Source organism: Schistocerca serialis, chromosome 8 (assembly GCF_023864345.2).
Source record: "Schistocerca serialis cubense isolate TAMUIC-IGC-003099 chromosome 8, iqSchSeri2.2, whole genome shotgun sequence".
Classification (NCBI taxonomy): Eukaryota; Metazoa; Arthropoda; class Insecta; order Orthoptera; family Acrididae; genus Schistocerca; species Schistocerca serialis.
Window position 1 is genome coordinate 371208262 of NC_064645.1, and position 144179 is coordinate 371352440.

A 144179-nucleotide genomic window follows, 5' to 3' on the forward strand; every position below is an offset into this window, starting at 1 on the left:
TACAAGGGCCAAAAGGGATAACAAAGGTGGACGACGTAGATGGAAGTGCTTGGATTGAAGAGTGTGTAAGACAGGGATGTAGCCTTTCACCCCTACCGTTCAATCTATAGATCGAACAAGCAATGATGGAAATAAAAGAAATGCTTAATAGTGCAATTAAAATTCAAGGTGAAGGATACAAATTATACGATTCGCTGATGACACTGCAATCCTGAGTGAAAGTGAAGAAGACTTATATGATTTGCTGGACGGAATGAACAGTCTAATGAGCAAAGAATATGGATTGAAAGTAAACAGAAGAAAGGCGAAAGTAATGACAAACAGCAGAAATGAGAACAGGTATAAACTTAATATCAGGATTGATGGTCGCGAAGTAGATGAAGTTCAGGAATGCTGCTACCTAGGCAGTAAAATAACCAATGACGGACGGAGCAAGGAGGACATCAAAAGCAGAATAGTGTAATCTTACACTCCCACACATTTTTATTAGTGTCTTCATTAGTTTCAAAAGCTTCGAGTGGCGCAATATATACAAAGGAAGAACTTCTTACTTATCTTGTTGTTGGCTCCGTTTCTTGCATCTAGGGTTACATGCTTTCGGCTGAAATTTAGATTTAATGAAATATTATCTGTCGCTATGATTTTCTTTTATTTTTGTGCCATTCTTCTGTATCACACTGACTTCACAACCTACATTTTCATACAACCATCAATTACACTGTTGTAGACAGAATTAAAAAAGACGAGCGTTTCCATCAGTGGCATCTGCACTACTCCTTATACTCGGCGGTACTGACTATATCCCAAAGAGACTACAAAGCAAAAGAGTTTTCTAAATTTCTTGACAATGGAAGAACCATCACCAAGGTATGACATTATTTTATAAATGAACCCAAAAATAAATTTGATAATTAGCTTTAGGTAGTGCAATGAATAATATGAATTTTAAGTATACCAGAAATTTCGTAATTTCAAATATTTTTAAGAGAAGAATTATTTTAATCGCACATACAGAATGTAACAAATTAATTTCTTTTTATCATTTTAGCCTGAAGTATAACACATCGTATACAAAATCATATGGAATTCTTTTAGTTAAACAACTGAGATAATCTTTATCTACACAAGAATCGATGATGTAAATGGTATCGGTTATTTCTACAATAAAAAGTAATGTTAGAGGAGAGTGTCCCATAACACTAGCAATGGTAAGAAAGGCATTCCTGGACAAGAGAAGTCTACTAGAATCGAACATAGACCTCAAGTTGAGGAAGAAATTTCCGGAAATATACTTCTGGAGTACAGCATTGTATGGTAGTGAAACGTGGACTGTGGGAAAACCAGAACATAAGACAATCGAAGCATTTGAGATGTGGTGCTACAGACAAATGTTGAAAATTAGGTGGACTGTTAACGCAAGGAATGAGGAGGTTTTGCGCAGGATAGGTGAGGAAAGGAATATGTGGAAAACATAAGGAGAAGGACAGAATGATAGGGTGTCTGTTAAGACATGAGGGAATGACTTCAATGGTGGTAGAGGCAGCTATAGAGGACGCAAACTGTAGAGGAAGACAGAGACTGGAATACATCCAGCAAATAATTGCGGATGTAGGTTGCAAGTGCTAGTCTGAGATGAAGAGCTTGGCACAGGGGAGGAATTCGTGGCGGGCCGCATCCAACCAGTCAGAAGACTGATGACTCAAAAAAAAAAAAAAAAAAAAAAAAAAATTCTAGGTTGTTTGGTCAAGCAATAATTATTGGGAAGTCTAAGTTTTGGTGGACCTCATTCTTCCTACGTGATGCTGCAATGCACGTCGTTCATTTCACGTTTTGGGAAATAACAGAGAAAACCGAAAGAAAATAAATTTTCCTATAGCTAAATGCGTATTTCACATAAAAATCCTGGTCACTGACTTTCAATTACATAGCACAGGCGCTGAGTTCTTTCGACCTGCCCTCAGCCTCATGTCTATTCATTGGACGCTTTGAAGACATACTGCTTCGACGCCGCGTTTGAGACGATGTTTTGAACTTTCCCTTCCCTCATATTTACCAGTCATTCTTACTAGAAAGGCAGAACTGTGTAACATAAGATCGCAAACACGCTACCGGGACTCAGTACTGTACACAAAAATTATTATTCTGAGAGAAAGAATTGTCTTTTCCTTGCACGCACTGACGCTTGCTGACGCCACACTAACGTACTATTGTTGTTAAATACTTCTTTTTGTACCCAAAAACTACAGGGGGTATTGAGTTGGCGCAGGAAGGCCGTTTCGGGTTATCTGAGACGCTAGAGGAGGAAGTTTGAATTTGATAGAATAATATTTTTCTCAGGGATTAAAGCTTTTACTATGTATTTTCAAAAGTCCAAACCAACATTTAAGCCAATAAAAAACTATGATACTTTTAATATTCTATTGTGCTGTTACTATTTCAACTTATGGGAGTCTTCCATCAATACTGAGTCGTGTCGGCTCGTATCGATTTGTCTTCCGAGAGATTTTCTCCGTTTGGTTTCGCGTCTCGTCGTCCGGTGGCGCTGCCGCCGAGTCGCGACCGGTGAGCCGAATTTTCGCTGCATGCGAGTCGCGTTTGAACACCGCTGGAAGGTATCTGGGGCTCTGAGCTGAAGCGGTCGGGACGACGTTAGCCGATTGTGCGGGAAGTGACTAAAGATTCTATTCCGCAAGAGGCTGATGGCTATTGGTTTTCCACCGAAACTGTGGTGCCACCGCTGCCCATTTTATTGCCGTCCATTTAAGCGACCTCTCGATAACAACCTGTCAGTTGGCGATTCACTTGCAATCTTTTCCCTTGCCTGTGACTTCATTGGGAAGAACGGTTGAAATGATTGGTCGGGGGTAGTGTCTGAGGACTGCGTGCATTGGATCTTTTGACTGCTTTTGGGTTTTGTGCGCTCCTGATTGCTTGCAATTCCTCCCTGTCGTTGCACAGTGACTGTTAGCACTGTTTGAGTTGATTGTGGTACTGTTTTCTTGGAGGATCTGTGAAGGCATCCTACTAATAGGAGTCCTTCCATGATAAAAAGGGCAATTATTGCACCAAGTTGTTAAATTCCTTTTTTTAAATTGAGCTTTAGAATTACATTGGCCATCCAATGAGTGCCCGTTAGCCATAGCTGCACAGGGAGACGGCTGTCATATAGTGGATACTGTGAACCGTTGATGAACGTCCTACATTGGAAAGGTGAAGTATTTGTGTGCAGTGAAATACTTCAATGAGCTGTCTATAACAACGCTATCCGAGTACTGGGTTTGTGGAGGCAACTTTTTGTAATTAACTTGGATTAATCATGTGATTAAATATCAACCCCTTGTTTAAATGTTTGTCTGTATATATTTTCAGAGTTCGGCGGACATGCACTGAAGAGCAAAAGAAACTGGTACACCTGCCTATATAGTGTAGGGGCTCCGCGAGCACGCAGAAGTGCCGCAACACGACGTGGTATGGACTCGACTAATGTCTGAAGTAATTCTGGAGGGAACTGATACCATGAATCCTGCAGGCCTGTCCATAAATCCGTAAGAGTACGAAGAGGTGGAGATCTGAGCAGATGTTGCAATGCATCCCATGCTCAATAATGTTCATGTCTGGGGCGTTTGGTGGGTAGCGGATAAGTTTAAACTGGGAAGAGTGTAATGCTGGAATTGCCCAAGTCCGTCGGAATGCACAATAGGCATGACAGTATGCAGGTATGAAACTTCCTGGCAGCTTTCTGTGAGGACGGGTCGTGAGTCGTGCTTGGGTAGCTAAGATGGTAGAGCACTTGCCTGCGAAAGGCGAAGGTCCCGAGTTCGAGTCTTGGTCCGCCACACAGTTTTAATCTGCCAGGAAGTTTCATATCAGCGCACACTCCGCTGCAGAGTGAAAATCTCATTCTGGATGCAGGTAATCAGACAGGATCCTTACGTACGTGTCAACAGTCAGAGTCGTATCTAGACGTATCAGGGACACAATGTCAGTCCAACTGCAGACGTCCCACATCGTTACAGAGCCTCCACTAGCTTGAACAGTCCCCTCCTGACATTCAGGGTCCATGGATTCATGACGTTGTCTCCATATCCGTACACGTCCATCCACTCGATACAATTTGAACGGAGACATGTCCGACTAGGCAACTTGTTTCCAGTCATCAAAAGTCCAATTTCGATGTTCAGGGGGCCAGGCAAGGCGTAAAGCTTTGTGTCGTGCAGTCATCAAGGCTCCGAAAGCCCGGCCAACAAACTGTTCCCGTGTGTCTCAGCAGCCGGCCGACTTGACAGGAGAGAAAGTGGGTCGGTTCTGGCTAAGACCGATACTAGGATCTTGCTGGGACCACTATTCTGTGCCGAGCTGTGATCTTGGGTCCTCTGTCACTTAAGTTCTAATGGTTACTGTGCGGCTCTGTCCCAGGGATCTTCGTAATTTCCCGTTTCTCGTTAAATTTGCCCTTGCGTTCCTTCCCCTCCCGGAATCAAGCCGCAAAGTTGTGCAGACAGGAACGTTTCAAGCCATCAGACATTTACCAAATTTCAGCGAATTAAACACTGTTGCAAGTTTAGTTCACCACATACATGCAATTGTAAAGGAAAATTTTAAATGTTTCCATGAAATAAATCTAGATGTTGTCAGTCACAAGTGATGTTGAATTTGCGGCTTGGCCCTTCCATGAATTCCTGCCGCCAACAATGAAAGAACGTTACAAACGCCTTCCTAAGTTGCCAAGAAGATTCAGAATTTAGTGAAAGGTAAATAAAGACACTTTATAACATTCCTGGAGAATGTTCTGTTACTAAAACAGACAAGCACACATGAATCGGCCTGTGTAATACTCAATGATATTATCAAGCATGGAGGTATCTGTCGTCTCCATCTCTTGAGCAGGAGAATACCACAACAGCGCTGCCTGTAAGATATTGCGCGTAAACAGACGAAGACATCCATTACCACTCGATTACGCAACTGGTAAACACTCACTCGAACACTCAGTAGCAACCGTAAAACGATTAGGAGTAACCATCTGGATTTACATAAAAGTGGAATGACTGCGTAAAGTTAATTGTAGGGTTTTTAAATGAACACGCCCCCATTTAACTGTATTGGTGTTTATTTAATTACGACCAATATTTCAACATTTTATGCCATTTTCAAGTGGCTAAGATTATGTCATTAACATAGTGATACGTAGCACTTACTGGAATCAGGGAAAACGTGGAAGGAAGGACCCACCAATATAACTTTCTTTCCACACAACCTGTTTATTTAACGATATATATAACAAATTTTTTTTTACAAAGAGAACAAATTTGCAAAATTCTTTTGACCTTAACCTTAAGATGAATAGGCCTTTGTAAAAGAATTCAAAGCAGCAAACAATATGGCAATGATTACAAGACGGCCGAACCTGCAGCCCACCCTTAATCGGGTGAAACAGCGGTGTTTACTACCGCGCTGGAAACAGTCTCTCTTATTAAATGCCCTTCTGCAACACATGGAAACTAGTATAAGTACCATTGATGGTAACAGTGATTCAATTACTCAAAACAGATGAGGTAACGTTCGATATGGTTGGTTGGTTGTTTTGGAGAAGGAGACCAGACAGCGAGGTCATCGGTCTCATCGGATTAGGGAAGGACGGGGAAGGAAGTCGGCCGTGCCCTTTGAGAGGAACCATCCCGGCATTTGCCTGGAGCGATTTAGGGAAATCACGGAAAACCTAAATCAGGATGGCCGGACGCGGGATTGAACCATCGTCCTCCCGAATGCGAGTCCAGTGTCTAACCACTGCGCCACCTCGCTCGGCCGTTCGCTATGAAAGCTGTATGTCGAAAGCTTCGGGGTTAAGATGTGCACCTGTGCTTAACGGTTAAACAGATTAGGAAACATGACCATGAAAGGCTTACCTCTTAATTTCAATCGGCAACCAAGGTGCAACTACACCCCAACCCGTCCCTTTTGACAATCTTATTTTGACTAAAGCCCTGATCTCAGTTGGTTGTTAATATTTTCAAAGTTAAAACTGATTATCAGTTATTAAGACCGCTCTGAAGGAACGTTTTAAAACATTACTTGTGAACACTTATTACAAGAGAACTCACCAGGCGGAACCACAGGATCCAGCTAAAATACAACAATAATGACCCGGTCTTTCAAACACAGCAAAGCACAGGTTAGTGCAACAGGTTGTTCACATTATACCTAATGACAGATATGCAATTACAATCAAAGAATTGAACCGGTTAACATCTAAGCCTAGCCACAAGGTTCCTCTTTTGTTTAACGGCAACCTTTGCCTTAGCACAATTGTTCTGGCTGTATTTACAACCAGGAGCTGCTTCATTAGAAGATTAATGATGGAGTACAAACCAGAAAGGAAAGGGAATATAATAGCCGGACAAATTTTCAAACGACGTCTAGTGTAGTAGTACAATACTACTGCCTCTATTTACGACTAAAGAGCCGACCGAGTAAAATTCTGAGGGTCGGGTACAAACCAGAAAATAATAAGGAGGGCAGGTAAACAATGAAACAAATCACAAAGAGGATTACAGAATGCTACTCCCCTTCGTCAGCAAGCAGTTCCATGAATCCACGGTGCATCGCAGAGGATCCTGAGTGGTGCCGATAAAAGCCAGGTAGAAGAGGGCAGCCAGGCAACGAGCGGTCGTCCGAAACGAATGTTGCCAACCAACCAACAGCATATCGGCCTGCTGTTTGTAGTCGACGCTGACCCCGGTCAAGTACTCCGGTATCTTCGCTTTGCGAAGGCCTTCCTTGCGCAGCTCGTGGCTTCAGCCACTCGCACCACGTGACCTATTATCGCGACGCTACCGCCAATCCCCAAATTTGGTGCCTCCCTCTCGGGTCAGCGAACCCCGTATATATATCAGCAAGTAAAGACCTTTTAGGACACAGCCCACAGATACCAGCTCTTCCTCATGGGCAATGGGCAATGGGCAATGGGGCTCCAAGAGGGATAGTAGATACTACACCTGAGCCAGGGGCGCCAAACAGAACAGTCTGGCGTCACGGCTGAACCTCCACCACTCTGACACGAACCCTTATGAGCTTCTCCTTTCTCGGGTCGCTGACCAAAAGATTGATCAGGCTTAAAATTTTGAAAGTGAAATAAAGACCTAGGAAACGCGAGGCGAGCTTCTCTAAGCATTTATCCCGGGAATTCTGCCCTGGAACGTTCCTGATGTAGACAAGATCCCCTAGTTTCCCTTGAAAGGGGCGCTTGTTTGTATTATAGCGACAGGCCTGACGATTGTGAGCCTTCCTAACATTTGCCCGAGTTCGCCCTCATTTCTCCCCAAGAACCTCTGGAGTGATAGCTGGAGGTCGTCTATCTCCCTTAAATTACAGTGTGGGACATTCTTGGGCTATGCGAGCATGAGGCTAGCTGGGGTGGACTGAGATGCTTCATGCCAAGCGGCGTTAAACGCTGAGTCTAACCCGGGCAAGGTGGTATCCCACTTATTGGGCGATTTATGGCAGTAAATAATCAACGCCGACTTCAAGTTGCGGTTAATTCTTTCGGCAAAGGAAGCCTTAGGATTATAAGGTGTGATGGTAACATGCTTTATCCCATTATCAAAACAGAATAGTCTAAAGGACCTTGCCAGAAATCCAGGATCGTTACCTGTAACCAATGCCTTCGCAGGCCTGAACCACCTAAATATATTAGTAAGATGAGAGATGGTGATAAGAGCAGTCACACCCAGGCTAGGTATCAACCAAACAAACCTGGAGAAGGCGTCCACCACTACGAAAATACACGAATTGCCATCTCTCGTCTTATAGTAAGCCCGTTTAAGGTCTAGGGCCGTAAACCAAGAAGGTCCAAAATCCAGGTTAAACTGTTTTGGAAATCAGGTAGTGGCACCGATTCAAAGGTCACCTTTTTATTGAGAAGCCTGTAATCAACCAAAGGTCGGAAAACCTGCCCCCGATACTTAGGTACTAAAAAAAAGGAGGAAGTATAGGGGGATGTGGACGGTCTTATGACTCTGTCTTTTAACAAGCCCTTAATATTGTGCTGCAATATCCTTACCTTAGGTGGTGACAAGCAATATGAAGACTGGCGAACCGGCACGTCATCCATGATACGAATATGGTATCCAATGACGCCTGTGACTCCCAACGTGTCACAAAGTAAGTCAGGAGATCCTTCTAAAAATTCACTTAACTGTTTCTCTTGTTGGCTAGAGAGGTGGTCTACCCAAAGCAGGCACGTGGTACTACTGATATCACGTCCCATCCCCACATGAATACATGAAGAAAAGGCTTTTCGATCGTTGGGGGAAAATTTGAAATAAAAGGTCCGGGTACCAAAATCTAACAACATACCAGTCTGACGGATGAAATAACGCCCTAGAATTAAGTCAGGCACCAGTGCCTTAACTAATAAAAACTTGACAGGCCATGAAAATTCACACCGGGAAATATTCCTTGCGCTTCCCCGCACAGAGGTAACTCTTGGCCATTGGTCAGCCGACATCTCTCGCTCGAGGGACGTACTGGAATAATCTACCATATTTAATAAACCACTCGTAATTAAGATGTGACACAGAGCTGCCAGAACGTACGAGTAGTAAGCGACACAACGGTTCATGCCCTACAGCCGCACAAACAGATGGTAAAGTACGCGTGGTTGCTGCCTGTATCCGACTACACCACCCCTATCTCGGAGGATGCGACCCCGCCCCCCTCCTGGCATCATTTCCCCTCGCGAGGCGTCCTTCATACAGGGCATCGTTGTACTAAATGGTCACGTGCGCCGCATCTAAAACAAGCCCCTGATTTCATTGATCCGCGTGCACTACCTATCACTATACCCTCTACGACGGAGTTAGATAAGTTTTGATGTCTCCCCGTTAACTAATTTCGCTGGTTGTCGGCAAAGGACAATTTCATAACTGCGTTAACAAGACTCTCTAACTCACGAAGAGTGACGGGGCGAGGAATGAGTGCGATGCGAGACCTGTCTACAGGCCGAATACCTTCCAAGACATTAGCAACAAATTCGCCTCAGGAACATCCCTACGTAGTGCCGGTACTGCCTCACGAACCCGCTCTACGAATCCAGACAACGAGTCCTGCACGCGCCCATAGTACACCACTGGCCATTAAAATTGTTACAATTGCAGCAAACGCGAAATTTAACCGACAGGAAGTAGATGCTGTGATATGCAAATGATTAGTTTTTCAGAGCATTCACACAAGGTTGGTGTCGGTGGCGACAGCTACAACGTGCTAACATGAGATAAGTTTCCAACCGATTTCTCATACACAAACAGCAGTTGACCGGCGTTGCCTGGTGAAACGTTGTTGTGATGCCTCATGTAAGGAGGAGAAATGCGTACCATTACTTTTCCGACTTTGATAAAGGTCGGATTGTAGCCTATCGCGATTGCGGTTTATCGTATCGCGACATTGCTGTTCGCGTTGGTCGAGATCCAATGACTGTTAGCAGAATATGGAATCTTTGGGTTCAGGAGGGTAATACGGAACGCCGTGCTGGATCCCAACGGCCACGTATCACTAACAGTCGAGATGACAGGCATCTTATTCACATGGCTGTAACGGATCGTGCACTCCCGTCTCGATTCCTGAGTGAACACATGGGGGCGTTTGCAAGACAACAACCATCTCCACGAACAGTTCGACGACGTTTGCAGCAGCGTGGACTATCAGCTCGGAGACCATGGCTGCGGTTACACTTGACGCTGCATCACAGATAGGAGCGCCTGCGATTGTGTACTCAACGACGAACCTGGGTGCACGAATGGCAAAACGTCATTTTTTTCTGATGAATCGCCGTGAACACACATTGGAGGCGTGTATTCGTCATCGCCACACTGGCGTATCACTCGGCGTGATGGTATGGGGTCCCACTAGTCACACGTTTTGATCACCCCTTGTTCGCATTGACGGCACTTTGAACAGTGGACGTTACATTTCAGATGTGTTACGACCCGTGGCCCTACCCTTCATTCGATCCCTACGAAACGCTACATTTCAGGCGGATAATGCACGACCGCATGTTGCAGATCCTGTACGGGCCTTTCTGGATACAGAAACTGTTCGACTGCTGCCCTGGTCAGCACACTCTCCAGATCTCTCACCAATTGAAAACGTCTGGTCAATGGTGGACGAGCAACTTGCTCGTCATAATAAGCCAGTCACTATTCTTGATGAACTATGGTATCGTGTTGAAGCTGCATGGGGAGCTGTGCCTGTACGCGCCATCCAAGCTCTGTCTGACTCAATGCCCTGTCGTATCAAGGCTCTTATTACGGCCAGAGGTTGTTGTTCTGGGTACTGATTTCTCAGGATCTATGCACCCAAATTGCGTGAAAATGTAATCACATGACAGTTCTAGTATAATACATTTGTCCATTCAATACCCGTTTATTATATGCACTTCTTCGTGTAGCAATTTTAATGGCCAGTAGTGTATCTACACTCTAGCTCTTTGCGCATGCGGTATGATAACTTACATAACCCGGGTTCCCGGGTTCGATTCCCGGCGGGGTCAGGGATTTTCTCTACCTCGTGATGACTGGGTGTTGTGTGGTGTCCTTAGGTTATTTAGGTTTAAGCAGTTCTAAGTTCTAGGGGACTGATGACCATAGATGTTAAGTCCCATAGTGCTCAGAGCCATTTGAACCATTTTTTGAACTTACCTAACACTGTAAGGTTAATTGATCACTTTACTTCTGAAAAGAAAAGGAACTTAACTTCTCTTGCCTCCTACGTGCAGTTACATTACACATTACTACTACTCGTAGAACACAGGGTAAGTATTGTCTTCCTATTAGCCATTGCTGTTCTTCTCGACGTCTGCGACCGAACGGGTCCGACCATCGACGGGCGACTGGTTAGATCAGCGTTGACAAGGGGTGATGAACTCTGTTTTTCTGGAGGTGTGGCGCCGCCTGCTCCTTCCGTTGGCGCGCGGGTCACCGTCTTCTTGATGCCGTTTCCTGGTGCTGCTCTCGTTGGTGGGCAGTAGGTACTTTCTTCTGAACTATGTGTTGTACAATGACATAATTTTGTAAGTAGATTCAGTGGCTTATCTCGATACTGTCTGGAAAAGGTTTAGGGAATGTAGTTACTAGCAACGAAGGAATACATTCAAATGCTATGCGCGATGCCGTAGGGTTTCACACATCTCACTGTTTATGTCATATCTCTTGAACTACGTGTCATACAATGATACGGTATTGTAGATACATTCAGCGGCGTATGTGGATACTGTCTACGAAGTTTATTGCTAATAGAGTTTGTAGTGACTATACATGTAAGCATCATGCACGTTTCGGCGGTATTTTACGCGACTTATGATATCATATATCCTGTATATGTATCGTCATATAACTTTGCATATATAATTTTGCACTTATGTTCTACTGATTGGAGCTTTCAAAAGCTTTCTGACTGCTGAAATCACAATCAAAGGAGCAGGTTATGGAAAAGCATGTAATGGACTCCGTCATCAGGCCACATGTGGCCCACAGGGACTATCCGACCGCTTTGTCATCCTCACTGAGGATGCGCATAAGAGGGGCGTGTGTTCAGCACACCGCTCTTCCAGTCGTTATGATGGTTTTCTTAGACCGGAGCCGCTCCTATTCGGTCGAGTCTCCCCTCAATTGGCATCACCAGGCTGAGAGCATCCAGAAAAATAGCATCAGCGCAAGGCGGCTCGGCTGGTCACCCATCCAAGTGCCGACCATGCCCGACAGCGCTTTACTTCGGTGATCTCACGTGAACCGGTGTATCCACTGTGGCAAGGCCGTTGTCAAAAGCATGTGATGGATGGACTTTTTTTGTGCGCAAGACGTTAGAAAATTACTCGAAGTTAGATCTGAAAACGAAAGTCTTGATTTTGACTGATTTGCTAGAAAATTTTCGTTCACTCTCTCTTAAAATTTACGATTTAGATACACTGATCGGCCAGAACATTTTGACCACCTTCCTAATAGCTGGTGTGTCCACCTTTTACATGGATAACATCAGCATTCCAGGGAAAAGGTTGACGAGCTCGGACGCCACGTTCAGTCACATACCAGATGTGTTCGATTGGGTTCAGATATGGCGAGTTGGGGGGGCCAGCACATGAATTGAAACTCCCACTGGATTCCTCAAATCAGTCCGGCCGGAGTCGCCGAGCGGTTGTAGGTGCTACAGTCTGGAACCACGTGACAGCTGCGGTGGCAGGGTCGAATCCTGCCTCGGGCATGGATGTGTCTCATGTCCTTAGGTTAATTAGGTTTCAGTACTAAGTTCTAGGAGACTGATGACCTCAGAAGTTACGTCCCATAGTGCTCAGAGCCATTTGAACCATTTGTTTCCTCAAATCACTCTATCACACTCCTGGTCTTGTGGCATGGCGCATTATCTTGTCGAACAATACCACTGCTGCTGGGAAACATGATCGTCATGAAGGCGCGCACGTGGTCTGTAACCAGTGTGCTATACTCCTTGTGGCCGGCTGGGGTGGCCGAGCGGTTCTAGGCACTACAGTCTGAAACCTCGCGACCGCTACGGTCGCAAGTTGGAATCCTGCCTCGGGCATGGATGTGTGTGATGTCCTTAGGTTAGTTAGGTTCAAGTAGTTCTATGTTCTAGGGGACTAATGGCCTTAGAAGTTGTCCCATAGTGCTCAGAGCCATTTTTGAGCTATACACCTTGGCCGTCATGGTGCTTTGCACGACCTTGACTGGACCTGTAGATGCCCAAGTGGCTGTTCCCCAGAGCATAACGGAGTCGCTCTAGCTTGTCTCCGTCCTGCAGTACAAGCGTCAAGCAGCTATCCCCCAAGAAGGCGACGGATTCTCACCCTCCCATCGGCATGGTGAAGAAGGTATCGGGATTCGTGAGACCATGCAACGCTCTGCCACAGCACCAACGTCCAAGTAACGTGCTCATTTCAGTCGTAGTTGCCGATGTCTTGTTGTTAACACTGATGTCGGTTGCGGAAGCCCATCGTAAGGAGCGTGTGGTGCACTGTGTGTTTAGACACACTTACTGTGCCCAGCGTTAAAGTCTGAAGTTGGCTCCTCCACAGCTCGGGGTCTGCCCTGTTTTACCAGTCTGCTCAACCTACGACGTCTGGCGCCTGTAATGAGGGGTGGCTGCCCAACCGCACGACGTCTAGAAGTGGTTCCACTCTGATTTCGCCACGTGTTGAAGACACCCACCACAGCACTCCTCGAATACCCAACGAGTCACGCAGTTTCCGGAATGCTTGTGCCGACGCTCTGGGCCACCACAATCTGCCTTCTGTCAAATTCAGATGGATCGCACCCCTTTTCCGTTCTACACACGGACAGTACGTTCAATATTACATGTATCGTGCGTGTGTCTGGTAGCAGTCATTTCTCGCCAGATAACATTGCTATCCCCTGGACGGGTTTATACTGACAGTACGTTGGTGGTCATAATGTTCTTTCTGATCAATATATAGCTAATCATGTGACGTGACACTTTGGAATGACATGAACTGATGAAGACAACTAATATAAAATTGCAACATGCTAGTCACGTAAAAAATCACAGTTTGTTAAGTTCGGCACCAGAGTTGGTTTTGTTCACTATTCACGTAGATGTAGTTACAAACAATTGGTTCATGGTTCACTATAATTGAAATAAAGACGATACTTTTATTACACACCTCAGTGTTAACAGTCTGCATAACTGGGTCAGGTTGCAGTACTTACCACTTTCTGATTTTGTTTCGGTTTCCTGGGATGGGTTTGACGTGTGGAGTATACCAGATTATTCAGATATAGGTTAAGTTTTAGAAGTGGATTTTGAGTATCCAGAACATTTACATGATCTTCACTTCGTCCTACTATAATATCCAGAGAAATTGTACCACCACCTCACATCAATATTCCAGAAGTTCCAAAGAACATTATGCGATAAAGAAAACTATATGATTCACTGTAGAAATGGAAAGCACTGTCTGAACCATATTCTCACCACCAGCTTTAGTTATCCCGTCCCCTGGATGAAGCCGCATATCTGTATTAGTGCTGAAGTATGAATGGATTAAATGATTTCAAAAAGAATTCTTCAAACTCGTGAATAATAATGTTTTAGTACATCCGGAGTGCCACACAAATGTGATGAAAGTGGTGAACATAAGAATGCTCACTCCAGCTGCTTCAAAAAATCTTTCAGTGTGGGTCGATGTGGTGTTACATAGAATACATGGAGATAATTTTTTTCACCCAGAATGCTTATTGCTCTGTCGATGTGCTGTTTTAGTCGAGTATAAGTGCGATTCGTATCTATTTTTGTTAAGCTTTCTTCTTGTAATTTAAACCTATATGCGGCTTTAAAAAAGTTAACTGTAACTGAGCAGAAAATCTTGCCTTGAAATTTATTAGCAGAATAACAATATTTGCCGGACTGGACTCAAACCTCGTACCTCCACCTTTCGCAGGTTGGTGCTTAATACACTGACCTATCCTAGCAAGACTCACGAAACACCCTCACGGTTTTACTTCCGCCACTACGTCATCAGCTACCTTCCATTCTTCACAGATGCTCTTCGGCGCCGGCTGGAGTGGCCGAGCGGTTCTAGGCGCTAACACCTGGAGCCGTGCAACCGCTACGGTCGCAGGTTCGAATCCTGCCTCGGGCATGGATGTGTGTGATGTCCTTCAGTTAGTAAGGTTTAAGTAGTTCTAAGTTCTAGGGGACTGATGACCTCAGATGTTAAGTCCCATAGTGCTCAGAGCCATGTGAACCACTTGTTCTTCGGCGTGTGTTATTGGATCCTGGCAAAGATATTGTTGAGACTCGGCTCAACCTCATTCCATGGGAGGAGGTAGTGGTGGAAGTGAAGCTATGAGAGCGGTTTGTGTAACATTCTTGGATAGCTCAGTCGGCGGAGCACTTTCCCAGAAAGGCAAAGGCCCCAGTTTCAAGTCCTGGTTTGGCACAGGTCTTCGATTTGCCAGGAAGTTCCAAATCACCACACACTCCGCTGCGACATGAAGATTCGTTCCGGAAAGTCTTTGCTTACTTTCATCCTGCTAATCGGAAATGATCTCCTATGCTAGGTATCGTTGTCAGGGCGGGAAGATAACAGGCAGGATCCAATAATTGGTGCAAGTTATAACCCAGAAGGGAAGAATCAGCAATTTTGTCAGTTTAAAGCATTATTACAAATGGAAGAAGCGTGTCCTCATAATGTAGCCAACACCATGTAAATTTCCGTATGCACCAGATGGCTATAGACGACTCCTACCCTTTATCAGAAACTATTTGACTCATCTTTGTTACCAAACAACTACCACGATAACAGGAACGCAAAATGAAAAATAAAAACGACCTGTAACTGGCAAAACATGCAAGCAACGTTTAAAGTTGTCGACTCCTTAAAATTAAACTTTTTGTAGGCATTGACATGTGGAAACCGGTTATTATGATTTTCGGAACATAACATTCTAGTACGATAAATAAATATCTTTGTTCATTTCGCCTTGCAGCTACTGCCACAATCTGAAACCGAAAAAACGACGATATTCATAGAAAAGTTTCAGTGTCAACAGCGAAACTCATGCTTAATAGAGGTAAGATTAAAATAATTAGGTAATTTAAGTGACTGCGAGTAAGTTCCAGGTGATACAACATGAAATATTTTTTAAAAATCCATTTATTTTACAGAAAATCCTTTATTTGCCATAAGTACATCTTCGTCGTTGCAGGTATGTTTCAATATGGGCAAATTATAGCTGGTTTATCAGTCTGGATCCAATCTCATTTTAACCAATGGTCAGGATTGCATCTAAGCTCTGCATGCTTTCCATGCTGAAAGTTCCTTAGCAATTTGCTGAAGCATACATACTAATGAATATCACGTATATAATATCACAGCAGGAAAGAATATTCGCAATAATGGATGTAGGCGCACTGAAACTTTGAGCAGTTATTTTGTGATCGGTGTTGAGTGGAAAACGTTGCATTCTCATTTATATGGCTTATTTTGCTGTATAGCTTTGATAAAGTGACAAAACCGGGTATTCAATGGCTATTGAAATACAGCACTCTCACTAAGTGGCTGGCCATGTGAGTTCGGGGCCTAAGCCACGAGTAACTGAATGATAACACATAAATGACGAATAAATCTTTGACGTGACAGATAATTGTTCTTGTTATTGCTCTCTGCATTCCGAAGACTGGTGTGAGCTCTCTACGCTAATCTTTACTGCACTAGTCTTTTCATCCATGAATAGCTGTCGCTATTTACAAACAATGGAAAATCCAGGATGGAATGTAACAATATCATGAGAAGGAAAGTAGCTACTCGTCATATAGCGGAATGCTGAGTAACAGATAGGCACAACAAAAAGACTCTCGCATTTAAATCTTACGGCCATTTGGCCTTGGCCAACAATAGACACACATACGCGCACACACACACACGCATTCACGCAAACGTAACTCACACACAAGGCTGCAGTCTCAGGAATTTGAAACCACACAGCATCGTTAGTTACACCTATTTTGCTTTGTTGAAGTCTTATTCTTGCTCTACAGTTTCATCTACATCCCCCCCCCCCCACCCTCCAATACCCGATCCCCTCACCGAAAAAATGCACGCTTCATTCCGTTACAAAATTTATGATGTTTTGATGCCTAAGGAAGTGTAGTGTCAACTGATCCCACCATGAATCAAGTTTAAACATGAGTTTAATTTTTTCAGTTTCTGCAATTACTTTCATCTTATTTGTAGTAAAACGTATACTTGTAATCAGCTGTTAAAGTAATACCCTGAAGATTAAATGGGAAGAAAATTAATGAGCAAATAGTCAGGTTAAGAAAAGATCTTAGCAGATCTTACTTGCAGGCACGATCTTCTGTTTCCGAAATTATGTATGTGTCATATGTGGCATCAACCCAGAAAAGAAAACAAAATGTCTGGGGATGAAATCGAAGTAAAATGAACTATGAAACAAACCGGATGTTACGTTCTGGAGTCAGGCATATCCAACAGCTCACAAACAAGTGCATGCAAGCGAAATATGATCAGATCTCTCCCTGCTCTCACTGAAGAAGTTCTGTGACGTCATGCTTCACTAGGCAAAGCATTTCCTGGCGGTGGCCTTGGCACATGCCACGAGCGCATGTTAACGTGGCGGACAGATGATAGGCACAGTGCTGTGGCCTTCACCAGACATCACAGCGCCTAGAGTATCAGCAATCCAACTGACAGCCTGCAGCCGCGGGTTGCCCACTTCGCAGGCACACCGAAGCACTACGCAACCGACAGGCAATATTGATGAACGGCCAAAACAACAACAACAACAACACAGCAAAGACACCAGCGGCCACCAGGGGCCACTACCGGGCCACATAAACATAAGGAAGAGGTCGCTGTAGATTCCGGAACTATTTTCACACGTCAAACCACGTGATGGAAAATAGTTCCGAGGTATTTGTTGTGGACTGACTAGACAGCCAGTCCACAGTGACGGGTAACCGAAAGGCACGCACTTAAACTCACGCAGGCTGGCGTGAGGTCTGAAACAGGATACGGAATGAATGCTATAAAGAAAAGTACGTAGCTGCTGGAATACTTAACTTTAATCCATCATTTGTATACATCGTTCTTGATTAGACATGCTTCATACGATAACTATCAATTGCTATGGCGCCTTGCTAGGTCGTAGCCATTGACTTAGCTGAAGGCTATTCTAACTATCTTCTCTGCAAATAAACGAGGCTTCGTCAGTGTGGCATCGCTAGGTAAGTCGTCCGTACAACTGGGGCGAGTGCTAGTAAGTCTCTCGAGACCTGCTGTGTGGTGGCGCTCGGTCTGCGATCACTGACAGTGGCGAACGCGGGTCCGACATGTACTAATGGACCGCGGCCGATTTAAAGCTACCACCTAGCAAGTGTGGTGTCTGGCGGTGACACCACAGTATTCATCTGCGAAGTGCTATAAAGGCCGGCGCTCGGCCGCGCATCGGCAGTTCATCAACTGCCAGAAGACGTGGATAGCTATCTCCTCGGCAGCCCGGCTTGGATCTTCTCCCTGATCTCTGGATTAGGCTTGGTATATCGGAAAAGTCTCTGGCGGAGACTAGTAGGAAATTACTTCAGTTGTTTTCTATATTACTCTTGTATGTAGTTGTGATTCGAAGACGGATCACTGTTTTGTGTTGGTGTTATACTTGGAGAATTTGTTTTGGTTAATTGAACAGTCCAATAAATCGTTTTTGGACTTTGATCGTTAGTTTCTTGTGCTTACGCAGACATAGCACACAGTGCGTGCAGTAGACTAGAAAACAGTCATCTGGCGGATAACAAACGAAATTTGTAACCCACTTGATACATTATTTCTTAATCGTACCACACTTACACACCGTAACGTAAATACCATAAAAGAGGAAGCGGGATGGAATCACGGTTGGTAGTCACAATTTATAATTAAGACAGTTTATTAACATTACCCCTTTATAAAGAAAAACTGACAATTACAAATTGTGGACCAGCCACTAGATAAAGCTTTGCAAATACAGTAAGAAACCCAACATACTCAATACTTTAACAAACAATTCCAAATTAAGAAAACAGGGTTACTAACACTTGAGAACTTCAAACTCCCATATAGCACTTCCCTCAAAATCGATATAATGAAAATAGTTACAGGTAAAGGGTGACTTGGTAACACCTGAACACTAGTGCCAAGCAAAGCTACCATTACCTAACATGATAGAACCACTTAAATAAAAGACTACAACAGAAACACTGATCTTTAAAAAATAATTTCTCAAGTGCTCAGACGTGTTAATAAAAAAAACACTAGAAAAATCTGCACAAGGAACTCAACAGCTTCTATGCAGTTTAAGGTTTAGCCAGTTGCCAGTCCCTGATATTTAGGAAAACAAGTTCATATACAAACAGGATACATACTATATATATATATATACCAGCATAACTCGCCTTAACAGAAAGAATATGAATACTAAACTTTGGAAGGCGATATGTGAACAACTCCGGTAGTGGTCGGGTTCTTAAACACTGCAAAGTTTGGACTTCGAATGTCAGTTCACTCCCATCCAAGGCGCTGGCACAATCAAAAGTTTCTGCTCGAATCACGAAGACGTTCCAACACCTCTGAAACATAGGAACACTCGGCAGAAACCTTTGAAGTTTCTAATGTAATAGGTGTCTATAAACTACGTTCTGAGACTTTATTCTCTGCATATATGTATAGAGATTTCTGGCTCTCGATACACACGAGTAGCCAACGTACAGCTGTCCATGCGAGAAACATTAAGTGACCAGATGAATAACTGCCAGTTTTAACGTTTGTCCCTGACTGTTATTTACAGTGATCACGAAGGCCACTTTCAAAAAATTGCTACAAGTGTTTGAACTGGAAACGAAAGTTTGTTGGGATGATAGAAAATCGTGATATCAATAATTTCATCTGTCACACCAGCTAAAAACTACTCTCTGCACTAAAAATAATGCAGTCTTTTGACACTTAACTTTCATGGCTGACTGTTTAGTCACGTTACCCATTCCACGGGAACAGCAATCACATTGACCATCCACGGGAACAGTGACATTTTTCGGAATAAAAGATATCCTATGTGTTAATTCACAGCATACGCTGTCTCCATTCCAAGGTTCACTCAAATCCGTCCAGCCATTTCAGCATGAAGAAGTAATAACGTTCTAGCTCGACGAAGAAAGGAAATAAGCAACATCTTGTTCGGTGCAGCGCAAATTTTACGATATTTGAGCGTGAAATAACGACATCTTCCCTTACGTGTGTGTCAGCTACCAGCGGATACCCTCCCATATCATAATCAAATCGAACCTCACTAAAGGCGTATGAGCCTCTGCATATGAAGGCACGACAGCTCTCTGTCGCACATTTAAACAACACCATCGTTTTGAGTCTTCAAGAAACTGTACGAGTCCTCAGAAGCTACACGATATGCCTGACATTCAGTGGTTAAAATGCAACGGGCTTACAATAATCTGTGGATTAAACACTTTGAGGATTGAATGTATTCAGTACCATGAATCGTATTATGTAGGACATACTAGACAGATAAAGTATGAACACAAATACAACACTGTTCAAAAGTGAAAGAGTAAGTAGCTTTTGCTAAGTGTAATTATTGCATTATATTCTTCAAATCATTTAATATTTTGTGGTGCTACACACCTTTAAAAGTAGGCTATGTGTTAATTCAAGGTATAAGCCAAATCCGTCCAGCACATTCAGCATGAAGGAATACCAGACATACACAAAAACTTCCGAATGTATACTATGTATTTGATATGTGATGATGAAATGATGTGGAATATAAAACCACCTATGTGTATGAGTAAAACTGGAAATGGCAGCACAATACTGGAACATATGAAACGTCCCCTTAGAAAAATTAGTGAATTACTGTGCTGTTAAACCCCTTACGTTATTTTATTTTCAAACAGCTGAGCCAAACTGAACGTACTCAGACGTTTCTCTCTTTACTTATTCTGATCGTCACTAAACTGACACACAATATTTTTAGCGCAACGCAATCTGACTTTTAATAATCCCTACAAAAGAATGGCCCTGACTAACAATAACCTATACCTTTCATGAATCACTTACCTCACAAAAATCTTCATTACTCGAACTACTGCAATACAGCGATCGCCAATACTGCCAGCTAAACAAAAGATTCTAACTACTGAAGTCACTAACTACTGATAGGCATAGTTAGCAAATGAAAGATTTCGATAGAGAACAAACAATGTATTTTCCTTAATAGTGTTCAAAATTCATAATATATATATCAGTTCATGACATCCAGTCAAACAAATTTACTGTCTGTGATGGACACCCGTCCAGATCATCCGCTCTCGAAACTCCGCTATCTCTCTCCCGACATCCTCCACTGCTGGCGGCTCACCTCCAACTGCGCAGCGCTACGCGCTGTTAACAGCCAACTGCCCAACACTACAATAGCAAATTCCAACAATGCCCACCAGCCTCAGACTGCACACAGCACAGTCAGTGATTTTCATACAGAGCGCTAGGTGATGTTACCAACATAAAAACCTAAACAGCCTACTTACACATACAAAATAATCCGGACACAAGTGGACTGAAATAATGGCAAAACTGGGCATTTGACATCTTATCCTATCTTTGTCATTCGTTATGAACTCAATGAAATAAACATGCTTCGTCGTTACGTGTTTCAGCCTGCGTAGTTACGCTTCGTCGCTATCTCCGGAACACGTGACGGCTGCGTAGGCGCCGATAAAATCTGGCCATACCCGGGGGTGGGTTGCTGTGCTGGAATGTGCTGGATGCAGCACGGCAAACTCTCAGCTAATGAGGGACCTGGCCTGGCCTAGCGGCGGCGCCACTTACTAACTGCTATGTGATGGCAGCACCAGCTGTCTGCCCAAAGTCGCTTCACTAGTGCTGCCACAGCCATTCCTCTACCCGTGTTGTAACACTATCGGAGAACACGAAGGGAACGCAGGCAGATGTAGAATACATGGTGTGGAAGGAAGATCTACTGGGTTTTTAATTAACAACAACTTACTTATCAAGCAGCACTCTTACGTGTTCATACAATGTAGGCTTTCACTTCCGGTGTTGTCTTCAGTTGAAACTTCCGAGCTGAGAGGCCGTGGTCGATGTATAAAATTTTGCACCTAACGTTTCGTCCCCATCTGCGGAAGACTTTTTCTGAGGTCGTCAGGCTACTGCCACTGAGGCTCCAGGTGCTCTCGCATTTGTAGAGCGCATAGAGGGCACCATCATCCGTCATGTGATGCCGACGGTATGCCTATCTCTGGAAGACGTCATCATTCTCTATTAAGAGTAATCGATTGTCATTCTGCTGGCGCAACGTCGACATCCATATTTTGTCCAACTTTAAGACTTTCTCTTTTCTATTAAAATTGTTATGGTGTTTGTGAATCTCTATTGCTTCTCTATACATGCGCTCATGATAATAGGATGTTCATGCTAGAACGCTTCTTTCATTAAATTTTATTTCGTGGTTCCCATCTCGAAAAACATGCTTAGCTACGGCTGATTTTTCGATGTGTCCTAAGCGACAGATTCTTTTATGTTCGGCTAAGCGGGTGTTTACACTTCTTTTCGTTGTTCCAATATATACTTGCCCAAAACTCAGAAGGTGTCTCCCGCAGATGGAGACGAAACGTTTGGTGGAAATTTTATGCATCGACCACGGCCTCTCAGCCCGGAAGATTCAACTGAAGACTCTTAAGTGTTGTTTAGCAGCGTATGTTTGTCTGAGCGATATTTGAGCACCCGCGACATCGTAGTAAGGTTTTTAGAACAGTGACTGTGCTCGAACACTATGAATTACCTTGAAGGAAACGATTTGTTGAAACACATCCAACACGGATTCAGATAATACCGTTCTTGTCAAGCACATCTAGCTCTTTATTCTTACGAAGTAGTGAATGCTAACGACTGGGGATGTCAAACTGAATCCACATTTTTAGATTACCAGAAGGCTTCTGGCACCGTTCCTCACAAGCGAAAACTAATTAATTTGCATGCCTATGGAGTATGTCTCAGTTGTGTGACTGGATTTCTGATTTCCTCTCGGAGAGTTCACATTTCGTAATAATTCACAGAAAGTCATCTCGTAAAACAGTAGTAATATCTGGCGTTTCTCAAAGAAATGTTGCAGGCCTTCTGTTGTTCCTGATCCACATACAGAATTTAAGAGACAATCCGAGCAGCCCTCTTAGATTGTTTACGTATTATGGCATCATTTATCGTCATCAGATGATCAAAATGAATCATAAATTGATTTAAACAAGATATCTATATGGTGGATAAAGTGGCAATTTAGTCTAAACCACTAAAAGTGTGAAGTCATCCATATGAGTACTAGAAAGGATCCGCTAAATTTCAGCTACACGATAAATCACACAAATCTAAAGGCTGTAAACTCAGCTAAACACTTAGGGATTACAGTTACGAACAACTTAAATCGGAACGATCACGCAGATAATGTTGTGAGGAAAGCAAAGCAAAGACTGCGATTTACTGACGGAACACTTAGAAAATGTAACAGGTCTACTAGAGAGACTGCTTTCACTGCGCTTGTCAGTCCTCTTCTGGAGTATTTCTATGCGGAATGAGACCCGCATTAGGTAGGGTTGACGGAAGACATTTAAAAACTTAAACGAAGGGCAGTTCATTTCGTATTATCGCGAAATATGGGAGAGAGTGTCACGGAAAAGATACACGAATTAAGATGGCAGTCGTTAAAACAATGCCGTTTATCGTTGCGGCAGGATCATCTCATGAAGTTTCAATCACCAACTTTCTTTTCAGAGAGTGAAAATATTTTTCTGGCGCTCACTTAATTAGGGAGAAATGATCGTCATAGTACTATAAGAGAAATTAGAGCACGCTCGGACAAATTTATGTGTTCGTTTTTCCTGCGCGCTTTTCGAGATACAAACGGTAATGGAGTAGCTGAAAGGTGGTTCTATGAACCCTCTGCCAGGCACTTAATTGTGGATTACAGAGTAATCGTGTGGATGTAAATGTAGTTGTGGTCGTGTAGGCAGCATGCATTGTCGAGGAAACAGTTGTCAGAAGTGGAGATCATTGAGCTGCAATTCAGCATCAGTTTCGCTAGCCCATCAGAGTGAATCGAGAAGGACGTGTTCCATACTTTAACATCGTTTTGTTATAAGTGAGAAACGGTGAAGGAGTCGGTTTATATGTAAGGCAGCAGACAGCACGTGGCCCACTCCCCGTCAAAACAATGAAACATACACCGAGTAAAATACTGTGAAGAGCGCATCGTTCTGATATGCATCTCTCTGATGGCAGAGAAAGGCGATTAATTCAATACGATTAATACATTCATCCTTAAAAGTCGTTGTGCCTCAGTGTCTAAATGCTCTAGATTGCATGAAAAGTGAAACTGTTGTAAAAGGAATGCTTCTAATGATGACGGTTCTCAGCATGTGGTACTAACCTCTTATCAATTTATCTAGTTATGTTAACTTTCGGACATTCCCCTATTGGTCAGAAAAACACGCTAAATAAATGCAACGACGTCCTCCTTATAGCGACGTTCTGACATTGTGAGGTGCACCTGACTAGTACATCTTTCAGGCGAATGTTGCACGGACATTCCAGTGCATTACCTGTCGTTGACAAGAACGTACCTAAATCGCTTCAGGACCTCGCTATATAAAGATGTCTCAGACAGCTAACTTGTGATGAATTCTGTAAGGATTAAATATCTTGGTCGCTTAATTTCTTATAATGGCTCATCCGTTCCTGTGCTCTATGTATTTTCTTATTGTAGGTATACCTTAAGGGTGTAAGTATCTTGAGGGAGTAAGCAAACAAACCTCTTGTGGCGGATAAAGGTATAAAGACAATTTACTAAGAAATGACTGCCACACAAAAACAAGTGTTGAGGCTTGCTTTTGACAGCTTGGATAGCATAGCGAGAAATGGACACCAAGTACATGAGATCTTTTTCAAATTCTTTGCCCTATATGAGAAAAAGTACCACTGGAGCTGTGTCCTGAGAATGAATTTATTGTATCATACGACTAGTTTCGGCGGCACATTACCGCCATTTTCAGGCCCCACCACTGCCAAAAGAGTATTAGATTTCCTTGGCACATTTATTGTGGAGTCCTCTCGAGTAGAGAGTACTGAGGATAGCTAGCCCACGTGTACTAGCACCAAGGACTCCACAATAAATGTGCCAAGGAACACTAATGCACTTTTGGCAATGGTGGGGCTGAGGATGGAGGTAATGTGCCGCCGAAACTAATCGAAGTAATAGTGCGAGACAAAAAAGTCGTTCTCAAGAACCAGCTGCGATTGTACTTCTTGTTGCGGCCACATGTAGTAAGCGTTGCTTTAGGCAGTGGGGCAGTGGAGAATGGCAAAACGGAGGCACGCCGGCGACCGAGGCGCTGTGAAGTAGGCAGGCACAGATAGCCGGGCTGACAGCAGCAGTCTACCAACAGGCTGACACAAGAACGCACACAGACGGAGCGCCGAGTGAAGCCTGGAGAGTGCTGAGTAAGGGGAAGTGAGGCGAGCACGCTAAGTTACGCTGCAATATACTGCGGGAGTAATAACAAAAAGCTACCACTGAGGGTAAAAAACGTCCACCTGCCGGATACAAATAGTGGAGAGCCGGCAGCGACAGACAGAAGCCATTAGGTAGCAGTTCGATTCTGAGGACGGACGTGGTCCGTGTCCGAATGTTCAATCTTCGTTGGTGAAGCTTCAGACGTCTGTTCCAGCTCGCAGGAGTCATGTGCTCGCCGCCAGATGTCAACTTCAGCTCTGGGGCTCGGCCCGAGTTCGCTCGGCACCACGGCTGACTAACAGCAGCGAGAACTTCCAGCAGGACAGGCCGCAGCGCGGTCTAGGTCACAAGCGCCGCCGGGGACTGACGCCCGGACTTCACGGTAAACCCGGCCCCACGGCGCGTGGTCCGCCCATGACGAGACCTCGCGGACATCGCGACTGACGGCTTCCCAGCCGCCGGTGCAGCAGGCGTCGGCAGTTGACGTCACGGCGACGCGGCTCCGTGGGCGTGCCGGTACTGGGGCGCCGAGCGGCGACGAGTTCATCTCAATCACAGGGCATCCTGGCTTCAGCGGCGCACTGGTGACCTGAGGATCCCGAGTGCGATCAGCGGTGCGCATTGCGCGCATTGTCGTAGAATCTACACAGCGGCAGCCAGGAGGAGGGATCTGCAGAGCTGGGCAGCGACGACGAGGGGGAAATTGTAAAGAAAGTTCAATAAATAATTGTAAAACTCCACGGCGTCTCAGTCTTTGGTGCAGCCACTGTGTCTGCTGCTAACAAGTGGTGCAGAAGTCGTAACATTTTTCTGATATATGTCGTCAGCTAAAGTCCCTCGTCCATGCAGTAGGATAGACACCAATAAATCGTTTGCTTTATACTCTTTACGGTTTTTAAGTGGAACATACAGGGTGTATCTGAAATAATTGTAGAAAGCGGGAGAGCTGGTAGAGTGGGTTGCAAAAAGTATGTTTCACATAGCAACCCGTGTGCGCATCCCTTAGCGTACGGTGCCAGGAGTCGCGCGTCTTGAGGAGGGTAGGCAGGCAACATGCCATCCGAGTGGCCATGGTAGCAGGGCAACGTTTTCAGTGTATTCGTGGCATCGTGATAAATGAGAAGTCGGGAAGGTGTTTTACAATCTTTGATTGTAAACAGTTACAAAAAGTGCTCGAAATTACGGGCTCCTGCTTGAATACACACCGTGCGATGACGAGGGAGTGGCACTTTGAAACACTCCTGGCATAGTGGAGATAGTATCGAAGGCTACCATAATTCGCACTATTACCTCTTCATCAGTCTCAACGGGTGTTTCATAGACAACATATTTCAGGTGGCCCCAGAAGAAAAACGTAGTGGGTGACAAATCGGGGGAACGTACAAACCACCGGCCCAACAGGTCCTACAAGTTCTCACCAAAGGTTTCATCCAAATGCATTCACACTGCATGAGCGAAGTACGCGGATGCACCATCGTGTTGGTACCATATTCGGCATCACACGTTGAGTGGAAATGTTCCAACAACTCTGGCACAGTTTCTTGTCAAAACATTAAGTATCTGAAACTTCCCGGCAGATTAAAACTGTGTGCCGGAACGAGACTCGAACTCGGGACCCTTATCTTTCGCTGGCAAGTGCTCTACCATCTGAGCTACCCAAGCACGACTCACGCCCGGTACTCACAGCTTTACTTCTGCCAGTATCTCGTCTCCTACCTTCCAAACTTTACAGAAGCTCTCCTGCGAACCTTGCAGAACTAGCACTCCTGAAAGAAAGGATATAGCGGAGACATGGCTTAGCCACAGCCTGGGGGATATTTCCAGAATGAGATTTTCACTCTGCACCGGAGTGTGCGCTGATATGAAACTTCCTGCCAGATTAAAACTGTGTGCCCGACCGAGACACGAACTCGGGACCTTTGCCTTCGCGGGCAAGTGCTCTACCATCTGAGCTACCGAAGCACGACTCACGCCCGGTACTCACAGCTTTACTACTGCCAGTATCTCGTCTCCCACCTTCCAAACTTTACAGAAGCTCTCCTGCGAACCTGCAGAACTAGCACTCCTGAAAGAAAGGATGTTGCAGAGACATGGCTTAGCCACAACCTGGGGGATGTTTCCAGAATGAGATTTTCACTCTGCAGCGGAGTGTGCGCTGATGTCTCCACAACATATTTTCTTTCGCGAGTGGTAGTTCTGCAAGGTTCGCAGGAGAGCTTCTGTAATGATTGAAAGCTAGGAGACGAGGTACTGGCAGAAGTTAAACTGTGGGGACGGGGAGTGAGTCGTGCTTGGGTAGCTCAGATGGTAGAGCACTTGCCCGCGAAACGCTAAGGTCCCGAGGTGGAGTCTCCATCCGGCACATAATTTAAATCTGCCAGGTTACTGAACATACCCTCTCGTGTAAAGGCTGCCACATCCGTAAAAAGTACACGGTTCGGAAAGGCCGGATGAATGGCACAGCTTTGCAAAACCACTGGCAGAATTCAGTGCGACGTGGAAAATCGTTTGGGTTAAAGGCGTGAACCTTCTGAAGGCGTTAGGGGTGCAAATAATCTTCACACCACACACGTCCAATTGTGCAATGGCTTACACCCATTTCCCGAGCCGCGCGGGTAGCCGCACGGTCCAGGGCGTCTTGTCACGGCCCGGGTGGCTCCCCCCGTCTGAGATTCGAGTCCTCTCTCAGGTATGGGTGTGTGTGTTGTCCTTAGCGTAAGTTAGTTTAAGTTACATTAAGTAGTACGCAAGCTTAGGGACCGATGACCTCAGCAGTTTGGTCCCATAAGACCTTACCACAAATTGCCAATTGCCATTTCCCGTGCAACATGTAGCGGGCTTGTTGAGAGTGTGCGTTCCAGCAGTGCTAACGCCTCCTCTTCAAGTCCTGGTTTGCGCACTGTGCGTTGACGATCGCGTCCGTCAGGTCTTCGTGCGTGTAACACAAAAAGAATACACTGGCTTTCAATGTAGGCCTTAAATTCACATGTGCCGTTACGAGAACATGCCAATGGAAAATGTGCCGTAAGTCACCCTGCTTCTCATAGGGACTTGTGGATGGCAGTAAATGTGTGAGGATCTGGCACTCGAGGATTCGGAAACCGCTGAACATACAAACGTTGGGCAGTATGAGCATTTCAGTGCGCCGCCTCGTAAGCACAGTGCATGTCTGCCTTTTCCTCCCAAGAATAGAGCTCCATTTCCTGTCCGCTCCACACAGTAACAAAGACAATAATGTCCCCGATTGATGACGAACAGATGCAGGATGAATCAGACCCCGCAGTGCGCACAGGTGTTGTCCTCTACGCAATACCTATCAAAAAGGCATTTGCCCAGCAGAATACACGTTCACGTCCCAACAGAATTGTCGTCCGCAGCTCGTGGTCTCGCGGTCGCGTTCTCGATTCCCGGGTTCGATTCCCGGCGGGGTCAGGGATTTTCACCTGCCTCGAGATGATTGGGCGTTTTTGTTGTGCTCATCATTTCATCATCATTCATGAAAGTGACGAGATAGAACCGAGCAAGGGTTGAGAATTTGTGTGGGCGCTGATAACCGCGCAATTGAGCGTCCCAGAAACCAATCATCTTCATCTCTAGAATTGTCGCTCCTGGAATATGTGCAACTGTGTCGACGACAGCGTTAGCAAGTAGAGGTCAGTCCTACGTCACGTTTACCTTGATATCACAAACACATCGAAATCGTTACACTGCAGTCGTGCTACCATAACCGCTCGAAAGGAATGTTGTGCGCCTACCCTCCTAGCGGGGCGAGGCGCTCTTCAACGAAGCCTAGTGCCATACGTTAAGGGATGAGGACATAGGTTGCTGTGTGAAATATGTTTGTTGTGACCCAATCTACCAGGCTTCTCATTTCAGATACATTCTGTACATCCCAATATGCTGTGTCGATAAACATGTTACAAAATTTGTGGAATGAGTGAGGTGTCACATACTAAAGGCCGACGGAACATTTTTCCCAAATTATCTTAAGAAGTAAGTAAGACAATCTGGAGTGATGCACTTCTGGCTGTAAAGGAATTCCCTTTAAAGACAGTTGACAGTTCCAAGGGCTTAAGGAGTCTTTTTAGTAACAAGAATTTGACGAATGTAGGAATAGGTACCAGTCTAGCAACAAAGAATCAAATAGTTGAAACATCCTGGCAGATTAAAACTGAGTGCCGGACGGAGACTCGAACTCGGGACGTTTGCCTTTCGCGGGTAACTGCTCTACCAACTGAGCTACCCAAGCACAACTCAGGCTCCGTCCTGACAGCCTTAGTTCCGCCATTGCCCCGTCTCCTACCTTCCAAACTTCATAGAAGCTCTCCTGCGAACCTTGCAGAACTGTGAAGTTTGGAAGGTAGGAGACGAGGTGCTGGCGGAATTAAGGCTGTGAGGACGGGGCGTGAGTCGTGCTTGGGTAGCTCTGTTGGTAGAGCACTTAACCGCGAAAGGCAAAGGTCACGAGTTCGAGTCTCGGTCCGGCACACAGTTTTAATCTGCCAGAAAATTTCCTAACAGCGCACACTCCACTATAGAGTGAAAATTTCATTCTAGAAATATCCCCCAGGCTGTAGTTAAGCCATGTCTTCGCATATGCTTACTTCCAGGAGTGCTAGTTCTGCAAGGTCTGCAGGAGAGCTTCTGTGAAGTTTGGAAGGTAGGAGACGAGGTACTGGCGGAATTAAGGCTGTGAGGACGGGGCGTGTGAATCGTGCTTGGGTAGCTCAGTCGGCAGAACACTTGCCCGCGAAAGGCAAAGGTCCCGATTTCGAGTCTCGGTCCGACACACAGTTTTAATCTGCCAGGAAGTTTCATATCAGCGCACACTGCGCTGTAGAGTGGATATTTGATTCTAGAAACATCCTCCAGGCTTTGGTTAAGCCATGTCTCCGCATATCCTTTCTTCCAGGAGTGCTGGTTCTGCAAGGTTCGCAGGAGAGCTTCTGTGAAGTTTGGAAGGTAGGAGACCAGGTAATGGCGGATTTAAGGCTGTGAGGACGGGGCGTGTGTCGTGCCGGCAGTTTGCCGCCGGCACGGTAACTCAGAGCGTTCGGTCAGGCGGTTAGCTGCCCTTTGTAATAAAAAGACTGAGTTAATCGATCAACGACGAACTGAAACGGATGTCTTGCGACGTCCGCACCGTGCAGCTACAACGAACGAAAACGAACAAAATGAGACTAAAAAAAAGAAAAATGTTGATAGAGCACTTGCTCGCGAAGGCAAAGGTCCCGAGTTCGAGTCTCGGTCGGCATACAGTTTTAATTTGCCTGGAAGTTTCATATCAGCGCACATTCCGCTGTAGAGTGAATATGTATTCTAGAATCAAACAGTTACCTGTGTTATTAGTGTACGAGTATTAAGAAAAATACCACTTTGTACTAACCTCTGATTTCGCCTTTATCAAACGACTATTATACTGGGAACATTATTCAACATCAATTATTAATGGGGGTGTGGGCCATGGCGACGTTATTACCAAAAGCTTCTACAGTGCTGTTATTCATTTCTTGGCTGCCGAAAGACAAAAGAAACCCATCGGAGAATGACTGTGGCGCAGCATTTCTGTCGAAAGCCACCGTTGCGGAATGGTGTGCCAAATGTTGCTGCTACATCATTATGACGCACGTCACCATATCGCATATGTCATAACGCAAAATCTACGCCAACTCGAGTGGGAGAAACTCGAGCACGTGCCCTATAGTGTTGATCTCTCCCCATCCCAATATCACGCCTCTGGACTCTTGAAAAAAGGGCCTGAAGGCTCGACAATTCCTGTCGGATAAGGACGTGTAGCAGGCAGTTACGGACTTGTTCACGCAGCAGGACACATGTTTTACGAAACGGATATCTTCAATCTGGTGCGTCGATCGGATAATTGTCTCAAAGCTGCTTGATTGGCTTACCGACTCCGGACTCTGTGGCATTCGAGCGGAAACATTTTTATCACCACTTATGGTAATGATCATTGTTGGGCTATTTATATGATGAAAATAACATGGAGTGGAAGATAAGAAAAGAAATGAATTACGAGAGCTGTAGAAACATCGTAACAACGTAGAAATGCCAAAGGTGGACCTGGGATGCCCATTTAACAAAAACGATTGAGAGTCGACAACCTTGAATAGAATTCTGAATGCCAACTGATTGGACGAGACGTAGAAGACGAGCCAGAGTAAGGTGGTGATATAACATCCGGGAGGACACGGCTAGGATGAACATCAACACCAACAAACAGTGCACTCGACAAAAAGAGATAGAAGAGGCTCGTGCAGCAGCCGTATGGTCGATAACGCCTGCTCTTATGTACAGTAAAAGTAAGTGTTACGAAATACAGGAGTTTTAAAAAACAGGTGACGGCATTCTATCACATACACCGACATTAAGTCCACGTCGTCTGCCACCTTTGCCTGGCGCGCATGAATGAGGTTCCGCTATCAATTCACCACAGCCTCAATCTGACCTGCTTGCGAATGTTGCGCCGTAATACACAAATCGTATAACTTTGAATTTACCACTATCGTCATTTTGTAAGATACGAGGTATATGCTGGCTGTAAGGTTTCAGATTTTTGCCGCGCGGGTTTAGCCGAGCGGTCTAGGGCGCTGCAATCGTGGACTGTGCGGCTGGTCCCGGCGGAGGTTCGAGTCCTCCCTCGGGCATGGGTGTGTGTGTTTGTACTTAGGATAATGTAGGTTATGTAGTGTGTAAGCTTAGGGACTGATGACCTTAACAGTTAAGTCCGATAAGATTTCACACACATTTGAACATTTTGTTTCAGTTTCTCTATCTCAGTACCGGTAGCAGATAGAAACATAGCGTTTATCGTTAAATGTGCAGGCACTCCTTATGAATGCGTATCACAGACGGCAGTGATTTTGGTGCTCCAGCCGGCCGCGGTAGTCTAGCGGTTCTTGGCGCGCAGTCCGGAACCGCGCGATTGCTACGGTCGCAGGATCGAATCCTGCCTCGGGCATGGATGTGTGTGATGTCCTTAGGTTAGTTAGGTTTAAGTAGTTCTAAGTTCTAGGGGACTGATGACCACAGTAGTTAAGTCCCATAGTGCTCAGAGCCATTTGAACTATTTTTGGTGCTCCAAACGGAGACATTTTCACTTCATGAAGAACGACGTATCAGTAGTATCCTTCACTTGCGCCATGGAACACCCACTGACAAGCGTCGCCAACTACTTGAGACGTATGGTGACTGTGGTCAAGAAAGTGAAGAATATGCGTTTGCAGCTGCAGCAGTTCGTAAACTACCGAACATCGTGTGACAAGGTGGCAAAAGAGTCTGCAGTCCTGTGCTGCCAGAGGGCTACGATTTGTAAATGGCTCTGAGCACTATGGGACTTAATTTCTGAGGTCATCAGTCCCATAGAACTTAGAACTACTTAAACCTAACTAACTTAAGGGCATCACACACATCCATGCCCGAGGCAGGATTCGAACCTGCGACCGTAGCAATCGCGCGTTTCCGGACTGAAGCGCCTAGAAGCGCACGGCCATAACGGCCGGCGCTCCGAATTGTAGCCTGTAATATGGTGGTGTGTAAAGTAACTATGGCAGTGCGTGGGAAAGCGCGTGCTGTAATCGACTTTCGAATTCGAACAGACTGCCCACACAAAGAACTCCCTCTCCTTTAGCATAACAATGCCAGATCCCACAGGATCGCTGCAACATCTGCTATAATCGAACGTTTGGGGTAACTGCTCTCGATCATCTTCCATACAGTCTTGACTCGGCCTCATCTGATTTTCATCTATTTCCAAAACTTTTTGAACACATTCGAGGACTATACTTTGATGGTGATGAAGCGGTACAAGCAGTGGTAAAATTGTGGCACCATCATCAAAGTCAAACATCATGCAGTGGCGGTATCAACAAATAAGTCACTCGTTGGCAGAAATTCGTTCGCTGCCAGGCTGACTGTGTTGAGCAATAAACATGTAGACATGAAGATAAAATATGTAGAATATTAAAAACATTTTTGCTTTCTTTAAAAAAAGCTTTAAGAGTTTTCACACAAGAATTCAAACGTATTACTTGTCAGCACTCCCTCCTACATGTATAATTACAAATCTCAGTTAAAGGTGATATAGGCCTCAACCACGAATTAGTGACATATATTTCGGAGAATCGAACATGGGAAGAGTACTTGTCCACTAAAGACAAAGGTCATCCCCTCGAGCCCCAGTCAAGCGCAAAACTTCAATCCGCCTGTAAGTTTCAAGTGAATACACATTACTCTGTAGAAAAAACTATAATACTGCATTCCTAATGGATCAGGTGACACCCAGTCTTGACGGGAAAGGTTTTTTATACTTCTGTTTTCTAACAAAATGAATTGAGGCCTTTGAAGTGAAGCGTTGTTGAAGGATGCTGAAGGTAGATGTGTAGGTCGGATAACTATTGATGGGGTACTGGATCGAATCGGGAAGGCGAGCCCAAAACGTAACTAAATAAAGGAATCGATTGGTAAATGATGAGTAATTAAGATATGGTCTATTTGGTAGTTGGGGAAATTACAGGAGGTATAAAATTTAGAGGGTGACCAAAGTTTGACTACTGTGAACAGGTTCAAGTGGCTGTCAGTTTCAACAGTTATGCAGAAACGAACTTGGTGGCCAAATTATACCTGGATCGTAAACTGATGTATTAAATACCTGTAATATTGGATACTATTAACTATTGATTTGTGTTTATCGTCTGATTAGACTACGTATGTATTATTTAGTTGTATCATTGACAAGATATATTCAGTTGTTTGTACCTTATGAAGATAACTGAGTGAGTTATGTGACTTCTTTTTATCATGAGTCCATTATGCTTGTGACCTGAGGTTCAGGTACCGATATGTTGGTATACGTCATTTTAATATAATGAAACTCGCGCAATCATTTTAAAGGAAATGGTTGCAATTTAACGCTTAAGGTAGGAGGATGAAAAGCTTTCCACCCTGCTTAGTGTTTCCTCTCATACACAAAAAATCTTTTAAAAACTCACAAGTCTTCAACTGTAAGTATACAGGATTTCCTTACACTATTGCTAAGCGCTAAGTATCATTTTCAAAAAATAAGAGTGTTAGCATTATGAGGCTTCCATTTAATGTGTTTCTTGGCCATGTATTCGTCGATATGTGATAAACATTAATTTTATAGGTGATGTTACTCTTTTACTTATTATCAGCTAAAGAGCAAAGAACAGACGCATACGATTTTAGACTACCTTGTCATTTAATAATCTCCGTCCACAGACCCTGGTAGGCCCATCAGTACCGACCGGCCGCCGTGTCATCCTCAGCCCACAGGCGTCACTGGCTGCGGATATGGAGGGGCATGTGGTCAGCACAATGCTCTCCTGGCCGTATGTCAGTTTACGAGACCGGAACCGCTACTTCTCAAGCAAGTAGCTCCTCAGGTTTGCCTCACAAGGGCTGAGTGCACCCCGTTTACCAACAGCGCTCGGCAGACCGGATGGCCCCCATCCAAGTGCTAGCCCAGTCCGACGGCGCTGAACTCCGGTGATCTGACGGGAACCGGTGTTACCACTGCGGCAAGGCCGTTGCTTGTAATTTAATACCTTGATCGTAAATCGATGCATTATTAGCTTTAGTATTGTATATTATAACTGCTGGTGTCTATTTATAGTGTGAAATGTATTGGCAGTCTATCTGTGGCCTAAAGAGCTTTTTTTAGGTAAAGGTGATTGCACACACATTATTTTAATTAGTCTACTCGTTTTAGAAGAACAAAGACCACATTAATGTGTTAAATCTTCCGTAAAGATGTGACTGCAATTTTTACTCTTTTAAATTCTCTACTGTAACTGGACGTAAATTTGGCAAGCGCGGTGCACTAAGTCCTTGTGAGGCCAGTTCAGGTGCTACTTGATTCAGAAGTAGCGGTTTCGGTCACGAAAAGCGACAAAGGCCACGAGAAGACTAGGCTGTTCACATCCCCTCCATATCCCCATCCCCTGATGCCAACTGGCGGTCGGTCGGTGCCACTGGGACTTCCGAGGCCTATTAGAGGGAGTTTAGTGTAATATATACACTGAAGCGCCAAAGAAAGTGGCAAAGGCCATTCAGAGATATGTAAACAGGCAGAATACAACGCTGCTGTCGGCAACCCCTATACAGGGTGCTACAAAAAGGTACGGCCAAACTTTCAGGAAACATTCCGAACACACAAATAAAGAAAAGATGTTATGTGGACATGTGTCCGGAAACGCTTAATTTCCATGTTAGAGCTCAATTTAGTTTCGTCGTCCACCTACGTTCAATGGAGCACGTTATCATGACTTCATACGGGATACTCTACCTGTGCTGCTATAACATGTGCCTTTACAAGTACGACACAACATGTGGTTCATGCACGATGGAGCACCTGCACATTTCAGTCGAAGTGTTCGTACGCTTCTCAACAACAGATTCGGTGACCGATGGATTGGTAGAGGCGGACCAATTCCATGGCCTCCACGCTCTCCTGACCTCAACCCTCTTGACTTTCATTTATGGGGGCATTTGAAAGCTCTTGTCTATGCAACCACGGTACCAAATGTAGAGACTCTTCGTGCTCGTATTGTGGACGGCTGCGATACAATACGCCATTCTCCAGGGCTGCATCAGCGCATGAGGGATTCCAAGCGACGGAGGGTGGATGCATCAGCGCATCAGGGATTCCATGCGACGGAGGGTGGATGCTTGTATCCTCGCTAACGGAGGACATTTTGAACATTTCCTGTAACAAAGTGTTTGAAGTCACGCTGGTACGTTCTGTTGCTGTGTGTTTCCATTCCATGTTTAATGTGATTTGAAGAGAAGTAATACAATGAGGTCTAACATGTCCACATAACATATTTTCTTTCTTTGTGTGTGAGGAATGTTTCCTGAAAGTTTGGCCGTACCTTTTTGTAACACCCTGTAAAAGACAAGTGTCTGGCACAGCTGTTAGATTTCTTACTACTGCTACAACGAGATGTTATAAGATTTAAGAGAATTTGGACGTAGTGGTATAGTCGGCGCAAGAGCGATGGGACACAGCATCTCCAAGGTAGCAATAAAGTGGGGATTTTTCGGTACGACCATTTCACGAGTGTACCGTGAGTATTAGGAGCCCGGTAAAACATCAGATCTCTGACACCGCTGCGGCCGAAAAGTTCCTGCAAGAACGGGACCAGCGATGACTGAAGAGAATCGTTCACCGTGACAGAAGCGCAACCCTTTCACAAATTTCTGCAGATTTCAATGCTGGTCCATCGACAAGTACTCAGCGTGCAAATCATTCAGCGTAACATCATGTACATGGGCTTTTGAAGGCGCAGGCTCACACTTGTACCCTTGATGACTGCACGACAGAAAGCTTTATGCCTCGTCTAGGCCCGTTAACACCGACGTTGGACTGTTGACTATTCGAAACATGTTACCTGGTCGGAAGAGTCTCGTTTCAAATTGCATCGAGCGAATGGACGTGTACGGATATGGAGACAACCTCATGAATCCATGGGCCCTGCATGTCGGCAAGGGACTGTTCAAGCTGGTGGAGGCTATGTAATGGTGTGGAGAGTGTGCCATTGGAGTGATATGGGATCCCTGATACGTCTAGACATTACTCTGACAGATGATATGTGGTTAAGCATACTGTGTGATTACCTACATCCATAAATGTCCATTGTGCATTCAGACGAACTTCGGCAATTCCAGAAGGACAGTGCGACACCCCACACGTCCAGAATTGCTACAGAGTGGCTCCAGGAACAATATTCTAGGTTTAAACACTTCCTCTGGCCACCAGACATGAGCATTATTGAGTATACCTGGGATGTCTTGCAGCATTCTGTTCAGAATAGATCTCCGCCCCTCATATTCTCAGGGTTTGTGGACAGCCCTGCATGATTCATGGTGTCAGTTCCCCCCAGCACTACTTGAGACATCAGTCGAGTCCACGCCACATCGTGTTGCGGCACTTCTGCGAGCTCGCGGGGACCCTATACACTATTAGCCAGTTTCATCGGCTCTTCATTGTATATTGATTAGTAATGATGTGTTTACGCTTACGGAATAGCAGACAGTATAGTCTATGGTCGTTCCTGACGACGCTGTTTGATTCTTGATGGTCATATATTTTTGTGAGTTCTGTTTATACTATATTTATCGCTCGGCCATAACATAAGACGTAAGCTAATGGTTAGCACATCAGAAATTTGTGATCGTGATCTTCTGTTATGATTAGCAAATATTGTATGACCCAAGACAAAGGCAACTTTATAGTTAGGGGATAGTGTACTGGTGTTTGTGTATAAACCATCCATGTCCAGCTTTGTATGACTAAGTTTTCAGATCACTTTACGTTTGTCGTTCTATCCTACACTACGTTTATTGGTACAGCCCTCTAATGACGACGGTTTTGTGAACCGAAAACGATAGAGGAATAAAGCTGTATTGTCACAGGTGGTTGTTTGCAATGCATTATTTCAAGAAAAGAACATGTTTGCAGAAAGCTCCATCAAACTAATCACTAGAAAAAAGATTATTTAAAATTCAGTCATTTTTCAACTCAGTCATTTTTCATCTCACCGATTGGTTACCTTATTGCAACTTTTTCATGATATATTTATCTTTACTACCACTGTCGGTCGTCTTGGAGGTCATTTATTTCACTTAATGTATACCATGCCTGGATTAACAATGGAAATATTGATGACAGTATGTGATTAGAGAAAACTCTGTCTAGTTCTCACTTTGCTCGTCATCATTTTCTCCTCGTGACTCTAATGTAGGGTTGACAGAAATAACTAACAACGGCATTTTATTAGAAAAGTAATTCCAATTACTGAGCTAGAGGTACATCAAGATGATAACCGGCCGCTGTTTTAGCCCCTACGTGCTTGAGGCGATATATAAAAAATAAAGTCAGTAAGGCAGTCTCCAGATAATACTCTCAGTAACCAAACGGAGTTAAGACACCGAGCTTTATTAACCAATTTTGACTATTCAATTTTTGAAGTTGGGGTTCTCAACATCTCACCGGTTGGTTACCTTATTGCAACTTTTTCATGATATATTTATCTTTACTACCACTGTCGGTAGTCTTGGAGGTCATTTAGTTCATTTAATGTATACACTGTTTCGAGAATTCAGAAATGAGCAGTCCATGTTAGCAACATCGTTATATTTGTGTTATCCTGGTCCATTTTCATGTAACACAGAGAGCCGAGTATAATAGTTCGCGAGGTGATCGCAATTCCTCAGCAGAGCACTAGCGTCGAGCTTTTCGTATTTTCCGTGTTGGCTGCGTTGTTTCAGTTTCCGTCACCGCCTCAGTACCCGGTCGACAGCCACAACACACGCTTAAACACATGGGACTCCCGTACTTTATGTTGTCAGCTGCTATGGTGGTGGCACACACGCAAGGGCTTTTCGGCTTTTGGTATGTTTGAACGCCAGTACAAGCTCCTTCCTTTCGGTCACTGGTGGCAGCCCTAAACAGTTGAAATAGTTTCAGTAGATTTCAACACATTAATTTTACTAGTTTCCGTCGTTATGTTTGTTTTATTCTTCAGTCACTACAGGGCCCAGTACTTCCCTGGATAACATCTATTACGAACACTGTTTGCTTAACGCAGGCCGACAAGTACAGATTTTAATCGGTAAAGCGATGACGGTCCATGATCCAGAGATTAGTCCCGTTTTTGGCACTTGTTGCACGTGATCTATTTTTATTTAGTTACTGCCTCACTGACTTTCAATCAAGGATCAGTTCTGATTCCTAATTCTGTTGTTTCGTTTTTAGATGTAACATTCATCATTGATGATGGGATGATGGTATTCTTATCAGTTAAGGAGGGATGAGATCTTTGCCTAGCTACGCCATCTGATACCCTGTGGCAATCTGTAACTACTCTTCACACCAAATGACATAGCATTTATATTACCACAAAATGGAACTTAGGAGTTGCGAAACCGGTTGTGTGGGTCTATAATCGACTAGAATAAATAGTACAACTACAGCGTACTACTGGACTATTCAAATGGTTCAAATGGCTCTGAGCACTATGGGACTTAACATCTATGGTCATCAGTCCCCTAGAACTTAGAACTACTTAAACCTAACTAACCTAAGGACATCACACAACACCCAGTCATACTGGACTATTCATTCAGTTTTATATTAAATAGTTTTAATAGCTGAATAAAATGTTGACTATCAATTGCTTAAAACTACACAAGCTTTCGGCCAAGCACTCCTTGGCCATTGTCAAGTGATATGACTGCCAGTGGGTTGTTGGTGCGCCCTTATATACGCTAGCTGCCGGCTGTGACGTCACTGGTGGCCGTGACATTGCCATATATGGGCATGTTTTGAGTCGGCGTTCGATGTGCCCTCTTCAACCGCACGATCGCTGGATCCCACGCAGAGCTGAGCTGCAAGCCACCGTCTCTATTCAGGGTGTTTGCGGTAATTTTTATTTCAATAGCTTCCTTTATTAAACTGTCCCAGAAGCCGTTAGTGCGAGCCACGACAGAGGTATCGTAAAATTTTATGTGGTGACCGTTTTCAAACGCATGCTCAGCTAACGCTGATTTCTCTGGATAGCGTAAGCGATAAGACGCCTCATGTTCTTTCCTGCGTTGTTCCACAGTGAGCACTGTTTGTACGATGTACTTCTGGCCGCACTCACAAGGTATTTCGTAGACTCCAGGTGTTCTGAGACCTACTGCGTCTTTAACTGGTCTCAGTAATTGACGGATTTTCGTTGGAGGCCTGAAGATTGAGATTGTTTACAGTACGAATTGTCAATCGCTATGTGTAACTACTTTACCTGCGTTTGCCCCAGTTTTGAAATATTCTCTATGCCATGGGTGAAGCATGCAGGAGAATGGGGTCAGCCGGCCGCGGTGGTCTAGCGGTTCAGGCGCTCAGTCCGGAACCGCGGGACTGCTACGGTCGCAGGTTCGAATCCTGCCTCGAGCATGGATGTGTGTGATGTCCTTAGTTAGATTTAAGTAGTTCTAAGTTCTAGGGGACTGATGACCACAGATGTTAAGTCCCATAGTGCTCAGAGCCATTTGAGCCATTTGAATGGGGTCAGAACACCTCTGTCCCAAAGGCTGTAAGGTTACTGTCGCCCCCTTCCTTCCTCCTCCTCCCCCATTTTTCCCGCTTGGAGCAGCTACCTTTCACTCAAATTGCTCCTGAACTGGGGCCGTGACAGTTGAGTGTATCTCGCTATAAACCTGCTACCGTGAAAAATCCTCGCGATACTGGGAATTGAAATGGAGTCCTCCACATGACTGTCAGAGGCGCTAACCGCTCAGCTACAAACGACCATACACATAACCCCTTCAGAAATACATGTATGTCATCAAAGTTACACGATTTGTTAATCCTCTAATGGGAAAGCTCACTATAATTGCAACTATTCTTTGCGATAAGCCGTTGTTGTTAGTTGCTGTTACATTCTAGCTGAGTAGTTCTGCTAATAAAATGGGGTGATTCCGACATTTTAGTTCACATTAACTGCTGAAGCAGGCCCAATGGAATACGAAGTACAGTTCCAAGGAACTCTCCTAATACTGAAACTTCCTGACAGACTAAAGCAGTGTGTCGGACAGTGACTGGCACCTATAACCACGATATTCATGAGTAATGCTCTTATTCAGTGAACTATGCACGCACGATATGCGATCTGTCCTCACAGGTTGAAATCTCCATCTGTTCATCAATATTTAGGTTTCCCTAATTTTTCCTAGACTGCCTCAGGCCAACGTTGGGTTGGACACAGCCATTCCATTCTCTGTCGTTTCCAAATCCTAGCCGTCTCTGATAGCTCTACCGTCAACAGTATGATAAATGTGAATATTTCGATTGCCTCCTAAATCTTCCGATTCTTTTCAATCTCCCTCAATTCTCTCTCCTCGTTAGGAGAGTCGCTGCATACGATTGTCGTTTGTCAGTCTCAACAACAGCGTTGTCCATAGAGTGGTGTCCGCGGAAACGGCAGGGCATTTCAGCACAGCATACGACGCCTGCGCAGAACCTCGTACTATAGCAGCAGACGCAAGAATGCCCAACTGGCGTACAAGCATTCTCTCCTTGCTGGTGGTGTCGGGAGTCGGATATGCAGTCTGGTGAGTTGGAAGGCAGCTTTCATCCCTACATTAGGCATAACAGACTGTGTAAACCACCTGTTAATTGCACTTACTACTGCAATTTTCGAAACAGATCGTAGTTTTGTAATAATAGCAGAGTGTGAGCTAAGACAATGACCTTCACAGAGGTTTCATACGAAGATGAAAATTGTGTGCCGAAGCTTTTGTTCGCTGATGCTAAGGGTGGAGGTCCCAACAAGGATGCAGGGATTAAGTGTAAATTGCGACACTAGCTATCAGTTTTGGTCAGTTAGGAAGCGATCATGTGTCAGATGATATAAAGAAATCCGTAGCTATAGCGAAATTTCACAGCTACATACACTACTGGCCATTGCCGGCCGCAGGGGCCGTGCGGTTCTAGGCGCTTCAGTCCGGCACCGCGGGACTGCTACGGTCGCAGGTTCGAATCCTGCCTCGGGCATTGATGTGAGTGATGTCCTTAGGTTAGTTAGGTTTAAGTAGTTCTAAGTTCTAGGGGACTTATGACCTCAGATGTTGAGTCCCATAGTGCTCAGAGCCATTTGAACTACTGGCCATTAAAATTGCTACACCACGAAGATGACGTGCTATAGACGCGAAATTTAACCGACAGGAAGAAGAAGCGGTAATAAGCAAATGATTAGCTTTTCAGAGCATTCACACAAGGTTGGCGCAGATGGCGATACCTACAACGTGCCGTGAGGAATGTTTCCAACCGATTTCTCATATACAAACAGCAGTTGACCGCCGTAGCCTGGTGAAACGTTGTTGCGATGCCTCGTGTAACGAGGAGAAATGCGTACCATCAGGTTTCCAACTTTGATGAAGGTAGGATTGTAGCCTATCGCTATTGCTGTTTATCGTATCGCGACATTGCTGCTCGCGTTGGTCGACATCCAGTGACTGTTAGCAGAATATGGAATCGGTGGGTTCAGGAGGGTAATACGGAACGCCGTGCTGGATCCCAACGGCCTCGTATCACTAGCAGTCGAGATGACAGGCATCTTATCCACATGGCTGTAACGGATCGTGCAGCCACATATCGATCCCTGACTTAACAGATGGGGACGTTTGCAAGACAACACCCATCTGCACGAACAATTCGACGACGTTTGCAGCAGCATAGACTATAAGCTCGGAGACCGTGGCTGAGGTTAACTTGAAGCTGCAGCACAGACAGGAGGGTCTGTGACGGTGTACTCAACGACGAACATGGGTGCACGAATAGCAAAACTTTATTTTTTCGGATGAATCCAGGTTCTGTTTACAGCATCATGATGGTCGAATCCGTGTTTGGCGACAACGCACATTGGAAGGGTGTACTCGTCATCGCCATACTGACGTATCACCCGGCGTAATGGTATGGGGTGCCATTGGTTACATGTCTCGGTCACCTCTTGTTCGCACTGACGGCACTTTGAACAATGGACGTTACATTTCAGATGTGTTACGATCCGTGGCTCTACCCTTCATTCGATCCCTTCGAACCCCTACATTTCAGCAGGATAATGCACGACCGCATGTTGCATGATCTGTACGGGCCTTCCTGGATACAGAAAATGTTCGACTGCTGCCCTGGACAGCACATTCTCCAGAACTCTCACCAACTGAAAACGTCTGGTCAATGGTGGCCGAGCAACTGGCTCGTCACAATACGCCAGTCACTACTCTTGATGAACTGTGGTATCGTGTTGAAGCTCCATGGGCAGCTGTAGCTGTACACGCCATCCAAGCTCTGTTTGGCTCAATGCCCAGGCTTATCAAGACCGTTATTACGGCCAGAGGTGGTTGTTCTGGGTACTGATTTCTCAGGATCCATGTACCCAAATTGCGTGAAAATGTAATCACATGTCAGTTCTAGTATAATATATTCGCCCAGTGAATACCCTTTATCATCTGCATTTCTTATTGGTGTAGCAATTTTAATAGCAAGTAGTGTAAATGTCATCCGCGCCTTTTTTCGACACCAGCATGCAATAACAACACACAGACGCAGGAGGCAGCACTAGCAATGGAGGGTACATAAAATGTGTCCGGGATACACGGTTAACAGTGGAGTCATCGTCGTAACGCGGAAACTGAGCGATTTATCTGACAACCAAAGGAGCATGACGACAAACCTGCGGCCCAAGGATGGAAGCACTCCCGGAACAGCTAAGTTTGTAAACTTTTCGCTTTCCGCAATGTTTAAAGTATACCGTGCATGGCGAAGTGGCGCTATCCATAACCGGTGCTGAAGCAGCTGTGGTGCACCAAGGGCGGTAGATGAGAGAGGTGAACGCCGACGGTGGGGATAGACCAGTTAACTGTTGAACAACTGACTGCCCAGATGAGCAAAGGGGCTACCTGCGTTATCTCCTCACCCACCATTCAGCGAACGTTGCTGGTATGGGCCTCAGCAGCGGGCGCCTAGTTCGAGCACCCATGCTGTCTGCTATTCATCATCCACGAAGGTTGGAATCTGCACACAGATGACGCAACTGGACGTCCACCGAGTCGCGACAGGTGTCCTTTTCAAATGAATCACGCTTCATGCTCCATCGGACAGAAGGCGGTATGAAAGTAAACACCGTGCAACAATCATTAGAAGCGTTGAAGGAGAAATAGATAGCGTTACTGCAAGGCAATGAGGATGCCCCTATTGCGTTTTCGACCGGAAGTGTTTGATCACTCGCCGTACAGCCTGGACTTGGCTCCATTGCTGTTCATCTCTGCTCACACGAACCGCTGGCTATGAAGACAACATTATGACACAGACAACGAACTGCACACCGGCGTAGGGAAGTGGCGGAAAGCACAGGTAGCTGCCTTCTTTAAAGGGGGTACTGGGTAGTTGGTGCATCGCTACGACAGATGACTATGTCGGAGCGGGGACTATGTAGAGAAGTAGCCGGGGGGGCGCAACAAAAATTTTTGATTTTGACTGTGGTTTCCATTCCCCTACCGATCGGACCTTACTTTCGAATATTCCTCGTACAAGGAACTGTGTACATTAGTCTCCCTGGAGCTATGTACTATTTCAAGTTGGTTCACTTCTTTACCTCCGATTATTTTACGACAGTTATTAATATTATTGTTATTATTACTTCGTTGTTAGTGCAGTGTCTCTACGTGAAAACTTTTTTTTTTTAAATACCGGTAGTGGACTCGTTCCCTTTCAGAAAAATATATCTTTCAATAATCTATATCTGGGTACCCTAGTTGTGTGTATTTATGGAAGTACGAAATACGTCAACGGAATTTGCGGATTTAATCTGCAGTTAAAATTATGCCGAAAGACATATAGAGCAACTTGATGGTAACGTAATGTGGTACGTGACTGGCAGAGGTTTCTAAAAATGGAAAATATTTTTTAAACAAGCACAGTCGATTAACAATAAATGTGGTTTTAAGTTTTTCTGATATTAATTCACCTCGTCTCTTTCTCTCATTCGTCAAACAAGACATACGTAATCTAAATCTCCACTATAAACTGATTCAGTGTGAATCACAAGGCGTTAATGTCTCTTGTGAGCCTCGTCGAACTGCAACTCTTGCTCTTAATCCACACTCTCCGGGGTTTCAGCACCTACGATAAGGGATGACGTAGGACTACTTGGAACATACGTTTACCAGTCAGCCAGAGATATTTCTTGCCTTCAGTGGTAGGTGACGGCAGCAAGCGAGTTCAAAGTTTTATAAATTCGTCTCTGAGATTTTACACCTTAGTATTTTAAGAATGAGAGAGAAAAGTCTCTGCTTTTTTTTTTATTTTAACTGAAATGTTGAAATGTAATGGAAGCATCAAACTTTTTTTTTGCCTGTGATTGCTGTAATTATTTAAGAAGCATGTATGTTTAGAAATCTTATCATACAATCATTCTTATCCTGTTATCTTTAGAGATATGACGTCTAGCTAATTCACCTGCAGTAATATATATTCAGTCTATGTAAGGAGTTTTGTATCCAGTTTGGGTAGAGTATCCTCATTTACATCGATAGATTTACGGGTGACACGGGACGTGTATCTGTTGTCGGCGAAAAAGGTTCTTACATGTCTCCTTATGGACCGGTGGTCGATTTTACTGCAGAGGTGTTCGCCTTTTCTTAAGCCACTTTGTGCATCCGGCTACATGGAATCTCAGGTTCTGTCGTACGCTCTGATTACTCCGTCATCATTTTAGCCTCTGTGCAATAGACACTTACTCCTATTTAGTAGACTAGACCCAAGAATGCCTTCTGTTGCTCGCTGATGCTAACTTTCGGATGGACTCCTGGACATGTTGCTGTGTCTGGTAATGATGCTTTTAGGTATTCTGTACCCTCGGACGATCTCAGAATTGTTATAGGTAGGAACATCCTATCACGGTGGCACAAATATTGGTCACTTCTTCCTGGGACCAAGTTCAGTGAGATGGAATCACGCTCTTACCGTACTGTCTCCCTATAACACAGTGTCGAGTATACTCTTGATAAAAGCTGGATCACGTATGCTAGTAACAAGGATCCCACAGTAAATGTGCCAAGGAAATCAAATATTCTTGTGGCAGTGGTGGAGCTTCAAGATGGCGGTAATATGCCGCCGAAACTTGTCGTGTTTTATGATGAAGACTTTCTCAAGATACAGGTGTGATGGTAATCGCTCATTTCACCTTTCTACTATGTGTTTTGCCTTTTAACGAGCATTATAGGTGCTCTGTCATTATTTATCATTTACACGCACCTACAAACGCCGTTCAGGCTCACATGTGTTTTCTAAGTTCAAAAATTCAAGAACGACAGAGAAATACAGTCTCCCTGAAATTCACAAGCTGCGACATTGCCGCGAATAAAACAGTGACCCGGATATACAATAAGTTTCCTTTTAATTTACGTCTATGATCATAAACTTTTTGTTAACAGATTACCGGTTACGGTCTATAATGACCATCATCAGATCTGCAGCAAAAAATGGGAAAAACATAAATACACTGGCAAATTGTCTACAGCTTAAAAACAATACATAGACTATAAGATCTGATGAAGGTCATTATAGACCGAAACCGGTAATCTGTTAACAAAATGTTTGTGACCATAGACGTAAATTACAGGAAACTATCTGAAATTCTCTGTACGCTCCAGCAGTCGTATATGTATAGAACCTTCTGTCATTATTCTTAAACCAACTGTCTATAAGAATTAATTCAGTGTGCAGATTAGGCCGTGGACCATTCACTTTGTTAGTTATCCGATCCACTTATTTAATCGTAAGCTTTCTTCTATATCAATCACATTTCCAAACATTATATCCCCTACTTGTTTACACTGCTTATGGTACTCGTTTCACTTCCGTGCAACGATACACTCCAAGTAACTTCACTAAGACATCCAAACAATTATATTTGTATGTGTGATTATCCCCATTGCACCCACGTAAAAGACGTATCTGGTGGACCTCAGAATGTGACAAAATTCATGAAGAAAGACATCGTGCGTATTTAAAATTTCAAACACGGAAAACAGAAGAAAATGTTACCAACCTCAAAAATATCGGGAGAAAGTTCACACAAATTATCAGGAAAACCAAGAGACAATCACAGAAAGATCTAATCGACTCAATAGAAGAAAATTACCATAAAACCAATTCCAGAGACTTTTACAAAATGTTTGGATGACAATTACAAAAATCTGGTATCCCATGTTAATGCTGAAAAGAGAAGATGAAAAAATGGTACATAATGACAACGAAAATGCCGAAACCATGGTAAAAGCATTTAGTAAACTTTTGAATTGTGAAGAACCACAGGAACTTTGAGTAGTTAATACAGACACACCCATCAAGACTTCACCTGACCTCATAAAACCTCCAACAATCCAGGTGGTGGAAACGGCACGCAGAGAGATGAAAAGTTATAAGGCATGCGGAGAAGACCAAGTTTTTGCAAAAATGTCGAAATATGTCAGTGATGCAGTTCGAACATCCTTACACATAGCCCTAACAAAAATCTGGATGACAGACAAGTTTCCCAAACATTGGTCCACAGACATAATCCACCCACTCCACAAAAAGGGAGATAAAAGCAACCCAGATAATTACAGAGGTATCTCTCTCTTAGGCTGCACATACAAGATTTTCTCCAGAATCCTATACAAGAGGATCAAAGAGCAACTTGAGGGAGAATTAGGTAAATACCAAGGAGGCTTCAGCCCTTGGAGAACCTGTGCAGAATGGATCATCACTTTAAAATTAGCCATTGCATATTACAGGGAACAAAATAAACCTCTTGTAATAACCCTTGTGGACTTTAAAAAAGCATATGACTGTATCAATAAAGCTTCAATGTTAAAAATCTTTAGAAAATTCACGCTCCATACAAAATTAATCAATCTGATAGAACTCACCTTAACCAACACTGTATCAAAATTCAAGTTCAGGGGGAAACTCTCTGAACCATTAATTATAAAAACAGGTTTAAGGCAAGGAGATTGCTTGGTATATCTACTGTTCATCTGTGCATTAGAATACATAATGAGGGAATGGTACAAGATTAACCCAAGGAACACCCAAATTGGAAGACCCAAAGACAACATAAGTTTAAATTGTCTGGGATTTGCTGATGATCTTGCTCTCTTGTTCAACAGTATTCAGGAAACCTAAGAACAAGTAATCTCACTATAGGAAATAGCACAGAAAATTGGTCTTCGAATATCTTTTGAAAAAACAGTCATCATGTTAACTGACCCACCACTTATAAACAAAATTGCCATACGAAACCAAGAAATGAAAATTGTAGATGAATTTAAATATCTGGGAGAAAAAATAACATACAACCTCAATGAAAAGCCGACATGGCATAACAGAATAAACAAACTGACTAGACCATAATATATCGCCAAGAACAACTACAACAAAAAGAGCCTGTCAATGGCAACAAAATTCAAACACTACAAAACAGTCACTCAACCAGAAATAACATACGCAAGTGAAACCATCTTCTAAACAACTAACGCTGCACAAATAGACAAAATACTCAGAAAAGAGAAAAGAATCATCAAAACATTGATCAACAAATCGCACCAGAAAGATGGACACTGGAGTGTAGCTACAAATGAAACAGTCTACAAGGAAATAGAACCGGTAATGAGTACAATAAGGAAGAAAGGCATTTCATTTTTCGGACGTCTAATCAGAACATCAGAGAACAGGATCATTAGGAGAATAATAGAAAAATTGTGGAATAGTGAGTGCAACATTAAGTGAATTACAGAAATCAAGGAAGATATAGATGAGCTACAGATTACACTGGAATACCTAAGAAACAAAATTGACAAAATCAGGAACTCACAGACAAAGAAACCAGACTGCAAGCGAGAATCAACAACCAGACAATAAGAAGGGTGATTTCCGAAGAAGAAAGAAGGATGAGATCGGAGAGAATGAAGAAGTACTGGACTAACAGGAAAGTGAAAAATTCTTTGTATAAAGTGGGCTAGAGTGGTCCAATAGAGGCCATAAAATGTAAATAAATAAATAAACAAGAATGCTTTTCTTGCTGTTGCCTGTCTGCATATCGCTTTATATGTGGCCCAAGAAACAAAACTCATCCAGCATTTTTATAGTCTCACTACCTAATCTAAATCCCTCGCCACCACCTAACTACTAACTACTTAATTTCACTGCATTTCCCTTGCTATACATTGGTTTATAGTCATCTCATTAGCTCTTTTCAAAACTATCCACTCCGATCGACTAATCAGTCCTTTTCTGACAGAATTACCGTGTCATCTTTTCTCAAGGAGAGTCAGTCCTCTAACTGGTCTGATGTGGCCCGCGACAATTTCCTCTCCCATGCCCGTCTTCATTTCAGAGTAGCTTTTGCTCCCTACGTCTTCAATCATTTGTTGGATGGATATATTCCAGTGTCTATCTTCTGCTATAATTTTTGTCCTCAACAGCTGCCTGTAGAAGCATGAAAGTTATTGCGTGATGTCTTATCACATGTCCTTCCATGCTGTACCTTCTTCTCGTCAATGTTTTCCAAATATTTTTTACTATCGTCGAATCTGCGAAGAAACTCGTCATTTCCTATTAGTTCGCCCAGCTATAGCATCCTTCTAAGGAACAAATCTGAAACACTTCGTTTCTGTCTGTATCGGGTCTTCCCACTATTCAGAACTCACTTCTATACAGTTCTAAGTTCGACACGTGTATTCTCAGAATATTCTTCAACAAATTGAGCCCATTGTTAGATACTTGTAAACATCTTTTGGTCATGAATACATTTGGCCTGTGTCAGTCTGCTTCCTGTGTCTTCATTTCTTCGTACATCGTACATTGCATTTCTTCAGAAGAAGCAGAATTTCTTTACATTGTCTACTGCGTTGTCGCCAGTTTTCATGCTAATCTTATCGCTAATCCAAATTCTGCTACGCCACGTGACTTTCTCCCTTCTTCGGTTTTAAAATTCAGTAGACCATTCTCGTTTGCAACATATGTTTATTTAGGCCGACAAACGCTTTCGGTGTGTAATTTAAACTGTGTTCAGGTAGTATGCACTATGATGGTGACTGGTTGCGGTAGACAGAGCAAGATCCGTAAGAAGAGGGACGTCAACTTGAAACGTCCGCTTAGAAAAATTATACAGGACTTTGCTTAAACTGACATACAATATTTTTAGCGCAACGCAATCTGACTTTCAAAAATCCCTACAAAAGAATGGCCCTGACTAACATTAAACTACACCTTCCAGAAATCACTTACCTCACAAAAATCTTCATTACTCGAACTACTGCAATACAGCGAGCGCCACTACTGCCAGCTAAATAAAAGATTCAAACTAGGGAAGGCACTAACTACTGATAGGGATAGTTAGCAAATGAAAGATATTAATAGAGAACCAACAATGTATTTACTTTAATAGTCATAATATATGTAGCAGTTCATGACAAATTACAAAACTCCGCCATCTCTCTCCCCACATCCACCACTGCTGGCGGCTCACCTCCAACTGTGCAACGCTACGTGCTGTTCACATCCAGCTGCCTAACACTACAATGGCGAGTATTACAACAATGCAAAGCAGCCACAGACTGCACACAGCACAGCCAGTGATTTTCATACAGAGGTGGCGTTACCAATAAGAAAACCTAAACAGCCTACTTACAAACTGCCCTCCAGCGGTGATTTGAGAGAAAACTGTTGTCCAGATTTTGATAGCTAAAAGAAGAGTGAGTTGTACACAAATGAGATATCAAATTAACCGTCGAGAGATCAAGTTCAATAAACAAGAATTTATTTGCTTGCAAGTAATTCGGGTACAGGAAGCAATTGAATCATACATAATCAGAGGAGAAAGGAAAATTAAGCAGACCTTCAGAGAAAAAGGAAGCACTTGTATGACTATAAAGGGCTCAGATTACACAATGGTTTCTTGTTCGAATTTTCACAGCCAACGAAGAGTCTAAATGGGTAAGTCCAATATTAAATTTTTCATCTAGTTTTTCAAAAAAAAAAAAAGAAAAGGGTTAATTGCTTGAAAATTCACAGGAAAATTAAGGAAAACGTAATTAATGATTTGAGAAAAAATATTGTCAGAATTTTCATGGACAGATGAAGAACGGAAAATTGACAAATTGGTTATTAAACTGACCATCTTGAGGTCCAGTTTCTAAAAACAGTTGTAATTCTTTGAAAACAAGTTAATTATTCAAAACTAAATTAGGAAATTAAGGGAAAGCATTTGCCAAATTTTCGTAGCCAAAGAATTGCGGGAAATGGACAAATAAATGGTGTACGCAATTCACCATCCACCTTTCTTAAAAAAAAAAAAAAAAAAAAAAGAGAGAGAGAGAGTGTGTGTCAGAAATTTAGTTCATTGTCAGTGATCTGGGGAATTACGGGAAACTTATTTCGTGATTTGAGAGCAAGTTGAAATAAGTTCGTAGCCTTCCAAGGCCCGTGTGATCTTGGATAAAATAATTTTGGATACCAGGCCGCGTCATCGTAACTATATTTGAACGGCTTAGTTGTCGGTTTTTGAACCGGTTCGTTGCGGTCCTCTTCAGGGCAGTATTAGTTACAATGACGCGGGCTAGTACCGAAAATTATTTTATCCAAAATCGAAATATTTCACCGACAGCTATCTAAATGAAGGGTCAAGTAATTTCAACTCACAGTATTAAACTGAAACTTCTCTGATTTATCTTGATCTATAAGCTTTTAATAATAATAAAATAGCGATCGACATTTAAATTTACATTGCCTGACATAAAACTGAAGAACACATGGTCGTATGAGGAAGTAACTTCATATACGTACACTACATCAGTGGCTCGTAAATAATTGGAACGATCACAAGAGTGAATTAGTGTTGCTAGCAATTTGTGTTTTTACTAGGCATGGTGAGGCATGGTGAGGCATGTAAGAGGTGTGAACAGCGTCAGATATACAACGATCACTGTGAAACACACTGATATGCCGTGCACTCGTGGTAAACAGCGTTATCAGTAGATGACAGATCTCCAAAGGAGTCTAATTGTGGCTGTCCTTTCAGCAGTCTGGTCGAATTGCGCTATATACATATACGTGGCGCACCTTGATTTGCCGGCGGCCCAGTACTGGACTGCATGAGAACGTGTGAGCGGACATACACGGTGCCAAGTTTCCGATCGACCACATCTGACCATCTAAAAAACGATAGCCATAGAGTGCACCAAGCACGACGTAACCCATTCACATCTGGATCTGCAACCCGAATGGATCCCCTGCAATTGTCTTTGTCATAGTGCACCACTGCGCGAACAGTAGCAGTTGCCGGTCTAGAGTATAACCGACCGATGCGTGGTCTGCCGTAAATACCACAACGCAAAAGGCTGCGTTTGTAATGGTGCTGTGACGAGGCTGCATGGACAGCCGATGAATGGTGCCGGGTTCTATTCAGCTACCACGGTTAACCATAGTCGGCTGCTACGTCGGCCAACTGGCGATAGGTCCTATTCTTCCCATGTTTTGAGAAGCATAACGGTGTTACTCCGGGATTGATGGTGTGGGAAGCCATAAATTATGACTCCAGGTCACGGCTCGCAATGATAGAGGGAACTCTGGTGGACAAACAGTATAACACGGACGTCCTGCATACTCATATGTTACCTCTAACGGGACAATATCATGGTCTATCTTTCAACAGGACAATGTTTGTTCACACATGGTACATGCAGGGGATAGGTAAAATAATGTGAACAGTGGTAGTAATAGGATGCTTGGGTTCGACGGTCAACAACGCACGTAAGGCACATGTCGCGCTGGACTGTGCGTGTTCAGTACCGACTAGGTATCAAGGCAGTCTGTTTACGACTAGTGCACTCTTCGTATTTGCATTCAGAGGATGAGGTCGACATGCAATGAAAAACCTATCAGAGTTCCAGAGAGAGCGGATTGTGGCGACCCGATTAGCTGGAGCATAAGTAACCAAGAGCCGGCCGAAGTGGCCGTGCGGTTCTAGGCGCTGCAGTCTGGAGCCGAGCGACCGCTACGGTCGCAGGTTCGAATCTTGCCTCGGGCTTGGATGTGTGTGATGTGCTTAACTTAGTTAGGTTTCGTTAGTTCTAAGTTCTAGGCGACTGATGACCTCAGAAGTTAAGTCACATAGTGCTCAGAGCCATTTGAACCATTTTTAAATTAACCAAGACAGTTCACGTATTGAATGTTTCAAGAGTAACTGTTTCAACAGTCATGACAGCCTACACAAAACATGCAAAGATATTGTGTAAATGTAATAGTGGGCTCAAATCAAAACTAAATAACAGAGATCGTCGTACGCTAACATGAATGGTGTCAAAACAACACAAAACTACGGCTGGTAAAGTGACTGCAGAGAGCAATACCCATCATCGAGACCCCGTATCTATCGACACTGTCCGCCGATAACTCCATAAAACAAATATTCATGGACGAGCTGCTATACCGGAACCATTAGTGACGACAACTAAAGCAAAGAAGCATAAAACATATTGTCAGGAGCATAAATCCTGGACTGCTGATTAATAGAGACGCGTCATGTGATCCGACGAGACAACATTTTCTTTATTTGCAACGTCGATCCGGTTTTATGTCTGGAGAATGCCAAAAGAAGCCTATAATCCCGGTTGCTTGATTCAAGCGGTTAAGAACGGAGGTGGAAGTTTGATGGTGTGGGCAGCCGTATCATGGTATTCTGCTGGTTCCGTCATTACTCTCAAAGACAGTGTTACAGCCAACGATTATGTGAACATTTTAGGTGATCAGATGATGTTCCCAAACAATGATGCCATATTTCAGGACGATAATGCACTCATTCACATAGCCAGGAGAGTACAATCGTGGCATAGGAAGCATGCAACTGAACAGCGTCTTCCCTGGCCAGAACAGCTTCCGGATTTGAACATTATCGAACCCTTGTGGCAATACTGGAGCACAGAGTCCGGAGCAGATTTCCGCCTCCCTCATGAGTACTGGAATTAGAAGAGGTTCTGGTGAAAGTGTGGCATAACATTCCACTGGAGACTGTACAATCGTTATATGCCTCTATTCCAAGAAGTCTCGCAGCTGTATTAGGGCAAATGGGGATCCAGTCCCTTATTAATAAACCATTCCCAAGTAAGTACAGGTGTTCACATTATTTTGCCTATTCCCTGTATATCTGTGAACACACTGCGTGATTAGATTAGCTTAGTACCTGTTCCATAGATCATGAACACGACACTTCACAATGATGTGGAACGTGTCAGGTGTCTATACAAGATATTACATTGCACAAAATATTACATGACACTTAATATTTTTAATTTTTTTTTTTTTGGTGGGGATTGGGGAAATTACCCACTTACTATATCCAAAAATTCATGTAATGAGTAGAAGGAGTTGCCATTAAGAAATTCTTTTAATTTCCTTTTAAATACTATGTGGCTATCTGTCAGACTTTTGATGCTATTAGATAAGTGACCAAAGACTTTTGTGGCACCACAACTTACCCCCTTCTGAGCCAAAGTTAGATTTAACCTTGAGTATTGAAGATCATCCTTTTTCCTAGTGTTGTAGCATGTACACTGCCATTACTTTTGAATTCGTTCGGATTGTTAATAACAAATTTCATAAGTGAATATATATATTGTGGGGCTACAGTGAAGTTCCCTAGCTCTTTAAATAAATCCCTGCAGGATGATCTTGGATGAGCTCCAGCAATTATTCTGATTACACGCTTTTGTGCAATGAACGCTCTTTTACTCAATGGTGAGTTACCCCAGAATATGATGCCATAGCACTCCTGAAAGAAAGGATGTTGCAGAGACATGCGAAGGTTCACAGGAGAGCTTCTGTAAAGTTTGGAAGGTAGGAGACGAGATACTGGCAGAAGTAAAGCTGTGAGTACCGGGCGTGAGTCGTGCTTCGGTAGCTCAGATGGTAGAGCACTTGCCCGCGAAAGGCAAAGGTCCCGAGTTCGTGTCTCGGTCGGGCACACAGTTATAATCTGCCAGGAAGTTTCATATCACCGCACACTCCGCTACAGAGTGAAAATCTCATTCTGGAAACATCCCCCAGGCTGTGGCTAAGCCATGTCTCCGCTATATCCTTTCTTTCAGGAGTGCTAGTTCTGCAGGTTCGCAGGAGAGCTTCTGTGAAGTTTGGAAGGTAGGAGACGAGATACTGGCAGAAGTAATGCTGTGAGTACCGGGCGTGAGTCGTGCTTCGGTAGCTCAGATGGTAGAGCACTTGCCCACGAAAGGCAAAGGTCCCGAGTTCGAGTCTCGGTCGGGCACACAGTTTTAATCGGCCAGGAATTTTCATATCAGCGCACACTCCGCTGCAGAGTGAAAATCTCATTCTGGAAACATCCCCTAGGCTGTGGTTTAGCCATGTCTCCGCAGTATCCTTTCTTTCAGGAGTGCTAATTCTGCAAGGTTCGCAGAAGAGCTTCTGTAAAGTTTGGAAGGTAGGAGACGAAATACTGGCAGAACTAAAGCTGTGAGTACCGGGAGTGAGTCGTGCTTCGGTAGCTCAGATGGTAGAGCACTTGCCCGCGAAAGGCAAAGGTCCAGAGATCGAGTCTCGGTCGGGCACACAGTTTTAATCGGCCAAGAAGTTTCATATCAGCGCACACTCCGCTGCAGAGTGAAAATCTCATTCTGGAAACATCCCCCAGGCTGTGGTTTAGCCATGTCTCCGCAGTATCCTTTCATTCAAGAGTGCTAGTTCTGCAAGGTTCGCAGAAGAGCTTCTGTAAAGTTTGAAAGGTAGGAGACGAAATACTGGCAGAAGTAAAGCTGTGAGTACCGGGCGTGAGTCGTGCTTCGGTAGCTCAGATGGTAGAGCACTTGCCCGCGAAAGGCAAAGGTCCCGAATTCGAGTCTCGGTCGGGCACACAGTTTTAAACGGCCAGGAAATTTCATATCAGCGCACACTCCGCTGCAGAGTGAAAATCTCATTCTGGAAACATCCCCAAGGCTGTGGTTTAGCCATGTCTCCGCAGTATCCTTTCTTTCAGGTGTGCTAGTTCTGCAAGGATCGCAGAAGAGCTTACGTAAAGTTTGGAAGGTAGGAGACGAAATACTGGCAGAAGTAAAGCTGTGAGTACCGGACGTGAGTCGTGCTTCGCTAGCTCAGATGGTAGAGCACTTGCCCACGAAAGGCAAATGTCCCGAGTTCGAGACTCGGTCGGGAACACAGTTTTAATCGGCCAGGAATTTTCATATCAGCGCACACTCCGCTGCAGAGTGAAAATCTCATTCTGGAAACATCCCCCCGGTTGTGGCTAAGCCATGTCTCTGCAACACTCGTACTTTCTTTCAGGAGTGCTAGTTCTGCAGGTTCGCAGGAGAGCTTCTGTAAAGTTTGGAAGGTAGGAGACCAGATACTGCCAGAAGTAAAGCTGTGAGTACCGGGCGTGAGTCGTGCTTCGGTAGCTCAGATGGTAGAGCACTTGCCCGCGAAGGCAAAGGTCCCGAGTTCGTGTCTCGGTCGGGCACACAGTTTTAATCTGCCAGGAAGTTTCATATCAGCGCACACTCCGCTACAGAGTGAAAATCTCATTCTGGAGACATCCCCCAGGCTGTGGCTAAGCCATGTCTCCGCTATATCCTTTCTTTCAGGAGTGCTAGTTCTGCAGGTTCGCAGGAGAGCTTCTGTAAAGTTTGGAAAGTAGGAGACGAGATACTGGCAGAAGTAAAGCTGTGAGTACCGGGCGTGAGTCGTGCTTCGGTAGCTCAGATGGTAGAGCACTTGCCCGCGAAGGCAAAGGTCCCGAGTTCGTGTCTCGGTCGGGAACACAGTTTTAATCGGCCAGGAAGTTTCATATCAGCGCACACTCCGCTGCAGAGTGAAAATCTCATTCTGGAAACATCCCCCAGGTTGTGGCTAAGCCATGTCTCTGCAACATACTTTCTTTCAGGAGTGCTAGTTCTGCAGGTTCGCAGGAGAGCTTCTGTAAAGTTTGGAAGGTAGGAGACGAGATACTGGCAGAAGTAAAGCTGTGAGTACCGGGCGTGAGTCGTGCTTCGGTAGCTCAGATGGTAGAGCACTTGCTCGCGAAGGCAAAGGTCCCGAGTTCGTGTCTCGGTCGGGCACACAGTTGTAATCTGCCAGGAAGTTTCATATCAGCGCACACTCCGCTACAGAGTGAAAATCTCATTCTGGAAACATCCCCCAGGCTGTGGCTAAGCCATGTCTCCGCTATATCCTTTCTTTCAGGAGTGCTAGTTCTGCAGGTTCGCAGGAGAGCTTCTGTAAAGTTTGGAAGGTAGGAGACGAGATACTGGCAGAAGTAAAGCTGTGAGTACCGGGCGTGAGTCGTGCTTCGGTAGCTCAGATGGTAGAGCACTTGCCCACGAAAGGCAAAGGTCCCGAGTTCGAGTCTCGGTCGGGCACACAGTTTTAATAGGCCAGGAATTTTCATATCAGCGCACACTCCGCTGCAGAGTGAAAATCTCATTCTGGAAACATCCCCAAGGCTGTGGTTTAGCCATGTCTCCGCAGTATCCTTTCTTTCAGGAGTGCTAATTCTGCAAGGTTCGCAGAAGAGCTTCTGTAAAGTTTGGAAGGTAGGAGACGAAATACTGGCAGAAGTAAAGCTGTGAGTAATGGGCGTGAGTCGTGCTTCGGTAGCTCAGGTGGTAGAGCACTTGCCCGCGAAAGGCAAATGTCCCGAGTTCGAGTCTCGGTCGGGCACACAGCTTTAATCGGCCAGGAAGTTTCAATATTCTGTGTTTTGTCAAAGTTTAATGAGAGCCCATTTGCAGAAAACCACTTCTAATTTTCTGAAAAACATCGTTTACCATTTCACCAGTTAATTCTTGTCTTTTGAGTGTGATAGCTATACTTGTTTTATCGCCAAAAAGTACCAGCTTTGCATCTTTGTGAATATAGAATGGCAAGTCCTTAATATGTATTAAGAACAGCAGAGGACCCAAGACCGAACCTTGCGGCACCCCCTTCTTGATTGGTTCCCAGTTTGAGAAATCAACAGTTCCTTGCATGTTATGTGAACTGCTTATTTCAACTTTCTGCACTCTTCCAGTTAGTTATGATTTAAATCATTTGAGCACTGTTCCATTCATACCAAAGTACTTGAGCTTATCTAGAAGTATTCCATGATTTACACAATCAAAAGCCTTCGATAGATCACAAAATATCCCAACGGGTGACTTACGGTTACTGAGAGCATTTAATATTTCATTAGTGAAAGTATATATAGCATTTTCCGTTGAAAAACCCTTCAGGAAACCAAACTGACATTTTGTTATAACTCTATTTTTACAAAAGTGTGAATCTACTCTTCAATTCATTACTTTTTCAAGAAATTTGGATAAGGCAGTCAGAAGAGAGATTGGACGGTATTTGTTGACATCAGACGTATCCCCTTTTTTATGCAGTGGTTTAACAATGGCATACTTCAGTCTATCTGAGAAAATACCCTGCTTCAGAGAGCTGTTACATATGTGGCTTAGGATCCCACTTATTTCTTCTGAACAAGCTTTTATTATCCTGCTGGAAATGCTATCAATTCCATGTGAGCTTTTATTCTTGAGAGAGTTTACTATCCTCCTAATTTCAGAAGGGGAGGTGGGTGGAATTTAAAATTGTATCACATCGTGTGGATAAAGCCTCTTCCATTAACTGCCTTCCTTCTTCTAATGAACATTTAGATCCTATTTTCTCTACAACATTTAAAAAATTATTATTCAAAATGTTTTCGACTTCCGGCTTGTTGCTTATCACGTCTCCATTTGCTTTGATGGTGATGCCGTCATCCTGTACTCTTATGTTCAGGTACTCTCGTGGCCGACAACTTCCCCATATTTGTGCCAAACGGAACACACGTGCGACGAACTAGGACGTCAAATCAATCAGCAGTCGCAATATCGAGGATACCAAGGACTAGATGTGAAAGTTGTCGGCTACCTTGTTTCAGAAGAGGATACTATGACAGGACGACACCTTTCCCAACCGAATCAATGAATACATCTAGGCCATCTTATTGCTAAGTGGGCACATACTGTCAACTTCTTTGTAAGTTTAGTCCGATATTTTAATCACTGACAAACATCACATACCCTCTAAGTCCGTGATGTTTCATTTTGTTTCATCCTTACCTTCTGAATGCTTTACTGTTTTTGTCAGGCAGTGAATTCTGTTTCGCACATTCGGAACAAAACATTAAAACTAAAAAAGAATTGAAAAAGGTCAAATATTATGCGACATGGTTTGTTAAAATTATGAAATAAAGTATATTATAGAAACAGTTAAGGCGCATTTGAGTGATACGTTAAACATGTACAGGAAATGGGGAGCAGATTGACAATTACGTACATTTCTATATTTAGCTTGGAATTAGCTGATCTCAACTAGTCTTTCTGGTCTCTCATTTCTACTACATAGTTCATATTCTCCCATAACACTATCTCCAGTTCCTTCCTTAGCAAAATGGTCATATACTTTCTCTATCTCAGAGTCATCAGCCTACATCTAACTTTTAATTTTTTACTCCAGAAATTTAACTTATCTCTCCAAATTTCTCCTTGATTTCCTTCACGGCAAGCTGAATGTAGAGATCGAATGACGTCGGGGTTAGTTTTGAAACCAGTCTCCCTCATTTCTCAATTATCTGCGGCCTTTATGTTCCTGGACTCTTACGATTGATGTGTAGTTTCTGTATAAGTTGTAGATAAACTTTCGGTCCCTGTATTTTATCCACGATGCGTTTAAAATTTCGAATAATTTTTTCCAGCCAGTATTGCGAAAAGTTTTCTTTAAATCTACACATGCTATAAACCTTTGATATCCGTTACCCTGTCTTACAAATCGTATGGGTCAATATTTCCATGCATGATCGGCTTACCTATGCAATCACAATTCATCTTCCCAGACGTTGCTTTCCGCCAGTTTTCTATTCTTCCATAAATAAATCGTGTCAGTATTTGGAAAAAATTAAAAAATCAGTATTTAACGGTTGTTGCACTTTTAAGTGGAATTCTGATTTATTTTTACTGAGGTTGGCATCTACCAGTTTTCTACTCTTCCATGTATAAATCTGGTCAGTATTTGGCAACAATTCCTTATTATCTGGTGATTCGGTATTATTTACTCCTGTAAGCGCATATCTTCTTTGGAACTGCAATTATAACATTCTTCTAGACTTCCGAAGGTATTATACCCATCTCATTTATTTTCGACCTCTCACTGGCTGTTCCAAGTATCTCAGTGATTTTGACAGACAGTGAGCTATTCCAGGCCTCCTTTTCTTTCCGCTTAGTCTTTCAGTGCTCTATTATACAGTTTTCACATTGTCATATCTACTCAGTCCTTCCTTTCTAGGTTCTCTTGTATGGCCATTCTGTACACTTCTTCCACCTTTACACCTTTCTTCCTTGCCTCATGTTACTACTGGTTTGCCATCTGAGCCCTCAATAATTATGCAAGTGCTTCTTTTTACTCTGAAGATCTCCTTAATTTTCCTATGGATGGCAACAATATCTCCTTTGGTTATGTATGATTCAACTGTTTTCCATTCCTTCTCTATCCATCTGCTATTGTTGTGTAATACAGTCTGAAGACAGGTGAGATGCAGCTCTCCATGCTACTCTACCGTTTGGAAACCTCTCCATCTCCGAATAAGTAATGCAACCTACATCCTTCTGAATCTGCTTAATGTATTCATCTGTTGGTCCCCCTCTACTAGTTTTACTTCCAACGCTTTCCTCCAACACTAAATTCGTGATCCCTTGTTGTCTCAGAATGTGTCCTACCAACCAGTTTCTTCTTCTAGTCAGGTTGCACATAAAATTTCCTTTCTCCACAGTTCTATTCAGTACATACACATCAGTTACTTGATCCACCAATCTAATTTTCAGCATTCTTCTGTAGCACCATATTTCGTAAGGGTCTATTCTGTTCGAGTCAAAACGGAGTATCGGCCACTACTCACTTCCATGCATGGCAACACACCATACAAATGTCCACAGAAAAGGATTCCTAACACTTAAATCTGTATTCTATATTAGCAAATTTTTCTTCTTCAGAAATGCTAGAAATGCTTTTCTTGTCATTGCTAGTCTACGTTTTATACCCTCTCCACCTCAGTTATTCTGCTGCCCAAATAGCAAAACTCATCTACTACTTTAAGTGTCTCGTTTCCTAATCTGATTCCTTTAGCGACCCCTGATTTACTTTGACTAAATTCGATTATCCTTGTTTTCCTTTCGTTGACTCTCTTATTCTTCTTTCAAGAGACTGTCAATTCCGTTCAACTGCTCTTCCAAGTCTTTGCTGTCTCTAACAGAATTACAATGTCATGGGCAAATCTTAAAATTTTTACGTCCTGTCCTTGAACTTCAATTCCTACTCCATATTTATCTTTGGTTTCCTTGACTGCTTCTTCAATGTACAGATTCAATAATGTCAGGGATAGATTACAACCCTGTCTCAGTTCTTTCTCAATCACTGCTTCCCTTTCATACCCCTTGACTGTTATAACCGCCGTTTGGTTTGTGTGCAAGTTGTAAATAGCCTTTCCCTCTCAGTATTTTACCCCTGCTACCTTCATAATTTGAAAGAGAGTATTCCAGTCAACATTTTCAGAAGCTTTCTCTATGTTTATAAAATCTAAAAACGTAGGTTTGTCTTTCCTTATCCCCTCTTCTAAGGTAAGTCGGAGGGTCAGCATTGCCTCTCGTGTTGCTGCATTTCTGAGGAATCTAAACTGATCTACCCCGAGGTCGCCTTCTATCAGTATTTCAATTCATCTGTAAAGAATTCGTGTTAATATTCTGCAACCACGATTTGTGAAGCTAATTGTTCTGTAAAATTCACACATGTCAATATTTCGTTTCTTTGAAATTCGAATTAATACAGTGTTCTTGAGGTCTGAGGACATTTCGCCTATCTCGTACATCTTGCACACTAGATAGAAGAAATTTGTCATAAAAGGCTCTCCCAAGGCTATCCGTAGTTTTAACAGAATTTCTGTTCCCAGGGTCTTGTTGAGACTTTGGTCTTTCACTGCAGTAGCAATTTTTTTCAACAGAATGATATTTACCACCTCATCTTCATCTACGTCCGTTTCCAGTTCTATAACATTCCCTTTAAGATCGTCTCCCTCGTATAGAGCCTCTATATACTCTTCCCACATTTCAGTTTCCCTTTTTTGCTTAGGACTGATTTTCCATATGAGCTCTTGATATTCATGTAGCTTTCGAGTTTTGCACTTTCTATCAATCTTATTTTGTAGACATCTGATTACCTTCAGCCTGATTCATACGTTCCATATTTAGGTTTCCTCTTTCCTCAATTAAGCCCAACATTTTTTATATTATCCAAGGATTTCTGATGGGTCTCCTCTCGGAAAGCTACCAATTAGTCGGGTAATGTATTCCATCTTAATGTTTCAGTTAACTGTAGCGTAATTCTCTCTTTGGAATTCTCAACCACCTCTTGTTCCCATCCCAGTAATTTGATACTTTTCTGAGGTTTCTTTAACATTTATCTATAAACAGCAACTAATTAATTGTGCTCAAACTCCACATATACCTTTGGAAATATTTTGGAGTTTTAAATCGGATTTCGAAGTCCATGTCTTCTGATTATGTAACCTACTGGCATCTTCAGGTTTCTTCCCCACATACATATTTCTTTCGTGATCCTTACATGAAGCGTTTGTAACGAATAAATTTTTAATATGCAGACGACTAGCACTAGGTTTCTGGTTTATTTCCTCAGATCATGTTTCACTACTATTCTTACGTCTCTTTATTTACATACCATATAATTAAAAATTTAAAAACCTCCTTTATCGCAATATACATTTTTAACATCTTCATCACTTGTGGAGTTGGAAGCTATATAAAGATGTACTGCAATGGTGGTTTTTGTCTCTGTGACTATCTTAGCTAGAATACTGCGTTCGCTATGCTGTTCATATTAGATTAATCACCTCCTGATTTCCAGATTCATCATTAGAGCACTGCCTGCATTAATCCTAGCAATACCGTAGGAAGGGGGAGGCTACATTATGAACATATTGTAATGTTGTCAATTAGTTAATATTTTAAAATTTGGAATAAATATTTATTCTTTTTAATGAGTTCTTCCTCTGGATTCCGGATAAGTTTTAAAGTTTTCAGTTACTCTTAATCCAAATATTTAATCAATGAATATCATGGTCAATATTTCCCAATTCATCGCCTTATTTACAAAGTATGTTGAGAGTAATAGTCAACAACAATGAATGAAATTTGCATTTTTATGTTTTTCATAGTGGTCACAAGAAAGGTGGCTCATGTGAGGATGACTGGCATGTGGCCCGTCGAAATGTCGTGGAGTGAAGTTTACGACGACTGGCTGCATTTTCGAAATCACTTCTAACATTTAATTCGGTAGAAATATTTTAAATTTCACTTCAAGAATTTGTGAAAAATTATTTTCAAGATATGGACCCTACTTCCTTTTTAAAAGTATGTTGTTGTTGTGGTTCAACAACCGTTAACGAATTTTCCTTTCTTTTAATTTCTTTTTTTTTGGGGGGGGGGGGGTTTGGCATAAAGTACTCCTTCCCTCTTCCCTCCTCGCAGGAATGCGCTAGCTATGCTAGGGTTAACCCTTTTAGATGTCGTGTTAACAACTTCGTGAGCGGTTAGCAACCGTTGGTAATTCATCGGGTACTTCCGCCTAGCCCACTCCCCTCCTTGTAATCATTTCCTGACAAAATATAACACGTCTTTAATTAATCTTGAAAGAATTGTGACAGACACCCGAACAACAGGGAACGGATATGCATTGATGCTATGAAATAACGCATTGATAATGGCTAGGCACTTGACGAAATGTAGATTTTCCTAACAAAGTCTGAAAAAAAGGACGTTTGGTTACTGTGCTGTATCATTTGTGAATCATACCACAGTCGCTGAGAGCACTCACGTTCCTAATGGAAGGTAACCTGGGTTTAATAATGTACTTGACAGCATTCATGTGAGCTTATCCGTTATATGAAGAAAAGAACATTGAGAGACCATTTTAGGAAAGTTGCGTCTGAGTGGGGCTCATACTTCTGACTGCTCGCACTGACTAACGTTATACAGTGTATCCTGTTGTAGCTTTAAAATTTAAAACCGAAATACCTTACTTTACCTATTTAGTTTTATTCTGCTAGGCACCTATGGCCTTATCACAGAGCGTGTCATTTCATACACAATTCTCATTTGAAAAAAAAAATTAATAATAATCCTGTAACCTACAAGCTAAATTATGTGCGTGTAAACCACAATCTAAAAAATTCCACAAAGAGAACGATAAAAGTAATAAAAACAATGTTTTAATTACAATATAAAAGGACTTGGTTGAATATCTAGAATACTCAGTTCTTGTACTTACTGTGAAAACTGGAATAATATTGCTTTTGTCTTTCGTTTCCAGGCGCTGGCGTAGGAGGCAGTTGATTATGAGGTAAGCAACAGCACTCGTAAATGACACCTTATTTGGTAGAACGTTGTAAAAGCCAAGTGAATTGAAAATTTTGCGTTGCAAGTAACGTTGGTCTTGATCGACAGAACAATAAGGGGTATGCAGAGTAAAACATCGAAGTTCAATGACGAGCGTGATGGATAAACCGCACTACAGCACAGGTCAGAAAACAACGGATGTGGTAGACGCATTTGTATTGAAAACCGATGAGTTAGTCAAAGCCATGGCGTCAATGGGAAACAATGTTCCCAGTGCGGCAAATACTTAATATGCAAATTTGAGGACTATAATTCATAATTAATTTCGATGGAGGAGAACGTCGACTCCAAAGACCATTGGTACCAATCTTAGGTAATTTACATATTTAAAAAGAGATTACTTCTGTCGTGAATAGAAAGTTATCTCCGTACCTTCATGACATTTAGAACTGTTATAAAACGTAAACAATTATTATCATTGACTGCATGAAGCAACTTCATCCACATTTAAACCTACATCTACGTCAAAACTCTGCAAACCACTATGAGGTGCCATTTATTAGGGCATTTTCCTAACCTACTTGCGCATGGTATGTAGTGTGTTTACGTCATCAGGAGAAAGAAAACTGGCATTCTGCGGATCGGAGCGTGGAATGTCAGATCCCTTAATCGGGCAGGTAGGTTAGAAAACTTAAAAAGGGAAATGGATAGGTTAAAGTTAGATGTAGTGGGAATTAGTGAAGTTCGGTGGCAGGAGGAACAAGACTTTTGGTCAGGTTAATACAGGGTTATAAATACAAAATCAAATGGGGCTAATGCAGGAGTAGGATTAATAATGAATAAAAAAAAATAGGAGTTCAGGTACGCTACAACAAACAACATAGTGAACGCATTATTGTGGCCGAGATAGACACGAAGCCCACGCCTAGAACAGTAGTGCTAGTCTATATGCCAACTAGCTATGCAGATGACGAAGAAATTGATGAAATGTATGATGAGATACAAGAAATTATTCAGATAGTTAAGGGATTACCATTTGAGTTCCCGAAGCATCTCTGTAAAACGTACTTGTTGTTCCAAACTATCGGCAACAATTCTAGCAGCACGTCTCTGAAATGCTTCAACGTCTTCCTTCAATCCGACCTCGTACGGATCCCAAGCACTCGAGCAGCACTCAAGATCAGGCCGCACCAGTATCCTATATGCAGTCTCCTTTACAGATGAACCAGTCTTTCATAAAATTCTCCCAACATTACCATATTTTTGAAATGCTCGCTCTATTTCATTTCGCATTCCAACCTTACACCCAGGTATTTAAACGACTTTACTGGGTAGATCAATACTGCGCGATGCGTATGACCGACACTATCGCTGTCGTATTTGCCCGGTGTGAACTTAACGGTCTCACCAACACTTACTGACCTAAGAAGAGACCGTTGTGCAAAAGGCCAACCAACACGCGATATACAGACGGCCGCGCGGTTGCGGAAAGTATATCCGCATCTCACTGCATCCGCAAAATCCTTATCAGCGACCTCTGTGTAGGCAAGTTCAACATCTGCACCCGCAGATATTTGAAACTACCCACGACGAAGGAACTCAACAGTCTTGCCAGCCAAGTTCCTCTGGAACTCTCATTGCGGTGACTAGAAGGCGCCGTGCTATGTTCGCTATTAATATGGGGTGGGCTATCATGTAAGGCTAAGACGAGCCCCGATAATCGTGCGTGTTATATCGCCGATTCCGGGACGGCGGGGTGCTTGGGCCCGGCTCGAATCCGCCTGGTGAATTATTGATGATGGCCAGTGGGCTGGCGAGCCTGAATGTGGCTACTAGGCTGTGTCCCACACCCCACAAGGCGAATACCTGCTGGTACCCAACACCCGCCTTAGTTACAGGATTCGCAAGCATTTCGAAACATTCGCTCAGTTATACACAAATAACACGACACACAACCAGTTGATGTTCACGTATTCCGGAACCGGGGGTTAACGGGGTGGCGAGAGGAAGGGCATTCGGCCACCCCTTAAATTAGGCAGGCCATATCTGATAACAGTCGTGCCGACCCTGTGCTCATACAGGACAAAGGTACAAAGAAAAGAAGAATAAAAAGACATGTAAAGCTCGGCCCATCTCATTGTTCACAGCAAGCGACAATGCTCCCCATTGTGCATGTCCATTTGATCGTTCACAGGAAGCGACAATGCTCCACGAACCGGAACACACTGTTCTAGAATAACGTTACTGTCAAGCACGTTAAAATTTTATGTAGGCGTTGAACAGATTATCATTATTTAGCTTCATAATATTTCACAAACTTGATTTATAAGTTAAATGATCTTTGTTGCCATGGTACAAATAGTTGAAGAATACATTTTTAAATGGCTTCAGAAAGCTTATTACATTTTTCAAACTTCTTTTTTGTCAAAAGAGGCAATCAAACTGTCTTCATTTATCTCGGACAAATGTGCTGTAACTTGGAACCACTGTGGGATAACTGAATCAAGCATGTATAGTTTTCTCTCTCATCGTGTGTCCACATCACTTTTCAACGACTTGGGACGCTTCTGAAGGTTAGATACGTATTTTTTAAAAATGTTGTAACACTTCCTGAAAAATTTATTAATCACTGTACCTCACTTTTATCATTGATATTGCTCTAGGCGAGCGTTCCATCACATACTGAGCATGTGCAGTCAGCATGAGTCTCATATATTGACGAATGTATGCTGCAGTATATGGACCTATGTTGGCAACAAACTCGACAGTGTGCACAGTGCTGAATAAATCGAACGACCGTAACATCTTTTTCAGTTTCTTTGTAATATTTTCTCCACTTTTTTTTAATCTCACTGTCGAAAGGTCTGGTACACAGAAGTTAACCATCAAGTTTCCCTTCTTCGCTGTCAACGTCATGGGCAATCACTTCTATGTACTTAGTTTACCATATAAATCACTTCATACATCGGTTGTTAGTGCATCGACTGTTAGTGTCTCTGCCACATGTCTCTCTAGACACAGTTTCACTCAGACGATAATCTCTTTGTGGTTGAATGTGACAGAAAAAACGTTGGCAGTCACTGTACCTTATTTGGCCTCCACATCAATAGCGTACCGTACCGTCACCAGAAATCTACTTCCCCACACACACCAACGAAAAGAAAATGTCTTTGTTTACAAACTTGATGAGTTCCTTTGTCGCAGCTATTTTCAAATTCAATGGGATTTCTGGAACTATTACGTCCTACTCAGTATTTAAAAAAAAGTAATTACGCTAGTTTTTCCAGCCTCACACGAATGTTTTAACAATTTTGAAGCTTCATTTAGGTTTCCAGTGTATGAATACAATGTTCTACACGCAAAACTAGCCACTATATCTTTGATTCCCTCAATGCCTTCAAATACATAACCAAATTTTCTCCAGATAGAATTCTCCAGTTTGAGATCACCTTGTTTCCCCTTACAAACGATTATGTTCATGGTGTGCTGTTTCTTAACGCACCCTCACTAAAGTTTACTCCGATGAAATCTTTACGCTAGTATTCGATCACTACGGGGCGTTAACTCAACGTAGCACATCTTGGCAACTCACATCTCTACGGTACCCAGTGTCCAGACAAGTAATCCAGAACCTGCTTCACTGACTGCATGAATAATAAAAACGCTGGCAATGCAGAAACACTAGGTGCAGGTCCCAATGCAGCTAACGCAGACGAAGACAGACGGTAAGACAGTCTTCCGTCTTATCTAGACGCACATACTTCGAATTTTCATCTAACATTACAACAGACATGTGATACAATTTGTGCCGTCTCGTTCAGTGACTGTTGTTGTTGTTGTTGTTGTCTTCAGTCCTGAGGCTGGATTGATGCAGTTCTCCATGCTACTCTATCCTGTGCAAGCTTCTTCATCTCCCAGTACTTACTGCAACCTACATCCTTCTGAATCTGCTTAGTGTATTCATCCCTTGGCCTCCCTCTACAATTTTTACCGTCAACGCTGCCCTCCCATGCTAAATTTGTGATCCCTTGATGCCTCAGAACATGTCCTACCAACCAGTCCCTTCTTCTTGTCAAGTTGTGCCACAAACTCCTCTTCTCCACAATTCTATTCAGTACCTCCTCATTAGTTATGTGATCTACCCATCTAATCTTTAGCATTCTTCTGTAGCACCACGTTTCGCAAGCTTCTATTCTCTTCTTGTCCAAATTATATATCGTCCATGTTTCACTTCCACACATGGCTACACACCATACAAATACTTACAGAAACGACTTCCTGACACTTAAATCTATACTCGATGTTAACAAATTTCTCTTCTTCAGAAACGCTTTCCTTCCCATTGCCACTCTACATTTTATATCCTCTCTACTTCGACCATCATCAGTTATTTTGCTCCCCAAACATCAAATCTCCTTTACTACTTTAAGTGTCTCATTTCCTAAACTAATTCCCCAAGCATCACCCGACTTAATTCGACCACATTCCATTATCCTCGTTTTGCTTTTGTTGATGTTCATTTTATACGCTCCTTTCAAGACGCTGTCCATTCCGTTCTAATGCTCTTCCAAGTCCTTTGCTGTCTCTGACAGAATTACAATGTCATCGGCGAACCTCAACGATTTTATTTCTTCTCCATGGAATCTAATACCTACTCCGAATTTTTCTTTTATTTCCTTTACTGCTTGGTCAATATACAGATTGAATAACATCGGGGACAGGCTGCAACACTGTCTTACTCCCTTCCCAACCGCTGCATCCCTTTCATGCCCCTCGACATTTAAACTGCCATCTGGTTTCTGTACAAATTCTGAATAGCCTTTCGCTCCCTGTATTTTACCCTTGCCACCTTCAAAATTTGAAAGAGAGCATTCCAGTCAACATTGTCAAAAGCTTTCTCTAACTCCACAAATGCTAGAAATTTAGGTTTGCCTTCCTTAATCTATTTTCTAAGATATGTCGTAGGGTCTGTATTGCCTCACGTGTTCCAACGTTTCTACGGAATCCAAACTGATCTTCCCCGAGGTCAGCTTCTACCAGTTTTTCCATTCGTCTGTGAAGAATTCGAGGTAGTATTTTGCAGCTGTGACTTATTAAACTGATAGTTCGGAAATTTTCACATCTGTCAACACCTGATTTCTTTGGGATTGGAATTATTATATTCTTCTTGAAGTCTGAGGGTATTTCGCCTGTCTCATACATCTTGCTCACCAGATGGTAGAGTTTTGTCAGGACTGGCTCTCCCAAGGCCGTCAGTAGTTCCAATGGAATGTTGTCTACTCCCGGGGCCTTGTTTCGACTCAGGTCTTTCAGTGCTCTGTCAAACTCTTCACGCAGTATCGTATCTACTATTTCATCTTCATGTACATCCTCTTCCATTTCCATAACGTTGTCCTCAAGTACGTCGCCCTTGTATAGACCCTCTATATACTCCTTCCACCTTTCGGCTTTCCCTTCTTTGCTTAGAACTGGGTTTCCATCTGAGCTCTTGATATTCATACAAGTGGCTCTCTTTTCTCCAAAGGTCCCTTTAATTTCCCTGTAGGCAGTGACTATCTTACCCCTAGTGAGATAAGCCTCTACTTCCTTACATTTGTCCTCTAGCCATCCATGCTTAGCCATTTTGCACTTCCTGTCGATCTCATTTTTGAGACGTTTGTATTCCCTTTTGCCTGCTTCAGTTACTGCGATTTTAATTTTCTTCTTTCATCAATTAAATTCAATATTTCTTCTGTTACCCAAGGTTTTCTACTAGCCCTCGTCTTTTTACCTACTTGATCCTCTGCTGCCTTCACTATTTCATCCCTCAGAGCTACCCATTCTTCTACCGTATTTCTTTCCCCCATTCCTGTCAATTGTTCCCTTATGCTCATCCTGAAACTCTGTACAACCTCTGGTACTTTCAGTTTATCCAGGTCCCATCTCCTCAAATTCCCACCTTTTTGCAGTTTCTTCAGTTTTAATCTACAGTTCATAACCAATAGATAGTGGTCAGAGTCCACATCTGCCCCTGGAAATGTCTTACAATTTAATACCTGGTTCCTAAATCTCTGTCTTATCATTATAAAATCTATCTGATACCTTCTAGTATCTCCAGGATTCTTCCATGTGTACAACCATCTTTTATGATTCTTGAACCAAGTGTTAGCTATGATTAAGTTATGCTCTGCGCAAAATTGAACCAGACCGCTTCCTCTTTCAGTTCTCTCCCCCAATCCATATTCACCCACTATGTTTCCTTCTTTTCCCAATCTCGAATTCCAGTCACCCATGAGTATTAAATTTTCGTCTCCCTTCACTACCTGAATAATTTCTTTTATCTCATCATACATTTCTTCAATTTCTTCATCATCTGCAGAGCTAGTTGGCATATAAACTTGTACTACTGTAGTAGGTGTGGGCTTCGTGTCTATCTTGTCCACAATAATGCGTTCACTATGCTGTTTGTAGTAGCTTACCCGCACTCCTATTTTTTTTATTCATTATTAATCCTACTCCTGCATTAGCCCCATTTGATTTTGTATTTATAACCCTGTATTAACCTGACCAAAAGTCTTGTTCCTCCTGCCACCGAACTTCACTAATTCCCACTATATCTAACTTCAACCTATCCATTTCCCTTTTTAAATTATCTAACTTACCTGCCCGATTAAGGGATCTGACATTCAACGCTACGATCCGTAGAACGCCAGTGTTATTCCTGCTTGTAACGACGTCCTCTTGAATAGTCCCCGCCCGGAGATCCGAATAGGGGACTATTTTACGTCCGGAATATTTTACCCAAGAGGACGCAATGATCATTTAACTATACAGTAAAGCTGCATGCCCTCGGAAAAAATTACGGCTGTAGTTTCCCTTGCTTTAAGACGTTCGCAGTACCAGCACAGCAAGGGCGTTCTGGTTAGTGTTGCAAGGCCAGATCAGTCAATCATCCAGACTGTTGCCCCTGCAACTACTGAAAAGGCTGCTGCCCCTCTTCAGGAATCACACGTTTGTCTTGCCTCCCTTGTGGTTGCACCTACGGTACGGCCATCTGTATCGCTGAGGCACGGAAGCCTCCCCACCAACGGCAAGGTCCATGGTTCATGGGGGTAGGTCAGTGACTGTAGGTGACACAGTTTGTCGAAAAGTTCACAATAATGCTTATAATTTTCTTTAATTTTCAACTACAAAAATGGCTATTACCAAATAATGCAGTAAACTGCAGAGAACCGTCGCAGTTGCAACATTATCTTTATTACTTCATTACTAGTTTCGAACCTAAGCTCGTTATCAAATCATCCAGTAAGCAATGGAATAACATACATTACGACAGCCACATGACTGTCCATCCCTGTTAAACACATCTTGCTCAGTGATTTTGAGCTGTTTTCGAAACTGAAAAAAGGATCAGGTTTACAGCGGTTTGAAACAATGGCTGAAATGACAGATGACAGAACTATTCAGTTATGGCCCTGAAGAATTGGTTAATCCGTTTCACAAGTGCACTAATGTAGCAAGTAATTGTGAGTTAATACTCTGTCAGTTTCAGCTCGAAGTAACATATACCCTATATGACCAGAACTATCTCTACACCATTATTTAATACGGAATTGACCACTAGATGTCACTAGAGGCGGAACCGCCAGTACGAAAGGAGGCGGCGTGTATTGTGTTGTCAGCAGAGAAACAGTAACACTAAAATCAATGCGCTTCAGTCCGGAACCGCGCTGCTGCTACGGTCGCAGGTTCGAATCCTGCCTCGGGGATGGATGTGTGTGTGATGTGCTTAGGTTAGTTAGGTTTAAGTAGTTCTAAGTTCTAGGGGATTGATGACTTCAGACGTTAAGTCGCATAGTTGTCAGAGCCATTTGAAACATCTTTGAACTAGAAAAAAAAAATGTTCAAGTGGCTCTGAGCACTATGCGACTTGACTTCTGAGGTCATCAGTCGCCTAGAACTTAGAACTAATTAAACCTAAATAACCTAAAGACATCACACACATTCATGCCCGAGGCAGGATTCGAACCTGCGATCGTAGCGGTCGCCCGGCTCCAGACAGTAGCGCCTACAACCGCACGGCCACTCCGGCCGGCTTTGAACTACACTCCTGGAAATTGAAATAAGAACACCGTGAATTCATTGTCCCAGGAAGGGGAAACTTTATTGACACATTCCTGGGGTCAGATACATCACATGATCACACTGACAGAACCACAGGCACATAGACACAGGCAACAGAGCATGCACAATGTCGGCACTAGTACAGTGTATATCCACCTTTCGCAGCAATGCAGGCTGCTATTCTCCCATGGAGACGATCGTAGATGTAGTCCTGTGGAACGGCTTGCCATGCCATTTCCACCTGGCGCCTCAGTTGGACCAGCGTTCGTGCTGGACGTGCAGACCACGTGAGACGACGCTTCATCCAGTCCCAAACATGCTCAATGGGGGACAGATCCGGAGATCTTGCTGGCCAGGGTAGTTGACTTACACCTTCTAGAGCACGTTGGGTGGCACGGGATACATGCGGACGTGCATTGTCCTGTTGGAACAGCACGTTCCCTAGCCGGTCTAGGAATGGTAGAACGATGGGTTCGATGACGGTTTGGATGTACCGTTCACTATTCAGTGTCCCCTCGACGATCACCAGTGGTGTACGGCCAGTGTAGGAGATCGCTCCCCACACCATGATGCCGGGTGTTGGCCCTGTGTGCCTCGGTCGTATGCAGTCCTGATTGTGGCGCTCACCTGCACGGCGCCAAACACGCATACGACCATCATTGGCACCAAGGCAGAAGCGACTCTCATCGCTGAAGACGACACGTCTCCATTCGTCCCTCCATTCACGCCTGTCGCGACACCACTGGAGGCGGGCTGCACGATGTTGGGGCGTGAGCGGAAGACGGCCTAACGGTGTGCGGGACCGTAGCCCAGCTTCATGGAGACGGTTGCGAATGGTCCTCGCCGATACCCCAGGAGCAACAGTGTCCCTAATTTGCTGGGAAGTGGCGGTGCGGTCCCCTACGGCACTGCGTAGGATCCTACGGTATTGGCGTGCATCCGTGCGTCGCTGCGGTCCGGTCCCAGGTCGACGGGCACGTGCACCTTCCGCCGACCACTGGCGACAACATCGATGTACTGTGGAGACCTCACGCCCCACGTGTTGAGCAATTCGGCGGTACGTCCACCCGGCCTCCCGCATGCCCACTATACGCCCTCGCTCAAAGTCCGTCAACTGCAAATACGGTTCACGTCCACGCTGTCGCGGCATGCTACCAGTGTTAAAGACTGCGATGGAGCTCCGTATGCCACGGCAAACTGGCTGACACTGACGGCGGCGGTGCACAAATGCTGCGCAGCTAGCGCCATTCGACGGCCAACACCGCGGTTCCTGGTGTGTCCGCTGTGCCGTGCGTGTGATCATTGCTTGTACAGCCCTCTCGGAGTGTCCGGAGCAAGTATGGTGGGTCTGACACACCGGTGTCAATGTGTTCTTTTTTCCATTTCCAGGAGTGTAGAATTGGTCAGTCAGGAGAGCTCAGTGACTTTCAAAGTGGGTTAGTCATTGGCTGTCACCTGAGGAACATAGATATGAGGGAACTTTCTTCCCTTCTAAGCCTGCCAAAGTCGATGTGGTTATGAAGACGGAACGTGAAGGAAGAACCACGTCTAAACTAAAACCAGGCAAACCCCATGTTCTGACGGACAAGGAACGGTCAAGCGTCGATGAGGAAGGGTGAAAAAAAAAAAAACCTCATGAAATCAGCGTAAGGAAATGCAAAGCGCTGTTTGCAGCCCAGCTATCACATTGTCTGTGCGTAGGTCGTCATAAGAATGGGGCGCTATGGAACAAAGATTCCTCACAAGCCCTACACGTTTCTGTAGTCGATGCTAGAGGTGGTTTGAAGCACGACGTCACTGGTCAGTAAATGAATGGAAGCGAGTGGTTTTCAGGGATGGAACGCGTTATACTCTTTGGAAATCGGATAGATGAGTCTGGGTTTGGCTACTGACTGGAGAATGTTATCTGCCATAATTTAGGGCGCTAACAGTGAAGCTGGGTGGTGGTGGTCTTACTGGCGCATTGGGATGTTTTCCATGGTTACGGTGTGAACCATTTATTTGAGTTAAAAAAACGCAAAGTGTGGAAGGACGTGACCATGTCTTACAGCTTTGTGTATTGCTTACAGCAGAGCAATAATTATGAGACGATGATTGTATCAGCATGAGAAAGCACCCTGTCAAAAAGCAGAATCTGTGAAGTAGTGGTGTGTGGACATTGCCGTTCTCGAAGTGGAAAGACCTGTCCAGTGGCCCGACCTGAACCTAATGGAGCCTCTTAGGGATTAGTTAGGGCGCCTATTTCATTCCGGGCTCAAAACATCAAACAGCACTGCTCTCTTTGATTTCAGTTTTGGGGAAGAATGAGTTACCATTCTTCTACAGGCATTCAGACACCTACGATACGTAGGGCTTGTAATGTATTCCTAGAAACCTCATATACAGCCGTTCCTTGAAACTTTTTAAATAGGCTTTCTCGGAACAGATTACGTCTATCTTCAAGTCTCTGTAAGTTCAGTATTATCAGCATCTCTGTGACGCTCTCCCACAAGTCAAACAAACCCGTAAGCATTGGTGCGGCCCTTCTCCGTATACGTTTAATATCCCCTGCCTCGTAGACCTCCCATACACTTGAGTAATATTCCATGATTGGTTGAACGAGTGGTTCATAAGCAATGTCTTTTGTAGACTGATTGCATTTCTACCAATAAACCGAGGTCTAAAGCTGCTTTACCCACAACTTAGCCCATGCGGTAGCTCGCTTTCATATCCCTGCGAAGCGCCGGCCGGGGTGGCCTAGCTGTTCTTGGCGCTACCGTCTGGAACCGCGTGACCGCTACCGTCGCAGTTTCGAATCCTGCCTCGGGCATGGATGTGTGTGATGTCCTTAGGTTAGTCAGGTTTAAGGAGTTCTAAGTTCTAGGGGTCTGATGACCTCAGAAGTTAAGTCCAATGTGTTCAGAGCCATTTGAACCATTTGAACCATCACTACGAAGCGTTACACTCAGGTATTTAGCCTATATGAATTGAAAGTGTCTCCACTTGAGTTAAAGTCATGATGAAAGAGTGTTGAGTTCCATCCGCTAGCAAGTGTTGATTGAATCCACTCACAAATCGGGTACAACAAAAAACTGACGGAAAAAATCGCGACACCGAGAAGGAGTTGTGCGATATAAACGAAAGTTTCTACACTTGAAAGATGATGTCTGTTCGAATTCCAAGGCAACAGCATGAGAGTGGCGATAGTAGCGACACTATGATAATGCAAATTAGGTTTGCTTTAAATACACGCAGTACCAGTTGATGAGACGTGGGACACACGCTGAAGGATACGTCAACTCAATAAAGACAAGGCATTAGTTACCAGTCAAACACGAACTCTGGCCTCTAATATTCAACCCCTTTTAGTTAACAATTACATGACAACAGTACACTGCTGTTACCCCCGAATAATTCCCTAGAATATGAAACATTACTAAACAGAAATAATGTCTACGGGATTCAAACGCCACTCCAAACAATTAATAAGTTTAAAACCCTTTTTACATAAATCTTAAGAACCATACAAACAATAAATGGTTTACTGCGAAAAACTCCAATAGAAGCAGGACACCTTTTAAGGTATAACAACAGAAACAACTAACAATTTCTCTTTCTGAATAAGATATTAAAATACCCAGTTCAATCAAAGGCATCTTTCACGTAGCACAAAATTTCAGTGACAAGTAATGGCACATCGCAAGTGCTAGCAAACTGCAACTCGGATCCAGTCTGAATGAAAGCTACAAGGAACGGTATGAATTAAAGATGGACGTCTCGGCGTCACCAGGACCGAATAATAAAGTACTCACCTGAAATTCGCCAAAGACCTGGAGTCTACTGACAAACACAGAGACCGCGCTATCGGTAACAATTCAAACTTTCCGCCGCCAAGGCGTCGTCCCCAGTTAAATGTCCGGCTACAGCATAGAATGACAACAACACACAGCAACTAGGCAGTATTCAGAGTAACACAGACCTTAAAATATTAGAAAAATTTCAAAACAGAAATACGGAAAAAATTGGGAATTTTTAGGTAAGGTCTAATGGAACCAAAATGCCGAGGACGTCGGTCCGTAAGCTTACCCTGTGCTTAATCTAACATAAACTGACTTTCGCTAAGGGCAACACACACACCCACGCCCGAGGAAGGACTCGAATCTCCGATGGGGAGAGCTGCGCGGACCGTGACAAGGATCCCTAGACTGCGCGGCTACCCCGCCCGTCACGGATACGGCCACAAGTGACCCACAAGTAAAATGGTTCAAATGGCTCTGAGCACTATAGGACTTAACATCTGTGGTCATCAGTCCCCTAGAACTTTGAACTAGTTAAACCTAACCAACCTAAGGACATCACACACATCCATGCCCGAGGCAGGATTCGAACCTGCGACCGTAGCAGTCACGTGGTTCCGGACTGAGCGCCTAGAACCGCTAGACCACCGCGGCCGGCGGCCCACAAGTAATTCACATTCAGAATTAACCGCTTTAGTTATCAGCTTTCTTTGTCATTAATAATGGGGGCCGAACGTCACAATAACCCTGGGTTCGGTGTGGGGCGGCGATGAGGTGGATGGACTTCTGTGGGGTTGCGAACCACTGAGGGCTACGGCAGGACGAAGCTTCTCCGTCGTTTCTAGATCCCCGCTTCAATACACAATACACAGGTAACAGGACCGGAAGCACCTCTCTCTTCGAAAAAATATGGCCCTATGATAAATGATGCCGTAAACCCGCACCACACAGTTGGCCTTTTCAGGGTGAAGTGGTACTGACTGATTTTCCTGTGGATTTTCCGTTGCACATATTCGGCAGTTCTGTGTATCAACATATCATGTCAGAAGGAATTGGGCTTCATGGGATTTTATGCACGTGTTCACGGGTATGTCCAATATTCCGGCAATTCTCCGAGCACAACACATTTACGTCCCACCACTCGTCTCCTCCTGCATTGCTGTGACCATTGTTTCCACTGACGTCGAATCGATTCGTTTCTACCCTCTGCCAGGTTGCACACCAAAAGAACCCTTCTTTTCGAATTTCCGGATAATTTTCACCAGACCCATGGCGTAATCGGACCCATCCATTTTTTCAAACCTTTCAGTGTCCGGAACATCTGCAGGTCGACGACTGCACAGTCATCGTTCCTGTAATACAGCTTTAGAAGCAGAGCACTATCCTCCATTGAGACAGTCATGGCGAACGTCGGAGACGCAGAAGGGGGAATAGCCGTGTACCCGGCGTGTTTATACCAACGTCAGTGGGCCGTGCTCGTGACAGGTGTTACCATTTACGTATTCTGACACATACAGCTTCATCTATTAGTCAATTTTCAAGCTATTTTTTTCTTCTGCCATACGTTTTCGCGCTTCTCCGATAATATTTCGTTGCAATTTGACGTCATTCGGATCAGTGGCGTTATTTCTACAGCGTTTTGAAAGTTTAATTTAATTATAATCACCCTGCATGCTCCATAAACGAACACTCAATAATTACAAAACGATAGAACTCTAGCACACAATAAATTTTTCGTCATTAAGCCCCTGCTTGATTACCTCTGAACACATTACCTAAATACCAGCAAAGAGCCATAAAATCGAACCTGTGGTTATTTCTGAGTGCACAGACACTCACTTAGATATACACTCCTTGTCAGTATCTCAAGTGCGTCCGAAACAGGCAAACCTCATTCACACAGGTAACCACTGTTCAGCAAGTTGGGCACCAGTGGTCGATACGAAACAGATAAATGGGCGTCCAAACACTGGGGGAGTCGTTAACTGCAAACTGCACGAAATTTAATATATATATATATATATATATATATATATATATATATATATATATATATATATATATATATATATGGCACTTTCAAAAGCTCACATCGCTTAGCAGCACGGACGAACCGGCCGGAGTGGCCGTGCGGTTCTAGGGGCTACAGTTTGGAACCGCGCGACCGCTAGGGTCCTGTCTAGGGCATGGATTTGTGTGATGTCCATAGGTTAGTTATATTTAATTAGTTCTACGTTCTAGGTGACTGATGACCTGAGAAGTTAAGTCGCATAGTGGTCACAATCATTTGAACCATTTGAACATGCTCACATGGTGTAGCAGCGCGGACGACACCATCGCCCTCTCGCCGACCGCACGCACGTCTCCGTCCGCAGCCCCACTACCCACGTGACAGAAAGAGGCACACCATGCGCAAAGAGCGACCGCCGACAACCTGACTACATACCGGAGCGCCAACCAACCGACCTCAAACTAGCCCTCTCCCCACGTCGTTGTGCGCTTAAATGGCCAAAACGCGACCAAAGAGAACAACCGTGACTACACGATACAGAGTCGATCGCAGAGATCTTACTGAATACAGAGAGGCGACTGGAGCCAACAGCTCCACGTATCAGTTGAGGTTCGACTTGGAGAGATGATATTCGTCAAGAACGCCTTTAAGACGACAAAGACACCATCATCAGCACCTCACTGAGTTTGAACTAGGTCGTGTAATAGACCACGAGAAGCTAGATGTTCCTTTTCTGATGTAATAACACTTGGCACGAATGTACCCGCTGTATATGACTGCTGTCATGTATGATCGCAAGAAGACCGGGCTCCGGGCAGCACCGTGGTTCTATCGAGAGGAAGACCATTGCTTTCGGCTTATGGCTGTGGCTCATCGTATTGCATCTCCAGCAGCAGTTTGAGTAGCAATGGGCGTCACAGTGACACAACGCGCAGTTACAAATCGGCTACTTCAAAGACAGTTTCGAGACAGATACCTTGTAATGTGCTTTCCACTGACCCCAATCCACTTCCATTTGCGACTTTAGTGTGTCGCACGAGAGCTTATTGGAGGGTAGGGTGGAGGTCTGTTGTGTCTGCTAGCAAAAACGGGCGCCAGTAATAGCCGTGTGTTGGTTAGAAGGAGGCCAGCTGAAGGCCTGCAACCAATCTGTCTACGTGCTAGACACACTGGACCTACACCAGGAGTTATGGTCTAGGGTCCGATTTTGTATGACAGCAGCAACGCTCTTGTGGTTATCCCACGTACCCTCGTTGCAAATCTGTACAGCAGTAAGGTGATTTGCCATTCATGAACAGCATTCCAGGCAAAGGTCACGAGTTCTAGTCTCGGTCCAGCAAACAGTTTTAATCTGCCAGGAAGTTTCATTGCCGGCCGCTGGTGGCCGAGCGGTCCTCGGCGCTTCAGTCTGGAAACGCGCGACCGCTAAGGTCGCAGGTTCGAATCCTGCCTCGGGCATGGATGTGTGTGATGTCCTTAGGTTAGTTTGGTTTAAGTACTTCTAAGTTCTAGGGGACTGATGACCTCAGATGTTAAGTCCCATAGCGCTCAGAGCCATTTGAACCATTTTGAAGTTTCATTCCAGGCAGTGTTCTCCAACAGGATAACGGTGATCCACAAACCACTGTTGTAAGCCGACATACGTTGAGTGTCTACACGTAGCCTTGGCGTACTCGATTCCAGATCTGCCGTCAATCAAGCAAGTGTCGCACATCACCATGCGACAACAGTTTTCCGCCACAGTATAAAGATCGTTGTGCAGAGAGGTACTTTTTTGCTCTAGCTGCTTATTTTTTACTACCCACCGTCTAATTTCTTATGGTGGGTCGTATGTTGCCACTTAGAAGCTGTGACTGGGTCCTAGGTCCGGTGTGACTGAAAGTAACACTACACCGGCTCCCGTCCCCACTCACACCGTTACCCGTATCCCGCTACGTGGAGGCGGGCTCTATTTGTTTACATCCATTTGATATCTTTTTCTTTGTGCAGCATTAGAAAACTTATAACTAATACAAAATCAAGTGAGATATTGATAAACAAAACGAAATTAAATATTTAGAAAGAAGGAAGGAAGAGAATTGAATGCAGAAGAGATAGGTATAATATTGCCGTCACCTGGTTGTGGGCGGCGGCCCGGGTCTTGGAATGACCCTCAAGATGCTGGCCATCGTTCACCATGCCTTTAACATCTACCATCCTAAAAACTAACTTAACTAGGAGAGATTAGGGTGCGTTAAAGCTAGAAACTAAGACTAAGACCTCTATGTTCAGCGTGCTAAAGTATTTACGATACACAATAGAGAGGTAACTGAATTTGTGCTTGGCTCAAAGTTGCAAATGAAAGGGTTCTTGTGGTAATAGTAATAAAGGTAATGACGCTAACGGTTTGTGTTGAGCCTACAAGGCTCCTGGTAGAGTACATCAGGCGCAAACACCTCCCGACCCCGCCGACAACACGACCTGAACGGTGGTTTTCCCCTATCTACCATAGGTATCCGTCGGGCTGGGCTCAAAAGAGAGGAACCACAATTAAGATCCTTCCATCCAGATTGTGCACTGCCTCTTAAGGGAAGGCGTGGGTCCCTTGAAGAGGTACTTAGCTTTAAGCTCTTATTAGACATGGAGGTGCTGTTAACTATTTACAAATAAGGTACAATCTGCTTTTAGGATTGTGTGTGACTTATGCACCTCATGTCGGTTGTTCCAGACTGTTCTTTGAAGTGGACTTGGTTGACACTATGGATCATCCGCGCTGGACGCTTCAATATCTGTGTTGGTGCCCTGGTCTGTATCTGTTTCTTCTTCATCATTTGTGGTGCTAATCATATCTGTGTCCCCCTGGGCATCATGATGTTTGTTTGGACCAACTTGCCTTCGGTAGGGTCTGTTGACGGCTAGTACCCGTGGTCTATGGGTACCGTCTTTGATTCATAATCAAAACGTCTTCGGTCCCGGGTTCGATCCCTGCCACTGCCCAAATTTTGATAAATAATCAGCATTGGCGGCCGAAGACTTCCGGCATAAGAAGTCAGCCTCATTCTGCAAACGGCCTTGTCAAAGAGGGCGGAGAAGCGGATAGAGGTTCAGGGCACTCTCTTGTCCTAGGGGTGGGAAACTGCCTCTAAAGGAGGAAGAATCAGCAATGATCAACGACATGAGGATGCAGAAGGCAATGGAAACCACTGCATTAAAGACACGTAACGTGTATCCACAGGACATGTGGCCTGTAATTGAAGAAGTGTCATGATAATCTCTCCATTGGCAAAAGATTCCGGAATAGTCCCCCATTCGAATCTCCGGGAGGGGACTGCCAAGGGGAGGTTACCATGAGAAAAATATTGAATAATCTACGAAAGGATAACGTTCTACGAGTCGGGGCGTGGAATTTCAGAAGCTTGAACGTGGTAGGGAAACTACAAAATCTGAAAAGGGAAATGCAAAGGCTCAATCTAGATATAGTAGGAGTCAGTGAAGTGAAGTGGAAGGAAGACAAGGATTTCTGGTCAGGTGAGTATCGGGTAATATCAACAGCAGCAAAAAATGGTATAACAGGCGTAGGATTCGTTATGAATAGGAAGGTAGGGCAGAGGGTGTGTTACTGTGAACAGTTCAATGACTGGGTTGTTCTAATTAGAATCAACAGCAGGCCAACACCGACAACGATAGTTCAGGTATACATGCCGACGTCGCAAGCTGAAGATGAACAGATAGAGAAAGTGTATGAGGATACTGAAAGGGTAATGCAGTATGTGAAGGGGGACGAAAATCTAATAGTCATGGGCGAAGGAGTAGAAGAAAAGGTTACAGGAGAATATGGGCTTGGGACAAGGAATGAAAGAGGAGAAAGACTAATTGAGTTCTGTAACAAGTTTCAGCTAGTAATAGCGAATACCCTGTTCAAGAATCACAAGAGGAGGAGGTATACTTGGAAAAGGCCGGCAGATAAGGGAAGATTTCAATTAGATTACATCATGGTCAGACAGAGATTCCGAAATCAGATACTGGATTGTAAGGCGTACCCAGGAGCAGATATAGACTCAGATCACAATATAGTAGTGATGAAGAGTAGGCTGAAGTTCAAGACATTAATCAGGAAGAATCAATACGCAAAGAAGTGGGATACGGAAGTACTAAGGAATGACGAGATACGTTTGAAGTTCTCTAACGCTATAGATACAGCAATAAGGAATAGCGCAGTAGGCAGTACAGTTGATGAGGAATGGACATCTCTAAAAAGGGCCATCACAGAAGTTGGGAAGGAAAACATAGGTATAAAGAAGGTAGCTGCGAAGAAACCACGGGTAACAGAAAATACTTCAGTTGATTGATGAAAGGAGGAAGTACAAACATGTTCCGGGCAAATCAGGAATACAGAAATACAAGTCGCTGAGGAATGAAATAAATAGGAAGTGCAGGGAAGCTAAGACGAAATGGCTGCAGGAAAAATGTGAAGACATCGAAAAAGATATGATTGTCGGAAGGGCAGACTCAGCATACAGGAAAGTCAAAACAACCTTTGGTGACATTAAAGGCAACGGTGGTAACAATACGATTGCAACGGGAATTCCACTGTTAAATGCAGAGGAGAAAGCAGATAGGTGGAAAGAATACATTGAAAGCCTCAATGAGGGTGAAGATTTGTCTGATGTGATAGAAGAAGAAACAGGAGTCGATTTAGAAGAGATAGGTGACCCAGTATTAGAATCGGAATTTAAAAGAGCTTTGGAGGACTTACGGTCAAATAAGGCAGAAGGGATAGATAACATTCCATCAGAATTTCTAAAATCATTGGGGGAAGTGGCAACAAAACGACTATTCACGTTGGTGTGTAGAAAATATGAGTCTAGCGACATACCATCTGACTTTCGGAAAAGCATCATCCACACAATTCCGAAGACGGCAAGAGCTGACATGTGCTAGAATTATCGCACAATCAGCTTAACAGCTCATGCATCGAAGCTGCTTACAAGAATAATATACAGAAGAATGGAAAAGAAAATTGAGAATGCGCTAGGTGACGATCAGTTTGGCTTTAGGAAAAGTAAAGGGACGAGAGAGGCAATTCTGACGTTACGGCTAATAATGGAAGCAAGGCTAAAGAAAAATCAAGTTACTTTCATAGGATTTGTCGACCTGGAAAAAGCGTTCGACAATATAAAATGGAGCAAGCTGTTCGTTATTCTGAGAAAAGTAGGGGTAAGCTATAGGGAGAGACGGGTCATATACAATATGTACAACAACCAAGAGGGAATAATATGAGTGGACGATCAAGAACGAAGTACTCGTATTATGAAGGGTGTAAGACAAGGCTGTAGCCTTTCGTCCCTACTCTTCAATCTGTACATCGAGGAATCAATGATGGAAATAAAAGAAAGGTTCAGGAGTGGAATTAAAATACAAGGTGAAAGGATATCAGTGATACGATTCGCTGATGACATTGGTATCCTGAGTGAAAGTGAAGAAGAATTAAATGATCTGCTGAACGGAATGAACAGTCTAATGAGTACACAGTATGGTTTGAGTGTAAATCGGAGAAAGACAAAGGTAATGAGAAGTAGTAGAAATGACAACAGCGAGAAACTTAACATCAGGATTGATGATCACGAAGTCAATGAAGTTAAGGAATACTGCTACCTAGGCAGTAAAATAACCAATGACGGACGGAGCAAGGAGGGCATCAAAAGCAGACTCGCTATGGCAAAAAAGGCATTTCTGGCCAAGGGAAGTCTACAAATATCAAATACCGGCCTTAATTTGAGGAAGAAATTTCTGAGGATGTACGTCTGGAGTACAGCATTGTATGGTAGTGAAACGTGGACTGTTGGAAAACCGGAACAGAAGAGAATCGAAGCATTTGAGATGTGGTGCTATAGACGAATGTTGAAAATTAGGTGGACTGATAAGGTAAGGAATGAGGAGGTTCTACGCAGAATCGGAGAGGAAAGGAATATGTGGAAAACTGATAATGAGAAGGGACAGGATGATAGGACATCTTCTAAGACATGAGGGAATGACTTCCATGGTACTAGAGGGAGCTGTAGAGGGCAAAAACTGTAGAGGAAGACAGAGATTGGAATATGTCAAGCAAATAATTGAGGACATATGTTGCAAGTGCTACTCTGAGATGAAGAGGTTAGCACAGGAAAGGAATTCGTGGCGGGCCGCATCAAACCAGTCAGTAGACTGATGACCAAAAAAAAAAGGTCTGTTGCGCAAGTATTCTATTTGTTGGAGCTTCGAGATTTCGTCAGTTTGTTGAGTTCAGTCCACCTTTCCGGGTCGCGTATTATGACATGTAATTCGTTCTGTGTGTTCAGGCGATTTATGTGTACTGTGTGTCTTGTGTTCGTGCGTTGACCGCAGAAGAAGACAGTATGATCAGGGGAAAATTCTTCCCCGCTTATGCATCTATTAGTCTGCTGCAGACTCACGCGGTACAGGTGCTTGGGATAAGGGCCATGTCCTGTGATGAAATGTACCATACCGCTGCTGGGATCGATATGTTTCAGTCCCGGATTTCAGGGAAGAAGTTGTATACACGGCGGCCCTTATCGCTGTTGGCCCACTCGCTCTGTTAGGTATCCACTCGCCATGCTCTGAGTTGGCGTGTTGTCTCAAGCGGTACACCAGTGATCCGCCGAACCTGGTCTATTCTCCCCATCATAAGCCAGTACATTGGTGCGCGGTACCTGATGGTGATATCACCTGATGGTGAGATGTACTGGCCCGGAAAACAGAAGACCAGCGGGTGCTGAGCGGGAGTTGTTGTGTTGTTGCAGTGCGTCGCCGGCGCCGCCGCCGGAGCCCTCCGCGGTGCAGCGTGGGGGTGGCGCGGTGTCCGCCTCCGGCAGCAAGGCGCAGCTGCGCGCCTCCGGGGACCGCCCGCGCCGCACCAAGAGCAGCCCCTGTCTCGCCGTCCGACCAACCCCCGGGCTCGCTCCAGCAGCCGTCACGGCGTTCACTGAAGGCCCGGTCGAGCTTAGCCAACTCTTCTGAATCACCGAGACCGCGATAAAACTCGTACTACCCTAACTCAACCGTCAACTTACGAAAGTGTGCTTCTAAATCTCCCATCAAATATTTTGCACCGAAAGATAATAAATTCTGTTCCAAGTTAAACCTATCTGTTTTCATCTGTACCTCCATCAGGCCTGGAAACCACTAAGAAGTCAATGAAAACTTCAACTCTGGCATGGTATTTAAACTCTAATGATAAACTTATAAACTAATATCTGTATGTCTCATTTAATTTATTATAAATTGCTACACAACGTATTTCGACACTGTAATACGTAAATCTCAGTGCAGGGCAACAGAATTGATTTAAACTGAGACTAGCCAGTACATCCAAACAATTCGCCTGCGTGAAAGCAATCCGTTTTCAATGAAATTTACATATTCTGTTTGACTGCAAAACAAATGAGTCAGATTAGAATATTGGCCCTGACTGTTGTTAATCTTTAGTCTTGCAGGCAATGACTGCACCAGATTTGCTAATTTAATTACACAGTAAATGAACATAAAATCAGAAGATAGAAGATTGTTTGTTTGTTTTTTTTTTTTTTTTTTTTTCCTTTATTGAATTTCGATTCCCCCCCGAAGGGGGCGGGCTGGAAGCAGCCTATTACGCTGCTCTGCAGCCTACATATTTTTTAAAATGTAAGAAGAAGATAAGAAACAATAAAAAGGCGAAAAAACGGTAACTTAAAATGTAAAATGGCGGAAAAATTGGGGAACGGTAAAACATAAAGCAAAGTGTTGGCAATGCTATTAAAATACACAAGAATCAGACAAGTAACATAGTAAACAGTCGATTAAAAAACAGGGCGAGAGTCTGGTTTCTGTTCGCAAGAGATCTACAAATAACACCCAGCGACAATATGATGGTCGTTCGCAACACTCCTGAAAAGACACACAACACTGAACGTTCACTGTAAACAGTGCACGAAAACGTCAGCACAAAGATGACACACCCTAGCCAAGGGCAGATGGAGGGGGGGGGGGACCTGGACAGATGAGGGAGATGAGGGGGGAAACAAGGAGGGAGGAGAGGAAAAACGAAAGGGGGGGAACCAAAGGAGTGAGAGGACTCATAAGGGGGGGGGGGGGAAGGCAGACGCGAGAGAGAATGGTAAAAGGCAGAGGGGGGAAATGCAAAAGGGGGGAGAGAGTGGGTAGGTGGGGAAAGAAGAGGATGGAATGGGGGGAGAGAGAGACCAAGAAAAGGATGGAGGAAAGGAGGGTGGGTGAGGATCAGAGTTGACAGGAGGGATAAATGGAGGGAGGGCATCATCCAGTAGGGGGAGTTGATGGAAGCCACCTTGGGAAAGGAGATGAAGGGTGTAGAGATGGAGGGTAGGGTGGACACAATAGTGAAGACGTGGCAGCGGGTGGGGATGGGACAGGAGAGGAGCAACCACGGGGTGAGGGGGGTCAAGGCAGTGGGACGTGTAGAGTATGCGGATATGTACGAGGAATAGGAGCAGATGGGGGAAAGGTATGAGGTCACAGAGGATCGGCGTGGGGGACGGGAGGTGTACACGGAAGGCAAGGCGGAGTGCATGACGCTCAAGGATCTGGAGGGATTTATAGAATTTGGGGGGGGGGGGGGGGGCAGATATCCAGGCGAGACTGGCATAACATAGGAATAGAACATTGCTGAGTCCTTGTACTGGTATTAAGCCTCTGAGCTACTATAGTACGAGTATTACATTCATAAATAACACTTGGCAATCGGTGTTTTTCAGCGGACACGAATTTTGATGACGATTAAATTTGTTGGCCCATCTGTTCGCACTGAACGCTCGTCTGTTCTGTAACATGCTACAATTAGGAATACGAGGTGGTATCCAAAATTTTCGGAACTGATGCTGCCATCTGTTGAAAACCTTACCTTTGGGCTAGTGGTCACCATCACCCTCAAAGTAGTTCCCATCCGCACGTACACACCGGTCCCAGCACTTCTGCCTCTGGAAGTCCTGTTCTTTGAGGATGTTTATCACCACCAGCAATGCTTTTCGAATCCTCTCTAAAGTGTCTTACTGACGGCCTTTCAACTTTAGTTTCAGTTTAGGGAATAGCGCGAAGTCGCAAGGTGCCAAATCTGGCGAGTGAGGTGGGTGTGGTGCAACCCCCACGTTGTTTTATGCCAAAAAGGTCCCAGTGAGCGAGGACATATGACAAGGCGCGTTTTTGTGATGCAGCAGCCAGTTCCCTTGACGACAAAGTTCGCACCGTCGTCGCTGCACGTTTTCACAGAGCCGTCGCAAAACGTCACAGTAGTACGTGGAATTCACTGTTTGGTTGGGTGGAACGAATTTTTTGTGCACAATTCTCTTCGTATCAAAGGAAATGATGATCATTCTCTTCACTCTGCTCTTCACCTGTCTCACTTTTTTGGGTCTTGGGGAGCCCGGGCTCTTCCACTGGGACGATTGTTGCTTTGTCTCTGGGTCATAACCGTATATCCATCTCTCGTCGCCGGTGATAACCCGTGACTAGAAGGTTGCATTATCAGTTGCGGTCTGATGAAGATCCGTCCACACTTCAACACCCTGTGCCTTCTGATTGGCAGTCAAGATCCTTAACACAAATTTTGCGGTGACACGATGCATGCCCGATTCATCAGTCAGCATTCGTTGACGTCTCCCATAGCTAATACCCACTTCATCCGCAAGGTCTTGATGGTTCGACGTCGATCCGCAGAAACCAGTTGTCGAAGTTTGGCAACAATCTCTAGTGTTGTGCGGCTAACGGGCCTTCCAGTGTGATCACCACCTTCGACATCTGTACGGTCGTCCCTGAAACACACGCGTGTCCCCCAAACACTTTTTGAATCATTGCAAGGGTCTCCGTAGCACTTTTTCCGAGATTTGCACAGAATTTGATACACACGCGCTGTTCTGTTCGCGGATCCATCGTAAAATAGCCACACACCAAACACACAGTATTATGGAAATCACCGTGGACACGCAACATCTCCTCCCAGCTGAGTGCTACTCCGCACACTGACTCATCAGATATGCAGCCCTCGCCACCTAGCGGTGTGAAGATCTACTACTCGTACTTTCCAGATGGCAGCACCAGTCCCGAAAATTTTGGATTCCACCTCGTACTGATCTGACTGTACAAAACTAAATTTCATTAGCTGTACTTGCGATATGCAACGTAAGAGGATATCTAATCAACTTTCACAAGGTGGTTCTACAGCACACATCTTGGGATGTGCAATGCGAGTAAACAAGAATGTATAATGAGGATCTAAACATATCAACTGATAAACGAGAACAAAAACTTCAAGTATAACTGTATTTATTAAGCCACAACAAAAATACACACTTTCATAAAGTTCTCACAACTAGACAAATTAGCAAAATATTTATTAAGAATTTTCGTGTGTTCAATTACTTTCCTTGAAATTTGCTTCTGTATTGAGCCAAAGCCATATATATTCGAATAAAAAATTTGTACACCGAACGTCATTTGTATGCAGTATTCTAACAATAAGAAACTACGCAATTACAAAGACAAATGAAAGCTGGATTGCCTTAAAAGTTCTGGTTATTCATTCATTATTGGTTACTCAATATATTCAATACTCCTCACAACACATTGTTACAAAACCCTTTCTAAATAGTGCTGCTTCCATTACACGGCAGGCCAGCTACCACCCTTTTTAAACCGAGTAGATAGTCAAACTGTGTAAGACACGCTACTTGCTACTCTCTTCAAAAGAAGTAACCTGTCCTACCAAGACCTGTGGTCCCAAGAACAGACGAATTAAATGAGTACAATTGTCAAATTCCCCAACTTCCTTTACACTTATACGCAAAATTTCTTGAAAATTGTCTTGGGAAATAAGTCAGATTCCTTTCAATATCACGTCTAAGCTTTTCTTCCCGTCTCTGTCTCATGTCAAGCGTGGGAAGAATGTCTGCTTAATTATCAACGGTGATGTCATGGGTCCCATCGGATTAGGGGAGGATGCGGAAGGTATTCGGCCGTGCCCTTTCGAAGGAACCATTCCAGAATTTACCTGAAGTGAATTATGGAAATCAATGGAAATCTAACTCAGGGTGGCCGAATGCGGATTTGAAGCGTCGTCCTCGGGAATGTGAGTCCTATGTGCTAACCACTGCACCACCTCGCTCGGTGTCGTGTGGTGGTTACGTTTTACTTCTTCGTGAGAAGAATGATAGAATGCCGAGTGAAACAGCTCTGACATAATTTAAGTGATCATATTAGCCTAATAATAAATATCGCCACTAATACTTCCCAGAATGAATAGATGGAAGAATTGATGGATTTAAAATAGTTGGGCGCTAAACAGCTTGGTCATCAGCATCCTTCCACAAGATAGTGCCACTGGTGAATAAGGAGTAATCCTGTTAATACGAAAAGTCAGGTAACAATAGAAAACGTCTCTTACATGTCCCTACAGATCTTTCAAGATGCTCAGGTGGTACGGTAATGTGAGAATACCAGTGATTAATTTCTGCACCGGAATGACCCCTGACACAGAACCACCCTCAAGATACATTACTATAATCTGACTTACTGAGTATCTGACAATACGAATCCCAAATTGGCAGCCTGTGATAAACCAGCAAATAACATGAAATATCCCACAAACAAACCAGATTTTTTACATGAACAAGGAACTTTCTCTGATATTGCAACAAGAAAGTTTGTTTATTGAAACAATTGATTTATTGCAATAGAAACGTGCATGGAGTATGAACTGTAAACATAATGATTCAAAAGAAACAGTCATCCAACAAAACCTTTTTAACTCGCAATTATATCAGCAGTAATAGTGGGTAGACAAAGTTGCAATAAAGAACTGGAATTTTCTGCGTGATGCCTCCCTCTTTGAGTATGAACATTAACGCTGTCTAACTGCCTCTATTTTTTGTGACTGATTGTGAACCACTGAACCGCAAGGCTGTACCACGTGCGTTAAGCGAACACCTCCTGCCCCAAGTCCAAATATCATGTCACTGAGGGTATAAAGTAGCAACACATATACTTCGCTATGTGCCATAGATGCACCTAAGATTACCACAAATAGCTGCTGTCGTGGGTGAGCCACCTGCTCAGTGGTGCAATATTCTGAAAGTCCGTGACGAGGGCACCAACCCTCAGACCCTCAATCTTCGTTACCAGGCATTCTCTGTGATGCGCGCACAATGCCATACCCAAACGAAATCTCCTATAGTAGCATCCCCTCACGAACTCCAAAAAAACACTCCACCGGGAACACCTAGAAAACTACTTTTCTATATCAGAACCAAATAAATTACTATGTCAGTCGTCAAACTCCAGTTGTAGAGTATTTTTCTCCATAAACTGTTAACTGATAAACAAAATGCACATTGAAACCGTCTTGTTGCGGTTGCTAGTATTTTTTTTTCTTTTCTTACGTAGCACACGCTACAACTGACAATGTTTCACAAATACTGTCTATTGAAACATTACTTTTCCTGTTAAGATTGACATTACATTTTAACATCATCCGCCCAAGAATCAGATGCAGCAATCGGTAATTGTTGATTAGTGGTGTCAGTAGAGGGCTCGCGCGCATGTTCAGTAGCAGAAGTGTTGTTGTCAGTCCGAGGCTCAGAAACAGTACTTGAGGTACATTGTGACGGGAAGGGTGAGTTGTGGTGATAGAGTCCTGAGTGTCGTCCGACGCCAGATGTCCGTCCGGGTCACACATCCGAAGCAGGCAATCATCGGATGGCGTATGGCGCCGTTTGTTGCGTTTTCGAGGGGACCGTTGTTTTCGGACATCTTGTTCTGTGTCAGAGTGCTGGCGGTAATCGTCTGATGCGGTCTCTATTGGTAGGATGGCAGAGGTCGGAACAATTTCTGTTTCTACTTCCATCTTCTCTTTAGGCTTGTCTCAGTGGCACAATTGATCACCGTCTTGAGGTAAGTCTGCCGATGACGTAGAGTGGGATATGTTGTCCGCCACACTGCCATCGACCATTGACTGCAATATGGTGTTTCGATCCTGGGCAGGAACAGCTGTAGCGGTCGGAGCCGCTGCATACGTGATGGGGAGTGAAAATTGGCTCTGACCACTATGGGACTTAACTTCTGAAGTCATCAGTCCCCTAGAGCTACTTAAACCTAAGTAACCTAAGGACATAACACACATCCATGCCCGAGGCAGGGTTCGAACCTGCGATCGTAGTGGTCGCGCGGTTCCAGACTGTAGCGCCTAGAACCACTCGGCCAACCTGGCCTGCTGATGGGGAGTGAAGTACTACATCTACATCTACATCTACATCTATACTCCGCAAGCCACCCAACGCTGAGTGGCGGAGGGCACTTTAGGTGCCGCTGTCATTACCTCCATTTCCTGTTCCAGTCGCGTATGGTTCGCGGGAAGAACGACTGCCGGAAAGCCTCCGTGCGAGCTCGAATCTCTCTAGTTATACATTCGTGATCTCCTCAGGAGGTATAAGTTGGAGGAAGCAATATATTCGATACCTCATCCAGAAACGCACCCTCTCGAAACCTGGCGAGCAAGCTACACCACGATGCACAGCGCCTCTCTTGCAGAGTCTGCCACTTGAGTTTGCTAAACATCTCCGTACGGCTATCACGCTTACCAAATAACCCTGTGACGAAACGCTCCGCTCTTCTCTATCTGCTCTTCTCTATCTTCTCTATCTGCTCTGTCAACCCGACCTGGTACGGATCTCACACTGATGAGCAATACTCAAGTATAGATCGAACGAGTGTTTTGTAAACCACCTCCTTTGAGGATGGACTACCTTTTCTAAGGACTGTCCCAATGAATCTCAACCTGGCACCCGCCTTACCAACAATTAATTTTAATTTTTAATTTTAGGTAGGTGTCGCCGGGGATGGAACTTCACCAACCAGTGTCTGAGTCAGTCGGCGTTGAATACAGGCCGATCGGACATGTCCTTCCAGGCCACAGCCGGCGCAAGTACGCGGTTGTTCGTCGTACATGACAATGGCTCTGCAGCCGCCAATTACTAAACAGGATGGCACATGCTTCGTCAGTGCAATCTTAATTTGTCGCACTCCGTTTAAGACGGGGTATGGCTCAATCGTTTGCCATTTTTCAGCCAGGTGGCTTAGCACGTTGCCGTACGGTTTGAAAGCTGTCATCACAACATCTGGCGGGACTTCGAATGGCAGCTCGAAGACCCTCAGAGTGCGAAGGCCCAATCCAGTGTGGTCGATCGTTACATTCCCTGTATGGCCATCAGGATGCTTAAATTTAAGTCCATGAGTGTGTCGGCACACAACATCAGTGCACGCCTCTTCATTAATCAGTTTTATGTATACGACATAGAAAAGTGGATCCCCATGATGTCTTGAGGTGCAATATGAAGTTCTTCCCGGATGAATCGTTCAATGTCAAGTGCTCGAGGTCTAGTGTAGTCCGCTTGAAATGTGATCTTAATTGTGGACTTGCAGTACGAGTGCGCCATGGCACTACCGAGACACGGACGCGTGACACTCGCCGCTACAGAAGGTAAACGGTAAACACTCGCGCGCGCGGTACGCAAACAGGCGGGACACAGGTACAGCGACCTTGATGCACCGCTGCTAACAGCGGGGTGACCACTCAGCTATCGGGGCGGACAGTCAGCTGTTAAGTTACCGTGGTAATTAACTGTCAATGAATAAATATATGACAGAATAAACTACAGAAGATTCTTTACTCAAAACTACACGAAAGTAGCCGGGAAGAAATACGTTTGGTAGGACGGTCTGTTCGTGAAAGGAGTATGTTCTAGAACTAAAAACTTTATGGATGTATGAGAAATAATCCAGGAGACATACAACTTGCGTTGATATCAGTTCCTGGTAGATACCTGTTAGAACTTGTATCAGAAATGACTATGCATTAAACTAATTACACAAAATTAATGTTGAGATGATTGTCCATTGCGTGCATTCCTTTCATATTGTGCATGACTTCTAGTACTGTATACGCTTCCTCTGTATTAATGTTATATGGTATGAGTAGTCTCAATCAGAATAGCTTTTTGAATAGTGTGCCGACCCTGACTAACTAATTTTGTTTCAGAAAACTTTAAGGAATGAGTTTTGAACTCGAAAGCGTCAGTGTATACAGAAAAAGAAGAACTCCGCCTTCAGGCCACGAGTGGCCTACCGGGACCATCAGACCGCCGTGCCATCGTCAGTGGAGGACGCGGATAGGAGGGGCGTGTGGTCAGCACACCGCTCTCCCGGCCGTTATGATGGTATTCTTGACCGAAGCCGCTACTATTCGGTCGAGTGGCTCCTCAATTGGCATCACGAGGCTGAGTGCACCCCGAAAAATGGCAACAGTGCATGGCGGTCCGGATGGTCACCCATCCAAGTGCTAGCCACGCCCGACAGCGCTAAGCTTCCGTGATCTCACGGGAACCGGTGTATCCACTGCGGCAAGGCCGTCGCCTTCAGTGTACACACGGTGAACATTAATAAAACCGACAGACAGAGGGGTGGATGGCGCTGACGAATGAAAGTGCCTCTCACCACGTGCTGTGTGTTCCTTATGTGTTGCAGGCTGACTGATGCAGCGTACCGTAAGCTGCAGAATGGTACGGTATTCATATCGGAAGGAAGTCAATATAGTGTTTTGAGTAAGCCTAAGCAGGTGGAAACAGTCGCGAGGCAGCATATCCCGTACAAATCGGTCCTTCAGATCTGTTATACACAACAGTCCGCCGCCTCCCTGCACTTTATCCTGTCTTAAAGTACCCATCATCACACAAACACTCAAAAAGAGCTTGAAATGTTGTATGATGTAGTAGGTGTTTGTGAGGGTACCTGTTTTGATATAGTCATGCAGCCTCTCGACCGTTTCCGTCCTCTTCGACATACAAAGACACCATGTCGGCTTGTTCTCGACATGAAAACCGGACCATTCTGCTACTTCCTGTACGCTGTGTAAATCACACAGCTTGCAAAACTCAGGGAACACACGGCACGTAGTCAGAGGAGTTGTCATTCCTCAGCGTCATCTACCGTGTCAACTTTGTGTTTCCAGACACATGTTCGAAGGGCCTTTTTTTCCTCCAATTCCAGTGAGATATCAGTCACTGCTATTAGTCATTGTTATTAATGTTCGCCCTGTATAGTGTGTGTTCCAGCTGTTATGGAGCTCCTGAAACAATAACACCTAAGGTATTTGTTTAAAGAATTCGAATCCCTTTTACTTGTTACAGCCCACATTTACATTACTGGCCATTAAAATTGAAGAAATTCATATGATAAACAGGTATTCACTGGACAAATATATTATACTAGAACTGACATGTGATTAAATTTTGACGAAATTTGGTTTCATAGATCCTGAGAAATCAGTACCCAGAACATCCACCTCTGGCCGTAATAACGGCTTGGAACGCCTGGGCAATGAGACAAACAGAGCTCGGATGGCGTGTATAGGTAGAGCTGCCCATGCAGCTGCAACACCATACCACAGTTCATCAAGAGGAGTGACTGGCGTATTGTGACGAGCCAGTTGCTCGGCCACCATTGACCAGACGTTTTCAATTGGTGAGACATCTGGAGAATGTCCTGGCCAGGGCAGCAGTCGAACATTTTCTGTATCCAGAAACGCCCGTACAGGGCCTGCAGCATGCGGTCGTGCATTAATCCTGCTGAACTGTAGGGTTTCGCAGGGATCGAATGAAGGGTAGAGCCACGTGTCGTAACAAATCTGAGATGTAACGTCCACTGTTCAAATTGCTGTCAATGCGAACAAGAGGTGACCGAGGCGTGTAACCAATGGCACTCCATACCATCACGCCAGGTGATACGCCAGTATGGCGATGACGAATACACGCTTCCAATGTGCGTTCACCTCGATGTCGCCAAACACGGATACGACCATCATGATTCTGTAAACAGAACCTGGATTCAGCCGAGAAAATGACGTTTTACCATTCGTGCACGCAGGTTGGTCGTTGAGTACACAATCGCAGGCGCTCCTGTCTGTGTTGCAGCGTCGAGGGTTATCACAGCCATGGTCTCCGAACTGATAGTCCATGCTGCTGCAAACGTCGTCGAACTGTTCGTGCTTATGGTTGTTGTCTTTCAGACGTCCCCATCTGTTAACTCAGGGATCGAGACGCGGCTGCACGATCCGTTACACCCATGCGGATAAGATGCCTGTCATCTCGACAGCTAGTGATACGAGGCCGTTGGAATCCAGCATGGCGTTCCGTATTACCATCCTGAAACCAGCGATTCCATGTTCTGCTAACAGTCATTGGATCTCGACCAACGCGAGCAACAATGTCTCGATACGAGAAACTGCAATCGCTATAGGCTACAATCCGACCTGTATCAAAATCGGAAACGTGATGGTACGCATTTCTCCTCTTTACACGAGGCATCACATCAACGTTTCACCAGGCAACTCCGGTCAACGGCTGTTTGTGTATGAGAAATCGGTTGGAAACTTACCTCATGTCAGAAGGTTGTAGTTGTCGCTACCGGCGCCAACCATGTGTGAATGCTCTGGATAGCTAATTATTTGCATATCACAGCATCTGCCTCCTGTCGGTTAAATTTCGCGTCTGTAGCACGTCCTCTTCGTGGTGTAGCAAATTTAATGTCAGTAGTGTATTAATGTTCTAGATGTTTTTCGGCTATTACATCAATGCATCTCTATGAGATTTAATGTGGAGTAAAACAATTTTGATTTTGTAAGCGATACTTACAGATAATTAAGCGAAGTTGTTTGAGTACATAATTGTCGATTGTAGAAACAGAACTGTATTAGCTCAGCTTAAATCCAGTGTAGATTCGTTGCTGTAAAAAGCAAAACGCGAGTGGATCATAAATAATTGTAGATCGTAGCAAGGAAAAGGCGTTTAAGTCTGTGAAATCAATACATGAATATTTGCTGTGAATAAAGGACAGACCAGCAAACTTGTTACACCTAAACTAGATTCATATCTGTTTCCTTACTCTAAAAAATGAGATACGGTGTTAGTGGAACATCCCTGGGACACCTACGGGTGAAGACGGTGGTGGGTACGGACGACACCTGAAAAGGAAGGCAAACTGCCCGCATTAGTATCGAATCACAAACGTTGGCGCCTTCAGTCATGCTCTGATATTCCTTATGACATTTATGTGCACCTTTAGAGTAACAGAAGAAACCTAACTGGGTACAACTTGTAACACGCCCGCGAGTACGAATGGATAGGGTCCCTATAAACTGAATGTGCTTCTGCTTTTCTAGACCGTGCGCCCTGTCCACACCACGTATCTGACAATCCTGCGGCGGTGGTACAGTTCTGCTCCACACTGCTGCTGGCTTGCCTGAAATTACCTATCGAATTATGCAAGCGGCTTTAGGGGAGCCACTCAACATTAAGACACAACACTGTTCGACGTCTGGTGTGAATAACTGTATTTTGAGACGATAAAAGAAAGTCGCAGGTTGCACTGTTTACATTCTAATTCATAAGCGTTTATCACAATTAACGATGATTAACAGTCCACACTATCATTCGGACGAGCGTACGCGTAACCGACACGACGCGGGTGATTGTTGATGCGGAAGCCGAATGATCGCACGAAAGTTCTTACGCTCGTCCACTGGACTCGCATTCGGGAGGACGACGGTTCAATCCCGCGTCCGGCCATCCTGATTTAGGTTTTCCGTAATTTCCCTAAATCGTTCAAGGCAAATGCCGGGATGGTTCCTTTGAAAGGGCACGGCCGACTTCTTTCCCCATCCTTCCCTAATCCGATGAGACCGATGACCTTGCTGTTTGGTCTCTTCCCACAAACAACCCAGCCCTTACGCTCGTCACGCATACACAGATGTTTGGTACCAGTCCTCCTTGACACTAGTAATGATAATTTAACACTGTTCACAAAGTTAAATTTACGTTTCACAGTTCTTAGTTGTACGAGCGTGTGCGTAACCGTCGCGGCGCGGCTGATTGTTGATAATGTGTAAACGCGATGATCGATCGCACGTCCTCACGCTCGCTACAAGACACTGGCACTTGTCTGCACTCTTTTGTTGTAACTAATTTTTGCTGATTCACATTAGTTCATTCTGAGAGACCGAACGAAACTGTACGGTACTACACGCAACTAGAGGATACACAAATACGTTATCAGCAGCGCTGCTCATTTATAAATTACTTCTTGACGTACTTTCCTCTGGATCATTTACTTATCTTATCACTTTATTGTAATAACACTTGTAGCAACACTTCAACTTCCATGCTAACAGTGCCTCTCACATGCAGAGCTACACACTGCACAACATAACAGTTCCGTGTCCCACGCTCGACTCTTACAGACGCGGCTGCCCGCAAAGATACTCCACAACCAAGCCAGCGATATGACAAAACGCTTACAAACCCTCTCGGAACTTTAAGGAACAAATAAAGTTTAGCGGAATCGAAGAAGTTGTGCTTGAAATAATTTTTCCATGCTTCATTTTGCGCCAAACTATTTATTTTCACAGAAATACAACTATAAACCCCGTATCTATAAGCTCTGATCAGCAGTAATTAAAAAGGAGGAATCGGATAAATAAGTAACTTTACGTTGATAGTAAATAAGCCAGCTTTTAATAGATGATGTCTGTGCAATGGAGTAAGAATGTATGGTACAATGCAGATTATCTACAGAATGAAAGTTAATGTTTACAGCCTTCCTAAAATTTACTCATTCCGATTCTTTTCAGAGAAATGTCATTCTGAATTTCCATGCTTCAAAGTTTCCATCGGCTATGCACACTGGACGGGGAACTGGAGAGAGAAGTGGAAACGCAGCCGCGCGGAGTACATCAGGCGTGGGCAGGAAACACCATCTGGGGGCCTAAACAGTGTCGGGGATGCAAATAAACGCAGGCGGCAGTGTCCTAAAATATTTTATCAGCCGGCGCCGGGCTGTAATGGTTTTGCATCAGGTGATCCATCACGATACGTCAACCGGCGTATCGGATCGCTGCTTTTAGTCGATCCGAACGTCAGCCTCCCATCACGCTTGCTTCACGCGACTGCACTACTCAGAGCGCGAGCGGTCGGTGGGTGTTGGAGGGGGTTGGGGTGGGGGGGGGGTGTGGGGAAGCGACGGGGGAGTGACGGCTTCAGGGATCCACAGGGAATCCTCCGCCCGTCCCGCTCTGTTATCTGCTCTTACACAACACTCCCCAACATTCTAGGCTGTAACCATTCTCAACTACACAACATTGTAAGACTCTTTATTACATGCAGTACTGTTTGCCTTCCACTGTCACGGGACAAGAAATTCCAGACTAATGACGTTTTCACATTTAACCTCTCCTTGCAAGTATTGTTAAGGAAGGTGGGAAGATACACTACTGGCCATTAAAATTGCTACACCAAAAAGAAATGCAGATGATGAACGGTTATCCATTGGACAAATGTATTATACTAGAACTGACATGTGACTACGTTTTCACGCAATTTGGGTGCATAAATCCTGAGAAATCAGTACCCAGAACAACCACCTCTGGCCGTAATAACGGCCTTGATACGCCTGGACATTGAGTCAAACAGAGCTTGGATGGCGTGCACAGGTACAGCTGCCCATGCAGCTTCAACACGATACCACAGTACATCAATAGTAGTGACTGGCGTATTGTGACGAGCCAGTTGCTCGGCCACCATTGATCAGACGTTTTCAATTGGTGAGACATCTGGAGAATGTGCTGGCCAGGGCAGCAGTCGAACATTTTCTGTATCCACAAAGGCCCGTACAGGACCTGCAACATGCGGTCGTGCATTATCGTTCTGATATGTAGGGTTTCGCAGGGATTGAATGAATGGTAGAGCCACGGGGCGTAACACATCTGAAATGTAACGTCCACTGTTCAAAGTGCCGTCAATGCGAACAAGAGGTGACCGAGACGTGTAACCAATGGGACCCCATACCATCAAGCCGGGTGACACGCCAGTATGGCGATGACGCATACACGCTTCCAATGTGCGTTCACCGCCATATCGCCAATCACGGATGCGACCATAGTGATGTTGTAAACAGAACCTGGATTCATACGAAAAAATGACGTTTTGGCATTCGTGCACCCAGGTTCGTTGTTGCGTACACCATCGCAGGCGCTCCTGTCTGTGATGCAGCGGTAAGGGTAACCACAGCCATGGTCTCCGAGCTGATAGTCCATGCTGCTGCAAACAGCGTTGAACTGTTCGTGCAGATGGATGTTGTCTTCAAAACGTCCCCATCTGTTAGGTCATGGATCGAGACGTGGCTGCACGATCCGTTACAGCCATGCGGATAGGATGCCTGTTATCTCGACTGCTGGTGATACGAGGACGTTGGGATCCAGCACGGCGTTCTGTATTACCCTCCTGAACCCACCGATTCCATATTCTGCTAACAGTCATTGGATCTCGACCAACGCGAGCAGCAATGTCGCGATACAAGAAACCGCAATCGCTATAGGCTACAATCCGACCTTTATCAAAGTCGGAAGCGTGATGGTATGCATTCCTCCTCCTTACACGAGGCATCACAACTACGTTTCACCAGGCAACGCTGGTGAATTGCCGTTTGTGTATGAGAAATCTGTTGGAAAGTATCCTCATGTCAGCTCGTTGTAGGTGTCGCCACCGGCGTCAACCTTGTGTGAATGCTCTGAAAACTAATCATCTGCATATCTCAGCATCTTCTTCCTGTCGGTTAAATTTCGCGCCTGCAGCACGTCATCTTCGTGGTGTAGCATATTTAATGCCAGTTGTGTATTTTTGCTTAGCAACAGTGACAGGTTGCAAACTGCAGTGTAACTAAGTAGTGATCATCAAATACTCAGTGCTGCGGACTGGAGCACAAACAGAGAAAAATTCGAAATAATCATTCAGTAAACCTTAGACAAGTATACTCCGGACAAGGTCTTAAGGGAAAAGAGAAGCCCACCGTGGTTTAATAGCCGTGTTAAAAAATACTGTTAACAGAACGAAATAACTTCATCACAGATTTAAGAGAAATTAAAACTTAGGTGACAAACAAATGCTGAACGAAGCGGAAACGACAGTAAGGAGAGCACTAAGACAAGCGTTCAATGGCTTTGGAAATAAAATTTTAGCAAGTGATCTGGCTGAAAACCCTAATAGGTTTTGGTACTATTGTCACATGAGTGGTCTCGGCCAACAATGCCATTCGATCATTTCCATGCCGCAATACAGTCTCTACTTCGAGTCATCGTACGAACATCAATAGGAATGATAATGATATAACCGTTCGCGGAACAGAAAAGTAACTACAGTCACTTAGGAAAGGAAAGGTGTCAGGACCGTAAGGTTCTACAAAGATAATACGAAATAACTCGATCGTCTTCTAGCACCAGTTTATCGTAGATCGCATGACAACGAAAGTTATCTAGCGGGCCGGCAAGAGCGGTTCTAGGCGCTTCAGTCTGGAACCGCGCCACCGCTACGGTCGCAGATTCGAATCCTGTCTCGGGCATGGATGTGTGTGATGTCCTTAGGTTAGTTAGGTTTAAGTAGTTTTAAGTTCTAGGGGACTGATGACCTCAGATGTTAAGTCCCATAGTGCTCAGAGCCATTTGAACCATTTTATCTTGCGGCTGAATAAAGCTGAGGTCATTTCCGTTTTCAAGAAGTGTCAAAAAGCACAGTTCCACATAATTATAGGCCTGTATTGTTGGCGTTAGTCTGTTTCAGAATTATGGAACGTGTTTCAGTCTCAAGAAATATGACGTTTTTGATCGAATATCCCTTCTATAAAAATCATTGTGGAATCTGGAAACTGAGAGTTTGTGAAATCCAGCTCTCTGTGTACCGCCATGAGATTCATAACACTGTAAACATCGGCTCTCAGTCTGATGCCGTGTTCCTTGACTTCGAAAGGAATTTGATACCATCCCGCACTTACTTTTAGTGGAAAGAAAATGACCTTACAGAGTATCGGACCAGATATGTGACTGGAGTCAAGACTTCCTTGCACATAGAACTCTCCATGTCACTCTTAAGCGAATAAAATCGACATACGAAAAGGTAATTTTGGGAGTATTACAAGGAAGTGTGATAAGACAATTTTTTACAATGCATATAAATGATCTAACAGAATGCATCTCAAGCTCTTCAAGACTGTTCGAAGGCGAAGCGGTTGTCTGCAAGAACGTAGCAATGCCAGAAGACTAGCGATTTCTAGAATGATATATAGTGCTGATGGATGGTGCAGGATCTGGCAGTTGACCCCGAACGTAAATAATTGTACCATATTGCACGTACGTAGGAAAATAAATCAATTATTGTTTAACAACACTATTTAATGCCAACGCGATAAAAACTGTATCTTCCTTAAAATATCTAGGAGCAGTTATCAAGAGCCACCATTAGTGGAATGAGCAGATAAAACAGTAGGAAAAGAAGATCCGAGACTGAGATTCATAGGAGAATCTTTAGCAACTGTAACTCATTCACGAAGGAAGTGGCTCACGAGGCACATGTTCGCTCGATTTCTTAGTATTGATCATCAATCTGGGATCCTTGCTAGGCAGGATTGACAGAAGAGATAGAGAAGACCCAACGAAGAGCGGTGCCTTTCGTCACTTGGTCTTTTGGTTGGCGCGAGGTCGTCACAGAGGTGATCAACAAACTCCAGCGCAGACGCAACGAGAGAGGCGTTGTACATCACAGGGAGGTTTACTACTGACTACAAAACATCAAACATTCCACACAACACCTTCACTTTACCTTTTTTTCTTCTTTTTTCCATTCTAGAAATACTCACCCCCAAGCTTTGCATAGCACAATACTAACACCTCTTCCTCTTTCTGATCTCAACATCTCACTCATTATGGAGGGATGCTGACTCGGTTTTTCAGGATAGCAGATGGGAAGTTGCGGTACAGAAAATGCCCCAGAGATCACCAGCGTGTGTGTGTGTGTGCGTGTGTGTGTGTGCGCGCACGCGCGTGTGTGTCCAGTGACTGATAGTGAGATATGAGTGAACAATGTGGCATTACATTGTTGAATAAGTTATTTGTAAAAAAAAGTATTGTATACCAGTAGTAAATCTAATAATTGTCTCTAACTAGAAGTCTGTAAATATATGTGTATACGAATTACCGTATTTTAAATTGATCTCAACTTGTAAATTATTTGACATTCCTATATCCTTGTAAAAAGAGATCTACGGATGAATAAAGCTACTACTACTACTAGTAGTAGTAGTAGTAGTAGTAACTGTTATGACAAGACCCGAGAAGATATGACACACATGGATGGCATACGCTAGGACACTGGAGATCCGAACGGCGAATGAGCTGTACAGCAAACGTCAGGGTCGGTGCGGCTGTCCTCACTCTTCCAACTATTAGCAGCCGCTGTGGTAAGTGACGTCAATCGATGTGTCACTGGATGCGACATTCGCCTTATTGGTTTTGTCGCGTTTTCAGTTTTTGTGTTACAATTTTCAGCCAGCCGTTTCTAGGGAGGGTGTATTGAAGATTTATCACAAACGCGTTACCATTTGTACGAATTCTTGTAATTATATGTCAGTTAATGACGCATTAGCGGGGAAAGCCTTCAGGAGGTCTATGACTAATATCAATGTTGATCATAGAACGTCCTCACAGTTTCTGGGAGGTATAAGATGTAATAATGTGAAAGTTTTTAATGCTAAATAAAGTACTTGGAAGTGAAACTGGTGAGGGATATCGAGTCAGGATCCCGAAGGAAGCATGCACGCGCCCGGCTGTATACTAATTTTTTTTTAATCTTTGCCTTTTGTGACAGATCTTGAGATCAACAGTCATATTTGTATTCATTCTTGTGCTAAGATAACATGCTATTTTTGGTGGTTCCTGTGGTGTCACCGCCAGACACCACACTTGCTAGGTGGTAGTTTTAAATCGGCCGCGGTCCATTAGTACATGTCGGACCCGCGTGTCGCCACTGTGTGATCGCAGACCGAGCGCCACCACAAGGCAGGTCTCGAGATACGAACTAGCACTCGCCCCAGTTGTACGGACGACGTAGCTAGCGATGCACACTGACGAAGCCTCGCTCATTTGCAGAGCAGATAGTTAGAATAGCCTTCAGCTAAGTCAATGGCTACGACCTAGCAAGGCGCCATTAGTAACATTGCATGTATCTAAAGAGTCTCACTTGTATCGCCACAATCTCCAGATGTACCAAAAGGATGGATTAAAGTTAAGTATTCCAGAAGCTACGTACTTTTCTTTATAGCATTCATTACGTATCGTGTTTCAGACCTCACGCCATCCAGCTTTAGCTTTGCGCGTGCCTTTCGGCTTCCTCTTTATGTCTAGGCTGTCTTGTCTAGACACAACAGTTCCTGTATTTAACATTGCGTATTTCGAAAATTCGCAGTTTTAGTGATACACCACATTACGTAAAGGTCTCTCCTAAACGCATCATTTTTAGCACTATTTGTTCTGCTAAAGTGTCGAGAAATGTACATGAACGACAAATCTTCTTCTTCTTCTTCTTCTTCTTGCGTTACGGCCTCTGTAGGACCACGGGTAGCCCCTTCGTGGACTGCGTTTTCCTCTTCTTCTCCCAGAACCTCTTCATTCTTTCTCTTCTCCTCTCCCGCTCTTCTTCTTCAGATTCCGTTTCTCCTGGCGGCTCCACTGGTGACATTCTAATCTTTTCCTGCATACTTCTCTGTCATTGATCGCCGGCATATTTGTTGGTGTATATTTGTTCCCCCAATTTTCCTTTCCTTCGACCTTGATCCCCAATTCCAACCAGTCCTTCCGAAGTTCAACAACCCACATCGTTCCTGTCTTTCCCCTTGTCCTCCCTGTTGTTTCCCACACTCTCTTCGTCATTCTGTCCATACTCATCCTAATTATATGCCCAGCAAACCTTGCCCTTTTGAGTCTGATTTCCCCGGATATTGTTCTCATGTTTCGGTACAATTCTTTCCTAGGTCTCCGCATCCACCTCTCTCCACCTCTTTTGGGACCTGGTATTTTTCTCAGTATTTTTCTCTCTTCTTTCTCTAATTGTTCTGCCCCATTTCTTCCTAGTCTCATCGTCTCAGCAGCATATAATACTGCATTACTCACTGTTGCCTTGTGGTGGGTTATCTTTGCCTCTGTGGATATATTCTTTTTATTGTATATCTTTCTCGTCATGCAGAAGGCTTACCTCATCTTCTTTATCCTCTCTGTTATTCCCTTTTTGCTCCTGTTCCTTCCTATTACAAATTCTCCCAGGTATTTAAATTTGTCCACCATTTGCACAGTGCCTTCCGGTGTTTCCCAGTTTGCAGTGGTGTTTAATGTCTTTGTCTTGTTATAGGCGATCCTCAGTCCCACCTTTCTGGCTACCTTACTTAAGTTGTCGAGTTGTGTCTTTGCGTCTTCTTCCGCCTCACTTACTATTGCTATGTCGTCTGCAAAGGCTAGAAAGTCCACTTGAGCCCTGTTGTCCTTTTTGCCCCCCACATGGGTCTTTGGTATTCCTATTTCCTCGTTTATTGCTCTCCACTGCCTGATCACTTCGTTCAGCGCTATGTTGAATAACAACGGTGACAATCCATCTCCCTGTTCAACACCAGTCTTGATCTCAAATTCTTCTGACAGTGCTCCTCTGAAACTCACCCTTACTTTTGTATCTGTCAGAATTTCTCTTATGAGTTCTTGTGTAGTTCCATCAAGTCCTCTGTTCTTCAGGATCCTCACAAGAGTCTCTCTGTCGATGGAGTCATATGCCTTTGTGAAGTCCACGAAGGTTATTACTGCCTTTTTGTTTTTTAAGGCCCTATGTTCTATGAGTTGCTTCAGGATAAATATCTGTTCTACACAACCTCTTCCCTTCCTGAATACCGCTTGGTAGTCGCCAACTGTACTTTCTACCTGTTCTTCTACTCTGTTGAGTAATAGTCTTGACCTATTGCTCAAGAGAGTAGAAGAACAGGTAGAAAGTGCAGTTGGCGACTACCAAGCGGGATTCAGGAAGGGAAGTGGTTGTGTAGAACAGATATTTATCCTGAAGCAACTGATAGAACATAGGGTCTTAAAAAACAAACGACGAATGTGTGGAGGCAGCGCATCTGGCAGTTGTAACACCGTAACTCTAGTGCTTTACTGATTTATTTTGCTTTTGTTTCATTTATTATTACTTCGTTAAGCTTCTGTAAATGTGTTTGATTGAATAGATAACACAAAATTGTATACTCCTTTCTTTGCACAAACTTTGATGTCATGGTTTGGTTCTATGCGCAGTAGCGTATCTATCATTTAAATTCCTTGTCCCATTTGGAGGGAACAAAATTTGCTGTATATAATTGTAATTTTTTGTAGAAATGTCAATATGTGCAAATGATCTGTTTTATTTAATGTGTTTGGTTGCTGTTATGTAAACTGCTGATCCTCGCTTAGGGTTCTTAGTTCTTTAGTATGTAAAAGGTGTAGTGGTTCCCCTCGGGAACGGAACTGTGTAGCGCGCCCAAATTGTGGTTGGCCTAGGTAGAAAAGGTGGAACAAGAGTCAGTCGGGGACGAGCTACCAAACTGTGCACTGCGATGTAAATGTTGCATATTGTGCTGGTTCCGAGAGAGGCTTTTTCTGCTACTTTTCCAATGCCTCGGATGGATGAATAAATAGCTGGAACTATTCTGGAATTGGTATTCATCATCGCCACCAAGAAGGCCAGAGTCCAGCAATTCTGTCTGCAAATCCGCCTACCAACATGCACTTGCCACCACATTGCGCAATCACTGTAAAGGAGTACTATAATAATGTACAGTGAAGGATCAGCTTATTGGGCGATTTAGTGTGCACAAATATAAGGTAACTTATAACTGAATTTATGTACCTACCTTAATTTTTTCCTTATCATAACACCTCTCAGGTTCCTCTCCGTTTGAACTAAAGTGATTACCGAGTGTCCCTACTGAAAGAACATTGAAGACCAGTGTTTTGATAATTAATGCCTCTTGAACATAGTAAAAATAAAGTTAAAGTTAATGTGGCAAGAGAGTGAGTTAAAGTAAATGATGCTTACTAAAAATAATTTTCCTATTAAAACTGCTAATTAAAGTGTTGTTGCCAACTTCAAAATTAAAAGTTCTTAAGACTGAGGCTTATAAAGTTTTGCTTAGTTAATGATCATAGTGCTGACTGTAGTAAATGTTAAAAGGTGATTCAGTTTCTTGTAAATTTGTCAACATAGTGTCTCACTGCAGCAAAAGTCGTGAATTACATTTGTGGTAAATTATATTGGCTTGCTAAGCACTTCTTTCTTTCGGGTATTGAAAGTGCATATTAATAGTGTAATAAGATCCACAGGTTATCTTTTACCACTATTTATGAAAACAATAATATCTTTATTCAAAACACAGTGAGGAGAAATCTGTTAGTGAATTCTAATTAACTTTCATTCTTAATAGAAAAGTATGTAGTTGAGAGAGACTTACCCTGTGATCAGTTCATAATTTTGCAGTGAACTACATTTATAATTTTATGTCAGCTAGGAAAATGCTTGAACAATAATACTGAACCTATGTCCAATTAATGATTCTGCAGTGAATATTAATACTAACGTTATAAAGACCATTCAGTTTTAATAAGCCCTGAAAGTAATAGTGTGTTTCGTTATCTATTATAATTTTACAAATAGTTTGTGCTGCTCTTCCAACCTTAACGTTAACATATGCAGGTGTCAGAGTTCATTGCACTCGCGTGTGACCAAGTCTAGGTTGTGTTTGTCCGTTAAAGTTACGCATACCTACTTTCTTAAACGAGAACGTTAATCTTTCTCTTGCCTAATTAGGCTAGCGACCGTTTTCCTTTTTCTTTAAACAGTGTAGATAGGCAAAAATCTTGTTTGTTACTGTTCGAATATTTACGTAATTCTGACTTTCATTTTCCGATAAGCCACCTCCATTAGATACAACACGGTCAGCATAACAAAATTCCTCTCAGAGGGTAACACTGCTCTGTTGCGTTGTACCATAATTGCTTTAATAAAATAGTTTTATTTCACAACCTGTTTCCAGCTTTAAGGTTATGGTACAGCAGTAGCAGACAGGAGTGTTATACAGTGAACTGCAGTTCCACCTTGGCACTGAACATGTATGGGTTGACAGTGTTTCTGGCTTCTCATTACGGCTGAGGAGAAAATGTAAAAGCAGATTAAGAATTGCTGATCGCCAGTATAACCTGAAAACAGACTAGCATTAACACTCTGGTTATTAGTAACCAGAGACATTTACGTTAGTTACTCTTTTGCTTTGTATGATATATTTTCTGATGTCTGCAACTTGAGCGAAGCATTTCAGAGATTCTATTAATTTACATATAACGAAGATAATGTCGATTAAGTACGAGTAATGAAATGTAAAATGTACATACGACCTGTCAGATAGGTTATTTGATAAAATCCGGTATATAGTTTATTAGAGGAAAGATAGTGAGATCTCGGGTAAACCAATTTTATTTATCATAAAAAATCTTTAACATAACACTGATACATCAGCCGTGTAGTTACAGTTAGCATTAGAGTACGTAACAAGAATGACCAGACGTTTCGTACGTTCCTAATTTTAAACAGAATAAGGGATATATATTCGAACTTCTTTACGTTTGCAGAACTGTATTGTACTTTTCCATTTTAATAAAGTCTTGCGTTTGTTTACTCAGTTTCTGTCTGGTGCAAGGTTCTATAATGAAATTTATCGTCTTTCTTGCATTCCCAAATTGATCAAATTGCTGCGAGTGAAATATTTAGCTGTTGTTTCTACTATTTCAGAGGGACCACTCACCCGCGGGACAAGGAGGTGCCAGTGTCATGTTCTACTTCCTCTAAATGTACTGCTGGACAAGTATACGTCATTTCTACGTCACTTCCGAGCTGCGCAGGCTTAAAGCTCATGCGAGCTAAACGAGTCAGTCTCGCCGCAGAGCGCCTCACAAGCAGGACAGACAGCTGCGTTGGGCACAGGCGAAGGGTGGGCGAGGAGGGAGCAGAAGAGCGCCGAACAGATGGCAACCTCACCCTTCCGTTTATCAGAAAAGGACTACGCACGGAGATTCAGAGCTGTCTACGAAGACCTGGAGCAGGCAAAACAAGATTCGCTCTGGGGCGTACGACAACAAACCACATCTGGGGCACGTACTGCGACTCGTGCAGAACGGAGCAACAACATAGGGCGTAATCTCACACTTGTCCAGGACATCTCCGCACGCATTGCTGAGCCAACTCTGAGGCGTCAGTCATCTCAGTATACAAATTTTCTGATGATGACAATGTGGAGAATCGGCCGCACTTGGGACTGTGTCAGAAAAAGCAACATACTTACGTTTCTTCTCTACATGGGAACCACCTATATCCTCAACCTTGACCAAACGGTGTGAGAAATCCTGATTCTTGCCATAAGCTGTGGACGGAATACAGCGTCTGTTCATCCTATCCCTTGACTCGTTCCTGTGTTTCACGAATGTGAAGCTAGCGTCCCACTGTCGACAATGCCGTTCGAGAAGTATCTTCATAACTTCTGATGTCAGCACCCGGCCTGCGACAGCAAAGTACTGACTTTTAGTCTGTTGAGTGACACCAAGCCTACGGAAAGGAACGAGGGGAATAGCAGATATATATATATATATATATATATATATATATATATATATATATATATATATAGGGTGGTCCATTACAGTGACTCCGCCAAATATCTCACGAAATAAGCATCAAACGAAAAAACTACAAAGAACGAAACTCGTCTAGCTTGAAGGGGGAAAACCAGATGGCGCTATGGTTGGAACGCTAGAGGGCGCTACCATAGGTCAAACGGATATCATCTGCGTTGTTTTAAAATAGGAACCCCCATTTTTTATTACATATTCGTGCAGTACGTAATGAAATATGAATGTTTTAGTTGGACCACTTTTTTTGCTTTGTGACAGATGGCGATGTAATAGTCACAAACGTATAAGTACGTGGTATCACGTAACATTCCGCTAGTGCGGGCGGTGTTTTCTTCGTGGTACATTACTCGTCTTACAATGGACCGTTTACCAATTGCGGAAGAGGTCGATAACGTGTTGATGTATGGCTATTCTTATCAAAACGCCCAACGGGCGTGTGCTATGTATGCTGCTTGGTGTCCTGGACGACATCATCCAAGTGTCCGGACCGTTCGCCGGATAGTTACGTTATTTAAGAAAACAGGAAGTGTTCAGCCACATGTGAAACGGCAACCACGACCTGCAACAAATGATGATGCCCAAGTAGGTGTTTTAGCTGCTGTCGCGGCTAATCCGCACATCAGTAGCAAACTGCGCGAGAATCGCGAATCTCAAAAACGTCGGTGTTGAGAATGGTTCATCAACATCGATTGAACCCGTTCCGTTGAAGGATTTTTGCTATCGTAATCCACCGACAACGCCTGACAACATGTGTCAGCGCATTGCCCAATGCATGTGCGAACATTACGGATGGCGAACTACTCGCTTTTGAGAGGAATGTTGTTACATGTATTGCCAATTGCATTGAGGTTGACGGACATCATTTTGAGAATTTATTGCATTAATGTGATATTTACAGGTAATCACGCTGTAACAGCATGCGTTGTCAGATATGATAAGTTCACAAAGGTACATGTATCACGTTCGAAGAACCGAAATGAAATGTTCAAACGTATCTACGTTCGGTATTTTAATTTAAAAAACCTACCTGTTACCAACAGTTCGTAAAAAATAGTGAGCCATATGTTTGTGAGTACTACAGCGCCATCTAGCACAAAGCGAAAAAAGTGGTCCAACTAAAACATCCATATTTCTTTACGTACTACACGAATATGTAATAAAAATGGCGGTTCCGTCTGACCTATGGCAGCGCCATCTAGCGAGCCAACCATAGCACCATCTGGTTTCCCCCTTCCAGTTAGACAAGTTTCGTTCTTTGTAGTTTTTTCGTTTCACTCTTATTTCGTTAGTTATTTGGCCCAGTCACGATCAATGGACCACCCTGTATATATGTCCGGCGTTAGTCCTGATGTCCGCAATCCTGCATTATCCTTGAAATACAATATCGAGCCATCAGGTTCCGTAACCTTACGTGAAAGAGGGGGCTGCGAAAAGGATAATGGGTTTTCAGGGAGAAATTCACTGAGAAAATAGGAGCAGCCGAAGGAGATAACGATAATTGTCAAAGCCATCGAAGAACTGACCCACTTCATATCCATACCCCCATGTGTCTCTGTTTTCTAGTGTTAGGTTAGTGCCAAACTAAGACGTGGCACAATGTGACGGACAAAGGTCAAAACAAGACAAAACGCCGAGGTATTGTGGTTGTCAAAGTATAACAAGTCGTTGAATTTTACGTTTATTACGTTTTACAGCAAAGACTTGCTAAACAAAGACGTGAGATTAACTGACGCTTCTTTGTCATGCTCCAGTCGAACGTATTTTCTGTTTTTTTTTCTGTTGTATTGGTGTTAGGCAATTTCATTTTACTATTTATGTATTATAAAATTACTAGTGAACTGGACATCGAATACTGTGGAGAGATGCTTAGAATTAGATCGTATTTAAATTATTCATAATATATATATATATATATATATATATATATATATATATATATATATTAGGAGTGATTTAAAATGGAATGACCATATAAAATTAATCGTCGGTAAATCAGATGCCAGACTGAGATTCATTGGAAGAATCCTAAGAAAATGCAGTCCGAAAACAAAGGAAGTAGGTTACAGTACACTTGCTCACCCACTGCTTGAATACTGCTCACCAGTGTGGGATCCGTACCAGATAGGGTTGATAGAAGAGATAGAGAAGATCCAACGGAGAGCAGCGCGCTTCGTTACAGGATCATTTAGTAATCGTGAAAGCGTTATGGAGATGATAGATAAACTCCAGTGGAAGACTCTGCAAGATAGGTGCTGAGTATCGCGGTACGGGCCTTTGTTGAAGTTTCGAGAACATACCTTCACCGAGGATTCAAGCAGTATATTGCTCTCTCCTACGTACATCTCGCGAAGAGACCACGAGGATAAAATCAGAGAGATTAGAGCCCACACAGAAGCATACCGACAGTCTTTCTTTCCACGAACAATACGAGATTGGTATAGAAGGGAGAACCGATAGAGGTAGTCAAGGTACCCTCCGCCACACACCGTCAGGTGGCTTGTGGAGTACAGATGTAGATGTAGATATCATTAATAAAATTAATTGCATATGTCACAGAGTGATGTACTTCTCGCAAGTGAGAGACTGTTTGTTTACTCTTAGGACAATGTATCTTTGACTTGTTATATTGTATGTTCTGTGACTATGTAATAAACTGTTGTTGGACTGCTAATCGCTGCTCTATTGTGATTCACGACGTAACAATTTGGTGCCGAAACCCGGGAATAGACTTTGCCCGAGACAATTCCACGATTGTCGTAGTGAACCGAATTCTGGACGCACGTCACGCGGCAATACTACGACGGGGTTTACTGCAGCGATTTGTTACACCACGCAACAAGCTCTTCGACGACAACCGCCATCATACACAGCTAAGTTCAATTGAATTATCACGCAACATGTTTTGTAATGCCATTTGTAAAGGCAACTGATTACTTTAATGCCGCTGTGTACTGCTATTGTAGCTGTTCGATTAGCGCTTTAACGAATTATCAGATCCTACGCTACGCCTGTAGATTGTTTATGACTAGTGCTGCCATCTAGCGACCATCAATTGAACTACTTGACTAGCGATCCAAAGATAAGGCCTTACTAGGACCAGCTGATCGCTAGCCGACACTGCTTTAAACTTTCGAGTAATCGGACGGAATGGACGTGCCAGACCACATACCAGAAGCGCAATTACACTCTCTAAAGAGAAAACGTATGAGAGAAAGAGCACACATTACGCGACTCGTGGCGGAAGTTGCAAGGTTGCCCGACACATCAGAAATCGGGGATTATAAATATTACAATGACAGATTGGGAAGCGTTCTGGACCGCCTCGTTAAATTAGATGAGGATATTCACGAGTTGTTAGACGATGGCGAATACGAAGAAGATGTTCCTAAATGCGAAGATTATATAGACACCGCGAGACTCACAATTTCCCGATTGTCTCACGAAATAGAGAAACAGCTTGCGAAATCGGCAGCAGACATAAAGATTCCCGACAATCCGCCGGTACAATCTGTAACAATGAGTGTTCCCACAGCTTCAGTAAAACTTCCACCGATCAAACTTGAGCCTTTTTCAGGCGATATTGAGACATGGGCGCGATTCTGGGAGCAGTTTGAGCAGTCGGTTGACAAAGATCCGACGGTAACTACAATCAATAAACACATTTTTCTTCGCGGCTATCTCTCGGGAGAACCAAAGCATTTAGTGGACGGTATTGCGGTGACGGCCGAGACGTGCGCAGAAACGAAGAGGATTCTCCGAGCGCGTTATGGCAACAAGGATCGAATAATTCAAGCCCACTTAGATTATCTCGAAGCCATAAAACCAATTAATCTGTCCACCCCACAGGAACTTAATTCAACATTCATTGAATGCCAGCGACGTATTCAAGCTCTCCGGGCACTTGGGGAAGACGTGAACGGATACGGCCGTGTCCTTGCGCCGAAAATTTTACGCGCTTTTCCGGATGATATATGCCGCCACTGGATAATTCACGCCAAGCGTACAGGAATATCCGAAGGGGACATTTTGCAACTGATGGAGTTTCTGAACGAGGAAGTCGACGGGGCGCTTACCACGCAGAAGATACGCGGTGAATTTTCAAGCACTTCTAATAACCTTCCCACAGCGTCCACACTTCACGTACACGCGAAATCTAAAAGATCGACTCCGAAGGATACCAGCGTAAAGGAACCATTCTGCGTCTTTTGTGAATCTGACGGTCATTGGGCGCAAGACTGTAAGAAGATCGTACGCGTTAATGATCGAATAGATAAATTGAAACTAGCAAACAGATGCTTTCTTTGTCTTCAACGTGGGCACAAAGTGTCGAATTGCAAAAGGAAAGAAAAGGCTCGGTGTGTCAACTGTAAAAGACTGCATCATAAGTCCATTTGTGAGGAACGAAAGGATATTAGGGGCCATGCGGGTCAGAGAAACGTTACTTCCGTTGGAAGTCGCTCCCCACGATTACACGTACCTTCAGACAGCCCAAGTATGCGTCTCAGGACCTACAGGATTGAGCAGGACAACGCGATGTCTACTGGACGCAGGTAGTCAGTCCAGCTTCATAGCAAAATCGCTGATTGATGATCTCAAACTGCAAACGATAGATCGACAAGAACTAACTGTTTGTTCCTTTGAATCAAACCCTACCCGCCCACGCCACCGCAGGCTTGTTCAGTTTAGTATGAAGGGGCTTTGGCAGAATTCTTCAGTGCCACTTACTGCCTTCGAAAGTACTCACGTTATTTCTCACCAGCCTTCAGTTCCACAACATATAAAGAGTTTACCAGATGCCCGTAAGATTACGCTAGCAGATCCGAAAACCGATTCAACAGAAGATCTTCCCGTGGAGATTCTTGTAGGAGGCGATTTTTATTGGAAGATAGTGAAGCACAATTCGCCCATACGCATCTCTGAAACCTTAGTGTTAGTTCCTTCTCTGTTTGGCTGGATACTTAGTGGTAACAAGTCACAAGCCTGTGTGCATGCAACCGTGGTAAATTTTGCTCAGACTGACCGATCTCCTCTGCACTCTGACAATGATTTCAGACGCTTTTGGGACTTGGAAACTATAGGGATTACTGCCGGTCAGGATCTACCTGTGAACAACAAGGATACGAGACTTCTTGAAGAGTTTAGAGCATCTTTCTCTATAAAGGATCATCGAGCAGTCGTTACACTTCCCAAAATGCAACATAAAGTGCTTTCGAGTAACAGACCTATCGCGGAAAAACGATTCAAGCACCTCAGGGAAAGATTTCAACGTCAAGAGACATTTAAGCAAATGTATTTCGATCTTATGCTAGACTACATTACGAAGGGGCAAGTAGAGGTCGCTCCCACGCCACTCTGAGGAAAGGAGCTATTTTATCTCCCACATCATGCAGTGAGGAAGGAGAAATATGGAACCACTAAGTGGAGAATAGTCTTTGACGCCTCATCTCACGAAAACAATGCACCTTCTCTGAATGAGGTATTAGAAGTAGGACCGAACCTATTACCAGAGATTCTGGAAATTTTACTGCGTTTCAGATTATATTCTACGGCTATCGTCGCGGACATCACACAAGCTTTCCTTCAATTAACCTTGAACGAAAAGGACAAAGACTTGACCAGATTTTTCTGGTTCAAGATTAGCCAGGATCAAACAGGAAATCTTCAAACGACGGACGAACTAACAGAATACCGTTTTAACAGACTCCCATTCGGCCTGACCTGCAGCCCATTTTTACTTTCTGCAACACTAAGAGAACTTGCCGACAAGTGTATGACAGCATTTCCCACCGTAGCGCCACTTATAAACAAGACTGCATACATGGACGACTTTGTGATCTCAGTAGAAGGTGATAATTTGGTGATAACTATAAACCATGAACTTGTAACCTTAATGAAATTGATCAGTCTCCCCTTATCAAAATGGGCTACCAACTGTGAACAACTCCACACTATCTGGAGGGCAGAAGGGCGAGAACTCCACACCCAGACTCAAGTTTTAGGTGTAGACTGGAACACCGCAGGTGACTACTTCTGTATCGATCCTAGCGAAATCATCAGAAGGTCGTCAGAAGAGCCAGCCACCAAACGACTACTTCTTTTACAATGTACGGCTAAATTCTATGACCCACTCGGACTGTTTTCCCCAGTTTCTCTTGTTGGGAAATTGCTATTCCAGGACACATGGTGCCGAGGAATTGGCTGGGATGAACTTATGCCCTGGGACTTAGGGGCACGATGGCGCGCTTGGATATCTAGATTACCTTCATTGTCACATATACGTGTCCCTAGATGGATAGCTACAGCTCATGGAAGAGACTCTCACCTGCACGTATTCTGTGACGCCTCGGAAAAGGCATACGGAGCAGCTTTGTACATTCGTACTGTCTTAGATGATGACGTCGTAACCCATTTAGTCTGTAGCAAGAACAGACTTGCTCCTATTAAGAAGGTGACATTGCCTCGACTCGAACTTTTAGCGGCAGTAGTTGGGACCAGACTATTGTGTTACTTTTGCCGCGCAACAGACTTTACAATTGCCCGTGCGATACTGTGGACGGATTCTACAATAACACTAAGTTGGATTCGCTGTGATCCTAACAAATGGAAACCTTCGTTTGTAATCGTGTAACTGAGGTACAAACACACACGACTCCCACGCAATGGAAACACTGCCCAGGACCAGACAATCCTGCTGACCACCTCTCACGTGGACTCCTCGGCTACCAAATGAATTCTTTGGACATTTGGTGGCATGGGCCGCCTTGGCTTACACGCCCCCCTGAATGCTGGCCAAACAACGATACTCCAACGATGGTACGACTTCCTCCCGAAGAAAAGAGGAAGAAAACGCAGAGCCAAGTTTTGTCGATATCTACGCCAACCAGCCTTTTGAAATTACTTAAATTCAGCTCATACTGGAAGCTCATTCGTATCACAGCATGGACTCTCCGTTTCCTACACAACATTCGTCAGAAGAATAAATCTTCAGGAGAACTTACAGCCACCGAATTATCAGCTGCCAAAATGTATTGGATTGGAGTGGGCCAGAGAGATTCCTTCCCCAACGAATTACATGCACTTCAGAATAACTTACCACTGCCAAGAGAGTCAAAAATCGCACGATACAATCCTTTCCTAGAAGATGGACTGATGCGTCTAGGAGGTCGACTGCAGTGCACTAGCCTAAATAGGGAACAAAAACATCCTGTACTCCTTGACGGTTCCCACCACTTCACACAATTGGTTATTCGAGAGACACACATCCGCCTTCATCACTTTGGTGTTCGTTCTGTATTATCCGAACTGCGAACCGAATTTTGGATCCTTAGAGCTCGTCAGGCAATCAAAAGAATCCTATACTCATGCCTCGCATGCAAGATCTTGAAGAATCCACGAGGGCAACAGATCGAAGCACCGCTGCCACCTGAACGAGTTTCACCTGCCAAACCATTTGCTGTAACCGGAATAGACTTTGCTGGCCCACTATTCATCAAAGTGGGGAAGGAAACGCACAAGTCACATATCACTCTTTTCACGTGTGCTACCACACGAGCTGTCCACCTCGAACTCTGTACAGACTTGTCAACGGACAAGTTTCTTATGGCACTTCAGCGATTCGCCGGAAGACGCGGACTACCCCACACGATATATACAGATAACGCAAAAACTTTCCACGCCACGAATATGGAACTAGCCCAACTTTGGAAGGCATTAACCACTACAAAATCTTATCAGTTCCTCGCCCACCACGGTATTACTTGGAAATTCATTGTCTCCCGTGCGGCTTGGTGGGGAGGATGGTGGGAAAGAATGGTGGGCACTATAAAGCGTTGCCTACGGAAGGTATTGGGACTCGCAAAGCTCACTGAGGAACAACTGAACACCACCTTGATCAGTATTGAAGCCGCGGTGAACTCCAGGCCCATCACACCAGGAGATGATTGTGATGCACTCACACCATCCCATTTTCTGACGGGAGAAAAACTTACGACTATTCCGACAGGACCAGAGCCTTCAGCGAGCACGAATTTAACAAAGGAATTCCGACTGAGACAGCAACTCTGTGACAGTTTTTGGAACCGTTGGGTTAAAGAATACCTATTGGAGCTCCGGAAGTACCATGAAGTTAAACGCCCATCGGGTCGAGTCATCCCCTTTCGCCCTGGCGACATCGTGCTGATCCAAGAGGACCTTCGTCCGCGACATATGTGGAAGAAGGCCAGGATAGAAAAGGTACTACCAGGAAGAGACGGCAGGGTAAGGACGATAATACTCCGGACACCAGAAGGTCACATCATTAGTCGTCCTGTGCAGCTGGCCGTACCTTTGGAGGTCGACCAGGGTGGGGAGGATGTCACAGAGTGATGTACTTCTCGCAAGTGAGAGACTGTTTGTTTACTCTTAGGACAATGTATCTTTGACTTGTTATATTCTAGGTTCTGTGACTATGGAATAAAGTGTTGTTGGACTGCTAATCGCTGCTCTATTGTGATTCACGACAGCATAATAATCAATTAAACTCACGTTGTTTTAAGAATTCACTTTTTACAATCAAGAAAATAAAATTTACCTTTGTAAATAATTATCTTTGGTGTTCTCTAAACATCAGAGCGTTAAGGGTTTATTACATGTTAGTCATTAGTGTTATTGTATTACATAATCTAGATTTGATGTTTGTAAATGTCTACACCTTGTTTACTATTAAGAAATGTACTACTAAGGAATAAAGGAGAAATATTGCGAAAGTGAAGAAAAAAGTAGAAACGGATTAAAGAGATGCCTTAAGTAGGACGAGTAAGGGAGTGTTTGTGACTTGTGAGTATAAGCATTTGTAACTTGACTAGAGTGGGACAGAATTAAGACAGGGTCTATTGTAACAGAATGTAGCTTATATGATTGTATGATTGCATGAGTTAAGAGCTGATTTAGCACACTGTGATTTGTGCATTGACAAAAGAAAAGAAGAAAAAAGATGAAGTTACTAACTCACACTGGCACTTCGTGTGAATGAGAATGGTGAATCTACATTAGCGTGAATAATAACTGTAGCAATGCATACCAGAAGTAAGCAGACTCGGCAAAGCACGGCTTTCTATATCTCTCTTCTTATTCCCATCTCACCTTCAATTAATCGTAGGAGACACTGAAATATAAAATATGTTTCATGAATGCTGTACCATGATCTATCTAAGCGCAATAATCATGAGCACAAATTTCCTCCTGTGTTGTGATGGGATGAAACGCATCATGTTAGTGCCACACTGTCGTTTCATTCTGATTATGAATAATTTACATGTAGTTCTGGGCTACAGAATACGGCTGAGTCTTGGGAGCCATCAGAATACGGACAAGTTTCTAGCAAAGAGCTGAGGTCGTGCCCCCAAGGTACAGCTTGAACAGAGCTGCAAGAATCTCGTCATTGTAAGCAGATCAATGCCCCCCAGTACCTGATCTTATCGCAGTGATGTGGAACGAGTCAGTTTGAATGATATGTATACACTGAGGTGACAAAAGTAATAGGATAGTGATATGCATGTATACAGATGGCGGTATTATCGCGTAAGCAAAGTACCAGGTGATCAAAAAGTCAGTATAAATTTGAAAACTGAATAAATCACGGAATATGGTAGATAGAGAGGTACAAATTGATACACATGCTTGGAATGACATGGGGTTTTATTAGAACCAAAAAAATACAAAAGTTCAAAAAACGTCAGACAGATGGCGCTTCATCTGATCGGAATAGCAATAATTAGCAATACAAAGTAAGACAAAGCAAAGATGATGTTCTCTAAAGTAAATGCTCAATATGTCCACCATAATTCCTCAACAATAGCTGTAGTCGAGGAATAATGTTGTGAACAGCACTGTAAAGCATCTCCGGAGGCATTGGCGTCGGATGTTGTCTTTCAGCATCCCTAGAGATGTCGGTCGATCACGATACACTTGCGACTTCAGGTAACCCCAAAGCCAATAATTGCACGGACTGAGGTCTGGGGACCTGGGAGGTCAAGCATGATTGAAGTGGCGGTTGAGCACACGATCATCACCAAACGATGCGCACAAGAGATCTTCCACGCTTCTAGCAATACGGGGTGGAGCGCCATCCTGCATAAAGATCGTACGTTCCAGCAAGTGTTTCTCAGCCATGCTGGGGATGATGCGATTCTGTGACATATCGGCGTACCTCTCACCCGTCACGGTAGCAGGTACAAAACCAGAATCACGCATTTCCTCGAAGGAAAAAGGGCCGATAACGGTAGATGCGGTAAATCCAACCCATACCGTGACTTTCTCGTCGTGCAATGGAGTTTCCACGACAGTTCTAGGATTTTCGGTAGCCCAAATTCGGCAGGTTGTGGGCGTTGACAGACCCTCGGAGCTTGAAATGAGCTTCGTCGGTCCACAAAACGTTACTCAACCAATCGTCATCTTCCGCCATCTTTTGAAACGCCCACACCGCAAATGCGCTGCGCTTCGCTAAATTGCCAGGTAACAGTTCATGATACCGATGGATTTTGTACGGATAGCATCGGAGGGTACGCCAAAGTGCCAAACAAACAGTAGTGTATGGAATGCCGGTGCGACGTGCGACTGCACGAGTGCTGACTTCCCCGTGCGTAGACGAACCCGCTACAGTCTCCATTTCTTCCTGAACTGTCTCAGCAGCATTACGCCTTGTGCTCGGTCGGCCACTGCGGGATCTATCGTCTAAACAACCCGTGGCTTCGAACTTCGAAATCATTCTCGCCACAGCTGCATTTCTCAACGGACCTTTACCCATTCGAATCCCCTCCCTATGGCGATAGGATCGTAACACTGAACTAGCACATTCCCCTTCCTGATAATACAGCTTCACTGAAAGCGCATTTTCAGGTAACGTCAACATGCTGCGACTGCTGGCGCATCTGATTCTCTCTCTCATTACAGCTCCTTTTATACACGATTGTCATGCGCAGTCACTGACGTTTTGCTGTCCGGCACCATCCATCGGATATTTTGTGAACTTTGTTTTTTTTGTTCTAATAAAACCGCATGTCATTCCAAGCATGTGTGTCAATTTTTACGTCTCTATCTGCATTATTCCGTGGTTTATTAAGTTTTCAAATTTATACTTACTTTTTGATCACCCTGTATAAACGACAAGTGCATTGGCGGAGCAGTAATTTCTAGTCAGGTGATTCACGTGAATGGTTTTCCGACGTGTTATGGCCGCACGGAGGAAATTAACTGATCTGCAATGCCGAATGGTAATTGCCGCTAGGCGCTTAGGATTTTGGAAATTCCTTGTGAATGATCTTCTACTTAACATTAAACATGCAAAATTGCTATTTTTTGCTGACGATACTACTACTATAATCTAACTGAGTAACTGATCAGGTGCTGCGGGGCATCGCACTGCACACTAACACGAGGTTCTCGGAACTTTGTTTAAGTTGTCCCTTGCGGGGAAAACTGGCGTTAATGGGGTATGGTAGCAGCCGACCGATGTGAGTGCCTTTGCTGACAGCACATCACCTACCGCCCTTCCCCTGGACTCGTGACCAAATCGTTTGGACACTGGACGACTGGAGAACCGTGGCCTGGTCAGATGACTCCCTATTTGAGTTGGTGAGTGCTGATGGAAAGTTACCAGTGTTGCATAGACACCACGAAGCCATGGACCCAAGTCGTCAACAAAGCACTGTGGGAGCTGGTGGTGGTTACATAATGGTGTGGGCTGTATCTATATCGAATAGACTGCGTTCTCTGGTCAAACTGGACCGGTCATTGACTGCAGATGATTGGATACTACTTGCAGTCATTCATGGGCTTCATGTTCCCAAGCGACGACTGAAATTTTTTGCATGATAATTGCCACGTTGCCGGGCCGATAGAGGTCAATATTTCCTCCAATGCTCTAGTTATGTACAAGACTGTACTTCTCAATATTTCATTAGAAAATATATGTATCTGACTGTTCTTCTCAGTATTTCACTAGCAAATGTGTGTATCCTGACGGCGCAGTAATAGTCCCTAGGTCCTTGATAGGTACCTACATGACGTCCGTTGGTGAACACCATTTATAATTCTTATTGCTTGCCTTCATGCAATCAGTACTTTCTTTCCAACTGATTAGTTAGCCAAGGATGTTTTCCGTACGACATTATTGAGTGGTAATACGCGAAATATGTGATGAGGTTGATACATATGTTTCCAATATTAGCAATAATAGGAAGAGCGTGATGAGGTTGATACATATGTTTCCAATATTAGCAATAGTAGGAAGAGCAAATGTGGCTGAACTTAATTGTTTGAGAAGTTCATTAATAGGCTTCTTCCAGTTCAGATTTTCAGCAACAAATGCACCAAAAAAATTTGAGCATTCTACCATTTTTACTGACTCCAGCTCATATGCTACATCAATTGTTGATATGACTATCTGTTTACAGAACTGAATGCAGTGAGTTTTTTCACAATTTAGGGAGTGTCTATTTTCTGAGAACCACTTACAAATTCTATGGAAAATATGCTCTACCAACTCTCTTGTTGCTATCTCTCTAAAGGGATTTATCATAATAGTAGTATCGTCTGCAAATAGTACCGATTTTGCATGTTGAATGATAAGTGTAAGATCATTCACATATATAAGGAATAGGAGTGGACCAAAAATAGAACCCAATCACTTTTTGATTTTTTTTTTTTTTTTTTTTTTTTGCTGTCGTTAAAAGTTTCTACTTTTCCGACATCAACTGAATTGTTTAGCACAGACTTATGCATTCAGTTTGTCAAGTATCATTCAAACCAGCTGTGTGTAAATCCATAAATTCGAGAACACTTGAGTTTTTGGTAAGACATCATCATGATCTACACAATCAAACGACTTCGAAAGATAAAGAAACAACTGACAATGTATTATTATCTGTGGTTTGTACTATTTGATAAGTGAATGTTTAAACAGTCTTCGCAGCCGAGCAAACTTCCTAGAATACAAACTGTGATACGGTAAGTTAATTGTTTTCAATTCAGTATACGACTACTCTTTAATACGTTAATTTTTCGAATAGTAGAGAAAAAGATGCCAGTAAGGAAACTGGACGCTAACTGTTTAAGTCTCTCTTGTCATCTTTCTTATGAAGTGGTTTAATTATTGAACATTTTAACCTCTCTGGAAAAATTCCCTGTGACAGTGATGTTTTGCGTACATCGCTAAGGGCCTTAATTACGTAATTGGAACAACTTTCCTTCACTTAGGACCGCAGACACCGGCCCACTGCTATGGCGTACATAGCACCGCTGAGACGTCGGCGGCAGCTGGCAGATAGGCGACAGCAAACGCGCTTAACAGTTAGCACTGAAGAGAAAGGTGGGCCTCTGTGTGTCCAATCCAGCTAAAATGGTCTCATGTGAGACTTACCGCTGCTGAGATGCTGGTCGTAACAGAATAGTGTGAGGTGGTTACAAGCGGGGACTGATGACCATAGATGTTACGTCCCATAGTGCTCAGAGCCATTATGGTTACAAGGGTAGAAGTATCTTATTTGGTTGATGAAAGTGCAAAACTAGTCTCAGGGGATGGAATGTCGGCCGCCATTCGCGAAGACATGGTGTGCCGATATTCTGTCACCAGGCCAATTTTGTTGACTCAAGCAGTGCAGAAAGCAGAGGGAAGAATGCTGACTGACTTACGCTTTTAAATACTAGCTTGAATAGGGTACCAGGTGAGGCTTTCCCAAAAAAGACGCTTTCCTAAAAAGCAATGCAATATTTACAATCCCAAAGAAAGCAGGTGTTGACAGATGCGAAAACTACCGAACTATCAGTTTAATAAGTCACAGCTGCAAAATGCTAACGCGAATTCTTTACAGACGAATGGAAAAACTGGTAGAAGCCGACCTCAGAGAAGATCAGTTTGGATTCCGTAGAAATGTTGGAACACGGGAAGCAATACTGACCTTACGACTTATCTTAGAAGAAAGATTAAGGAAAGCAAACCTACGTTCCTAGCATTTGTAGACTTACAGAAAGCTTTTGACAATGTTGACTAGAATACTCTCCTTCAAATTCTAAAGGTGGCAGGGGTAAAATACAGGGAGCGAAAGGCTGTTTACATTTTGTACAGAAACCAGAAACCAGATGGCAGTTATAAGAGTCGAGGGGCACGAAAGGGAAGCAGTGGTTGGGAAGGGAGTGTGACAGGGTTGTAGCCTCTCCCCGGTTTATTCAATCTATATATTGAGCAAACAGTAAAGGAAACAAAAGAAAAGGTCGGAGAAGGCATTAAAATCCATGGAGAAGAAATAAAAACTTTGCGGTTCGCCGATGACATTGTAATTCTGTCAGAGACAGCGAAGGACTTGGAAGAGCAGTTGAACGAAATGGACAGTGTCTTGAAAGGGGAATAAAAGATGAACACCAACAATAGAAAAACTAGGATAATGGAATGTAGTCGAATTAAGTCGGGTGAAGCTGAGGGAATTAGATTAGGAAATGAGACACTTAAAGTAGTAAATGAGTTTTGCTATATTGGGAGCAAAATAACTGGTTATGGTCGAAGTAGAGAAGATATAAAACGTAGACTGGCAATGGCAAGGAAAGCGTTTCTGAAGAACAGAAATTTGTTGACATCGAGTATAGATTTAAGTGTCAGGAAGTCATTTCTGAAAGTATTTGTATGGAGTGTAGCAATGTATGGAAGTGAAACATGGACGATAAATAGTTTGGACAAGAAGAGAATAGAAGCTTTCTAAATGTGGTACTACAGAAGAATGCTGAAGATTAGATGGGTAGATCGCATAACTAATGAGGAGGTATTGAAAAGAATTGGGGAGAAGAGGAGTTTGTGGCACAACTTGACTAGAAGAAGAGATCAGTTGGTAGGACATGTTCTGAGGCATCAAGGGATCACAAATTTAGCATTGGAGGGAAGCGTGGAGGGTAAAAATCGTAGAAGGAGACCAAGAGATGAATACAATAAGCAGATTCTGAAGGATGTAGGTTGCAGTTAAGTACTGGGAGATGAAGAAGCTTGCACAGGATAGGGTAGCATGGAGAGCTGCATTAAACCAGTCTCAGGACTGAAGACCACAACAACAACAGCAAGGTGATCCTCACATTGATTAGCACAAAAACGTTTCTCAGGAGTGAGGATTGTTCTTGAACTAGTACGACTTTGTCAACTAGTACCTACAAGAGACTGGCTACCTCTGAAATAACCATTTGCAGAAAATTGCTGCAAGGTATTCACTGAGAGAACAACAGACACTATTTTCAACTGGAAGAGAAGTGTGCTTTGGTGCGGGGATTGTGAGGAACTGAGAGTAGAGAGGAATTTTCAGGGCCATAGGCTCGAGACTGTTCGAGGCATTTAGACAGTTGATGGAGACATTTTTGACAACTATAACCCTCAGACAGGGCTGACACCCACCATCTAACATGCAGTCATGTGTGGAAAGACCTCTTATGCAATCAATGTTTGCAGCGGAAATGAAATGTACTAAGGTCTTGCTGCCAGGTAAAAGTGCGGAGAGAGTGGCTAGGAACATTCAGGCGTTTTTCAGTGAGATGATGGTGTCTTATGTCAGAATCCTAAGTAATCAGTAGCTCGCTAATGAATCAGGTACTCTGGAGTTTTTAATGTGATATCTTTTACCAGACGGCAAATGGAATGAATCGTCATGTTCATCAGAATTCTTTTCGTTGAATAGCGAATAAATAAGCTGAGCGTTTGCTTTATCCAAATTTTGCGGTCTATGTCCTACCAACATCGCATCTAATTAGGTCTGTTTATTGATTTTTTATTTAATTTTGTTTTATCTTAGACAAAACTTAAAGAGTGATAGATCTTTTCAATACAATTTATCTGTTACAATATTACTCCACTACAGACCAATCATCAGTAAATGATATAAAATGAAGCAGATGAATTATCAAAAATCAGTTACAAGTAAAATACACTTTTAGGTTGATGCTATCTTTCTGAAACTAACATACATTTATATTTTGGAGACAGGTAAAATTCTTAGAACATTGATAACACACACTTCATTTGCAAGTATTACTTATTACAAAGTGCAAGATGATGTATAACTGATTAAGTATCTGTACCTGTGTTATGACACAGCAGTTCTCTGTATGTGTACTACAGAGGGACATAATCTAGTGAACTATTGGACTGTTTTTGTGCTAAACACGTACACGAAGACGATGTTCGCCATTACATATGTACTGTGATGTGGAGCTTGAGGCTTCTGATAGGTGCCTGAAAATGACCGATGGGCAATATTAGTTAACAGCACAGACGATAAACAGATTGCAGCCTGATCAAAATATCCACGGGTGTACTGCCGGTCTACAGTGTCCAACGGGCACAATATTTCGGCGGTCATACATGTCGCCATCATCAGGTGAACTGACGGACTGAGCTCCTGTGAACGTGCCGGCACGGAGGTCCGTACGCTATGGCTGCTCAGGGGGAACTGGGTTCGGTCGCGGCGGCGGCCGAATTAAATACCCTCCGCCCGCGGCGCGCTCACTCCGCCGTCCGCGCCCCACGCCACGGTCGCGCGGTGGAACAGATTGCGACGGCGTCTGAGATGACGCCGGTGTGATGGCTCTGTCCACCGTGGTCGTCACAACTATACGGTTACTCGATTTACTCTTGATAAACTCAATCGCTGGTTCCCAAGCCTTTCTAAGATTATAGCCACAGTCACGGTTTATGAGGTCGTCATTGGTGCGAATTTCGATGGCCTCTCTAACAACGCTGTCCCAGTATCGCGACGTCTGTACTAGAATCCTCGTGCGTTCATACTCCATAGCGTGATTTTCCGACAAACAATGTTCAGCGGCCGCCGACTTGCTCGGATACATCAGTCGAGTGTGCCTCTGGTGTTCACGGCATCGATCCTCGACGGTACACATCGTCTGACCAATATACGACTTGCCACATTGACACGGAATCTGGTACACGCCGGCGTTCCTGAAACCGAGGTCGTCTTTGGCGCTCCCCACCACTGCACGAGTTTTATTCGGAGGACAAAACACAGTTCCGACCCGGTGTTTCTTCAAAATGCGGGCGATTTTCCCCGAGAGTGCGCCTGTATATGGAATAAACGCAGTGGCTGCCTCCTCCCTCGTGATTTCATCCATCTACACAGGTTGTGCTGTAGTGGTTGGGCGGAGAGCACGTTCAATCTCACTCTGAGTACCCTTTTTCTCGAAATACAGTTCTCAGATGTTCCAATTCCTGGGGTAGACTCTCTGCGTCAGAGATAGTGCGCGCCCTATGTACTAGAGTTTTAAGTACCCCATTGCTCTGTGAAGGGTGGTGGTAGCCGTCTACGTGCAAATACAGATCAGTGTGCGTTGTCTTCCGATACACCCGTTGACCTAGGATGCCGTCAGGCCTTCTGTTGACCAAGATTTCAAGGAAAGGTAATTTACCCTCCGTTTCAGTCTCCATAGTGAATTTGATGTTGGGGTGTATGGAGTTTAGATGCGTAAGAAAGTCAAGGAGTTTAGCCATACCATGTGGCCAGATGACGAACGTGTCGTCCACGTAACGGAAAAAGCAAGTAGGTTTCCATTCGGATGACGACAGGGCTTCCTCCTCGAAGTTCTCCATGTACAAATTCGCTACCACCGGTGAGAGTGGGCTACCCATGGCGACTCCCTCCGTTTGTTCGTAGTATTCTCCATCTCATACGCCATCGCAATCTGTTCCACCGCGCGACCGTGGCGCGGGGCGCGGACGGTGGAATGAGCGCGCCGCGGGCGGAGGGTATTTAAATCGGCCGCCGCCGCGACCGAACCCAGTTCCCCCTGAACAGCCATAGCGTACGAATCTCCGTGCCGGCGCGTTCACAGGAGCTCAGTCCGTCAGTTCACCTGATGATGGCGACATATATGATCGCCGAAATATTGTGCCCGTTGGACACTGTAGACCGACAGTACACCCGTGGATATTTTGATTATCAAATACGCCGGGAGAAACTCAATAATCACAGATTACTACCTGCTTCGGCCATGTTTTCGTTATTATTATCAACGAGTGTTAAATGTTGATTCCCGCAAGTGCAAGTTTGTGTAATAGTTCGTGTGTGTATTGACAGTGTCGTGAAAAGAAATAGTGCACCAAAGAAATAACATGCCATCCGTTTAATGGAACTGAAGTGCTCTTTATAGAAACGAGATGGTTATTTTGATACAAAAATAACAGAAACGGGGCCACGACCTTGCGTCGTTCTTTACGGTGAAAGGACACTCAGATTTAGATGGAATCAGGTGAGGTACGGAACTCTACTTTGTAAGGCTGATGCTGTGTACATACAAATGCATCCCTCACGAGTGTGGCTACGCTACTGCGCCCTGTCACAGGGACAGCTGCTATTATCACTGTGCGGTTATGAAAGAATCAACAGAAGACGGATGGAAATGTAACTTACGCATGAAGTTGCATCGGTTCGTTTCCAAGTAAAATTTTAGTAGCCAGCTATATTAGTTGCAGATCTTCATATAATTAGAGTATTTTCATTTGGAGTGGTATGCTTTCTGAGGATCTGAATTTACTGGAGCCAGTAGTTGGAAAAAGCTGCCGAAAGAGACGTACGCAGTGTAATTCTCTTTCCTCTAGCAATTTGCTAATGGAACGCCAGAAATGTCTCCCCGATGAAATGACGAACATTTATCTAGAAACTGAGCAATATTTACTTGCGGGAGAAAGTGAGGGTAGATGCCTCTAGTGTCGTATACCCCGGTCGCCTACGCGCAGGGTGTTATGAAAAGATGCATGAGGAAAAGCACTTACGGAAGCAACGATTCAGGTGCCCTTTGAGGAGGGATGGTACTGATCAGTTATAAATTTCATGTCGATCCTTTAAGACGAAAATTATGCCACACGTCATGTTCTAGCAGCTCTCGGCGTAGCATGAAAGTAACCAAAATTTTATGAGCTGCAACAAGATATTTCCTTCGGGAATTTAACGTGAAGTAGCATCGAAGAGAAACGCATATTCTCTGCTACAGAACTCTTTGTCTTCATTTTGTACTGTTTAGTGAAGAGATACCAGATTTATTAGCGACCATGTCTAATTTGAATATGATGAACCACAGACACCGACGAAACTCTGCGACCTATGTGACTGTCCGAAAAGTTCAAAGTTTCCTAGTCAGTGATTTGCTATTTAAAAATAAATGTGAAAGGTTGCATGGCAAAGTTGTAGACAAGCTGTTTTCACTACAGATAGAGTCCCCTGCAGTCAACAGCTGTTAATGGTCATTTCTTTGGCGTTTACAGTCAGTCCAGAGCCTGCCAATGCACACAACCTACTAAAATGGTCACTCCGTACTCGTGTTGTGTGGCGCTCGTTTTTTCAGACTAACATGTGATTGAAAGACCCACAGAGGTGGCCATTAAAAGCTGTCCACTGCAGCGAAAATGGTGCACTAGACGCTTAAGTTTCCTGCTTGAAGAATCGAACATTCATACTAGTCCACTAGCAACACAACGGCTCTGTATCACACTGATATATTATTTTAAATATTTTTTCTTTATTAAAAATTTGTTACTCTCATTATAAAAAATGTTTACTATTTTGATTCATTCGAAAGGCATGTGAGGAAGTTGATAAGAATGGATCACTGGAAGGCTATAAAAAAACACTTTATGCATTTGTGAAATCTCGATAGTGGAGGCCGTTCCCCAACTTCCGCGTTCTGTCATGCAGAAAATAGAGTAGTAAGCTAATCTGAAGGTGAGCGTAATGTCTGGCTGGAAGTGGGTGACGATGCACAATGGGAACTCGTCTGTTTGCGCAAGGGGCGAGGGCTGAAGGAGCTTTCGAATCCGACACCCTGCCACGGTCTGCGCCTGGTCTCCCTTCAGAGATTATAGAGGGAAATCCCGCACGCCTGTGTCGTGTTTGAGAAAGCTACGCCACTTCTGGAAGCCGTTGGCAGCCGTCGCCTCCTCTCTCGTGCTGGATACACTAATGGCCATTAAAATTGCTACACCATGAAGAAATTCAGATAATTAACGAGTATTCATCGGACAAATATATTATACTAAACTGACATGTGATTACATATTCACGCAATTTGGGTGCATAGATCCTGAGAAATCAATACCCAGAACAACCACCTCTGGCCGTAATAACGGCCTTGATACGATTGGCCATTGAGTCAAACAGAGCTTGGATGGCGTGTACAGGTACAGCTGGCCAAGCAGCTTCAACACGATACCACAGTTCATCAAGAGTGGTGACTGGCGTGTTGTGACGAGACAGTTGCTCGGCCACCATTGACCAGACGTTTTCAATTGGTGAGAGATCTGGAGAATTTGCTGGCCAGGGCCACAGTAGAACATTTTCGGTATCCAGAAAGGCCCGTACAGGATCTGCAACATGTGGTCGTGCATTATCCTGCTGAAATGTCGGGTTTCGTAGGGATCGAACGAAGGGTAGAGCCACGGGTCGTAACACATCTGAAATGTAACGTCCATTGTTCAAAGTGCCGTCAATGCGAACAAGAGGTGACCGAGACGTGTAACCATTGGCTTCCCATACCATCACGCCGGGTGATACGCAAGTATGGCGATGACGAGTACACGCTTCTACGTGCGTTCACCGCGATGTCGCCAAACACGGATTCGACAATCGTGATGCTGTAAACGGAACCTGGATTCATCCGAAAAAATGAAGTTTTGTCATTCGTGAACCCACGTTCGTCGTGGAGTACACCATCGGAGGCGCTCCTGTCTGTGATGCAGCGTCAACGGTAACCGCATCCGTGGTCTCCGAACTGATCGTCCATGCTGCTGAAATCGTCGTCGAACTGTTCGTGCAGATGGTTATTATCTTGCAAACGTCCTCATCTGTTGACTCAGGGATCTAGACGTGGCTGCACGATCCGTTACAGCCATGCGGATAAGATGCCTGTCGTCTCGATTGCTAGTGATAGGAGGCCGTTGGGATCCAGCACGGCGTTCCGTATTACCCTCCTGAACCCACCGATTCCATATTCTGCTAACAATCATTGGATCTCGATCAACGCGATCAGCAATACAATAAAACGCAATCGCGATCGGCTACAATCCGACCTCTATCAAAGTCGGAAACGTGATGGTATGTATTTCTCCTCCTTACACGAGGCATCGCAACAACGTTTCACCAGGCAACGCCGGTTAACTGCTGTTTGTGTATGAGAAATCGATTGGAAACTTTCTTCATGTCAGCACGTTGTAGGCGTCGCCAACGGCGCCAACCTTGTGTGAATGCTCTGAGAAGCTAATCATTTGCATATTACAGCATCTTCTTCCTGACGGTTAAATTTTGAGTCTGTAGCACGTCATCATCTTGTTGCAACAATTTTAATGGCCAGTAGTGTATTCTCAGCGCGTCACGCAGTTAGATCAGGAGAACAAACAACTTTCCTTTTTGAGCAACTGAACCCATCCCTTTTTAACTGTCCTTGTAATAAATACGATGACTTAATTTGAGATGTATGATCTAGCATTGTTAATAGCACTTATCGGTAATGTGAGTCACCTAAACCTCCAGTTCCGTTTTAAACTGAAGTCCAGTACACATTCTCTTATTCCATCGAAAATTCCTGGAACTAAATATTAATATAACCTTTGAGCAACACAGTTCAAAATACACTGATCGGCCAGAACATTACTACTACAGAGCTACTATCGGTATAAATCCTTCGAGACAGCAGTGTCACCTGGCGAAGAATGGCCGTTAGTCAGTGTAGAAGAGGTACATGTAGCATCTGTGAGCATGCTCTCCTCGTGTAGAATGAGATGGCGTACTATCTATCTGAGTTTGACCGAGGGCACATTTTGATGGCATGGGGGATCGGCACGAGCATTCCGGAAATTGTACGACTTGTCTGTTGTTTGAGGAGTGTTGCGGTGGGTGTCCTCAATACGTGGCGAAATAAAGGTGAAATCACAATCGAACGTTGTGGAGTTAGGCAGCCACCCATCATTACAGACGTCAGACGTCGCAAGCTGAGCAGAATGGTAAAACAGGACAGACGGCAAACTGTGGTGGAACTAACATCAGACTTTGATGCTGGGCAAAGCACAAGTGTGTCTGAAGGCATAGTGCCACCGAATTTTCCTGGTGTGGGAATCACAGCCGATGACCCATTTTTCCATTTAGCAAAAGTGACAAAAACCAGATTTCAGAGTGCTTGACGGCTCAACACAAAAGTTTTGTCTCAAGTACAGATAGTATTGAGGATCAGTGGACAAGTTCAAAACCATCGTACAATGTGCATTAGATGAGTATGTACCAAGCAAGATCGTAAGAGATGTAAAAAGAGCCACCGTGGTACAACAACCGAGTTAGGAAACTGCTACAGAAGCAAAGGGAACTTCACAGCAAACATAAACATAGCCAAAGCCTTGCAGACAAACAAAAATTACACGAAGAGAAATATAGTGTGAGGAGGGCTATGCGAGAGGCGTTCAACGAATTCGAAAGTAAAGTTCTATGTACTGACTCGGCAGAACATCCTAAGAAATTTGGGTCTTATGTCAAAGCAGTAGGTGGATCAAAACAAACAGTCCAGATACTCTGTGACCAAAATGGTAAGGAAACAGAGGATGACAGACTAAGGGCCGAAATACTAAATGTTTCACAGAGGAAGACTGCACTGTAGTTCCTTCTCTAGATTGTCGCACAGATGACTAAATTGTAGATATGGAAATAGATGACAAAGGCATAGAAAAACTATTAAATTCCTCAGAAGAGGAAAGGCCGCTGGACCTGATGGGTTACCAGTTCGAGCTTAGACAGAGTACACGAAGGAACTTGCCCTCCTTCTTCCAGAGGTGTACCTAGAAGAGAGAAGCGTTCCAAAAGATTGGAAAAAGGCACAGGTCATCCCCATTTCCAAGAAGGGACGTCGAACAGATGTGCAGAACTATAGACCTATGTCTCTAACGTCGATCAAATGCAGAATTTTGGAACACGTATTATGTTCGAGTATAATGACTTTTCTGGAGACTAGAAACCTACTCAGTAGGAATCAGCATGGGTTTCTAAAAAGACGATCGTGTGAAATCCAGCTTGCGCTATTCGTCCACGAGACTCAGAGGGCCATAGAGACGGGTTCCCAGGAAGATGTCGTGTTTCTTGACTTTCGCAAGGCGTTCGACACAGTTCCCCACAGTCGTTTAATGAGCAAAGTAAGAGCGTATAGACTATCAGACCAGTTATGTGATTGGATTGAAGAGTTCCTAGTTAACAGAAGGCCGCATGTCATTCTCAATGGAGAGAAGCCTTCCGAAGTAAGACTGATTTCAGGTGTGTCGCAAGGAAGTGTCGTAGGACCGTTGCTATTCACAATATATATAAATGACCTTGCGGATATCATCGGGGGTTCACTGAGGCTTTTTGCGGATGATGCTGTAGTATATCGAAAGGTTGCAACAACGGAAAATTGTACTGAAATGCAGGAAGATCTGCAACCAATTGACGCATGGTGCAGGGAAGTGGCAATTGAATCTCAGTGTAGACAAGTGTAATTTGCTGCAAATGCATAGAAAGGAAGATCCTTTATCATTTAGCTACGAACTAGCAGGTCAGCAACTGGAAGCAGTCCATTCCATAAATTATCTGGGAGTAGGCATTAGGAGCGATTTAAAATGGAATGACGATATAAAATTAATCGTCGGTAAAGCAGATGCCAGACTGAGAGTCATTGGGAGAATCCAAAGGAAACGCAATCCGAAAACAAAGGAAGTATATTACAGTACGCTTGTTCGCCCACTGATTGAATACTGCTCACCGATGTGGGATCCGTACCAGATAGGGTTGATAGAAGAGATAGAGAAGATCCAACGGAGAGCAGCGCGCTACGTTACAAGATCATTTAGTAATCGCGAAAGCGTTACGGAGATGATAAACTCCAGTGGAAGACTCTGCAAGAGAGATGCTGAGTAGCTCGGTACGGGCTTTTGTTGAAGTTTCGAGAACGTACCTTCACCGAGGAATCAAGCAGTATATTGCTCCTTCCTATGTATATCTCGCGAGGATACCGTGAGGATAAAATCAGACAGATTAGAGCCCACACAGAGGCATACCGACAATCTTTCTTCCCACGAACAGTACGAGACTGGAATAGAAGGGAGAACCGATAGAGGTACTCGAGGTTCCCACCGCCACTCACCGTCAGGTGGCTTGCGGAGAATGGATGTAGATGTAGATGTGCCAATATTAACAACACTAGATGGCAACTACGACTGAAACGGGCACATGACTGTTTTCAATGGACGTTGGCGCAGTGACAGAGCGTAGCTTGGTCTGATTAATCCCGATACCTTCTTATCACGCCGAAGGAAGGGCGCGAATCCGTCGTCTTCGGGGGAGCAACTCCTTGACACCTGTATGGCGGAACGGAGACACGCTGGCGGCGGCTCCATTATGCTCAGGGAAACAGTCACGTAGGCATCGATATGCCTAGTGGAGCTCTTGCAAAGCACAATGACAGCTAAGGAGTATCGTAAACCAGTTGCAGGTCACGTACACCCCTTCACGACGATCATGTTTCACGACGGCAGTGGCATTTTTCAACGAGATAATTTGCCGTAACAAAGCCAGGAGTGCGATGGAGTGCTTCGATAAACACAGTGGAGAGCTCAATTGTTTCGCCACTTCCAATTGAGTCGCCAATCTGAACCCGATCCAACACATGTGGGACGTGACTGGATGTGGCGTCGAAGTTCAACGCCCCCTTCCCTGGAATTTACAGGGATCAGGTAACGTGTGTGTGCTTATGTGGTACCATCTGCCTCCAGTGACCTACCAGGGCCTCACTGATTCCATGCCACAACGCGTCGCCGTTGTTATCCGTGCCAGAGGTGGACACACCGGCTACTAGGTAAGTTGTCATAATGTTCTGGCAAGTAAGTGTATCTGTAGCTTACATAATACTGTAGCTTATGTTAGCGGATGGAGAGTCGTTTTCATTCAAGTGCACATAAAAATCTTGTGCATCAGTTTGAGCAGTATAAAGGAATGTTGAAATGATTAATGTAAGATTTAATGAAACTGTTTAGTAATACTTAATCCTGAACTTCAGAAATGAGCTGAATAACACATGGACGAGAATTACTATCGGGACCGTAGCCGAAACAAGGCCTCGGGAGTAGACAACATTTCATTAGTACTACTGATAGCCTTGGGTGACCCGCCCTGATCAAACTCTACCATCTCGTGAGCAAGATGTGTGACACAGGCGAAATTCCCTCAGACTTCCTCAAGAATATAATAATTCCAATTCCAAAGAAAGCAGGTGTGGCCAGATGTGAAAATTACAGAACTATCTGTTTAATAAGCCAAGGCTGCAAAATAGTAACACGAATTCTTTACAGACGAATGGAAAAACTGGTATAAGCCGACCGCGTGGAAGATAAGTTTGGATTCCGAAGAAATGTTGGAACACGGGAGGCAATACTGAGCCTACGACTTATCTTAGAAAATAGATTAAGGGAAGGCAAACCTACGTTTCTAGCATTTGTAGACTTAGAGATAGCTTTTGGCAACGTTGACTGGAATACTCTCTTTCAAATTCTGAACGTGGCAGGGGTAAAATACAGGGAGCGAAAGGCTATTTAGAATTTATTCAGAAACCAGACGGCAGTTATAAGAGTCGAGGGGCATGAAAGAAAAGCAGTGGTTGGGAAGGGAGTGAGACAGGATTGTAGCCTCTCCCCGATGTTATTCAATACAATGTCATCGGCGAATCTGAGAAACTGCAAAGGACCTGGAAGAGTAGCTGAACTGAATGGACAGTGTCTTGAAAGGAGAATATAAGGTGAACATCAACAAAAGCAAAACGAGTATAATGAAATGCAGTCGAATTAAATCGGGTGATGCTGAGTGTATTAGATTAGAAATGAGACGCCTAAAGTAGTAAATAAGTTTTGCTATTTGGGGAGCAATATAACTGATGATGGTCGACGTAGAGAGGATATTAAATGTAGACTGGCAATGGCAAGGCAAACGTTTCTGAAGAACAGAAATTTTTTAAGATCGAGTGTAGAAATAAGTGTCAGGAAGTCGTTTCTGAGAGTATGTGTATGGAGTGTGGCCTTGTATGGAAGGGAAACGTGGACGGTGAATAGTTTGGACTAGAAGAGAATAGAAGCTTTCGAAATGTGGTGCTACAGAAGAATGCTGAAGATCAGATCGGTAGGTCACATAACTAATGATGAGGTATTGAATAGAATTAGGGAGAAGAAAAATTTTGTGGTTTCCTTGACTAGAAGAAGGGATCGGTTAGTAGGGCATGTTCTGAGGCACCAAGGGATCACCAATTTAGTATTGGAGGGCAGCATTGAGGGTAAAAATCGTAGAGGGAGACCAAGAGATCAATACACTAAGCTGATTCAGAAGGATGTAGGTTGCAGTAGGTGCTGGGAGATATAGAAGCTTGCAAGGGACAGGGTAGCGTGGATAGCTGCATCAAACCAGTCTCTGGACTGCAGACCACAACAACAACAACGTCGTTATATAGATTCACATTCTTCTGGACGTGGTACATATCTCTGAATATGTGCTCTTTGTTGTCAATAATGTACGGTACTGTCAAGAGGTGCTTTGTTGTCTTAAGACGTGTGCCTGTTAATGATTTTCTAGTGTAAGGGACGATCAAAAAGTCTCTCTTTGAGGGACTTGCTGCAGCATATTTGCAGAGTAGCGTGACTGCCAAGCGGCTATATAACAGCGAAATGTAGGCACTGGATGAATGAGGATTCGTCTCTTTCCGATCCGTGTGCGGTAAATGCGGAAACATGAACTATATCTGCGTTATTACATGGGATGATGGTGCTTCATTATAAAGCACGTCCCCCTTATCGCAAATATCGTAACGCAGCAGTGAGGCCAGCGTAAGTGGGGGGTAGTCGAGCACTCGGACTATGGCCCCAATCTCTCCCCACGCGACTATCACGTCTTCGGTCCCATATAAAAGACCCTGAAGTGTCTACGATTCCAGTCGGATGGGGATGTCCAGCAGCTAGTTACGGATTTATCAATGCAGCAAGGTGCGGTGTTTTACCAAACGGTTTTCTTCAACCTGGTGCGTCTGTGGGATGATTGTCTCAATGTTCACGGCGATTTTTTCTGTTTGGCATACTTCATCTGGATGTACCGACTTGAAAGTCAAACTGCTTGATCGCGACTACTATCCAGAACCTGATCTAGGTTGGAGGAGGCGGGAGGGGCAACTGATGTAAATTTGTCTGTGAATGATGAGATAGTTCTTAGAATTCTTAACAAATAGCAATGGGTACGCTTGCTACTAGCCAATATCCATTACATGGTCTGATGTCACACCTAGCCGCTTGCTACGCTTCTAGTTGTAATATGGGCTTAGCAAGATAACTTCTACTTATTTGAATCGAGCACCTGAGCTCATAAGATTTTATTATCTTTCCATGGAGTGCAATTGCATGTAACTAATACCAGTTCTGTTTTTAATGCTTCTTGTGATGCTTAAGGTTTTTGACATGGTAGTTATTCTCTTATGTTGATTAAAAATGTTGATCGGTGTTACGCCGTAGCCAAGGAAGCCCCTGCGGACCGGCAATACATCTAACACCACACAGGGCCGAGGTTGTCTAGGCCCAAGGCGTAAGCAATGGTAAACATCGGCTGTTTTGGAAGTAGACATCCCTCGTAGTACTTCCTGCAGAGGGAGTTCGAGATGGCCTGCAGGAAGTATTACTACACCAACATCTGATCGGCCGGCCAATACTGTTTAAAGGCTAGAACCAGCACTGGACGTCAGTTCACGCCAAATACCGACCTCAAGGACGTCTCCACGGATGACTACATCTTTGCCATTGGAATAGGACTTGGAATTAATTGTATGTAGGGTACCACAGACTCTTGTGGGAAACTTAGAAATTATCTTTTGTTGCCTCTAGCAGGAAATTCTAACTGGCTTTGTGACTGTGACTTTTTGTTGTTATTCAGTCATTTCCATGTAGACTCACGCCAATAAAAGTTGTGTTTTAAAAACTTTAGAATTGTCAGTTACAACAATAGGTAATTAGAATTTATACTGATGAGGATACCATTGGTCGGCAGCGAAAGTAGGTCAATACAATAAAAATTGTGCACTCGGTTGTCTATTTTTATCCTTCATATATATATATACAGGGTTATTACAAATGATTGAAGCGATTTCACAGCTCTACAATAACTTTATTATTTGAGATAATTTCACAATGCTTTGCACACACATACAAAAACTCAAAAAGTTTTTTTAGGCATTCACAAATGTTCGATATGTGCCCCTTTAGTGATTCGGCAGACATCAAGCCGATAATCAAGTTCCTCCCACACTCGGCGCAGCATGTCCCCATCAATGAGTTCGAAAGCATTGTTGATGCGAGCTCGCAGTTCTGGCACGTTTCTTGGTAGAGGAGGTTTAAACACTGAATCTTTCACATCACTACGCGTGAAACTTGCCCGCACGCGTTCAACCGTTTCTTCGCTCACTGCAGGCCGATCCGTTGATTTCCCCTTACAGAGGCATCCAGAAGCTTTAAACTGCGCATATCATCGCCGAATGGAGTCAGCAGTTGGTGGATCTTTGTTGAACTTCGTCCTGAAGTGTCGTTGCACTGTTATGACTGACTGATGTGAGTGCATTTCAAACACGACATACGCTTTCTCGGCTCCTGTCGCCATTTTGTCTCACTGCGCTCTCGAGCGCTCTGGCGGCAGAAACCTGAAGTGTGGCTTCAGCCGAACAAAACTTTATGAGTTTTCCTACGTATCTGTATTGTGTCGTGACCATATGTCAATGAATGGAGCTACAGTGAATTTATGAAATCGCTTCAATCATTTGTAATAGCCATATATATATATATATATATATATATATATATATATATATATATATATATATATATAACTTTTATAACCTTAGGGTTCTGTAGCGCTGAGAAAGTAAGGATGATGAAAGTGTTAAATCTGGGCAAGCGGAGTGCGAGAGGCGAGCTACAATATGCTGAAGCTCCCCCTCCCTACGTCCCCCCACACTCACCGCTCTGACCGAATACAAGATTCGTGCTTGATTATATGAACACGCTGCCTAACAGTTACGTGTGGACTGAAACGTAACCTAACTGATAGACGTAAGTGTAAATGTGACAGATCGAATGTGGTTGAACTAAATGAACTGTGTCTTAAGTAGACATTTAAATTGTGAAGTTATTGAAATGGAGCTATTTCTTACGCTCAGGATCCTTAACTAAATATCCCTCTCCCCAGCGCCAAATGCTTCATCTCATAGTAGCACTTGTATATTACACCCTCATTTATTTTTTAAATATTTTCAAATCTCTGTCCTCCCTCTACAGTTCCCTCTAATACAGTGGAGGTTATGTCTTAACACATGTCGTATCTGCGGTGTCGTCGAGCATCAGTAGCTCAGTAAGAAGTATCGACCACTGCTGAGATACTGCACAGCGGAACGGTAACACAAGGCGCCAATGAGACGTTAGGAAGAAGCCGTGCCTCCATTAGTCCCGACGCTCCACCGCCGCGCCTCTGCCCTGTAACAGCGTCACTAGAGACCAGGAGGGCACTTCTGTTCCAAGTCGGATCCTGCCCATTTCCAGGAAATTCCTGTAAGAGTAATATCGTTGTGCTGCCTACTCGCCGTGACAACCGTATCAACAGTTGGGGAGTAAAGGGACATTCGTCTCCTGTGAACTGTACCTATGCGCCAACGCTATGGGAACTATTTCAAAAACTATCTACGACCTTGGGTTTCCTAGTGAGTGTAGTGAAGCCCAGTACGGCCATTCTGAACTTGCATCAATTCCTCACTCAGTAATCGTGGCTCAGTTAGTGTGTTCTGAACTGCAAGTCCACATGTGCAGTATCATAGCTACAGCCGTGCCTGGCGAGCAAAGACAAGTTCTGTCATAGTCAATGAAGTACTACATGTTCAGAGTGCTCTAATCAAGTGTATCATTACTAGTAATCTCAGCGCCCAAGAAGTTAGACACGACGTATCACCCTGTCCCTGCTCCTTGTCAGCATTTTTTTCTGTTTTCTTTCATTTTATATTTTCCATTCTTCGCCGATTCTGCGGAGAACCTCATACTTTATCTCATCGGTCCACCTGATTTCCGACATTCCAAACGCTTTTATTACCTTCTGTTCCTGTTTCCCCACTGTCCATGAATTACCAACATACATTTGTGTGTTCGAAAAGTAAACACTCAGACACTTCCTCCCCAAATTAAAGTCTATGTTTCATACGACCTCACTTGTCAACGGCAGGAATTCTCTCTTTGCCTGCGCTAGTGTGCCTTTTATGTCCCCCTTGCTACGTCAATCGTGTTTCATTTGCTTGCAAGGTAGCAGAATTCCGAAACTTCGACTGCCTCGTAATCGCCAAATTAGATAAGTTTCTCGCTATTGTCGTTTCTAATACATCTCATTACCCCCGTGAGTTTACTCTCACTTCCTATTCTGTACTCATAGGACCGTTCATTCAAATGAGTAGATGCCGTAATTCTCCTTCACATTCACTGAAGATAGCAATGTTATCAGAGAATCTTATCAACGATATTCCTTCACCTAGAATTTCAGTCCAACTACTCAACCTTTCTTTTATTTCCGCCTTTGTTTCTTCGATGTATACACTGAAGAGCAGGGGCGGAAGACTGCATCTCTTTCTGCCACCCTCCTTAATCCGAGCAATTTGTTCCTGGTCGCTGGACGCGGTGGCCGAGCGGTTCTAGGCGCTTTAGTCCGGAACCGCGTGACGGCTACGGTCGCAGGTTCGTATCCTACCTCGGGCATGGATGTGTGTGATGTCCTTAGGTTAGTTAGGTTTAAGTAGTTCTAAGTTCTAGGGGACTGATGACCTCAGAAATTAAGTTCCATAGTGCCCAGAGCCATCTGAACCATCTGTTCCTCGTCATCCACTGGAAGTCTGAGCTGTTAACTGCATTGTGCACTTAACTACCCTTGCATACTTCGGAATTGTGTGGATGATTTTACTTATCACTCATTTAGAGACCTGTTGCCATACATTTTATAACAGGTCGGACATGTTACAGCTTTTCATGTGGATTAAAAAACATATTCCATATTGCAAACAGCAATTATTGTTTCCAACAATTGCAATGAAAGCAATAAAAAATTAGAAATACATTAGAAATTATGTGGACGCTATTTTTTCGAAAGTGTGATGGTACGAGGTTAATCCCAAAAGTAAGGTCTCTTGTTTTTTTATAAGTAAATAGACCTGTTTATTTCTACAATAGTTTACAACGGTTTACAGCTTGAACATTTAGCTATTTTTCGACATAGCCACCATTTCTGTCATTGCATTTTTGTAGACGCAGTGGCAAATTTTGGATGCCCATGTCATAGCAGCTCGTCGCCATGCTGTTCAGAATGTTCTGAACCTTTTCTTCTACCTCAGCGTCGGAGCTGAATCGCTTTCCGGTCAAAGTCACTGGGCGCCAAGTCAGGACTATAGGGTGGGTGGGTGATTGTGTTCCACTGAAACTGTTGCAGGAGAGCAACGGTTAGCCGAACGATGTGTAGGCGAGCGTTGTCATGGAGAATGTGTACGCCCTTGCTCAACATTTCACTTCTCCGTTTCTGAATTGCCCGTTTGAGTTTTATCAGATTCTCACATTACCTGTAAGCGTTAATTGTGGTCCCCGTGATTCAGCTACGACAAAGAGATGGAAGAAGAGGTTCATAACTTTCTGAACAGCATGGCGGCGAGCTGGTATGACATGGGCATAAAAAAACTGCCGCAGCGTCTACAAAAATGCATCGACAGAAATGGTGATTATGTCGAAAAATAGGTAAATGTTCAAGCTGTAAACTCATGTAAGCCATTGAAGAAATAAACTGGTCTATGTACTTACAAAAAAAATAGAAGACCTCACTTTAGGGATTAGGACGGTATTACACTATCAAATTTCTTTGTCCAGTATCTTTGTCAAATATCTTTGTCAAAGAAATTTGATGGTGTAATAGGAAACTTTGTCAAATGTCGTCAAATAATTGATCAAATCTAAGGCCTCGCTCTAGATTTGATCGCAGCAATAGGACATATTACCACGTGGAGCGCTAGCACGGCTGCAGCCTTCTATCATCTGTAGAGTTTTAATAAACACTGCCGGAAAAAACAATTGGTGAGTACCGACAACTAAAAAATTAATAGAGATGTATGAAGCTGATGAGGCCCATTACAACATGAGGCACCATGAATACAAAAACAGATTAAGATGATTGGAGACCAAACCAAACCTAACCTAACTCTCTCCTATAGCAAGGAATTGGAGTGTTACAGTGAGCGTGTCTTTTGCAGATATATCAGTTCTTAAAGTGAGAATTGTGCTTTGTGATATGAGGATACACTTCACTGAGCACATACAGTAACGTATGCTCATCCATTCTTAAGTAACTGATGTACGATTTGACGTTCTCCACTATAAGCTCACGTAACAAGTTTTGTTGAATGCTTTTATCGGGTCGTCGTAAAACCCACGGCTTCACCCAGGTACGTTTCCTTTTTTCCCCCCGCTTCTCTTCAGCATGTGCACACAGTGCAGTTGTGGTACATGCAAATGCTACGGTTAATAACAAGTTGTTGTTGTCAGCCATCTTGAACTTTGACGAAAAATATGACGACAGTGTAATACCCCTTTTTAACGCCAAGTCAAAGATCTTTGTACTCGTTGAGTACACTATCGCAGGCGCTCCTGTCTGTGATGCAGCGTCAAGGGTAACCGCAGCCATGGTCTCCGAGCTGCAAGTACTTGCTGCTGCAAACGTCGTCGAACTGTTCGTGCTGATGGTTGTTGTCATGAAAACGTCCCCATCTGTTAAGCCAGGGATCGAGATGTGGCGGCACGATCCGTTACAGCCATGCGGATAAGATGCCTGTCATCTCGACTGCTAGTGATGCGAGTCCGTTGGGATCCAGCACGGCGTTCTGTATTACCCTGCTGAACCCATCGATTCTATATTCTGCTAAGAGTCATTGGATCTCGACCAACGCGAGCAGCAGTGTCGCGATACGATATACCGCAATCGCGATGGGCTACAATCCGACCTTTATCAAAGTCGGAAACGTGATGATACGCTTTTCTCCTCCTTACACGGGGCATAACAACAACTTTTCACCTGGCAACGCCGGTGAACTGCTGTTCGTGTATGAGAAATTAGTTGGAAACTTTCCTCATGTCAGCACGTTGTAGGTGTCGCAACAAGCGCCACCCTTGCGTGAATGCTCTGAAAAGCTAATCATTTGCATATCACAGCATCTTCTTCCTGTCGGTTAAATTTCGCGTCTGTAGCACGTCATCTTCGTGGTGTAGCAATTGTAAAGGCCAGTAATGTATATATATATTTATACGATTAAAGCGAAGACCCTACGGAATCAAGGGAGGTAACCAAATGAGTAGCGACTAACAGAGAGACTGGGTGTGCGTTTGCCGGACAAAAGCCGCCCCAGACAAGGCCCTACGCCCACAACGTGCCCTAATGCCGCCGTAGGAGGTAGGCAGCCCGCGGAGCCGGGGCCCTACTGTTCATGCGGCGCGGCTTTCAACTGTCGCTTCGATTTTCCGGCGCAAAGACATTGCTTCGCCTTTCCGGCCCGGGCGGCGAGCTGCGTGGATCTGCCAGGGATTTGCGGCAGAGTGGCCCGTGGTAGGCGGTTACCCACCTGCCGCCGGCGCGGCATGCGACGCACTGCGTGCTGCCTTCACACGGATCACGTTTATAAAACAGCTAATGACATTAATCTGTTTGATAAACATTGTTGTTGTAGTGGTCTTCAGTCCTGAGACTGGTTTTATGCAGCTCTCCATGCTACTCTATCCTGTGCAAGCTTCTTCACCTCCCAGTACTTACTGCAACCTACATCCTTCTGAATCTGCTTAGTGTATTCATCTCTGGGTCTCCCTCTACGATTTTTACCCTCCACGCTGCCCTAAAGTACCAAGTTGGTGATCCCTTCATGCCCCAGAACATGTCCTACCGACTGAACCCTTCTTCTTGTCAAGTTGTGCCACAAACTCCTCTTCTCCCCAATTCTATTTATTACCTCCTCATTAATTGTGTGATCTACCCATCTAATCTTCAGCATTCTTCTGTAGCACCACATTTCGAAAGCTTCTATTCTCTTCTTGTCCAAGCTATTTATCGTCCATGTTTCACTTCCATACATGGCCACACGCCATACAAATATTTTCCGAAACGAGTTCCTGACATTGAAATCTATACTCGATGTTTACAAATTTCTCTTGTTCACAAGCACTTTCCTTGCCATTGCGAGTCTACATTTTATATCCTCCCTACTTCGACCATCATCAGTTGTTTTGCTCCGCAAATAGCAAAACTCCTTTACTACTTAAGGTGCCTCATTTCCTAATCTAATTCCCTCAGCATCACCCGACTTAATTCGACTACATTCCGTTATCCTCGTTTTGCTTTTGTTGATGTTCATCTTATACGCTCTTTTCAAGATACTGTCCATTCCGTTCAACTGCTCTTCCAAATCCTTTGTTGTCTCTGACAGAATTACAATGTCATCGGCGAACCTCAAAGTTTTTATTTCTTCTCCATGGATTTTAATACCTACTCCGAATTTTTCTTTTGTTTCTTTTACTGCTTGCTCAATATACAGATTGAATAACGTCGGGGAGAGGCTACAGCACTCTCTAATACCTTTCCCAATCACTGCTTCCCTTTCATGCCCTCGACTCTTATAACTGTCATCTGGTCTCTGTAAAAATTGTAAATAGCCTTTCGCTCCCTGTATTTTACGGCTGATACCTTTAGATTGTGAAAGAAAGCATTCCCGTCAACATTGTGAAAAGCTTTCTCTAAGCCTACAAATGCTAGAACGTAGGTTTGCCTTTCCTTAACTTTTTTGTTCTAAGATAAGTCGTAAGGTCAGTATTGCCTCACGTGTTCCAACATTACTACGGTAGCACAGAATAAAAAAAACATCTCAAAGTCTGATACAGTACATACAAAACTACGAAACGTGAGCCTAATTTACCATCCACAGGATACTGGCTAAGCTACAGAAGTATTATGCAGATCTAGACATTGTCAGAAACTATCTGCACGTGCGATCTCTTAGGCTGCCAGAGATACGTGGCTGGCCTCGAAACCCGTAAAGAAAGTGTTCCCTTCGACCTATTGCTAATGCTACTAATTCTTCTGTCACAGGGTACCTAACGTCTAACCAAGTTACCTAAGCCAATAGCCGGTTGCTGCAAATACCATATTAAAATCTCTCATTTGTTCATTGAATATATTTATTTAAACAATTCAGAATCGGTCCAGCCAAAATTATGCTCAGTTTTTGATTAGTCACTTTGTTCACAGAAGTTTACATGGAAGATCTGTTAAAGATATTAGCGGGCCACTTCCCTTCTGATATTATAAGTACCTTTTATG